This window comes from Bufo bufo, chromosome 2 (genome assembly GCF_905171765.1).
Source record: "Bufo bufo chromosome 2, aBufBuf1.1, whole genome shotgun sequence".
NCBI classification, from domain to species: Eukaryota; Metazoa; Chordata; class Amphibia; order Anura; family Bufonidae; genus Bufo; species Bufo bufo.
The window spans coordinates 537885639-538029817 of NC_053390.1; the positions used below are offsets into that span (position 1 = coordinate 537885639).

The following is a 144179-nucleotide window of genomic DNA, read 5'->3' on the forward strand; positions in this document are numbered from 1 at the left end:
AGGCTACCGCTGGCGAGCACATGGACGGCTGTGCGGCCCTCCAAAGAAATGCCACCCCACACCATTACTGACCTAATGCCAAACCGGTCACGCTGGAGGATGTTGCAGACAGCAGAACGTTCTCCACGGTGTCTCCAGACTATGTCACGTCTGTCACATGTGCTCAGTGTGAACCTGCTTTCATCTGTGAAGAGCACAGGGCGCCAGTGGCGAATTTGCCAATCTTGGTGTTTTCTGGCAAATGCCAAACGTCCTGCACGGTGTTGGGCTGTAAGCACAACCCCCACCTGTGGACGTCGGGCCCTCATAGAGTCTGTTTCTGACCGTTTGAGCAGACACATGCACATTTGTGGCCTGCTGGAGGTCATTTTGCAGGGCTCTGGCAGTGCTCCTCCTGTTCCTCCTTGCACAAAGGCGGAGGTAGCGGTCCTGCTGCTGGGTTGTTGCCCTCCTACGGCCTCCTCCACGTCTCCTGATGTACTGGCCTGTCTCCTGATAGCGCCTCCATGCTCTGGACACTACGCTGACAGACACAGCAAACCTTCTTGCCACAGCTCGCATTGATGTGCCATCCTGGATAAGCTGCACTACCTGAGCCACTTGTGTGGGTTGTAGACTCCGTCTCATGCTACCACTAGAGTGAAAGCACCGGCAGCATTCAAAAGTGGCCAAAACATCAGCCAGGAAGCATAGGAACTAAGAAGTGGTCTGTAGTCACCACCTGCAAAACCACTCCTTTATTGGGGGTGTCTTGCTAATTGCCTATAATTTCCACCTGTTGTCTATCCCATTTGCACAACAGCATGTGAAATTGATTGTCACTCAGTGTTGCTTCCTAAGTGGACAGTTTGATTTCACAGAAGTGTGATTGACTTGGAGTTACATTGTGTTGTTTAGGTGTTCCCTTTATTTTTTTTTGAGCAGTGTATATTTGTAAATGAGGCAAGTAAGGAGCCAAGGGGCTGTTACTAACATTCCTGGTGCCCAGCCACGTCCACTGTGAAGGAGCCCAGCACCGCCCGCATCCTCCGAATCTCCTCCTTGCGCTAGAGCGCCGTAATCTCGCAGCTAGCGCATGTGCAGTTCGTTCCCTGAGGCTGATGCCAGCACAGAGAAGGAACACTATGCCGGCACTAACATGCGGAGTACTCGCGCGAGATTATGGAGCTCTAAGGCTGCATAAAGATGAGTGTCCGCATGCGTTCAGTGAAAACTGCGCGATTTCGCAAACAAAGCCATTAAGTTTTGTTTCCGATCGCGTTCAGTTTTTATTGCACTGGTGCAATGCGATTTACTGCATTTTGCAAGCGCGTGATAAAAAAACTGAACTTTTTTCAAACATCATCTCTTAGCAACCATCCGTGAAAATTGCATCGCATCCGCACTTGCTCGCAGATGCGATTTTCACGCAGCCCCATTCACTTCTATGGGGCCAGCGTTGCGTGAAAATTGCAGAATATAGAACATGCTGCGACTTTCACGCAACGCAAAAGTGATGCGTGAAAACCACCGCTCATGTACACAGATCCATTTAAATGAATGGGTCCGGATTCCGTGCAGGCGCAATGCGTTTGCATCACGCATTGCACCTGCATGAAATTCTCGCTTGTGTGAAAGGGGCCTAACTGTGACGTTGGGGAGCAAGGAGGAGATTAGGAGGATGCGGGCGGTGCTGGGCTCCTTCACAGAGGGCGTGGCTAGGCACCAGGAACGTTAGTAACAGCCCCTTGGGCACCATTTACATATATATAAAAGCGCTTTTTTGACACAATAAAAGCACACAGAACTATGGGGAATGGATATTGTGGACGTGCGAGCGGCAATCTAGCAGCGCATGTCCGCAGCTCTATAGGAAAAATCCAGGTGACAGAATCCCTTTAACGCAATCGGTGATGCAAGTTTTATTTTCTTTGTAACCAAAAGAAGGACATCATCTCTCTATACTTAGATTTAATAAAATAAATGTCTATATGAAGTCTCTCTTTAAAGAGTATCAGAACCTAAAGTCTTGCTCTTATTAGGCTACTTTCACACTAGCGTTTTAGTTTTCCGATATTAAGTGCCGTTATAAGGTCTCAATACCGGAAAAAAAAAAAACTTCCGTTTTGTCCCCATTCATTGTCAATGGGGACAAAACGTAACTGAACAGAACGGAATACTCCAAAATGCATTCCGTTCCGTTCTCATACCGGAGAGCAGCATGCTGCAGTTTGCTTTCCATCCTGGGATGCGGAGCAAGACTGATCAGTCATGACCCACAATGCAAGTCAATGGGGACGGATCTGTTTTCTCTGACACAATAGAAAACAGACTTTCAATGGAGTTCATGACGGATCCGTCTTGGGTATGTTAAAGATAATACTACCGGATCCGTTCATAACGGATGCAGACGGTTGTATTATCAGTAACGGAAGCGTTTTTGATGAACCCAGCCGGATCCAGTAAAAACGCTAGTGTGAAAGTAGCCTTCGCAAAACACTACGTGAATGTATCCATATAACACAGGCTCATTTTGATCAGAGGTAGAAATCTTTGCAATGCATCTACTCAGTTTGTTTTTCACTTTTGGTTTTGGCTTACAAATACTGATGCAAAATACACAAGTGTTAACGAGGCACTTTAGTTTCTACAGTGTTCCTTTCATAGTGATTATACAATCTTAAAAGGGGTTGTTCACCCCTGCAGACTTCACTGCTTTAAACAGGGACACCGAAGAGCATCAGTGGCATGGGTGAAGCAAAAGAGCTGAAACCCAGCCTTGGGGATCAGGTAAGTATGATTCGATTCTTCTGCAGATCCAGCCACGCTGGGGAAGGGGGGTCTGCCTGCAAGGCTCCTAGGCGTGAATAACCCCTTTAAAGCATGTTACAACAATTAACATAACCTATCGACAATAACGAAGAGGAGACAAACTGTTAGGGCAATATCCTTTATTGCAACCAGGAAAAACTTATACGGGAGTTAGATTCCGTCGGCCATGCCTGCTCCAGATTAAGCAGTGCTCTCTAAAGTAGGTTGTTGTGAAAGGCAGTTTTACAGAAAGAATAAATATGCATGCTGGGACATAGAAGTATTGCTAACGATTTCACCTTTTCTTAAGTTATTAAACTCTATAGAACACTGTCCCAGGGGAAAACAATAAAAATCCTGAGTTCAAAATGTGCTAACAACATTCCTCCAAACCAGGCATGATCATGATGCATTCTGAACACAACTAGAAATGAAAGCCCAATTTTTTGCTTTTTCCTAACAAATGATCTGGTGGGTTCAGATCTGCCAGGAAAAGTACGTTACATTGACTGCAAGAATACATATCGTGCTCTCACTACAAGCAGAGGACTGCTGGGCCCAATGCTTGGCATGAAGGCAAGGATGCCATTTCTACAGCTAATTAAACATCGATTATTTTGTGTAGCAGATACTATACACTGTATAAAACCCACATGATGCGGAAAAACAAGAGTACTTAGGACCGACAATGGAGTAAGTCAATTCTTATCTATTATTTTGTCTGTCAATTCAATTTGATAACTGAAAATCTTTTTAGTGTAAGGTCAGTTTTCACAAGAAAGCAATAGCACAAGACTTAAATGAAGAAGGGAGGTAGAGCACAGGCCTAGATAAAGCCTCTACTGAAGGACAAGTCTAGAACACAAGATGGGACAGGCTTGCAGGGAAATGTCAAGGTGCACAAAATACAGTAAATATACCAGCAGAACACAAGGGAACTGACAACACTAGGTTAAACAATTCTGCTAATAAATTTTTTTTGTCATTGTTTTTGGTTATTTTCGTAATTTTTTTTGTACTTTTGTTTTCTGTTCATTTATATTTTTTTTAAGCTTTTAGTTAAATGACAGATGGAACAAGAATCAGTAGCACAAGTAATCAGGCGAGGCTTACAGACCTCTGTCTAGGGCTGGTAGGGCATGGCCTCTGAGTACACACAGTTATTAGTGAGATGTGAACACCGCTCATGCTTAGGGGGCCTGCAATGCACTGCATTGACAGTGCTTACCCCACCACATCTGAAGGTGTCAAAAGGGAATCTAATCTAGCATGTGGCTTTGCAATATTTGTGCTGATATTACATGACAGACACTGCTTGAAGGTGGGGGCAAGGGGATATGCTGCCCTCTTGAATGGACAGACCACCGTTACATGCAGCAATCTCCATGACCCCAACCTCAACAGTGCTATCTTCATTATAAAGCCTCTTGATCCCGTCATAGAAGTCATCAACTTCCATCTGCTCCACTTTTCTCTTAGTAGAGGCCTGCTTGCAGGCTACCGGAGCTGCCAGACGCTGGTAGAAGTACGGTGCTCCCTTCATAAGAGATCCTGGTGTGCTTTTGCCCTTGTAGTGGACTCTGGGGCCTGAGACGGAGGAGGGACGGAATTGGTACTCTCCTCTGTTGCAGGTCACCAGTGTCCTCTTGAGGGGACTGTAGACATATACAGTGTTGGGAGGCAAGGAAGCCTGCAGAGAAGAAAGGTGTCGCGATGCTTCTTCCCGACAGAGAAACAGCTTACTGCTATCCATCTATGAGAAAGAAGATTACACATATCATCAGTGATACAACAGCTCACCACAATTCAGCTTAAATAGGTTATCAAATTCTAAAAATGGCCCCCACAATGCCCAAGCTCTTCCTATGGGGGGAGGAAGATACAGCGGTGGCCGTGCCGGGATCTGGAGTGATGCAGGTGACGTGGGGTGGGGTAAGTATGATCTATAGGACGGGCCCGGGCATTGTGGGGGGCATTTTTAGAATTAGATAACTCCTTTAAAGAGGACATGTCACCACAAAATGCAGAACAATCTGAAGACCGCAAGTTATAGAGCAGAAAGAGCTGAGCAGATTGACATTGTTTTGCGGGAAAAGATTCTGTGAAATTTGTATTTTATACATTTATATCTCTGCTTTTTCTGACTTCATTATAGACAAAGGGTGTTACCAGTGACTGACCGCATTCTCTGTGTAAGTGTGTATACATAGCTGTCAGTCACCAATAGCTGTACACAGGGGAGATGTTATCAGTGATTGATAGCATTCTCTGTGTAAGTGTGTATACATAGATAGCTGTCAGTCACTGATAGTTGTACACAACTGAGGTGTAATCGGTGATAGCATTCTCTGTGTAAGTGTGTATACAGAGATAGCTGTCAATCATGAATAGTTGTACACAGGAGTAGTATTATCAGTGATTGATAGCATCTGTATGTGAATACATAGACAGCTGTCAGTCACTGATAGCTGTACATGTACTGGCATTGCAGTTAGTTATTGACCACAGCATCTGAGGGCACCTGGCAGCTAGGGCGCTCGCTCCAGATTAGGCACCATCTTTAAAAGGAATCTGTCACCCGTTTTATGCTGAAGGGATCTGACAGCTCCAGAGCATGCCAGTAAATCCTGATTAGGGATCGACCGATTATCGGTTTTACCGATATTATCGGCCGATAGTCAGGATTTTGCACGTTATTGGTATCTGCATCTATTTTGCCGATATACCGATAACGTATGGGGAACAAGAATCGCGCTGCTGACAACGCTCTCTGTGTTCCCTCAGCAGCACAGGGGAGAAGGAAGCAGTGTCTCCCTCCCCCTGTGCTGCTGCTGCTGTCGCTGCCACCAATGATAGGAGGGAGGACAAGGGGAGAGGAGGGGCTGTGGCCACTGCGCCACCAATGAAGATAATTCTCTCATTAATTCATATACAGGAGGCGGGAGCTGGCTGCAGAATCACATAGCCGGCTCCCGACCTCTATGAGCGGTAGCTGCGATCTGCGGTAGTTATATTAAGTATAAATGAAAAAAAGATTTACAAAAAAAAAAAGATTTTTGCAATTTTAAAAAAAGTGACCCAGCATTTTGCCAAGATCTGTCACTAGTTTATGTTGCCCTTAGTTAGGACACCATAAAAATAGCAACATATTCTTTTTATAGAGATGACATCCACGTTGTGAAGGGGTTAATGTCATATAGTCATCTTGCATCTTCCTTTGAATAATTTATTTCAAGACATAGGATAGTTGGTTAAATGTTTTCAGTCTTTATGACGTACTTCACACCTGGTTACATTATCACATCATGATATAAAGTAGACCAAAATAACAGTATAAATCTACATCAGGGGCAAAACAGCATTATAAAACAGGATCATATATATATATAGAAAAAAATTACCAGCAGCACCACCAAGCCAGAAAACAAGTAGAAAGGGTGCACTGTCCGAGTATGGTAACTGGTGCTTACCCACTGATACGGAACAAAGAAATCGGACTGCACTCCAGTTGTATCTTCAGTGAAAAAAGGTTTATTCACCCATAGGTGGCACAAGCGACGTTTCGGCTCGCAATGAGCCTTTCTCAAGCGAGAAAGAAAGGCTTGAGAAAGGCTCATTGCGAGCCGAAACGTCGCTTGTGCCACCTATGGGTGAATAAACCTTTTTTCACTGAAGATACAACTGGAGTGCAGTCCGATTTCTTTGTTCTATATAATATATATAATATATATATATATATCACACACATACATACACACGGAAAATCTGGCAGCACTCCCTTCAGCAGTATCACAGGGTGCAAGCGGTGGTCCCTCGATTCAGGATGGAAGATAAGAAGATCCGAAGCACTCCTTGAAAGATAAAATGTGCTCTTTATTCACACATATCAAATATTGACAACGTTTCGGTTCTCTCACAGAACCTTTTTCAAGTCAGGTGAGAGAGGTTCTGTGAGAGAACCGAAACGTTGTCAATATTTGATATGTGTGAATAAAGAGCACATTTTATCTTTCAAGGAGTGCTGCGGATCTTCTATAGTATTTTGGATCTACTTTCTTATATCATGATGTAATATCTAACCATTAGTTCTTACATTTTGGGGACACTATTGTGGCGTAAATAAGTTACAGATTATGGTGCACGTCATATGTGCACAACAGTTTGCGACTTTTATACTTCTTGGCTTCACATGGCCCGCTGGATTTACTTTAACTTTCGCCAGAAACTGGTGGAAGTTATAGCTTTAGGCTTCATTCACACGTCCGTGGTGTGTTGCGGACCCGCACCCCTATAGAAATGCCTATTCTTGTCCGCAACTGCGGACAAGAATAGGACATGTTCTACCTTTCGCAGAGCTGCGGACCCGAAGATCGGGGCCGCGCTCCGCAATTGCGGACAGCACACTGTGTGCTGTTCGCATCCATTCCGTCCCCAAAGAAAATGAATGGGTCCGCAACCGTTCCGCAAAATTGCGGAACGGATGCAGACCTATTTGCGGACGTGTGAATGGACCCTTAGTCTGCTCCAGCTCCTGGGTGGTGTAGACTTGTTTCTGGCCTACGGAAATCAAAATGGGCATAGATGCCCGTGATGAGAACATAGTCCTACCACTTTACAAATCACTGGTCAGACCACACATGGAGTACTGTGTACAGTTCTGGGCTCCTGTGAACAAGGCAGACATAGCAGAGTTGGAGAGGGTCCAGAGGAGGGCAACTAAAGTAATAACTGGAATGGGGCAAACTACAGTACCCTGAAAGATTATCAACATTAGGGTTATTCACTTTAGAAAAAAGACGACTGAGGGGAGATCTAATTACTATGTATAAATATATCAGGGGTCAGTACAGAGATCTATCCCATCATCTATTTATCCCCAGGACTGTGACGAGGGGACATCCTCTGCGTCTGGAGGAAAGAAGGTTTGTACACAAACATAGGAGATGATTCTTTACGGTAAGAGCAGTGAGACTATGGAACTCTCTGCCTGAGGAGGTGGTGATGGTGAGTACAATAAAGGAATTCAAGAGGGGCCTGGATGTATTTTTGGAGCGTAATAATATTACAAAAGCTACTAGAGGGGTCGTTGATCCAGGGAGTTATTCTGATTGCCTTATTGGAGTTGGGAAGGAATTTTTTTCCCCTAAAGTGGGGAAAATTGGCTTCTACCTCACAGTTGTTTTTTTGCCTTCCTCTGGATCAGCTTGCAGGATAACAGGCCGAACTGGATGGACAAATGACTTTTTTCAGCCTTATATACTATGTCAGGGCAGAAATGCACCTAATCTGCCTCTTAACCCCTTAGTAACCACCAATATGCCTTTTTAAAGCAGTCACTAGGGGGCCTTAGACTGGACCGCCGCCTTTTCACGACGGCCTGGTCTAAGTGACTCTGAAATGAGACACACGCTCCTGCCCTAACTGCCTGGAACAGAAGGAGTGCCGATCCGGGCTGTTTAACCCCTTACATGCCACTGGCAATGGTTCCCGCCGCATGTAATCGGTAACAGAGGGAGCGGACTCCCTCTGTCTCCCATCAGGACCCACAGGGTTCCAATGTGTGTGTATAGGCAGGCTGGGACCTGGTGTAGAGGCCCCAAGCCTGCCTTCAGTGCTCTACAGCAGGCTGTGCCTCTCTGGCATAGCCTGCTGGTCTATATCAGTATAGCACTGACATTGAAATGCAATGCACTGTAGGGATAGTACATTGTATTTTAGAAGAAATCAAAAGATTGAGTTAGTCCCCTTGTGGTACTATTAAGTCGTTAAAAAAAAACTTTAAAAAAAAATGTTTTGTTTTTTTTCATTGAAAATATGTTTCAATTTAAAAAAGTTGCAAAAATAAAATCTCCCCCACATTTGGTCAAAAAGACTGAAAACATATACCAAATTATCCTATGTCTTGAAATAAATTATATTCAAAAGAAAATTGAGTGTGCTGGATACCAGGAGGGTTGGTACCCTATTTCAAGGCACCACATGAAAACTTGAAGCCCAGTAGACGGCGCTCACCTGTGCAGATTGAAGTAGTTTGATAGTAAGAGCAAGCCAGTCAGGAAGCAGCTTTTCCATGTCTAAGCTTAGAACGGCCAGTGCCAGCATGGACCCCTTGAACTGCAGAAGCTGGTGGGAGGCTATGCACTGTAGGAGCTGGCGAGTCAGCAGCGCTACGTGCTGTGACGGGTTCACCTCAGGCTCACTGTCTAACAGATGTTGGCTGGTCGTCAGCAGCATGGCATGGAACTGGTAACAGAAAAGATGGTAACTGAGAACATTCTGAAATCTCAAGGCGTTCCCTACTTACATAACTTGTGTCAATGTTTACAAGAAACCTCATTCACAGTCTCATCCAATAATTCCAATAATAGATAATGATGTTGTTGATGAAAATCAATCATTCATGCATTTCTTTTAACCGCTTAGTGACCAGCAAAATGTATTACCGTAATTTTTCAATATTATTATTTTTTTCCTGCACAAAAAGTGATTTTTGGCGTGTTTATTTTGTACATCGTTCCATGTTTCCCGTGAAATAACCTGATAATTAAATTCTTCAGGTTATTGTGGTCATGTGGATACCTAATGTGTTTTGCTGTGCACACATTAAATAAAAAATATTTCACAGTAAGGCTCCATTCACACGTCCGTAATAATAATGGGTCAGCAATTTGCGGAACGGGTGAGGACCCATTCATTCTCTGTGGGGCAGGAATGGATGCGGACAGTACAGGGCTCTGGAAAAAAAATAGAGCATGTCCTATTCTTGTCCGCAATTGTGGACAAGAATAGACATTTCTATGGGGGTGCCGGCCGGGTGTATTGCAGATCCGCAATGCACTACGGACGTGTGAATGGACCCTTAATGATGCCAATATTTTTATAAAAATTTTTTTTTTGGGGGGTACAATTTTGAAAAAAAATGATATTACATTATTTATAAAAAAAAATTAAATCCCATTATGAGATTACCATTTTATGACTTTTTACACACTTATAATGTACTAGCATACTCCTGTATACTAATACATTATGCTCAGCTGCTGTTAGGGAAACATTAGTGTGCCTTAACAGCAGACAGTCCTGGGGTCCTTCATAGGACCACAGGGCTGACTACAGACCAATCACCCATTCTCTGATTAGATCACAGGGGGAGTCTTGTTTGATCATGCCACGGTAGGAACCGCGGCATGATTAAAGGGTTGACTGCCAAAATCAGAGCTTCTTCTGACCCCAGCTGTGAAGTGGACCCTGTGCTCTAAGAGACGATTTTTAGCGCTGGAGCCCTCTGGCAGCCTTTAACCCTCCTCAACTGCAGCAAAGTCTTTTAGGTACGGACCTGCACTGCCCACCATCAAAAGACAGTGGGTGGTCATTAAGGGGTTATTTACCTGTACTATAGGAACTGATTAAACTTGAGTGATCACCCTTACCAAAGCTCTACTTCAGTGGGGCTTCACAAGTACATGCAAATCGGCGTGACACGGTGAGACTGAACTCCAAGTCAGAAACAGGAAAGATGATCCAGCACTGCCATAAGTAAAAACGGATTTATTTCTTTGCAAGATACAAGCAGATAAACTGTTGACGCGTTTCAGGCTACACTAGCCCTTTATCAAAAACCTACAAGCATACACATAGTTCAACCATTAAAATACACATGTTAAACTGAACCAATAGCATACCTCCCAACTTTCTAACTAAACAAAGAGGGACACATTGTGCAGCGCGCAAAGCGTGCCGCGGAAAAAAAATTCTGCACTAGGCCATGCCTCTAACTCCTCCCAAAACATAACTATGCACCTAATCCCAACCATTATTATTCCTCCTTCATGCAACCGAACAGCATTTATGCCCACACTGTGCCCCCTCACAGAATTATGGCCAGCTGTGCCCACAGTAATATGCCCAATTATGTGCCCCCCAGTAATATGCCCTGTTATGTGTCCCCAGGATGTCCAGTTATGTGTCCCTCACAGAAAGTTAAAAAAATAAACACCACATACTTACCTTGTTCCCAGCAGCAGCAGAACATTGGCTGCTCTGGTCTGTGGAGGAGGCGGAGCCGAGGCTGACTGATGGCCAGCCCCGCCCCCCCGCACAGAGGTGTGGAGAGGCGGCAGGGATGATGAAGCAGGGAGCCGATGCCAGCTCTCTGCTTCATCATAATACAGGCAACTGTCTCTGGTTCGTATGGAAGCAGTGACAGCTGCCAGAAAGTGGGACATAGCTCCTCCGTACCGGTTATCAAACTGGTGTAAAGTAGAACTGGATTAGTTGCCCATAGCAACCAATTGGATTCCAACTTTCATTTTCTAAAGTAGATGAGTAATGAAAGGTAGAATCTGATTGGTTGCTATGGGCAGTTCTACTTTAGACCGGTTTGATAAATCTCCCCTTATGTTTAACTTCCTACAGCAATGGCAAGACATTTAACATCACGACCTACACTAGACCATATTGGTTGTCCAGAGAAACCTTTTGGATTTTCATGTTGGAAACAAGATATCCAAAGGGGTTAAATGAAAGACCGGATGTCATACTTTACTATTGAATAATCCCATCAATATATAATTGTGTTGAGAATTTCAGATGGGTTTATTTTGTAGTGTGAACAGTGCTTGTGTTTCTTATCATAAGCATGGGAATAGTTAATCATTCACTGACATTCAGTGATCCTATTGTTTCAGGGTTTTCACGTGTATTTTAATGGTTGAACTATGTGTATGTTTTGATAAAGGGGTAGTGTAGCCTGAAACGCGTCAACGTTTTATCTGCTTGTATCTCACAAAGAAATAAAGAATCCGGTTTTACTTATGGCAGTGCTGGACCATCTTTCATGTACAAGAACTGACTGGCAGAACTAAATGCCAGAGTAATCTGTGAACAGGGCTGAGCTGCAGTACTCCAGACACATGGATGAGGGCAGTACTTTGCAGGTTGGTACAGTGAAGGTACACTACAGCCCCACAATTCTGAGTTCCAGGAATCAGAGTCTTCAGATCAGACACTGATTGCCTATCCTACAGATAGTACACCGTTACTGTGCTGATCTTTTAAAGGGGTTGTCCAGGAAATAATCATTTTCCAGGATGCCCGCAGCTTGCCTCTGCTAGGGCGAGACACACCAACACTGAAGCCAGTGGTTCGCTGCAGCGGAGCACATGACCCGCCCTAGGAACACATCTGCGGCAGCCTTGGATGCTTCAGGGGGACCGAGGTTGCCACGAGAATGAACAGCTCCCCCCAATCACCGCTAGGGGGAGCCATGCTGGCTTGTGAAAATCAGTTGTAGTGTTCCCGAGAGACTTTTATTCCTTATGTTTCAGTACAATGTGGTCAGCAATGGAACGCTGAGGTGCACAGAGGGGCTAGGCCACACCACTGGGTGCACTCATTTCCGTAAAGAATATACAGTTGCAAGAAAAAGTATGTGAACCCTTTGGAATGATATGGATTTCTGCAAAAATTGGTCATAAAATGTGATCTGATCTTCATCTAAGTCACAACAATAGACAATCACAGTCTGCTTAAACTAATAGCACACAAAGAATTAAATGTTACCATGTTTTTATTGAACACACCATGTAAACATTCACAGTGCAGGTGGAAAAAGTATGTGAACCCTTGGATTTAATAACTGGTTGAACCTCCTTTGGCAGCAATAACTTCAACCAAACGTTTCCTGTAGTTGCAGATCAGACGTGCACAACGGTCAGGAGTAATTCTTGACCATTCCTCTTTACAGAACAGTTTCAGTTCAGCAATATTCCTGGGATGTCTGGTGTGAATCGCTTTCTTGAGGTCATGTCACAGCATCTCAATCGGGTTGAGGTCAGGACTCTGACTGGGCCACTCCAGAAGGCGTATTTTCTTCTGTTCAAGCCATTCTGTTGTTGATTTACTTCTATGCTTTGGGTCGTTGTCCTGTTGCAACACCCATCTTCTGTTGAGCTTCAGCTGGTGGACAGATGGCCTTAAGTTCTCCTGCAAAATGTCTTGATAAACTTGGGAATTCATTTTTCCTTCGATAATAGCAATCCGTCCAGGCCCTGACGCAGCAAAGCAGCCCCAAACCATGATGCCCCCACCACCATACTTTACAGTTGGGATGAGGTTTTGATGTTGGTGTGCTGTGCCTCTTTTTCTCCACACATAGTGTTGTGTGTTTCTTCCAAACAACTGAACTTTGGTTTCATCTGTCCACAGAATATTTTGCCAGTACTGCTGAGGAACATCCAGGTGCTTTTGTGCAAACTGTAACTGTGCAGCAATGTTTTTTTTGGACAGCAATGGCTTCCTCTGTGGTATCCTCCCATGAAATCCATTCTTGTTTAGTGTTTTACGTATCGTAGATTCGCTAACAGGGATGTTAGCATATGCCAGAGACTTTTGTAAGTCTTTAGCTGACACTCTAGGATTCTTCTTCACCTCATTGAGCAGTCTGCGCTGTGCTCTTGCAGTCATCTTTACAGGACGGCCACTCCTAGGGAGAGTAGCAGCAGTGCTGAACTTTCTCCATTTATAGACAATTTGTCTTACCGTGGACTGATGAACGGCAAGGTTTTTGGAGATACTTTTATAACCCTTTCTAGATTTATGCATGTCAACAATTCTTAATCGTAGGTCTTCTGAGAGCTCTTTTGTGCGAGGCATCATTCACATCAGGCAATGCTTCTTGTGAAAAGCAAACTCAGAACTGGTGTGTGTTTTTTTTATAGGGCCGGGCAGCTGTAACCAACACCTCTAATTTCATCTCATTGATTTGACTCCAGTTGGCTGACACCTCACTCAAATTAGCTCTTGGAGATGTCATTAGTCTAGGGGTTCACATACTTTTTCCACCTGCACTGTGAATGTTTACATGGTGTGTTCAATAAAAACATGGTAACATTTAATTCTGTGTGTGTTATTAGTTTAAGCAGACTGTGATTGTCTATTGTTGTGACTTAGATGAAGATCAGATCACATTTTATGACCAATTTGTGCAGAAATCCATATCATTCGAAGGGGTTCACATACTTTTTCTTGCAACTGTACGTTTTTTTTCTTCTCTGTAACGCTGCAACAGATTTTCACAAGACAGGTATCATATTAAAGGGAGTCTGTTCATGTTTTAAACTGCTTATATTGTGTTCATGCACACACAATAATAACGGTACCTTTCTTGTTTTGGTCCAATTCTTTAAAGCTGCAAAAACGAGGATATAATGTTATGCAAATGAGGGCTCGCAAGTTTTGCATGCCCAACTCCTCCCCAGTCCTTTCATGTTACACCATCTCCCGAGTGTACACAGTTTGCCGCGGGGCCCGGGCATGCCCACTCAGATAACCACATTGCCGCTGCTGACTGCTGTTTTTCCCCACTCCGTCTCCTCCATCTTTACCAGAAGCCAGTGCATGCACACTGCTGCAAACGAAGCCAAGGCACTCAGTGGTTATCGGAGTGCGCATGCCCGGCAGTGAACTGTGCACGCACGGGATCTCAGGAATTGGAGATGATGGTGTAACATGAAAGGGCTGGCCAGACTATATACTAGGGAGGGGTTAGGCATGAAAAACGCCTAGAGGTCTGGGCACTTAAAGCAAGAACGCCACCCCTGGGCACTTGCGAGCCCTCATTTGCATAACATTCTAACCTCGTTTTTGCAGCTTTACAGAATTGGACCAAAACGAGAAAGTTACCGTTATATTGCGTTCTTGCACATGCACACACAATAATGAGCAGTTTAAAACATGAAAAGTTGGTGATAGACTCCCTTTAATCAGCTGGATCAACCCTGCCAGTTCTTATACCTGGTTTTATTGGATTGATCCTGCCAACCATATTCTCTTTAAGGCTCCATTCACACGTCCGTGGTGTGTTGCGGACCAGCAAATTGCGGCTCCGCAACACACCCACCCGGCACTCCTATAGAAATTCCTATTCTTGTCCGCAGCTGCGGACAAGAATAGGACATGTTCTATCTTTTGCGGAGCTGTGGACCCGAAGATCGGGGCCACGCTCCGCGGATGCGGACAGCACAATGTGTGCTGTCCGCATCCATTCAGTCCCCATAGAGAATGAATGGGTCCTGCGGAACGGATGCGGACCCATTTGCGGACGTGTGAATGGAGCCTAAAGCATACTTGCCAATGCTCCAGAAACATCCAGGAGGCTGCTGGAAAATGGGAAGACCTTGGAAGAGCTGGTTTCTCCCTGGCATAGCAGAAACCTTCCAGTACCTTCTGGACAGCACCCCTGAGGAGCCAGGATGCTGTGTCATCAGATGCAGCTCAGGCATCTAAAACTCACTGAGGAGGCAGCTCCATGTCTCAAAGGTGTCATGGCCAACTTCCATGCTCTCAGGCCTCTTGGAGGACTTTTCCTAATGGTCCATTTCCACGTCCACAAGTGTTTTGCAGTCCGTGGCTGCGGACAGGAATAGGACATGCTCTATCTTTTTTGCGGGGCCGAGGAACGGAAGTGTGGATGCGGACAGCACATTGTGTGCTGTCCGCATCTTTTGTGGCCCCATTGAAATGAATGGGTCCGCACCCATTCCGCAAAATTGTGAAACGAATGCGGACCCATTCATGCGGACGTGTGAATGGACCCTAATAGTTGGCAAGTATGGACTTTCCTTAAACTTAAAAAAAAACTAAAAACTTTTGTTAAATCATATTTACAATGTGAAGGAAATCCAAAGGTGTAGCCGTATGAAGATCCCAGTTCAGTTTGTCCAGAATAATCCTCTCCATCCTGAGAACTTCAGCTGGAGAACAACCGCAGGAACTTCCTTGAGTCAAGACCTTGAGGAGAGGAATCCGCTACAGGAGAAAGAAATCACAAATTAGAGACTTAATTCCAGTTGAAATATCAAAAATAAAAATAAATTCTGTCTTCATCATGTATAGCTGATCAAACACAATGGCAAACTGTTGGTAGAACAAGCTCTCTCTCCTTTTCATTTCAGTGGGAAGAGGTCAAATCCAACATTTCTCATCCATCAGAATGCACCCATACACATTAGATTTGGGCAGTTCTGCCAAAATTGGGGAATTCCGCTAACTATGAACTAAGTTTTATAGCCAACTGCATGCTCATGTTAGAGGGGCTGCTTGGGTGGAAAAGGGGATATGTCCGGGTTCAGCTCCTTATAAGGGTCCATTCACACGTCCGTTGTTTCTTTCCTGATCTGTTCCGTTTTTTGCGGAACAGATCTGGACCAATTCATTTTCAATGGGTCCTGAAAAAAAAAATCTGACATTGAGCTGACATTGAAAACGAATGGGTCCAGATCTGTTCCGCAAAAAACGGAACAGATCAGGAAAGAAACAACGGACGTGTGAATGGACCCTTAAATGGGTTGTCCAGGATTTTATTACTGAAGGCCTATGAAGATAGGTCATCAATATCAGATTGGTGGGGGGTCCAAAACCCTGACACCCCCCCAATTGTTACCCTGTAGCTCTGGAAATCATTGATGCATATCTTTTAACCCCTTATTGACCCCTTATTCAGCAGCCATAACCTGTCTATTTTTTTCACTTACGTGGCTGTCTGAGGCCTTGTTTTATGCAAGAGAAAAGTTATTTTTGGGCATTGGTCAGGGGTAGGGACGAGCGAATCGCCTTCTAATGAAACATCTGAAGTAGATTTGCATAAAACTGCATTCTAAGGGTCCATTCACACGTCCGTTGTTTCTTTCCTGATCTGTTCCGTTTTTTGCGGAACAGATCTGGACCAGATCTGGACCCATTCATTTTCAATGGGTTCTGAAAAAAACCGGACAGCTCAATGTCTGATTTTTTTTCAGGACCCATTGAAAATGAATGGGTCCAGATCTGTTCCGCAAAAAACGGAACAGATCAGGAAAGAAACAACGGACGTGTGAATGGACCCTAATACTGTACGCAGCAGGAGCTCCGTACAGTATTAGAATGTATTGGTTCCGATGAGCCGAAGTTATTGCTTCGCGAGACTTCGCGCAATAACTTCATAAATGAAAGTTTTACTGTAAAAAACCATTTCCCGAACTCTGGTTCCAAGTGGTACTCCATACAGTATTAGAACTAAGTTTTATGCGAAGTCGATTCGCTCATCCCTAGTCAGGGGTACATATAAATTAGGGTGTAATTTATATAATTTGTTCCTATGCAGATATATAAAAAAAAAAAAGAGTTTTGGTTTAGTTTATTTTTCAGGCCATTCATGCTTCTCCTGAAATAACCTGATAATTAAATTCTTCAAGTTAGGCCTCATGCACACGACCGCTGTGTGTTTTGCGGTCTGCAAAACACGGACGGCGTCCGTGTGCTCCCCGCAATTTGTGGAACGGCACGGACAGCCATTGATATAACTGCCTATCCTTGTCCGCAAAACGGGCAAGAATAGGACAGGTTATATTTTTTTTGCGGACCACGGAACGGAGCAACGGATGCAGACAGCACACGGAGTGCTGTCCGCATCTTTTGCGGCCCCATTAAGGTGAGTGGGTCCGCACCCGAGCCGCAAAAACTGCAGCTCAGATGCGGAGCAAAACAACGGTCGTGTGTGAGGCCTTAGGCTACATGCACACGAACGTTGTTTGTTTCCATGTCCGTTCCGTTTTTTTTGCAGATAGGATGCGGACCCATTCATTTTAATGGGGCCGCAAAAGATGCGGACAGCACTCCGTGTGCTGTTCGCATCTGTTGCTCCGTTCCGTGGTCCGCAAAAAATATATAATCTGCCCTATTCTTGTCCGTTTTGCATATCAATGGCTGTCCGTGACGTTACGCAAATTGCGGAAAGCACACGGACGCCATCCGCAATTTGTGGACCGCAAAACACACAGCGGTCGTGTGCATGAGGCCTAACTTGAAGAATTTAATTATCAGGTTATTTCAGGAGAAACATGAATGGCCTGAAAAATAAACTAAACCAAAACTCTTTATTTTTTTATTTTATTTTTTATATATCTGCATAGGAAAAAAATTATATAAATTACACCCTAATTTATATGTACCCCTGACTAGGGATGAGCGAATCGACTTTGTTCTAATACTGTACCGAGTACCACTTGGAACCGAACCAGAGTTCGGGAAATGGTTTTTTACAGTAAAAATTCATTTATGAAGTTATGACAGTGTGCGGTCCACATCATTATGTCCATTCTGTAGCCCCGCAAAAAAAAAAAAAAAAATAGAACATGTCCTATTCTTGTCCGTTTTAGGCATTGTTACAATGGATCCGCAAAAAAAAAAAAAAAAAAGAGAAGGATGGCATACGGATGTCTTTTTTTTTTTTGTGGATCCGCAATTTGTGGACCGCAACACACATACGGTCGTGTGCATGTACCCTTAGGCTACTTTCACACCTGTGCTTTCCCTTGACAAAAGAAAACAGATCCGTCCCCCACTGACTTACAATGGTTTTAGAGACGGATCCATCATGGTTATTTTAGAGATAATACAACCGGATCCGTTCATAACTGATGCAGACGGTTGTATTATCATGACTGAAGCGTTTTTGCCGATCCATGACGGATCCAGCAAAAACGCAGATGTGAAAGTAGCCTTATTCCGGTCATGTGGATTGTGCAGTGGACGCAGCTGGTAACTGCTGCTATGCTACCAGTGACATGAGCCGCTTCATCCACTACACAAAGAACAAAGCTGTGTAGTTCTGGCGCTGACTTCTGTGTCGGAGCTACAAGGAGGAGACACAGGGCGACATCAGGCCCCACTGATGTAATACCGATTGCCTATCTTCAGGATAGTCTATCATTTTCAAAATCCTGGACAACCCCTTTAAGGCTAGGGCTGCAACACCCAGTGCATGATCAATGATCACAGCGTAGTGCTGCTGCCACCACAACACTGCAGTCTCTAGGATTCCAACTCTGCTTGTTACTGTTGTGTCGCAATAGTGGCAACTGGTGGATCTCATTGACTTACATTAGTTGAGTAGACAGCCCAAGTCACTATGTAGCCCGAGCCCCTGACACCTTTGGGAGGTCTCTCTAGCCAACGCCCACTCCTGTCTATAATATATGCCCCTTGCTACAGAAATATTTAGTCAAATGTGTTAAGGCTCTTTTACATGGGCTGACGATGTTTGTTCCCCACCATCTCCCAGTTTAAAAATGCCCCACGTCCCGCCGACAAATGAAAAGGCTCCTCCATTGGTTGCATCCTTCTGAAGGCATACCGATCGTTGTAAATCCTTGTGTGCTGACCGTATGAAAATTGTACGATTAAAGATTGTACTAATTATTTAGGACAGTGGTAAAAATACATTAGCAGTACTGCAGATATGAAGTCCAGATCACTTTATTTTGCTACTGCCCCCTGTTGACAGCGCTCAGAGCTGCGTTGAAATACATTGTCAGGACTGCTGCGCATGAGTCCTCTCCATTATGTTAGAACAGCACAGCAGTCCTGACTAGTATTTCAACGCAGCTTTGTGTCGCTGACCGCAGGGAAACTGGGGGCGGTAGGACAATAAACTAAATTAGTGATCTGCACTCCTTTTCTGCGATACTACACAAACTACTGAAGAGAATAGGCCAAAATCAGGGTGACAGAGTCCCTTTTAAATAACTACATTTCATCCTAAATGGAGATGTCGTGAGAAATGAAGCTGAACTGAACTTACTTCATCCTCCTCAACGGTTTTGGTAGCAAGGTAGAAGCAGCTGATTGCAATGCACCGCAGGTACTTTGGATGGGCCTGCCAATAAAAGACAACATATTTAGCATCCATGTTCATTATTTCTACCTTTTTACTCCAGTATAGCGTATACCGGACTGAAACATTCCATGGAAGACTCAGTCATGTTGATCCCTAGATGATCCCGTCCATCTCTGGTATACACAAGGTCACGTTTCACAGATTGCACTTACCAATAAAGGCACCAGAAGGACAGACGGAACATTTTAGCTGGGCTTGGAGTATTGGGTTTTGTCCTATATAAGCTGAACTGTTTCAAAGCTTTTTGGTCTAATACCAGTTTTAACAGATGTCTGACCTCCTCTCTGTTTTACCAGTTTATGCTACGGTCATATCTGTTTTAACCCCTTCGTGACCAGCCTGTTTTGGGCCTTACTGACCAAGCATTTTTCTTCCTTTTTTCATCGTCGCCTTCCAAGAGCTATAACTTTTTTATTTTTTCAGTCTATGTAGCTGTAGGAGGGCTTGTTGTTTTATGGGACAAGTTGCAGTTTTGTAATGGTGTCATTTTAGGGTACACATAACTTTCAGATTAACTCTTTCTGGGAGGGAGATGGAGAAAAAACAGCAATAATGCCGCTGAGTTTTTACACTATAATTTTTACGGCGTTCATTTTTCGGTATAAATAACATGATAGCTTTATTCTCTGGGTCAGTATGATTACAGCGATACCAAATACAATTTTTTTTTTTTAAGTTATACAACAACTTTTGTGCAATAAAACCCTTTTTTTGTTTTTTAAAAAAGGAAAAAAAAATTTTTTTGCCTCGCTGCTTGTTAAGACCCATAACTTTTTTTTCCTTTTTCTTTCTATGGAGCTGTGTGAGGGTTTGATTTTTGTGGGGCGATTTGTAGTTTTCATTGGTATCATTTTGGGGTAGATTCCTCTTTTTGATCACTTGTTATTAAGTTTTTTCGGTGGCGACTAATAATGAATTAGCCATTCTGCCATTTTTTTGTTGTTACGGTGTTCACCATGGGGAATCATTTACATATTTGTGTAGTGCGATCATTATGGATGCAGTGATACCAAACATGTGGGGGAGATTTTATTTTTGCAATTTTATTTCCAATGAAAAGCGTATTATGGGGGGGGGGGGGAAGGATTTTTTATTGGAATTTTTTTATTTAATAAATGTTTATTTTCTACTTTTTTTTTTTTTTAATTAACACTTAATAGTCCCACATGGAGACAATCACAGGCAATCTGCTTTTAAAATACAATGCACTATCCCCTATAAGGCATTGCATTTTAAGGTCAGTGCTATACTGACATTGACCAGCAGGCTGCACCAGAGAGTCACAGCCTGCTAGAAAACACTAGTCCCCAGCTAGCCTTTATACATCATCAGAAACCCGTCAACGCATTTGCAGGGTGACAATGGGAGACAGAGGGAGTCTGCTCCCTCTGTCACCGCTTACAAGCGGCGGGAGCCATTAAGGGGTTAAACAGCCGGGATCAGCAGTCTTGCCAGTCTGGGCTGTTAGAGCAGAAGTGCGGCTCTCGTGTGGGAGCCAAGTCCCAGCTCTCCGCTGCACGTGAAAAGGCGGCAGCCCAGCCTAAAGCCCCTTAGTGACCACTGTAAGGGTCCATTCCACAGATCCGCAAAACACGGACATCGGCGATGTGCGTTCTGCATTTTGCGGACCGCACATCATCGGCACTTAATAGAAAATGCCTATATGTATTGGTGGTCACTAAGGGAGTTCGAGGCATAGCAGAGTACCACCGGGCACTGCTTGATCCTCACTGACTAATGGGATCTGACAGCCTTTCAGCATAAATATCAGCTTCCAGCCAGACAAATACTGCTGCATGCAGTGGTTTTTGTCTGACCAAAAGCTGCCAGATCCCTATCAGATGCCATTATAGTCAATGGGAATTGGCCTGTGTGTGTCAGTTTGCGGCTATGCCAGTTACGGTAACGCCTCTGCCGGAACAGACTACAGGATTACCTTTACCGCAGATGTGATACCTACCCTTACCTGTTGAACACTCATTTGTTCAGTCAATAGCACAAAATACAGAGAATTGGGCAGTAAAGACAAATTAAATGCAATTAAGATAAGAAACTAAAATATGGACAAAAAGTAGCAAATATGACATTAAATATCTGTTCAAAGACTGACAATGCACAGCACAAAGTTTATAGAACAGTTCCTTCCATGACTTCTAGCAGTAGGCCCCTGCACACGTTGCGGATTACACATGGTTTTTCCACGCAGATTCTTGTGCGGAAAAAGCACAGCATAATCCGGTACCAGCAACATGTATGAGATTAGACAAATCCCATGTACACTTGGCTTCTTTCTTCTGGGTGGAAATTGACCTGCTATGCAGATTATCACATTTGCAGCATGTCAATTCTTTGTGCAATTTTTTTGTACATTTGTGAATTTCAACTTTTGCAATGCAAGAGGCAAGATCTGCGGCAAAACTGCATCAAGTAACACATGCGGTATTTGATGCAGAAATGCACATGGGAATCTGTGCGGATTTGGTTTGGAAACCTGCACCCGTGTAATGCTCCTTGTACCCCTGCACTAGTGCATTAGGTGGTCACAGAACTTTCTGCCGGCCGAGTGATCACTCAGCTGACTGCTATCCCTGCCCAGTCCCCAGTACATGTATGTGTTTAAATGGGGAGAGATCAACGGATCAGATAAACAAAAACTATTTGCCTGCTACTGGCCATGAAGTTAGTTTATCGATTAATGGTTGCATCAGGATAGGTCATCAGTATCCGATTGGTAGGCATCCGACTCCCAGCACCCCTGGTGATCAGCTGTTTAAAGAGACTGAGGCTCTTTGGAGCGCCACAGCCACCACCTAGGCCACGGAAGTCACATCCATCGGTCACATGGGCTAGGCACAGCTCAGTCTTAGGCCGTGTTCCGCGGCTGAGAGCGGTTCGTGGTATGCCGGGCTGGGTTCCTGTTCAGAGCAGGAGCGCACGGCGTCATTGGTTGCTATGACGCCGTGCGCTTCATGCCACCGCTGCACTACAGTAATACACTATACGAGTGTATTACTGTAGTGCAGCGGCTACATGAAGCGCACGGCATCATAGCAACCAATGACGCCGTGCGCTCCTGCTCTGAACAGGAATCCAGCCCGGCATACCACGAACCGCTCTCAGCCGCGGAACACGGCCGTGTGCATTCGGCCTTAGTTAAGTAAATGGGGCTGAGCTGCAATACCAAGTACAGCCACTGAACAATGTACAGCACTGTGCTGGGTAAGCTGCGAGATGGCTCTTCAAATAGGTGATCGGTAGGAGCCCCACCAATAAGGATAGATCATCAGTATTAAACACTCGGACAGCTACTTTAAGGCATATACAACTAGTCTACTACCACCACCTGTGTGTCAGACTTTACTGTAATTCAGCATAACTAGACATAAGTATATGTGTCTGGCACATAAGAAGGATATTGGGGAGAACAGCAGGCATACTCATTTTTGGGTATCGAGGTATAGAGATTACCTCCCCTTGGAAACCCTTACTACACTACAGTAATCCGTGAATAGTGGGATGCCGATATCCAGTCACTCACGTTCCTCTGCGGTGCACCTGCAGGCCAACTGTGATCCATAGAGGGGACTCCTGCGTGTGCACAAGTATACTTCTAGTACTAGCTTAGTTAGGGTTTCCGAGGTGACAATGTCCCTTTAAGGCTAGGTTCACATCTGTGGTGAATGTTAACGACAAAGAAAAAAGGACAAAATACCACTGCATGCAGCTGTATTTTGTCCGGCAAAATGCTCCAGAAACCAAATGGACGCTATTATAATGAATGGGATCCATCAAGTTCCTATGCCGGAATAGAATACTGGAATCTAAATGCAGATGTTCACATAGCCTAAACGTAATGGGAATGTGTCATCAGAAAATGACCTTCTGTTTAAACCAAGTTTTTATGTTAAACATATTTTTAGAATTTTTCGTAACATTTTTTTAAAAGAATTATAAAAAAAATTTCATGTTACTATCTATATTTAAATAAAAATCCTAAAATCCTGCAGTAATTACACTGGCCACTAGGCCTAAAATATATCAAGACTTCCTGTTCTTTGACAGCAGCCACCATGGGCCACAGACACAATGGTCAGGAGGGAACCTCACTGACTTCTAAGGCCTCTTTCACACTGGCGTGTGCGCCCCGTGGTCGTGCTGCCGCCCGCAAAATGCGGGCCGCAATGCACGAGCACAGTCCGTGGGGCAGCCGCAGAGGATCGTGGACCCATTCATTTGAATGGGTCCGCGATCCGGCCGTTCCACAAAAAGATAGGACATGTTCTATCTTTTTGCAGAACGGAAGTACGGGACGAAACCCTATGGAAGCACTCCGTAGTGCTTCCGTAGGGTTCCGTTCCGTGGTTCCGTTCCGCACCATTCCGCATCTCCGGATTTGCAGATCCATTCAAGTGAATGGGTCCGCATCCGTGATGTGGAATGCCCACAGAACAGCACCCGTGTAACGCGGTCCGCAATACGGCACACGCCAGTGTGAAAGAGGCCTAAGGGATATTTTTCTAGGCATGCTCTGTGACCTGTGCAGAAGTCACTATACAAGGAGGGAATAGATCAGGCTACTTTCACACCCGCGTTTTGGGCGGATCCGTCATGGATCTGCAAAAACGGATCCGTTACAATAATACAACCACATGCATCCGTCATGAACGGTTCCGTTTGTATTATCTGTAACATAACCAAGACAGATCCGTCATGAACTCCACTGAAAGTCAATGGGAGACGGATCAGTTTTCTATTGTGCCAGATTGTGTGCGTTTTGCTGTCGGCCTCCAGAGCGGAATGGTGACTGATCGGAGGCAAACTGATGCATTCTGAGCGGATCCTTTTCCATTCAGAATGCATTAGGGCAAAACGGATCCGATTTGGACCGCTTGTGAGAGCCCTGAACGGATCTCACAAACGGAAAGCCAAAACGCCAGTGTGAAAGTAGCCTAAATGGTGGATCCTGGTTATCTATAGAGGGGATATCTGTCATTGTAATCCTGCCGATAATAGCTACTGAAAAGGAACAGGAAATTATGACCTATTATTAGGTCTACTGCTCAGTGTAAAAATTGCATAATGATCTACATTTTTTAAATAGTAGATAGAAAAAAAATCTAAAAAAATGTTGTGTGTAAAAACGCAATTTGAACAATGGGTCATTTTCTGATGACACAGTCCCTTTAAATACAGTATCTACACAACAAACTTCGTGCCCAATGAGTGTCTGATCAGGGAATGGCAAGATAATTTCAAGGGAGATTTTCCTAAATACTATAATGTGACGTTCCATGACATCCATTTATTCATGTTTTTTGAAGAAAAAAAAGACGCCAATCTTTTTGAGGTTTTAAGTGCAGTATTTCACACTGTGCGCCAATTGGTAACCATAGACAATAGGAGTGATCACCTTTACAGAGGCCAGAAAACGGTCCAAAATACTTATGGCCAGAGCGAGGGTTTCTGGGTAAACATGGAACTGGTGCTTCAGTTTGGCCAACCAGTGGATCACCTCTTCCCGCTGTTGTGGAGAAATAGCTGCATCCTATTAAACAATATAAAGAGGGGGAGGGGGTAGAATGAATTAATCCAGAACCAGCACTTTCAAACTTCAGCATATCCACATTCAAAGGTCACCGAGTTTTCAGCAAACTTTAGAGATGTCATAGTGACATATCAAAACTTTTGATCAGTGGTGGGCTGAGTGCCAAGACCCCCCACCAATAACTACAACAAGGGGAGAGAAGTGAGACTGGCTCAATAGAAAGTCTATGGTCCAGTCTTGATTCTGTCTCCTTCTCTCTCCTCATTCTAGTGATCGGTGGGATCTCTGCACTCAGACCCCACCAATCAGAATGTTTGATATGTCTCTATGACATGTTAAAAGATTGCTGAAAACTCAGTGACCCTTTAAGGTCTATAAGCATGGCCACCACTGTTGGATTGCAGGGTGGCCGTAACCATGGAAACAAGCAATGTATAATCAGACGGAAAAACGAAGCCGTAGCAGAGCTCAAGACGCAGTTTTGCTAGTGCACCTTGATGACGGAACCTCCAATTATGTGTTTTGTACAAAGTCATTTAAAGAGAACCTGTCACACAGAACACAGTGGTATTCATATTCATTTTCAGTGCAGAGGTTTTAAAGGGGGGAAATTCAGTGTTAAGCCAGGCACAATGCCTTGTAGTGCTAAGTCAGCTGAATGGAATGATACCTTTCACTAAGTGAAGTGCAGCGAGGGCGGGCCCAAGCTAGTCTGTGCACCTTTGCTTCCTGTGCCAACCCCTCCCTCTCCTTGATTGACAGGGTTCCTGCATAGCCATCTTGGCTGGCCCTGTCCATCAAGGAGGAGGGAGGGTCTGGCAGAGGAAGAAGGAGGAGCAAGGCTGCACAGAGTAACTTGTGTCCGCCCCTGGTGCACTTGACTAAGTGAAACATGTCATTACGTTATTTGGCCTGGTGAATTTCCTGGTAACAGATTGCCTTTAAGAGGACAATTACCTCCAGGAAGCACATGGGACCTGCATTTGGCTCCCAATCTGTTGGCAGATACAGGTATATATACTGGTGGCACCAGGGACATCAAAGCATTACTGAACTTGACACAAGGTTCAAACCCATATAACCACCTGTCATATTGGGAAATGGCTCATAGACTACAGAAAGCTGGATACATCTGCTGTACCTCCTGTTCTCTTAAGATAATGTATTGGCTTATCTGCCTCATTGTGATGGTTGTGCCTAGGACAAACACAGCTGCAAACTCAGGTCTGTCACAACCAATTCAAAGTGTATATGAAAGAACCACAAAAACTACTCTTTGGTTACGGCCTACAGAGCTGCATTGTAGGTCCTACATGATATGAGCATTTTTCTCTGAAGTTAAAGGGGATTGACCAATTGACTAATGTAAGATGCCTATATGGCACTTACTAATATAGCCTTTGTTGATCTTCTGTGCTGTTTGCTATATTTCATAAACCATGTCCCCTTGATACATTTTCTGTGCGGTCCATAAGATGGCCACTAGTAGAGGGCCATGTGACCAGACACATGACTCAGCCTTCTCACATAAATTCACTGCACCTGAACTAAACTCCCAGCAGTGCAAGTGCAGATGGTAGGTGCACTGTATTTGAACGGAGGAGACACCACATGGAGGTGATTTGCCTGGTCACATGACTCTCCATCGGCAGCCATTTTATGGACAGGACTTCTGTGTGAACAGTAGAAAAGACATGGCCAACAATAGGGCATAACTTATGAAATAGCAAATGGCACAGAATTTCAACGAAGGCTACATTAGTAGGTGCCATATAGTCATCTTACCTACATATTGGTCAACGGTAAACAAAAAGTGGCCAACCCCTTTAATTGTTATACTTCTACTAATCTTTCATGTATCAGATTTGTCATATCTTGCCAGAACAGAAGGTAAAGCTGGATATACACAGTTGTGTGGACAATAGCTTTCTCTCCCAGCTCCCCCGTGCAGTTGTATGTACAGCTAGGCCAAGAATCACAGAGGGGAGAAAGTCCATGAAAGTCTTTTTTCCCCCAAGAACAAAGGAATCAGGTAGTTGAAGTCCATCTGCTGACAGAGGAGAGTCAGGAGGAACCAACACACATTAGATGGTCAAAATTGTTGTGTTTGGCCAACAAATAACTAATGTGCAGGGCCAGCTTAAAATGGAACTAGGGCCACTGGGCCTGAATCCAAGCATACAATTTTGCTCTTGTTTCCTCAGATATCACAATTTCAGACCATGAAAAATACAAAAGAAAAGCAGTACAACTTTCTCTTAGGCTGCAGCCATGTCTGCTACCCCCTCCTTCTCCCCCTCTCAGGCTAGTGCACATGAGCCAAGAAGTGTTGGAGGAGAGGGCTGGGTTTAGTCTGGATAATTTCTATCTACACTTACATAGTGCTATCTCAGGACTATAGAACACCATCTGGAAAGGTATTGGAGGGGTGAATCTCACCCAGAATGCTCAGATGGCCTAGGTAAAAGAATCCAGGAAAGTCGGGTTGCTTCAGCAAAGTGTAGTTTGCTGAGGCTGCTTTTTCAAAGTTGTCTGACGGGCTAGATTTTTACGGAAGGGCAGATAGGTGTTGGTAGTGGGACTTTTCAGTTCCTCCCCACTCCAGTACACCACTTTCCCCTAGCCAGAGTCAACCCAGGTGAAGCTATTGGCGTCATTGCTGGGGGAAATAGATAAAGGGCTGGAAATCTCATTCAGTGTCAGAAAGCTGCAAGACCTGCTTGTTGTGCCAAGCCTGATCTACTGTTTAAGCTGAGTGCATAGGTTAGAAAGCCCCTGTGTTTACTTAGTGCTCAGACAGGCAAGGACTTTATGTTGCCGTTTATGGTTTATTTTGCGTGGAGTCATAAAAGTCAATGTATAACTTGGATGCCATTATCTTGGGTTGGATGAAAAAAACTTTTTTTAAACTCTTGGAAGCCTGTGTCATGTCATTGCCTTCCTCATCCACAAGTACCGATCCCAACTATATATACACAAATTTGTGTGAAAATATACATCTCCCTGTTATTAGCAGGTACCTGCAGATTTAAAGGGGTTTTAAAGTGTTTATTTTTACTGATGACCTATCCTCAGGTTCGAGTTCGGGGTTTAAGTGAATTACGTAATGGATTCTGTTCTCATAGAATCACATATTTCAATGCCCACATGCCGCATTATACAAGTGTATGGCCATCTCCAAGGGTTCCGTTCTGATGGCCATACACTTGTATTATGACGGCACGCAAAACCGAATGCCTCTGAAGGCATTCCCTTTGGCATTCATTTAAACCCCGAACCCAAACCTGCCAAAAGGTTTCACTCAACTCTAGTCATCAGTATCTGATCAGTGGGGGGTTCGTCACCTGGAAACCCCAGCTGATCAGCTGTTTGAGAAGGCTTGCAGTAGAGCCGCGGCCTTCTCCGGATTACCAACTACAGCGCTGTACATTGCATATTGCCTGTGAATGGTATTGCAGCTCAGCCCCATTCTCTTCTATGGGGCTGAGCTGCCCCTAGGCCATATGACAGACGAACATAACGTCACGCAGCCTAGAAAAAGCTACAGTGAGCGCCGCTGCTTTCTTAAACAGCTGATCGGTGGAGATCCCAGGTGTCTGACGCCCACCAGATACTCATGACCTATCCTGGGGATAGCTCATCAGTAAAATAAATAAATAAAAAAACATTTGGAAAACCCCTTGAGGTGGAGGAGCTGGCAAACAATCTTACATGTATGGAAACCACCTGACTCTCCCTGAGGGCAGACATTAGGGGGAATGGTTTGAAGTTTGAAGGAGGCATCAACCAGATCTGTTCCGTAAAAAACACATGGTTTTGCATGCAAGTTCAATCAGTTTATTCTGCGATTGCGTTCAGTGTTTCTGTTTTTCCTGTCCGGATTGTAGGCGTTTTCACAAGCGTGGAGAAAAACTGAAGAACAACAATCTACATCTCCTAGCACCCATCAGGGATAAATGCATTGCATCCGGATGCCTTACGTTTTTCAAACAAACCCCTTTCACTTCTATGGAGGCAGAGTTGCATGAAAAACGCACAATATAGAATATAGGGTGAATTTTTATTGAACTCCGATAATGTGTGTACACAGACTAGGGATCGACCGATTATCGGTTTTACCGATATTATCGGCCGATATTCAGGATTTTGACAGTTATCGGTATCTATTTTTCCGATATGCCGATAACTTAATGGGAACACAGAATGCGCTGCTCTCAGCGCTCTCCGTGTTCCCTCAGCAGCACAGGGGAGAAGGAAGCAGTGTCTCCTCCCCCTGTGCTGCTGCTGCCGCCAATGAGAGGAGGGAGGACAAGAGGAGGGGAAGGGCTGTGGCCACCGCTCCACCAATGATGTTGACTTACTCATTCATTCAAATTGAACAGGAGGCGGGAGCTGGCTGCAGAATCACATAGCCGGCTCCCGACCTCTATGAGCGGTAGCTGCGATCTGCGGTAGTTAACCCCTTAGGTGCCGCGGATCGCAGCTACAGCTCATAGAGGTCAGGAGCCGGCTATGTGATTCTGCAGCCAGCTCCCGCCTCCTGTATATGATAAATTAGAGATTTATGTTCATCGGTGGCGCAGTATGGCCCCCCAAGCCCGCCAGTATTAATCATTGGTGGCGCAGTGCGCCCCCCACCCCAGTATTAAAAACATTGGTGGCGCAGTGCGCCCCCCCACTTTTAATCATTGGTGGCAGTGGCCACAGGGTCCCCTCTCCCCTTCTCCTCCGATCGGAGCCCCAGCAGTGTAGCCTGGGGCTCCGATCAGTTACCATGGCAGCCAGGACGCTATTGAAGCCCTGGCTGCCATGATAAGCTCCATGCTGCTGTGTGCACAAAGCACAGAGCAGCAGGGACAGTGTGAGATCCTATTCACCCTGATAGAGATCTATCAGGGTGAATAGGACAAGGGCTATTCCCTAGGGGGTTAAAAGTCAGTAAAAAATAAACACCAAAATATAAATAAAAAAGAAAGATTTACAAAAAAAAAAAAAAAACTACACATTAACAATAAAAATATTCATTTTCATCAGATGTGTGTAGGAATTATTTTTTTTCAAAAATGAAATTTCACAGAATATCGGTATAAATTATCGGCTATCAGCCTGAAAGTTCACAAGTTATCGGCCCTAAAAAAATCAATATCGGTCGATCCCTAACACAGACCCATTGAAATGAATGGGTCAGGATTCAGTCCGGATGCTGTGCGTTCATTACACACATTACATCCTGACAGAAAACTCGCTCGTGTGAAAGAGTCCTTGTATCGGCGTTTTATAACTCCGGTAGTCTGTTCCAGCAGTGGAACAAACTACAGAAGTTACCGTCTCCGACAGCTGCTGGATCCGATTTCACTCTAATTGGATCCGACGGGATTCCTGCATAAATTCCGTAAAATAAAGTTGCTTGCTAACAGAGTGTTCACAATACATGGGGGATGAAGGTCTATGATGAGGTTCCTGTAACTCTATATTATATACATGTTTAATCTTGCGAGTCATCGGTGACACTACAGGAGCCATAAGGATTTTTTATTTTTTTTGCGAAAAGATTAAAAACTGTTCTGGACAACAACAACAATCTACTTTCTAGACACACTGGATATATCAAGACTGGCGGATCCATCCACCAGTCCTGATCTTCCTGCACTGGCGTGAGATGCGCCTGATTTGTTAAGAGGCAGAAGCCTCTTAATAAGGCTCTATTCACACATCCACAATTCCGTTCCGCATTTTGCAGACCCATTCATTTCTATTTCTACCCGCACTTCCAAGTCCGCATTTCCGTTCCTGAAAAAAATAGAACATGCCCTATTCTTGTCCGCAATTGCGGACAAGAATAGGCATATTCTATTAGTGCAGGCGATGCGCGGTCTGCAAAATGCGGAACGCACATTGCCGGTGTTTCCGTGTTTTGCGGATCCACAAGACACACAGATGTGTGAATGGACCCTAAATCAGGTGCATCTCTGCATGGCCATGCGCCAAAAACTGAAGCTACAAGCTGCAGAGAAGCTCAAAAAGTGGCAAATTATGGCGCACACATACCGTGCGCCGTAATGTGCAACTTTTATTTACATTGTGGCATATAGGCCTTGATAAATGTCCCTCCCTGGATAACAAAACTGTCCTGCCAGACTAGCTCTTCCATAAGAAGAAAGATGTTTTAGAAGGTGCCTGATTTGGGACAAACTTCATCGCAAACTTTAGCTGAATAAGACAATCTAGTGCCAGAGGGTTCACTGCTATAGCTAAGAAGACCAGTGCCCACAGAGGACAGCTGATATGCCACACAATGCCAGGTTTGTTTGCTGTGCCTCAAATGTTCCGTTGCCTTCGATGGACATGAGACTTTACTATCTAACTGTACATAGTAACAACTCTGCTTGCTGCCACAATGAATACTTGTCTGTAGCACCACAGCCCATTCACATGAAATGACTGCATAGAAGCATAAAATAATATTTACCTCCCATCTCTTAACCCCTTCAGGACCCTGACATTTTTTACCTTAAAGGGACACTGACAGGCCCAATATGCATATTTAGGTATATATATATGACAGTACAGGTCTTATAAAGTGTATTAAAATCATCTAAGTATCCCCCCTGTCCACCTTATAAATACAGTAAAATGAAGTTTTATAACCTGCTTGAATAGCGTTCAATCTGCCCAAGGGGCGGAGTTTCATCTCCACTTGCGCCCAGCCAGCCGCCCCAACTGCCGTTTGAAGCGCCGCCCAGCTCATCAATATTCACTTTGCTGGGCGGCTACTACTGTCCCCGACGCATGCCCAATACAATCCTATGGGCATCGGCCTCCGGATCATCTTCAGCGCATGCGCCAGGCACCCTCACTGGCCGGGATCACATCGCTCCTGCGCACAGTCTGCATCTCAGAGGCCGATGCAGCCTCTGCTTTATGCGCATGCGCCGGGCACAGTTCAGAGCAGCGCTTCAGAGTAGCCGCCCAGCGAAGTGAATATTGATGAGCTGGGCGGCGCTTCAAATGGCAGTTGTGGCGAGGCTGGCTGTGCGCAAGTTGAGATGAAACGCCGCCCCTTGGGCAGATTGAACACGATTCCAGCAGGTTATAAAACTTCATTTTACTGTATTTATAAGGTGGACAGGGGGGATACTTAGATGATTCTAATACACTTTATAAGACCTGTACTGTCATATATATACCTAAATATGCTTTTTGGGCCTGTCAGTGTCCCTTTAAGGACCAGGCTGTTTTTTGGAAATTTGACATGTGTCACTTTATGTAATAACTTTGGAACGCTTTTACATATCCAAGCCATTCTGAGATTGTTTTCTCGTGACACATTGTACTTCATGATAGTGGTAAATTTCTGTCAATATTTTTCATTTTTATTTAAAAAAATAAAAACAAAATTTACAAAAATAAATAAATTGGAAAAATTCGCAACTTTCCAAATTTCAATTTCTCTGCTTTTAAAACAGATAGTGATACCTTATATAATAGTTATTACTTTACATTTCCCATATGTCTACTTTATGTTTGGATCATTGTGAGAATGACATTTTATTTTTTGGGGACGTTAGAAGGCTTAGAAGTTTAGAAGCAAATCTTTACATTTTTTTGAAAAATTTCCAAAACCCACTTTTTAAGGACCAGTTCAGGTCTGAAGTCACTTTGTGGGGCTTACATTATAGAAACCACCCATAAGTGACCCCATTTTAGGAACTACACCCCTCAAGGTATTCAAAACTGATTTTACAAACTTTGCTAAACCTTTAGGTGTTACACAAGAATTAAAGGAAAATGGAGATGACATTTCTGAATTTCACTTTTTTGGCAGATTTTCCATTTTAATCCATTTTTTGCAGTAACAAAGCAAGGGTTAACAGCCAAACAAAACTCAATATTTATTACCCTGATTCTGTCAGAATGTTTACAGAAACACGCCATATGTGGTCGGAAACTGCTGTACGGGCACACGGCAGGGCACAGAAGGAAAGGAATGCCATATGGTTTTTGGAGGGCAGATTTCACTGGGATCATTTTAAGTTGCCATGTCAGACTCCCTGATGCACCCCTAGAGTAGAAACTCCAAAAAAGTTACCCCATTTTGAAAAGTACGGGATAACGTGGCAGTTTTGTTGGTACTATTTTAGGGTACATATGATTTTTGGTTGTTCTATATTACACTTTTTGTGAGGCAAGGTAACAAAAAATAGCTGTTTTGGCACCTATTTTTTGTTATTTACAATGTTCATCTGACAGATTAGATCATGTGCTATTTTTAGAGAGCAGGTTGTTACGGATGTGACAATACCAAATATGACTACTTTTGATGGTTATTTGTTTCAGTTTTACATAATAAAACTTTTGTGTCTCCATATTTTTTTTTGGCAACTGTCTTAGGTAGTGCCTCATTTTTTGCAGGATGAGATGACAGTTTGAATGGTACTATTTTGGGGTGCGTCTGACTTTTTGATCACTTGGTACTACACGTTTTGTGATGTAAGGTGACAAAAAATGGCTTGACACTTTTTTTTACGGTGTTCATCTGAGGGGTTAGAACATGTGATATTTTTATACAGCAGGTCGTTATGAATGTGGCGATTTTTTTGGGGGGGACGGGGGGCATTCGCCTTTTTGATCTCTTGGTATTGCACTTTTTGTAATGTAAGGTGACAAAAAAAATGATTGTTTTATTCAGGTGAGGGGGTGGATCATGTGATATTTTTATAGAGCCGGTCGTTTTCTGTTTGTTTTTACTTGAAACTTAATAATTTTTTTATTATGAAAAACACTTTTTTTACTTTTTATTTTTGTCCCACTCTGGGACTTCCACTTCTGGGGTCTAATCCCCTCTGCAATGCATTACAATACAACCCGTATTGTAATGCATTGGCTGTCAGCTTTTATGCAGACAGCCTGCCTGTGAGACCCAGCCTAAGTGGCTGGATCTTACAGGCTTCCATAGAAGGCAAGCCCCGATGCCTATGGAAGGCATCGGGCTTGCCTTTTCTGCCATCGGGTCCCTGCCACTGCAGCGCGGGAACCCGATGGAGATGCGGAGGGCACCTATACCCTCAGCAAACCCTCACAGCATACAAGGAGATAATACTCCGGCATCTGTGTTTTCACCTATGCCGGCGTATGCAGCAGGAGCCCGGCAGTGACTGCAGCTCCTGCACCTGCCCGATCAGCCTGCCATACATGTACGGCGCTGGTCCTTAAGTCACGTCCACTAGCGCCGTACATATACAGCAAGGGTCCTCTACGGATTAATCAGAGAACTAACATGGCTAAGTACTGAAACCCCCCCACCACTTAATTTCCTATAATAGCATGTTTGGTAGTTAAGCAGCCAAATTACCTGTGTACATACAGTGCGGGCATTAGTTCACAGTAAGATCCTGGATTGGAGGGAACATGCTAGAGCAAATTAATTCGAACAACTCCCCCTCCTAGGCAGCTCTGCAAGTGGAGGCAACCAGTCCTGCTCACGTTCTAAGACAGGTTGCTGGCAGCCCATTTTAAAAAATACCTGGGGAGCCTCTTTAAAGGGGATGTGCCTCAAAAATATTCTGCATCTGGATCTGATTACTTTTGTAATTGCATGTACCGCTTTATAAGATTAACTTCCCCCCCCCCCCCCCAAAAGTGGGGGGGAAATGGTCGTGCGTCTTATAAAGCGGATACTTCGCTGGCCGCTATGCTGCACAGCGCGGCCAGCGAAGTATCAGTGTGGAGGGAGGAGGCGGGACACTCATGGCGGGGCCCGGTGCAGTGACTCTACTCTAATACACCGGGCCCCGCAACTGTTAAATACATTCAATCTGATCTATATCTAAATGTATACGCACTGTTCGGTACTTACTGTAGTACCGTAAGTATAGCATTAGGACGGCGCAGACCGGCATCTCCCTTTGTCATGCGCCGCCTTCCCCAGCTCCCTCTGTCATGCGCCGCCTGCCCCAGCTCCCTCTGTCATGCGCCGCTTGCCTGTTCATGGAGCTGGGGCAGGCGGCGTATGAGGAGGGAGCTGCGGCAGGCGGCACATGACCGAGGGAGCTGCCGGTCTGCGCCATCTTAATGCTATACTTACGGTACTACAGTAAGTACCGAAAAGTGCGTATACATTTACATATAGATCAGATTGAATGTATTTAACAGTTGCGGGGCCCGGTGTATTAGAGTAGAGTCACTGCACCGGGCCCCGCCATGAGTGTCTCCGCCTCCTTCCTCCACACTGATGCATCTGATGGGGGATCTGTAGATGATACTTATGTCATCCACAGATCCCCCATCAGTGTAATCCACAGATCCCCCATCAGTGTAATCCACAGATCCCCCCATAACAGTGCATCATCCACAGATCCCCCATAACAGTGCGTCATCCACAGATCCCCCATAATAGTGCGTCATCCACAGATCCCCATAATAGTGCGTCATCCACAGACCACCATTAGTTCAAAACCTACCAAAAGCACACCTTTTGGTTCAAAATATTTTTTTCTTATTTTCCTCCTCAAAAACCTAGGTGCGTCTTATCAGGTGCGTCTTATAAAGCGAAAAATACGGTAATTAAAAAGTTTTGTATATCCACTGAGTTATTCAATAAAATCTATCTGTATGGTGCCACCTACTGTTTGTTCTTTTCCTTTTTTTTCTGTCTGGTCGCACAACCTCAGTTTAAATCTTCAACTGCCACCAGCCATGTCTTCTGTTAGAAGCTGTGTCGGCGGCAGGGAGAGAGCTACAGCAGTAGGGACACACTCCCTAAGAAAGGACACACCCTGAACTGCCAGCCAGAAATAAATCTAGCAGAACAATTGGAGCAATGAATGCGGAGATCTCTGGATCTCAGGGCTGGTTCTAACTTTGTTGGAAAAAGAGTGTTATGTACTACATGAGGTCTGATTTTTATTTTTTAAAATCATGACAAGCATCAGATACTGGCCAAAAACAATTCCCCAGATATTTCAGCAATGTATGCAGGAACAAGCACCGCTCACACGAGACTACCTGACAGACAAATGAGGACACAAGGGACTGTAGTGCAGGTAAGCTATACATGGTGACTGCAAATAGAAAGAAACCCCATAAGGTTCCTTTGGGGCCATCAAGAATTTTTGATTTGGCCGTACAAACTTTCAAAAGGGAAGCAAGCAAGTAACTAACTTTTTAATGAGATAATTTTTATTGAGATTTAAAAGATATAACAAAAAGGTACAAACGATAAAAAACCCATACCCAAACACCCTTCCCCATCCAGTTGTCAAAATCATGTGCAATTAAAGTACAGCCATCAGACAGTGATATGGCATACACATAGATAAGGCTACTTTCACGGATCCGTCTGGTATCTGCACAGACGGATCCGCACCTATAAATGCAAACGCTGGTATCCGTTCAGTAGGGATCCGTCTGCATAACTAAGTAAAAAAAAAGTCTAAGTCAAACGGATCCGTCCTGACTTACATTGAAAGTCAATGGGGGACGGATCCGTTTACAATTGCACCAATATTGTGTCAATGTAAACGGATCCGTCCCCATTGACTTACATTGTAAGTCAGGACGGATCCGTTTGGCTCCGCACCGCCAGGCAGACACCAAAATGCTGCAAGCAGCGTTTTGGTGTCCGCCTTCAGAGCGTAATGGAGGCTGAACAGAGCCAAACTGATGCATTCTGAACGGATCCTTATCTATTCAGAGTGCATTGGGGCTAAACTGATCCATTTGGGGCCACTTGTGAGTGCCCTGAAACGGATCTCACAGGCGGACCCAGAAATGGCAGTGTGAAAGTAGCCTTAGGCCCATCTCACAGCAAACCAGAAAACCCATTGGCCTGCTAGAAGATCCAAAGCCAAGTGCCTACTGGCCACTGCACTCATTACTTTGGGTGTTAAAGAGGACCTTTCACAGTTTTGGTTTTATTCTAGATAAATACCTTTACTTGCGGGGTACCCCTGAATGTTTTTTTAAAATATCCCTCCTACGCCCTGCTGTGCCTCCTGCAGTTTTCCCGCTCAGTATGCTAATACTGAGCACAGGTACAGGGAGGAGGAGACGCCAGGGTTTCTCAATGGGCGTCTCCTTCTCCCTGGCTGTGCCTCGATCCAATCATAGTCGAGAACGTCACAGCCAGGGAGAAGGAGATGCCCATTGAGAAACCCTGGCGTCTCCTCCTCCCTGTACCTGTGAAAACTGCAGGAGGCACAGCGGGGCGTAAGAGGGATAATTTTAAAAAACATTCAGGGGTACCCCGCAAGTAAAAGGTATTTATCTAGAATAAAAAAAAAATTAAAAAAACGTGAAAGGTCCTCTTTAAGGCCTTTTAGAATGGGCTGATTATCGGGAACAAACAATTAACCCGTGCAAGTGTGCCACTGATCACATAATGTTCGTTCATCGTTGCAATAGCAGTAGCGTGCACTCCTCCCCATACGTCAGAGGGGACTGCTGCATGTAAATGCAGCTCTCGCCTCCGTTCACAATCAGTCGATTATCAGGGCTGAATGTTTCAATCCCAATAATTGCATGTGCATCAGCCATCTTGCTGGGGAAAAAAAATATATAATGATACTCACCTGACCCTATCCCCAAATTACCGTAGCGAGACATCCCCTTACAACTACGTCCTTGCACTTTGCTAGCATACTGAAATATTGTGCGTGGTCCAGACATTGGTTGTAGGCACCCACCCAGCCATGACCCCCTGCTCTATCTCGGGTCCTTTGGTTGCCGATACATTTGTAAGTTGCACTAGCTTGAGTCGTCCCCTGGTGGGCACCTCCATGCAAGTGGGCCCCTGCTGCACCTCCACTAGTTAAGTCTCTGCTGAAAACAAACTACTGATCGACAATGGACATATTTCATGACACGGTTGGCTTGTTAGGTAAACTGTCATGTGTGTGAATGGAGGTAAAATGTCAGACACTAGTCTTATCGTGAATGGTTGTAAACGTGTTTAAAGGGTTTCTATCACTTCGTATGACATATTTAGGTGTCAGACACTAGCGATCCGCTAGTGTCTGCTCTGCCCAACCATCCTAATATGATAGGTTTTGGGGCAGCCGTTTTGCTAAAATAACAACTTATATCTATATGCTAATGAGCCTCTAGGTGCTATGGGGGCGTCATTAGCACCTAGAGCAGGGGTAGGCAACCTCCGGCACTCCAGGTGTTGTGAAACTACAACTCCCAGCATGCATACTTGCTCTGCTCTTCTCAGAACTCTCATAGAAATGAGTGGAGCATGCTGGGAATTGTAGTTTCACAACAGCTGGAGTGCCGGAGGTTGCTGATCCCTGACCTAGAGGCTCCGTCTACCTTCATAAACTGTCGCCGCCCAGCGCGTCCCTCCAGCCCGCCCATCTCCTGCTGAATGCGATCCTCTCCATGCGCGTCTCTGTTCTGCGCATGCGCAATGAATGTCTGACCGCTTCCCTGCTCAGACATCTCCACTGCGCCTGTTCCTCGGAGCACTATGATGTCATCGGCGCAGGCGCAGTGGAGATGTCTGAGCAGGGAAGCGGTCAGACATTCATTGCGCATGCGCAGAACAGAGACGCGCATGGAGAGGATCGCATTCAGCAGGAGATGGGCGGGCTGGAGGGACGCGCTGGGCGGCGACAGTTTATGAAGGTAGACGGAGCCTCTAGGTGCTAATGACGCCCCCATAGCACCTAGAGGCTCATTAGCATATAGATATAAGTTGTTATTTTAGCAAAACGGCTGCCCCAAAACCTATCATATTAGGATGGTTGGGCAGAGCAGACACTAGCGGATCGCTAGTGTCTGACAGCTAAATATGTCATACGAAGTGATAGAAACCCTTTAACTACTAGGACTACAGCAGAGTTTGTGTTACCAACATAGCAGAACATTCAGATGATGTCTCCACGTCACCAAGTGTTGCAAGGTGCAGTAAGTCTCCTATCTGGGTGCAAAGATCACCAAGACCTTTATAGGTCCTCTGCACTGTACTGACTGGACAGGGTTTACAAGATAATCTGTCGTTTTCAGGGTATCTGCATGGTGACATGCTCGGTGGTCATTTTCTTGTCTCCTGCACTGGTGGCACATGGCAATACCACCTCTGGTGAACAACGGCCTACAGCACTGGCCTCCACAGGAGTATAGAAAGCCAGCGTCAGCTTCTCTACACATAAAACTGATGCAATACATGCTGTATCAGATAATGGGATTCTAGAGGAGCATTGTATACTTAGGGCACTGACCCTTCAACCTTTTGAGTCGACTTCAAACGTGCACTGAAAACAGTGGCCTGGGATTCAACCTTCAAACCTCACATGATCCAGTGATCAACGTGGGAAAAAGTAATGCTTCTGGCTTCCAAAGCAAACCTACCGAGCTTGGTGTACAGTATGCGGCAGCTAGTTAGAAATTACCTGCAAATGAATTAGTGAAAGGCACAGCAGGGAAACACACAATGGGGCTCATTCACTATAGTGTCTGCGCCTGTTTCCGACAGGCTTATTTCTTAAGTCTCATTTACCAACAGATTTTACGCCCGTTTTGGAGACATTTGCGTCTGTTGCACCTATTTAGAGTTTTAAGACTAATTCAGAGGTTTTCAAACTTTTGTAACTTTTTTCCAACCCATTTAGGTTGGTGAGCTTTTTTATTTTTTTGCCCCTGAATTAGGCGCATAAACAGTCTTATGTGTACTCTCCTTATCAGGCTTACTGTATTTTTCCAGTCTCTTTTGAGCGGGAGCCTGTGCAATATTTTACATTAAAAGAGACAGAGATGCAACATTTTTTCTGGTCAATGCGCAAACCAATCAGAGAAGTCTTAGTAAATTTGAACCTGTCATACAAGAAAACAACCACTAGATGATGCCTGCACGGCCACCGCTGCATCAAAACATCCGGCAGAGGAGGGGAGGGGTTACAGCCAATAGCAGGTTGTGACGGGGACAAGCCTCTCTAGCATCACGGGTGACACTAGGGGAGATGCAGCAGCGGCTGTACGGGCAACAGAAGCAAAGCGTGTGCCAGGGAGTGAGGTAAGTACAATCTGTGCGAGGGGCCCGGGCATTTGCCGGGGCATTATAGGGGTCGGATAACCCATTTATGGAATAATAAACGAGACGCAAATTAAAAACAGGTGTTGCCAATACACCTATTTTTTATTTTTTTTTTACTTAAAAAATAATAATAATAAGCGAGCTGGTTGAATGTGCCTCAATATGTGCACGACAGAGCAATAAATCTATGGTGAACTAATATAAAATAAAACCCATCTATTGCAATAGTGAGCGCAAAATTGAACATATGATAGAAACTAGTTACTAAAGGAACTCTAAATATTGGCATTACTCATTAAAATATCCTCCTCTTCTTTGGTCCTATACTAACCCATGTGCCAAAAAAAAACAAAAAAAAAAACGGAGAGGCAGCTTGCTCTGTACAATGGCAGCAGACTAGGCAAGCTAAGTTATATTACCTCTATCTAAACAACACTCCTCAGCAATTCCAAAGCCAAAAAGGCAACAAAGAGGTGAAGGGTATAAAAGTTTATGCCGTAAAAGCAGCTGAAAGTCTTAGGGCTGTTTCACACGAGCGGATGCCGTGCGTCACATCCGCTCCGTGAATGACAGCCAAGACCCGATGCAGACTGCAGAAGCACGGAGCAGTAACATGACTGATAATGCTCCGTGCCTCTCTGTGATCTCTTTACTACGAAATCACAGTGACAACTTTATCTCACTGTGATTTCGTAGTAAAGAGATCACAGAGAGGCATGGAGCATTATCAATCATGTTAATGCTCCATGCTTCTGCAGTCTGCATCGGGTCTTGGCTGTCATTCACGGAGCGGATGTCACGCACAGCATCCGCTCGTGTGAAAGTAGCCTTATGGTGTCCATAAACCTAAGAGTAGGACAAGAGTAGCTCCTAGGCAAGAAAACACCCTTTAAAGCACAGCAGGATCCATTAGGCTTCAGGTGCTTTTTTTTGTAACTAAGCAGAATAAGGCAGCAAAATTCTGCCCGTCACCAGTAACAGAAACCTGAAGGGGTCAGTGTGAACAGAGGCCAAAAATATTGTTGAATTTTTTTTGAAAATACAGAAGTCCAGGCATTCCTGGTATATTCTGTGCTATCTGTATATACAACAGGAAAACCTCTCTGTAGACACGCCATTTATTTACTGGCTGGGATTCAAGCTATCTACGCCATAAGGCCTCTTGCCGTGTTTTGCGGTCCGCAAATTGCAGATCCGCAAAACACGGATGCCGCCCGTGTGCCTTCTGCAATTTGCGGAACGGACGGCCCATTATAGAAATGCCTATTCTTGTCCGCAAAACAGACAAGAATGGGACATGATCTATAATTTTGGCAGGGCAATGGAACGGAGCAACGGATGCGGACAACACATGGAGTGCTGTTCGCATGTTTTGCGGTCCCACTGAAGTGAATGGGTCCCGCACCCGAGCCGCAAAAAACGCGGCTCGGATGCGGAACCAAACCACGGTCGTGTGCAAGAGGCCCAATTGTGCAGTACTAAGATGCAGACACAATTAAAACCTTCCCATAAGCAGATAATACAGATTATTACTATGAAGAAGGCCTTAGCACATCAAAACACACATGGAACACGACGTTCTACAGAATGCACACTATGGAAGAAACTGTTCTTTCTATGGAATGCAGAGACATTCTATCAGTAACAGATGCTGGACAGAAAATGTTGTTTTGATTTTTATTTTATTTTTTTACTCTGATGCTTAGAATAAAAAAATAGTTTTTAAAAAACTACCATCACAATACAGAAGCTTATCTTCTTGGTCGTGAGACCCCAGCAGAAAATGAGGAGCCCTGTTTAATTCCAGTACATGGTCACTGGCTGCCACGTGGGATGACCTCAAACCAATGTATAGCATAAAGAGGACCTGCAAAGTAAAAACTACAAAAAGGCACGCAGCACATAGCAAAATGGTTTCTTTTTACATTTAACCATGTAATCCATACACACCCGATCCAACCCAGTAGTTCCCTTGTATCCCCACACACAGTAAAGGAGCTCCCAGACAAAAATGGTGCTCCCTTATTTCTTTCTCTTGCTTATATAGCACTGACATATTCTGCAGCGCTTTAGAGACCTTAATACCCATCAGACAGTAATGAAGACCTCTTATTCCCCCATCCCATAGACTGTATGATGCCCATTTAGTGCCCTCACACAGTACGATGCCCCTTTAATGCCCCAGGCATAGTATGATGCCCTCTTAGTGCCTTCATATTCAGTATGATACCCACTTAGTGCCCCCACTCAGTATAATGCACCCACAGCAGAATGCCCCATCTGTACTCCGATGCAATATGATGCCCCCTTTGCGTCCCCACACAGCATGATGCCCCCATGCAGTATGATGCCTCTTTAGTGCCTCCACACATGGTATTACACCCCCTTAGTACCCTCATGCTGCATGGTCCTCCTTTAGAGCCTGCCCACGCTGTATCATACCCCACCCCCCTAGTGCCCCCATGCAGTATGAGGACACCTTAATGCCCCCTCATGCTGTATTATGCCCTCTTAGTACCCTCATACTGGATGGTTCTCCCTTAGAGTCTGCCGACGCTGTATTATACCCCTTAGTGGCCCTATGCAGTAGGATGACACCTTTTTGCATTCCCACATAGTATGATGCCCCTTTACTAAACCTGCATGCAGTGTTATACCCCCAGACTTTACCCATGCAGCATGATGCACCTTTAGTGCCCCCCCAAGCAGTGTGATGTCCCCTTAGTGCCTCCTCATTGTATTATTCCCTTTTGGTGCCTCCCATGCAGTATGATGCTCCCTTAGAGCCTGCCCACACTGCAATATTCCGCCTAAGTGTCTCCACATGTAAAACTCATCGAGCCCCAGCATTTCCACAATGAATGGAGAGCACCACTCGGTACAGGCCTCTGCTGTCTGCAGATTGCAGAAGGCGCAATGACGTCATTCCGCTGCACCAGCACCAGGCAGTGGTTGCAGCAGATATGGTGGAGTAGGGAGCGGTCAGCGCCCCGCTTTACTATTTTATGCAACTGTGTCTGTGTCCTGACTCCTGAGAATGCAAATAAAGTTAAAAGCAGGACATGCTACAGCCCTCCAGGAACTGCAGGACAGTGCCTAAAATTCAGAACTGTCCTGCTGGATTTGGGATGGTTGGGAGGCACGTGATATTTAAAACTTTTGTTTTTCTGCAACAACTGAAAGGACAATTAAGCAGTTTCCCAAAATTTGGGAAACAAAAAAAAAGAAAAAGAAAAAAGAAGATCTAAATTTCAGATAAGCTGGCTATATACATTGATATTTACTGCCTGAACCGACAAAATTGGGTAGAACCAGTTGACCATCTAATGGGTTTGGCGGCTTCCCGACTCCCCCCTAAGGGTCCCTTCACACGTCCGTAAGCGTTTTGCTGTCCGCAAATTGCGGATCTGTAAAGCACTGACACTGGTCATGTGCGTTCCGCATGTTGCGGACCGCACATGGCCGGCACTATGATAGAAATGCCTACTCTTGTCCGTGGCTGCGGACTAGAATAGGAAATGCTCTCTCTTTTTTGCTGGGCCGCGGAACGCAAGTGGAGATGCGGACAGCACACTGTGAGCTGTCCGCATTTTTTGCTGCCCCACTGCAATGAATCAATTTTGCGGAACGGATGCAGACATCGCAGATGTCAGAGGAGACAAGGATTGGGCAGTCGCATTTCAACTTCCAAATCATTTTGTTTTCAGAGAGATAAGAGGTGTCTAGCAGTGTCTCACTTCCTTTTGTCCATTCAGAACACATGAATGTTCAGCCAAGCCAAGTGTGCATGTGTATAAGGGGGTTGGGAGAGAAATCCATCTAATGTGTATGCCACCCTTACAGGCAAAATCTAAGCTGGTAGAAAAATACTATGGTAATTTCAAGAGTGGTGTGACAAGTCTTACGGCTCTTATAAAATATAATTATGTGGCGGTATAAAAGGTAAACAGAGCCTATTGCCAACATGAAACTTGTGAAGAACTGTGTACATAGATCACATTCGGAGACATGCCCTGTATATAGAATAAAGATCAGGAACTAAAAAAAGAACATTAGAAGAACATGCACAATGTAGGAACAAGAAAAAGAAAATTTTTCCCAACCCCTTTATACTGAAATTAGTTCCTTTCCCCCCATTTTGTTAAATCTACTCCTCTAGTCATATAATCAGTATGGCAGACACCAGCGGGAAGGAAAGGGATAGCAGGAAACAATGTGAATCTTGTAGTTACAGAGGACCTAGCACAGATTTTCTCACGTGAGCACTACTTCCACTTCAAAATTACCTGCACGTCGTCTCCTGCAGAGGAAGCGCAGTGTAATTCCAACTGCTCCTTCTCATTCAAGTGAACGGGACGAGGAGTTGTAACTACACTGCGCAGCTGTGTGCCGGGAGTCGGACCCCCACTAACCTGATATTGATACTAAGGAAAATCTATCCTATCCTATACTGAGGATATAGCAGGGTGGATAAAAATCGATGATTTTTAAAAAATAAAATAAAATTTAATTTTTTATTTAAATCGGATTTTTTTTTAAATATAAAATGCTTTTTGAGGAAAATATATTACCATCCAAGGGTTATTCCATCATGAAATAAAGATGAGTTTTTTAATTATGTAGAATAAGGCTGTACGTGGACTCCCATATTGTTGAATGGATTAGGCAGTGGCTGAGGGACAGACAGAGGGGTTGTAGTCAATGGAGTATATTCAGACCAAGGTCTTGTTACCAGTGGGGTACCTCAGGGATCTGTTCTGGGACCCATATTGTTTAATATCTTTATCAGCGAAATTGCAGAAGGCCTCGATGGTAAGGTGTGTCTTTTTGCTGATGACACAAAGATTTGTAACAGGGTTGATGTTCCTGGAAGGATACACCAAATGGAAAAGGATTTAGGAAAACTAGAGGAATGGTCAAAAATCTGGCAACTAAAATCTAATGTTGATAAGTACAAGATAATGCACCTGGGGCGTAAAAACCCAAGAGCAGAATATAAAATCAGTGATACAGTCCTAACCTCAGTATCTGAGGAAAGGGATTTAGGGATCATTATTTCAGAAGACTTAAAGGTAGGCAGACAATGTCATAGAGCAGCAGGAAATGCTAGCAGAATGCTTGGGTGTATAGGGAGAGGCATTACCAGTAGAAAGAGGGAGGTGCTCATGCCGCTCTACAGAGCACTAGTGAGACCTCATTTGGAGTATTGTGCGCAGTACTGGAGACCATATCTCCAGAAGGATATTGATACTTTGGAGAGAGTTCAGAGAAGAGCTACTAAACTAGTACATGGATTGCAGGATAAAACTTACCAGGAAAGATTAAAGGACCTTAACATGTATAGCTTGGAAGAAAGACGAGACAGAGGGGATATGATAGGAACTTTTAAATACATAAAGGGAATCAACAAGGTAAAAGAGGTGAGAATATTTAAAAGAAGAAAAACTGCTACAAGAGGACATAGTTTTAAAGTAATATCAGGAAGTATTACTTTACTGAGAGAGTAGTGGATGCATGGAATAGCCTACCTGCAGAAGTGGTAGCTGCAAATACAGTGAAGGAGTTTAAGCATGCATGGGATAGGCATAAGGCCATCCTTCATATAAGATAGGGCCAGGGGCTATTCATAGTATTCAGTATATTGGGCAGACTAGATGGGCCAAATGGTTCTTATCTGCCGACACATTCTATGTTTCTATATGTGTACATTTTTTTGGTAAATAAATTCCATGAATCCATTCACAATGTCATGCTCTTCCAGAGGTTTTTGTAAGATTATTGGGCACTTTCTCTGCCTACAAGATATTATCACAGATGCTTGGTTTACTTTTGCAGTTCTCAAAACTGAATTTGACTCAGCAGAGATCACATGCCTCTTCTTCACAGCAAAAATGTTATAACATGAACAGAGTTGAGAAAAATACCTTAATCCTAACTTCTACAAACCTATGAATGCAGAATCAACCTAATCAAACTAATATGAAAAGTTGTTATTCTAAAAATCTTCATCTACTTGCATATTATAAGTTATACCAGCAAGAATTAGTCTTTATGTAGAAAACTATGATTTAAATCAAGCCTTACTGACTAGGGATTTAAATCGTGATTTAAATCAAATCCACCCTGGGATATAGCATCAAAATTGTAGCACTACACACACCCTTTTAGTCCCCTTCTGTCCCTTGCAATGCATGGTATGCATTTTCAATTATGAACTCACTGACATCCCTGGAAAACTTGAAAACCCCAGTATGCAATGAGCAAATCTGTATTTTAGCCCCAAAACTCCCAAATGATAATACATGTTATGGCGTAAAAATCAGCACTTTACATGATTTCAAATATAGGCATTTCTAAACTGGTAAATTAAATGTGAATTACATTGTACACTGAAATAAATATTACAAAATAAGTAACTAGTAATTAACTAAATTAACATTATCATTTTGAAGAGAAACTGCATTACAACAGTTATATGATCCAACAGATGGATATGTCAAGTTACCATCTGGGGCCTTAAAGAGAACTTGTCATGTCAATATGCGGTGACTGACAGCACACACTTACACAGAGAATCCTATCAATCACTGATAACACCTCCCCGTGTATAGCTATCAGTGACTGTCTGCTATCTATGTATACACACTAACACAGAGAATGCGATCACTGATAACTCCCTGTGTACAACTATCAGTGACTGACAGCCATCAATGTATACACACTTACACAGAGAATGCTATCAATCACTGATAACACCTCTTTGTGTACAACTATCAGTGACTGACAGCCATCAATGTATACACACTTAAACAGAGAATACTATCAATCACTGATAACAGCTTCCCCGTGTACAATTATCAGTGACTGACAGTTATCTCTGTATACACACTTATACAAAGAATGCTATCAATCACTGATAACACCTCCCCCATGTACAGTTATCAGTGACTGACAGCTATCTATGTATACACACTTACACAAAGAATGCTATCAATCACTGGAAGCATCTCCCCATATACAACTATCAATGACTGACCGCTATCAATATATACACACTAACACAGGGAATGGTATTAATCACTGATAATACCTCCCCCGTGTACAACTGGGAAAAAACAGATAACTGGAGTAATGCAGCACAGCCAACACTAATTTGTTGTTTGCTGTCACTTATATCCAAAATATTCCCCCCAGGCCCCGTGTATGGATTATACTTACCCGGTCCCCGACACCCGCGTCGCTCCGGAACCCTGCACGGCCGCAGCTGCATCCCCCTATCGCTCGCTCGGATCAAAAAACAGGCGATGGGGGGAGAAGCCAATAGCAGGAGGCGACGGTGACCAGCCTTAAAGGGGCAGCGGCGGCCATGCAGGGATCCAGAGCGACGGGCGTGCCAAGGAGCAGGCAAGTATAATCCATACAATGGGTCTGGGCATTAGGCGGGATATTTTAGATATCAGATAACCCCTTTAAGGGAAGAGATATCGTTATTATGGACAATGAATAAGACTGGCCATACACAATAGTTAGGTCAGCCAAACGTGCCAATTTGTGGGGTTTGGGCTGACCATCTGGTGTGTTTGGGTGCCTCTCTAGTCTTGCCCCACAGCAGATGTTGGGGAGAAAAGGGTTGAGCATGTTGGATCTCAACAGAGACAGACAATAATTTATAAGTAATACATATCATAGGGAAATCCTAGATGAGCTCATCTGGAACGGCAAGAGGCTTAGATTAGTCACATAGTGTGATGCAATTTATTTTATTATAAATAATTTATACACCAGAAAGAATGAGTAGGTTTCGGGGATGAGGTAGATTGGTATATAACAGATGTCATTGTCAAAAAGCTCATGCTATTCATGTGTGGTGGGTATGTAACAATTTGCAACATTTTTGCAGTGATATGAGACTTTTTGTGTTAACCTTAAAAAATAACTTTCACTGTGTGATCTTGGGGGATGTATACGAGGCGAGTGGATCAAGGGCGAGAAGGGTGGTAATATATAGAAAATATTGTTTGCAGCCAGGTTGGTAATTGCTAGGCTTTGGATGACACATGCCCTCTATTCTTTAATACGTGGAGAGCTAACAGTGAATACGTTATTACAGCATGAAAGGGGGAGGGGAAGAAAACGGATTAAAGAAGGAGGAAAGATCGGGGGTATATGGCAAATGTGGGTAGAATACTGGAAACAACCTCATTAATTAAGGAATTTTTTGGTTCCCTTCTTAGGCCCTCTTTATCTTCTCACATCGGATGTGAACATGCTACTTTCGGCTGCACCATTCCTGGCATTTAAGAAAATTATATACGGTGCATAGGTTTGCTTTTTTTTTTTTTTTCGCTTCCTCACTCCTCTAAATTCGGGTATAGGTTTTGATAAGATATAGGTTTTGAAATAATAAATTTTATTTATATTTGTGTGTTATGTACACACATATACATACACACACACACACAAGTCTACACACCCCTGTTAAAATGTCAGGTTTCTGTGCTGTAAAAAAGGAGACAAAGATAAATCATTTCAGAACTTTTTCCACCTTTAGGCCTCATGCGCACGACCGTTCTGTTTTTTGCGGTCCGCAAATTGCGGATCCGCAAAACACGGAAGCAGTCCCTGTGTCATCTGCAATTTGCGGAACGGAACAGGCGGCCCATTGTAGAAATGCCTATTTTTGTCCGCAAAACGGACAAGAATAGGACATGTTATATTTTTTTGTGGGGCAACGGATGCGGACCAAAACAACGGCCGGGTTCATGAGGCCATAATGTGACCTATAAACTGTACAACTTTGAAAAATCCTCCAAATCTGTCAGATTGCGAGGGCATCTCCTGTGCACAGCCCTCTTCAGATCATCCCACAGATTTTCAATCGGATTCAGTTCTGGGCTCTGGCTGGGCCATTCCAAAACTTTAATCTTCCTCTGGTGAAGCCATTCCTTTGGCGATTTGGATGTATGCTTTGGGTCGTTGTCATGCTGAAAGATGAAGTTCCTCTTCATGTTCAGCTTTCTAGCAGAAGCCTGAAGGTTTTGTGCCAATATTGACTGGTATTTGGAACTATTCATAATTCCCTCTAGATTAACTAAGGCCCCAGTTCCAGCTGAAGAAAAACAGCCCCAAAGCATGATGCTGCCACCACCATGCTTCACTGTGGGTATGGTGTTCTTTTGGTGATGTGCAGTGTTGTTTTTGCGCCAAACATATCTTTTGGAATTATGGCCAAAAAGTTCAACCTTGGTTTCATGAGACCTTTTCCCACATGCTTTTTGGAGACTTCAGATGTGTTTTTGCAAAATGTAGCCTGACTTGGATGTTTTGCTTCATAAAAAAAGGCTTCCGTCTTGCCACTACCCCATAGCCCAGTCATATGAAGAATACGGGAGATTGTTGTCACATGTACCACACAGCCAGTACTTGCCAGATATTCCTGCAGCTCCTTTAATGTTGCTGTAGGCCTCTTGGTAGCCTCCCAGACCAGTTTTCTTCTCATATGGTCATCAATTTTGGAGGGACGTCCAGTTCTTGGTAATGTCACTGTTGTGCCATATCTTCTCCACTTGAGGACTGTCTTCACTGTGTTCCATGGTATATCTAATGCCTTGGAAATTATTTTGTACCCTTCTCCTGACTGGTACCTTTTAACAATGAGATCCCTCTGATGCTTTGGAAGCTCTCTGTGGACCATGGCTTTTGCTGTGTGATGCGACTAAGAAAATTTCAGGAAAGACCAACTAGAACAGCTGAACTTTATTTGGGGTTAATCAGAGGCACTTTAAATGATGGCAGGTGTATGCTGACTCCTATTTAAAGGGTTTCTACCACTTCGTTTGGACATATTTAGCTGTCAGACACTAGCGATCCGCTAGTGTCTGCTCTACCAAACAATGCTATTATAATAGCTTCTTGTGCAGCCGTTTCCCTAAAAAACAAACTTTTACTGATATGCTAATGAGCCTCTAGGTGCTATGCGGGCGTCTTTTCAGCACCTAGAGGCTCGGTCTACCTTCACAAAATGCCGCCCAGCGCGTCCCTCCAGCCCGCCCATCTCCTCTGGAATGCTATCCTCCCTCCGAGTCAGCGGACGAATTCTCACGCATGCGCCGTGCGCGTCTGTCTTCGGCGCAGTTAATGTCTGACCGCTTTCTGCACAGACATCTCCACTGCGCCTGCGCCGATGACGTCATAGTGCTCCAAGGAACAGGCGCAGTGGAGATGTCTGTGCAGAAAGCGGTCAGACATTAACTGCGCCTGCGCCGAAGACAGACGCGCACGGCGCATGCGCGAGAATTCGTCCGCTGACTCAGAGGGAGGATCGCATTCCAGAGGAGATGGGCGGGCTGGAGGGACGCGCTGGGCGGCATTTTGTGAAGGTAGACCGAGCCTCTAGGTGCTGAAAAGACGCCCGCATAGCACCTAGAGCAGGGGTGGGGAACCTCCGGCCCGAGGGCCGTATGCGGCCCACGGTATCATTTCATGTGGCCCCCGGCCCCCTGCCAGAACATAATGTGAAAATGCTTATGACCCCTTCCATTATGGAAGCGGTCATTAGCATACGGGAGGCACAGGAAGGTGAGAACAGCACTGCACTGGCTGTCCTCACCTTCCGTGGTCTTCTTTCAGCCCCACACTGTGTCCTGACACATCCAGCGTCAGGACGCAGTGCACGTAGACGTGCACTATGACCTGACGCTGTGCGGTGTGAGGTGACAATATAGTGCGGCAGGAAGAAGAACAGGGAGGGTAAGTGAATCTGCCAAGAGGCAGCGCCGTACGGAGCTGGAGAGGTAAGTTTATTTGTTTATCTTAAATACAGTATCTGATCTGATGTCTGATTGGGGCTGATCTGAGGCTAAAGGAGGGTGGGGAGGGTCTGATGGGGGTCTGATCTGAGGCTTGGGAGGGTCTGATCTGAGGCTGGGGGTGTCTGATCTGAGGCTGGGGTTTGATAGGGGTCTGATCTGAGACTAGGGGGGCTGATGGGGGCTGATCTGAGGCTGGGGAGGGTCTGATGGGGGCTGATCTGAGGCTAGGGAGGGTATTATGAAGGTCTGATCTGAGGCTGGGGGGTCTTATAGGGGCTGATCTGACCCTGGGGGGTCTGATGGGGGCTGATCTGAGGCTGGGCGTCTGATCCGGGTCTGGTCTGAGGCTGGGGGTCTGATGGGAGTCTGATCTGAAGCTAGGAAGGGTCTGATTGGGGTCTAATCTGAGGCTTAGAGGTCTGATGGGAGTCTGATCTGAGGCTGATGTAGGCCTGGGGGGTCTGATAGGAGGCTGATTTCAGGCTGATGGAGGTGGGGGCAGATATTTTGCTGAGAAAGGGACAAAGGCAGGGACAGTTGCGAAGAAAGAGGCAGGGAGAGTGAAAGCTGGGTGAACCCCTCTCTGGACCCCCTGGGTTTAGCTTCCTGCCATTAATGTCAAATAAGTAACATTCTGAACTTAAAAATTAGACTGCTATGTGTGGTCAATATGGCGCCTGTATTGTATGTAATATACTGTATATATATAGTGCAGGCGCTATTTTGTGCTGCAAAAATACAGCCCTCTAGATTATTTTAATTGAAGTGCAATTTCTGTAACTTATCCCTAAGTCAATTATATGTTTGACCAAATACAGCAGTAAAAAATTTTTATTGAGAATTTTGTATGGCCCCCGAATGATGTTACAAATATCCAAATGGCCCTTGGCAGCAAAATGGTTCCCCACCGCTGACCTAGAGGCTCATTAGCATATCGATAAAAGTTCGTTTTTTATGGAAACGGCTGCACAAAAAGCTATTATAATAGCATTGTTTGGTAGAGCAGACACTAGTGGATCGCTAGTGTCTGACAGCTAATTATGTCCAAACGAAGTGGTAGAAACCCTTTAACAGGTTTTGAATGCGATTGCTTAATTCTGAACACAGCTACATCCCCAGTTATAAGAGGGTGTGCACACTTATGCAACCACATTATTTTTGTTTTTATGTTTTCTTCCCTCCACCTAAAAGATTTCAGTTTGTTATTCAATTGGAGTGGTACAGTTTATAGGTCACATTAAAAGGTGGAAAAAGTTCTGAGATGATTTTCTCATTGTCTCATTTTTTTACAGCACAGAAACCTGACATTTTAACAGGGGTGTGTAGATACACATACATATATATATATACACACACACACACACGGAATCGGGCCTTGATTAACTGCGATTTTCCCAGTAAAGTTTCCTTTTAAAGAAAACTAAAATATGTACCTGATTAACTGTTGTCTTATGCACGTACACCTTCCACATCTGGGCTTCTCTAGAGACTGCCCTTTCTAAAAGAACGGACAGTCTCTGGCTCTCCAGGGGCCCAGAGTACTTCATGGTACCCCTTGGATGCGCCTGCCACCCAACCGGATACAGCTACCTGCAAAAGAGAAGACATAACATTTGTTAAAAGAAGGTGATTTCACCTGACTTATAGCATGCCATACCTTTCTATCAGATCATGTACACTGTCACTGCATACATATTAGCTACGATTTTTACTGTGACGTAACTCATTTCAATTGCATTAAAGGGATATTCTCATCTCAGACATTGATTAAATATCGCTAGGACATGTCATCAATGACAGATAGGTACAGGTCACAGCTCTGGGATCCACACCTATCTCCTTGCGATATGCCATCAAAGTCTGAGATGGGTGTAACCCTTTAAAAGGTTTTTCTTAAATTTTAATACTGATGACTTATCCTCAGGAATGGTGGGGGTCCAACACCCAGGACCCCCGCCGATCAGCTGTTTGAGAAAGCAGCAGCGCTCGCAGTAGTGCCACGGCCCTCTCTCAGCTTTTCCTAGGCCAGTGACGACACGTACATGTTTCACGTGGCCTAGGAGCAGCTCAGGCCCATTCAAGTGCCACTATGTACAGATCTGTGCTTGGTAAACTGCAAGAAAGCTGCAGAGCTCACCCCATTCATTGCTCTGCTAGATTTATTTCAAGTTGCAGCTCAGGGGATGTGTCCTTTCTGCTGCAGCTCTTTTCCTGTAAAGCCTCTTTCACATGACAGATATGGAATGTGTCAGCATCTGCGCAGTGGAAAACTGATGGCTTTGCATGCAAGTTAAATAAGTTTTGTCAGCGATTGTGCTCAGTGCTTCACTTTTTTCTTTCACGATTTCATTGGTTTTTCACACATGTGAAGGAAAGCAAAAGGATAACACTGAACTTTTTACAGCAACCATCAGTGAGAAACGCATTGCATCCAGATGCTTTCCGCTTTTCCATGCAGCGCCAATTACTTCTATGGGCAAGAGTTGCATTAAAAACAGACAATATAGAACATGCTGCGACTTTTTCCTGAACACAAAGACGAACAGTGAAAAACAATGTTCATATACACAGACACTTTGAAATTAATGGGTCAGGATTCAGTCTGGATGCTGACCGTTCGCAAACGGAAAGCATCCATATGGAAAACTCATGTAAAATTGGCATGTCCCAGCTTCTAACAGTAGATACACCTGGTGGCAGTCAAAGGACAGAACATGTGCATCCACCTGTCACGGTGGGGAGTGGGGGGGAAACTCCACACCGTACAATGTAGGTTGGCGGGATATGCCACTAGGCCTGGAAACAGGAATAAAAGGAGCAGGTCACCTTCTAACACATCCCTAAATCCTAGCCCTGACCTCCTAACTGTATGAGCGAACCCTAATGGTGGGAGGGCTCATACCCGGAACCTCAGGCCCTACTAACCCTAGAGATCCCTTGTAATAATGACAGGTCTAGGAGACGACCTGTTCATCCACGACACGGATAAACAGGAGTCTCCAGCAGGCTTAGCAACAAGGAAAAAAGGACAGACAGTAGCATAAACCAGATTGGCAGGTAAGCACCCAGCGCAAACAACACACACTGGAACAACAGCACTTACCTGCCACAACAACTGTATAAAACAACAACCTTTACTGTCTAGTGGTTCCCCCTCCGGGAAACCCTGGAGTCCACTTCCACAGGCAAGTGGTCAACGCGGTTCCCCCTCCGAGGAACCCAGGAGCCCCCTCACCGGAGGCACAACACACAGGGAAACGCCTTACATACATGCTGGACGAACACCACCAAAAGACCAGACATGAAACTACAACAAGACGTACACCACACCTGAACATAAACCCACACCAAACATCAACACAGGTAAGGTAGGGAACATGGAGAATACATAAGGGATGACAATCTATGTCCAACAAGGTGGCCCTCAAACTGGACAGATGGTAAGGTCCAGGATGGCAGCATAACTCCAGCTCCACAAGAAGCTGAAGTCCCACTAACCTCAGGCATCCAGCCCAAGTACTGTTAGTGCCCACAACCAGCTCCACCTTGCTCAAACTTTAACCCCATACCCACCAGAATGGGAAGGGACAAAAACTTTAAAGGGTTTCTATCACTTCGTATGACATATTTAGGTGTCAGACACTAGCGATCCGCTAGTGTCTGCTCTGCCCAACCATCCTAATATGATAGGTTTTGGGGCAGCCGTTTTGCTAAAATAACAACTTATATCTATATGCTAATGAGCCTCTAGGTGCTATGGGGGCGTCATTAGCACCTAGAGGCTCCGTCTACCTTCATAAACTGTCGCCGCCCAGCGCGTCCCTCCAGCCCGCCCATCTCCTGCTGAATGCGATCCTCTCCATGCGCGTCTCTGTTCTGCGCATGCGCAATGAATGTCTGACCGCTTCCCTGCTCAGACATCTCCACTGCGCCTGTTCCTCGGAGCACTATGATGTCATCGGCGCAGGCGCAGTGGAGATGTCTGAGCAGGGAAGCGGTCAGACATTCATTGCGCATGCGCAGAACAGAGACGCGCATGGAGAGGATCGCATTCAGCAGGAGATGGGCGGGCTGGAGGGACGCGCTGGGCGGCGACAGTTTATGAAGGTAGACGGAGCCTCTAGGTGCTAATGACGCCCCCATAGCACCTAGAGGCTCATTAGCATATAGATATAAGTTGTTATTTTAGCAAAACGGCTGCCCCAAAGCCTATCATATTAGGATGGTTGGGCAGAGCAGACACTAGCGGATCGCTAGTGTCTGACACCTAAATATGTCATACGAAGTGATAGAAACCCTTTAAAGGGGAAGTGTGTAAACATGCTAAAAACTACACGGTGCCACCGGCAACAAGCATTCATGACTAAAGTGTCACGGTCCACTACCACCAGACCATGACACAGCTGTGACACCACCTCAGCGATATTAGAGAGGTGGACAGAAAAATAAGGAAAAGAACAAAACAGCAGGTGGCGCTATACAGATACATTTTATTGAATAAGTGGCTATAGTATAAATTCAATTACATGCAACAAAAAAATTATTCAGATCCAGGTGCTGGTTTAAAAAATGTTGAAAATTTTTCGTGCAACAACCACTTCAATGACCTGTAGAAGTTGGTTTCATCTTATGCCTTTTTAGGTTGTCAGCAACGGTGCCCCACTGTCAACTCATCATCACAAATTGTGGTGTCTAAACATAGTCAGTCTGTAATGTATAATCTATATTGCATCCATAACATCATAGAACATATCATATAATCTATAGAAGGGGTCTCCATAACATCATAGAACATATCACAATCTATAAAAGGGGTCTCCATAACATCATAGAACGTATCATATAATCTATAGAAGTGGTCTCCATAACATCATGGAACATATCATATAATCTATAGAAGGGGTCTCCATAACATCAACCTCTATGCTAAAACGGCCTGTAGGACATACTGCTGGAAAATTCTACACCTGCCTAGTACCATAGGGTGGATTTTACTGGATATGCTAGATCACTGAAATGACATGAGAATAAGATAAGAAAATACAAACTCAGCCAGAAAAGATTTGCTATGTGTAGAGAAGCTTCAGAAATTCCTGGGCATCTAAATTTCAGACTGAGGTTACATATTTGAGTAATAAAGGATAAGAGTTAATGGGGATTAGGCCATCGAATCTCATGACTTCTGAAATATGTAGGGATTCGCTCTGGTAGGCACAGTAAGCAGACGCAGTACAGAGGCAAAAAACAGTTTGTAAAGCAAAACTTCAGTGTTTATTCACACTTAAAGGTATAGCACAAAACCCAAGTCACTTTGCAGTTTTGGTGTTTGTTCACACACACGAAAAGTTCATAAAGCATGTTCACACCCTGCTGGCAGTTCTGCCTCGTCAAGTCCATAAGCAGGCTTTAGGAGGCCTGTTTCCCCTACACACGGGTCTCAGCCCTCCTACTCGGCACAAGCCTCTGATCCCAACACAGAGATCCCCTCTGCTGATCCCAGCTATCTTTTAAAGGCAGCTAGGTGCTGCCAAAATCCCGGACCGGCACCTGAGATCCAGTCCGGTGTTTGACCCCACCTGGCCGCCCATCAGCACACACTGGGAGGAAAATACCTGTTTTCCCAGACAATACCCTTAACTGTGTAACACCCCCCCCACCCCTTGTTCAACCCTGAGATGGTGAACACATGCCAAACAGTGCACCCGGGACAGGGCATCCGCATTTCCCTGTAACTGACCTGCCCTATGTTCTACTGTGGCTTGTCGCCGAGCCTCGGGTACCCGGTATGGTTTTAGCTAGACTTTCGCCTGAGGCTCAGTGACAATGTCATGCCAAATTGTGGAAGTGCGTCCAAGGAGGTCCGAGAACACATCAGTGTTCCGACTAATGAACTTCCTGGCCTCCTGAGCCTGTTTAGAGGAGAGGCTGTCAGCAATTTTTACTGTGGCAACCGCTTACCTTGCATCAGAGGGGCCGGAGCCTCCTCCCCTAGAAAACCCGGCCGCGGTCTGTCTTCAGTATAGGTTACCCTATCTTTCCAAGGTTTGAGTAAATTAACATGGTAAACCTGCTCCAGCTTTCGCCGCCCTGGCTGGTGTACTTTGTAGTTTACATCTCCAATTTTCTCGAGTACCTCGTAGGGCCGCTTCCACCTAGCGCAGAACTTACTGTCCACGGGCGACCCACAAACCAAAACCGGATCTCCCCAGCTAATGTTATGGACCACAGATGCTCGATTATAGGTGCGACTCTGGGCTTGCTGAGCTATCTTCCTGTGCTCCCTACCTATCCTACTCCGTGGGGTTGTCTCCCCCTCATCCACCAGACCTACCGTGGGCCCCTCCGCCTCAACTGGGCCAGGCCTTGTAACTAGAGCTTTCCCTATCTCTCAAGGATCAGGATGTACAACGGCCAGCCACAGAGCTGGGCAAAACGGAAAGTCTCTTCCTAAGGGTCCATTCACACGTCTGCAATTGCGGACCCATTCACACGTCTGCAATTGTGGACCCAATCCTTTTTTATGGGGCAGCACTATGTGCTGCCCAGATCCGGAATTGCGGGCCCGCACTTCCGGGTCCGCAATTCTGTTCTCGAAAAAAATAGAACATGTCCTATTCTTGTCCGCAATTGCGGTCAAGATTATGCATTTTCTATTAAGTGCCGGTGATGTGCGGTCTGCAAAATGCGGAACGCACATCACCGATGTCCGTGTTTTACGGATCCGCAAAACACACACGGATGTGTGAATGAAGCCTAATATCAAGTCATAGTGCATGCTCGTGGTTACGGCCTCCTCATGGAACCACCTGCCAGCACACGGGCTTAGGGACGCCAGAGCAGTGGGGTACTCTTAAATCTCCATGTACGCTGAGCACCCTGACTTTCTGGCCCGTAAACTCGTTGGGGTGCACCAGGGAAGCCCTCACAAGGGTCACCCAACTTCCTGAGTCCAGCAGAGCCACCACGGGAGTGACTCCCACCTCCGCCTGACACAAAGTTTCGTTATTGAGAGTTTCTGGAGTGTCTGCACCGACCCTTCTGGCATACCATAACTGTCGATACCCAAAGTTTACGTCCATGGGCTCGACCAGGTGGAGACAGTCGGCCCGTACATGGCCGGGCTCATGATACCGCCAGCAGATTATCGGGTTCCGATCCCCAAAGGGCACATCCCGTGCGGTCTTTCTCATCTCAGCCCACCGGGTCTGGGGCGGGAATTTTCTGGATTTTGTTACACCCTTCCCCAGAGGTCCCCCCTGGAGTTCCTCAGTAGCCCCATACCGTTCGACCAGGTCCACCATCTCCAGGGCACTAGTAGGAGACGTCTGGCCAACCCAGCGTTGGAGGGGTGGTGGCAATGCCCTCCAGAATTTGTCAGCTACAATACGGTCCAGCATAGCAGTGGGACTCAGTAAGTCAGGCGGTAGCCATTTTTGAAAGAGATGCAGCAAGTTATAATACTGGGGTCTCGCTGGCTCAGCCGGGTTAAACTCCCACTGATGCACCCGCTGGGCCCAGACCAACACATTCACCCCCAGTCTCGCCAGGATCTCACCCTTGACCTTATAATAGTCTGCCGCTTGCTCGTCCGGTAAATCAAAGTAAACCTGTTGGGGTCCTGATGCCAGGAACGGAGCGATGACCTCAGCCCACTGGTCTCGGGGTAGATTCTCCCTCACAGCCACCTTCTCGAACACCGCCAGGTAGGTTTCAACGTCATCCGTCGGTGCCATCTTGGGGATCGCTGTGCGGACCGCTTTCCGGGCATTGGACTCCCTGGAGATACTCCTGTCTTCTCTAAGGCCATCACGTGTTGCAGCATCCGCTGGTTCGTTTCTTACTGTCGCTGATTAGCCTCTAGCAGTTGTCTGTTAGTCTCCTGCTGCTGCTCTATGGCCTGTTGTTGCCTTAGGTTGGCCTGCACCAGCGGCTTCATCATCTCCTCCATCTTGTCCCGTGATGCTGGTTGCAACTTAGCAGGCTTAATCCAGGACATACAATAGAGCCCGAAAAAGATGCAACAACAATATTTCGGCTTTACGCCAGCCTCAATGCGATTGCACGCATCCTCCACCAATTGTAGGTATTCGCTCTGGTAGGCAGGGTAAGCGGACGCAGTACAGAGGCAAATACCAGTTTGTAAAGCAAAACTTCAGTGTTTATTCATACATAAGGTATAGCACAAAACGCAAGTCACTTTCCAGTCTTGGTGTTTGTTCACACACACGAAAAGTTCATAAAGCAAGAAAGTCACCTTATCTCCTGGGTGTTAGTTCACACCCTGCTGGCAGTTCTGCCTTGTCAAGTCCATAAGCAGGCTTTAGGAGGCCTGTTTCCCCTACACCTGGGTCTCACCCCCCCAACTCTGCACAAGTCTCTGATCTCAACACAGAGATCCCCTCTGCTGATCCCAGCTGTCTTTTAAAGGCAGATAGGTGCTGCCAAAACCCCGGACTGGCACCTGAGATCCAATCCGGTGTTTGACCCCACCTGGCCGCCAATTAGTCCAGCAGCACACACTGGGAGGAAAATACCTGTTTTCCCAGACAATACCCTTCACTGTGTCACTGCAGCTCGTGGTGGCCGCCGCTCCTCTATCCCGGGCAGGCACGGGCGCCGCTCCACTCACCCCTTGATGTTCCAGATGACCAGCCTGCTTGCGGCAGGTCCAACTCAAATCTTCTGGGTCTATCCCGCTGTGCTGCCACCTAGGCCTCTCTAGTGTGCCCCATAGGGTGCATTAAACTGTACTTGGGAGGCCTGTTATTGGCTGCACCCCCCACCCCTGTTGCCAGATGTTTTGATCCGCGCAATGGGGAAATGCAGCGGCTGGCTGTGCAGGGATCCAGAGGGACGCAGGTAAGTATAATGTATATGAGGGACCCTGGCATTGGGGGGGGGGGGGGGGGGGGGGGGGGTCATTATAAGGATTGGATAACCCCTTTAAAACCCAGTTCAGCGCTCACTACAACACACAACCGATGTTCTAAAGAGCTGACAGTCAACCCCTACAGAGAGAACACACACAGGCATCATAATGTAGAACATCAAGTATTACTGTCACTCATGTTCACAAAAAGTCATCATGTAATACCACAATGCTTAGGCAGAAAATATACAGATGCCAGCAGTTCACTGGACAATAACAGTAGGACCCCGAAATCAGCCTCTGGTTACATCTGGAAACAGGAGTCTTTAAAGAGGACCTGTACCCTCTCCTGACATGTCTGTTTTAGTATCTGCTTACATTCCCCATGTAATTACAATTCTGGAGCATCTACTCTTATGACTATGTTGTGGAATTCCTTTATTATTCCTGTTAGACTCTATGAATGAATTACTAGAAGTTTGCAATGAAGGTCCAGATGGGTGTTACTAGTTGGGATGTACACCAACACAAGCCTACATTTTGGGGAAGTGATGGATATGTGGTGTGAAAGCCATCTCTCCCATTGATGTTACTGTGGATAGGAGAACGCAGCAGGTTTTCTGATACCTGAGAGGTTAAAGAGTTTGTGCCAAGATAGAAAGGTATCCACTAGACAGGGTACAGTGCTCCCTCAGGACACAATATTCTCAACATACAATGGTCTTTTCTGGGCCATCGTAAGTTGAAACCAGACTTAACATACAATACTCAGACTCAAATCCAACCAATCAAGGTTTATCTGTCTTAGTTATCTGCTTATTTTTCTTAAATCCTCATTTTCTTTCATCTTGGATGACATTTTTGGACTTTGGAACCAGTTACTCAACTTACAATGGTTTCAACATACAATGGTCGTCCTGGAACCAACCATTATTGTAATTTGAGGGACCGCTGTTCAAGTACCTGATCATGAGTATCTGGAACTAGGGATCGACCGATTATCGGTTTTACCGATATTATCGGCCGATATTGAGGATATTGAACGTTATCGGTATCGGCATCTATTTTGCCGATATACCGATAACGTATGTGGAACACAGAACACGCTGCTCTCAGCGCTCTCTGTGTTCCCTCCGCAGCACAGGGGAGAAGGAAGCAGTGTCTCCTCCCCCTGTGATGCTGCTGCCGCTGCCGCCAATGGCAGGAGAGGAGACAAGAGGAGGGGAGGGGCTGTGGCCACTGCGCCACCAATGAAGATGAGTCTTTCATTAATTCATATACAGGAGGCGGGGGCTGGCTGCAGAATCACATAGCCGGCTCCCGACCTCTATGAACGGCAGCTGCGGTCCGCGGTAGTTAACCCCTTAGGTGCCGCGGATCGCAGCTACTGCTCATAGAGGTCGGGAGCCGGCTATGTGACTCTGCAGCCAGCTCCCGCCTCCTGTATGTGAAAGAGAGGTATCTTCATTGGTGGAGCAGTGCGCCCCCCCCCCCCTTCAAGCCCCCTAGTATTAATCATTGGTGGCGCAGTGCGCCCCCCAACCCCATCCCAATAGTAAAACCATTGGTGGCGCAGTGCGCCCCGCCCCCACCCAGTATTACTCATTGGTGGCAGTGGCCACAGGATCCCCTCTCCCCTGCTCCTCCGATCGGAGCCCCAGCTGTGTAAGCCAGGGGCTCCGATCGGTTACCATGGCAGCCAGGACGCTATTGAAGCCCTGGCTGCCATGTTCAGCTCCATGCTGCTGTGTGCACAAAGCACAGAGCAGCAGGGACAGTGTGAGCTCCTATTCACCCTGATAGAGATCTATCAGGGTGAATAGGACAAGGGTTCTAGTCTCTAAGGGGGCTAAAAGTTAGTAAAAAAAAAAAAAAAAAATATTAAGTATAAATGAAAAAGATTTACAAAAAAAATAAAAATAATAATACACGTTAACAATAAACATTAATTTTCAGCAGATTTGTGTAGGAATTTTTTTTTCCTCAAAAATAAAAATACCCAGAATATCGGTATAAATTATCGGCTATCGGCCTGAAAGTTGACAAATTATCGGTATCGGCCCTAAAAAATCAATATCGGTCGATCCCTATCTGGAACTCATGAGAACGGAGCTGGTATGCCCCTGTATCAATGGAGCGGCAGATAACAAATGTCTGATGACGCTCTGTTTATCCCCTTTGGACTATGGGACTTTAGGAGATAGCGCTTTGGAATACTGTAGCAATGGACATGCGGTATGTGCCGCTCCGTTCATTGGTGGGCATGGGAACACTGTTCTTGTGATCGGTGTAGGTCCCAGTAGTCAGACCCCCATGATCAGATAGGGGATATGTTTCCATCCTGGCACAACCCCTCTAATGGATGTTGGGGAATAAGTACCAACGTTCCAGCATTGAGTATTTCCAGTCTGAGTCCCATTGGTGAGGAAAGCACATTACAAATGCTTGCGGTTCTATTTTCTTATGCTATGAACATGGCAGAAGACTTGTCTTGTCTTGAGAAACTGTTGTCAAACTGCTCGCAAATGATCTGGGACTTCTCAGCTCGGCACAGGTAAGGGCCGCATGGATCCCATTGCAGCGGAGTACAGGGGGTCAAATTACCTAATTAGGACTGCATTGTTTAGTTGGTCTTCATTGTTAATGGCCATGTGGCACCCGCAAAACCATGCAGTCATTAACAGTGAAGACCAACCAGACCAATGATGGTTAACCTCCGGCACTCCAGCTGTGGTGAAACTACGACTCCCAGCATGCTCCATTCATTTCTACGGAGTACTGAGAACAGCCAAGCAAGTGTGCATCTTGGGAGTTGTAGTTTTACCACAGCTGGAGTGCCGGAGGTTAACCATCACAGCACTAGACAGTGAGGTCCTGATTAGTTCATTTGAGAGTGCTGCGGCTTGTATGGCCACAAAGTAGTCCGTTGCAACGCGTCCATGTCAAAACCGATTGCAATTAAAATATCCTATAGAAACTTAAAGGGAATTCAAAATTGTGGATAAAGCAGGGAGTGTGCTAAAAATGCACTCTCCTGGAAAATCCGCCATTGCTTCAGCGACGTTGCTCTTGTGCCACAAGGACGTTGCACCTACCCCAGAACGACCTCTGCAGAGGTGACGTGCAGGTAGCTGCAATGTCACTGCTGCAGGACAGCAACAGAGACTGGTGGGAGCAATGGAGCGGCAGCAGACTTTCCAGGTATGTTGGCATTCTTTTGTTACCGTACAACATTCTACTCATTTGCGGCTAAAAAAATAAATAAATAAAAAATTTTGGCTGTTTGTAAAAAAAATTCAACACTTTCTTTCACATTCACTGCATCTGCGGACTGCTGTTTCTGAGGGCTCGATCTGTAACCCTTATGTGTACTTTCCTGACAGCTCATAGTTTGATAAGAGCTAGAGGTGGATTTACACGGTGCAATAATCGAGCAGATAATCGGGAACGAACGTTCCTGCGAACGCTCGTTTCTGACAATCTGCCTGTGTAAGGGCTTGTTCACACAAACGTATGGGTTCCGTTCCGTGCACTGGGGCTGCAATTTGCGGTCCGCAATGCGCGGAGAACGTTCGTGAGGCCTCCGGGACGGATCCAGACCCATTCAACTTGAATGGGTCCGCATTCCTCTGTTCTGCAAAAAGATAGCACATGTTCTATCTTTGTGTGGAACGGAAGTACGGAATGGAACCCCACAGAAGCACTCCGTAGTGCTTCCGTGGGTTTCCGTTCCGTGCTTCCGTTTCGCACCGCATCTCCGGATTTACGGACCCATTCAAGTGAATGGGTCCGCATCCGTGATGCGGAATGCACACAGAACGGGGTCCGTTTATTGCGGATCCGTGTACGCGGTCCGCAATACGACAACGGAACCCATAGGTTCGTGTGAACAAGCCCTAAAGGTGCCGCTCATTCATCGGGTGAAGCTGTCGTTCATGCAGGCACCTACATTTTAGTTTCTGGGCAGCAGATCGTGCTGTTTAAACAGCGAGCTGCCCAGAAACAATGCATATGTATGAGGACGAGCGTTGGCAATAGCGATACCCCATCCTCATACTGTGGAGGAGATAATGTAGTGCTTCACCTCCACTGAGCGAGCAGCCTGCTGTCAGGGAGGAGCGCTTCCTTCTCGACAACCTGCTGCTGCTCGTAGCATGTAAATTCATCTTTAGCTTAAATGATTGTTTATGAGCTGTCAGGAGTCCAGAGATAAAGGCTAGAGATCTAGCCATCAGAGCAGCTCTCTGACAGAGAAGGGGGAAGCAGTGTCTGCAGATGCACTGAAAGTGAAAACTGCAGAGGAAAAACTGTTGAAAATTGTTTTAAATACCAATTGGAAACATGTTTTAGCCCAAACAGTGTAGATCTAAATCTTGATAAACTATCCACCACAGATATAGGATCCTCTACTAACGCATTTCAGGCCTGATTATCAGGCTGATTACTGGGGATGAGCATTTGTATAAAAACGCTTGTGTAAAATGTACCGGCGATCACCCAGTGAACAAGCAAACCCTCATTCATCGGGTGACTGTGTTGTTCTATCAGCACCAAAAATCATCATTCATCAGATCGTGCCGTCTAGACAGTAATCTGCTGCGCAGGATCAAGGATTATGTAGGGGGATAAGCGATCGCTTGTCCTCATACAGCAGTGGGGATTGCTTCATGTCAATGCAGCCCTCATCTCTGCGGACGATCAATTATCAGGAACGTTTGGTTCATTCCCAATAATTGCCTGAAACATTGGTCTGTGTAAAAGGACCTCATAGAAACATCAGGTATTGGAAAGTTTGGGGTTTTTTTTTGCTTCCTTCGGAGATCTAGGTAAGGCTACTTTCACACTTGCGTTCAGAGCGGGTCCGTCTGGTATCTGCACAGACGGATCCGCTCCTATAATGCAAACGCTTAGATCCGTTCAGAACGGATCCGTTTGCATTACCATGAAAAAAAAAAAAAAATGAAAATTTTTTTTACATTGAAAGTCAATGGGGGATGGATCCGTTTGAAGATTGAGCCATACTGTGTCAACTTCAAACGGATCCGTCCCCATTGACTTACATTGTAAGTCTGGACGGATCCGTTTGACTCCGCACGGCCAGACGGACACCCGAACGCTACAAGCAGCGTTCGGGTGTCCGTCTGCTGAGCGGAGCGGAGGACAAACGCTGCCAGACTGATGCATTCTGAGCGGATCCGCCTCCACTCAGAATGCATTAGGACTGGACGGATCCGTTTGGGGCCGCTTGTGAGAGCCTTCAAACAGAGCTCACAAGCGGACACCCAAACGCTAGTGTGAAAGTAGCCTAAGCCTCCGCTATATGAGTCAGCCATGAATTACAAACAAAAAATGTGGGGGATTCAGTCAGCACAACCCTGTATGCAGGTGCACATCGCTATGGCGAAATACACATACAAACGCACAAATGCAATAGCACTCTGCAACCAGCATTCTGCCCTGCCTCTATGCTGGATGAGGCATTGGTGTACATTTTGGCCAAAGCGTAATAAGCCACTCACCACGTCAAGGTCGCCTCTATGAGTGGTCCCTAACACTAGTTCCTACCCGTTTATGGGCCATGACAGCCACACAAAGTCCAGGGAATGCAGGTGCAGCATGCACGCCAAGCACACTCTGCTTTTAACCCCGTCCTGTGCCATTACAGCTTTCATCGGATCCAGGGATGCCAGTACAAACATGCGTGCTGGTTGCAGAGTGCTATTGCATTTGTGTTTTTATGAATTACAAACAGTTAAAATATAAAGTAAACGGTATAGCTGTGAGGAAAGAAGGGAGACAGGCGACATGATCAAAACCTTTAAATATGTCAAGGGTTAGATAGGTTCCCGTGTTTTGAAAAAGAAAAATGAATGGGAGAACAAGGGGGCAAAATCTGAAGTCAGTTTAGGGGACGAGTAGAAGCAATGTCAGAAAATATTATTTTACTGAAAGGGTAGCTGAGGATTCCTGCAGATGTGGTAGGAAAATCTACAGTAAGTGACTTTACACGACTGGGACAAAGACATATCCGCCCTAAGAGAAAATATAGAGGAAATGTTATAAGGGCAGATTAGATGGACCATGAGGTCTTTTTCGGCCATCACTCTTCTGTTTTTTATATCGCACATGTACCTTTTTTTTTTTTTTTTACTGTTTCGTTTTTTAATCGAGTACTCCAATAACAAAAAACAAATTAAAAGAACGTTTTTCTTTATAAAAACTCATCAGCCCCCCCCATGCCATCAGGTCCCGCCCAGTGCCATCAGCTTCCCCCTCAGTGCCATCAGCCGCCGCCCCCAGTACCACCATCTCCCCCTCCTAGCCATGTCCCCAGCGCCAGTGAAATAAAATACTTAGCTTTTCCTGCAGGGGCGCTGCTCCACAGCTCGTCCATCTTCTTCTCACAATGCGCGCTTACGTGCACCATGTTCTGACGATGTGTCAGGGTGCAGCGCGGTGCGGGCCGGCGGGTGACCATAGAGCGGTGAGTAATAGCAAGAGCTTCACTCCCGCTCCGTGGTCACATGACACAAACGAATCCTCGAAGATAAAAATTTGCATCGAGGATTTTTTTGTGTCAAGTTGCTTGATTCAATCGCGCAATCATTTCAGCCCTAACTCCACAGTATGAGAACAATGGATCGGGTGATCGGCGGCACCTTTACACAGGCAGATTGTCGGCAATCAGCATTTGCAGGAATATTCGTTCCCGATTCTGTCCGATTATTGCCCCATGTAAACCCACCTTTAAGGCTCATGCACACAAACGTATTTTCTTTCCGTGTCCGTTCCGGGTTTTTTTGCGGACCGTATGCGGAACCATTCACTTCAATGGGTCCGCAAAAAAAAAGTGAAGTTACTCCATGTGCATTCCGTTTCCATATATCCGTTCCGCAAAAAAATATAGAACATGTCCTATTATTGTCCGCATTACGGAAAACGATAGGGCTGATCTATGAAGGGCCAGCTGTTCCGTTCCGCAAAATAGGAAATGCACACAGATGTCATCCGTATTTTTGCGGATCCGTTTTTTGTGGCCCTACTGTGACCAGGCTTGGATTAACCACAGGGGAGCAGTCCGAGGCACAAAACAGGCAGCAGACTACTAATGAAAATCAATGTGCGGTTTAGGGGGTCAGATAATCGATTTGCATCTTTCCCCTGGTCCTATACTGACTGTGACATCACTGTAAGCATTCTCTCTACAATGTGACATCACTGTGAGCATTATTAGGCTGCTTTCACACTTGGGTTGTTAATTCCAGCATTGAGATCCGGCAGAGGATCTCAATACCGAAATTAAATGGATCTGTTTTGCTTTTGCACATCAGGATGCATCCGTTCCGTTAGGATGCGGTTGTGTGAAATCAAAACAGAAAAAAAACGGATCAGTCACTAAAAACATTGAAAGTAAAAGGGTGACAGATCCAGTTTTTGAGGCTCCTAAAAAAAAAGGGATCTGTCACCATTGAGTTACATTGTTTTCAGTGCCGAATCCATTTTTTTTGTTTTTGTTTTTATGACCGGACACAAAACCGCAGCTTACAGCGTTTTGTGGGGATGCTGCTGGAATGGAAGACATCCTGACCGGATCCCTTTCCATGCAGAATGCATGAGGACTAAACGGAAACGTTCTTTTCAGGTATTGAGATCATCTGCCGGATCTCAATACCGGAAAACAACAACGCAAGTGTGAAAGTAGCCTACTCCGACATGGCTGTGAGCACTAGTACCCGACTCCGACATGGCTGTGAGCACTAGTACCCGACTCCGACATGGCTGTGAGCACTAGTACCCGACTCCGACATGGCTGTGAGCACTAGTACCCGACTCCGACATGGCTGTGAGCACTAGTACCCGACTCCGACATGGCTGTGAGCACTAGTACCCGACTCCGACATGGCTGTGAGCACTAGTACCCGACTCCGACATGGCTGTGAGCACTAGTACCCGACTCCGACATGGCTGTGAGCACTAGTACCCGACTCCGACATGGCTGTGAGCACTAGTACCCGACTCCGACATGGCTGTGAGCACTAGTACCCGACTCCGACATGGCTGTGAGCACTAGTACCCGACTCCGACATGGCTGTGAGCACTAGTACCCGACTCAGACATGGCTGTGAGCATTAGTACCTGACATCACAGTGAATATTATCATTATAGAGACTTAAATAATTCTGAAGTTGCTGCTAATGGTGGTCCTGGTGGGGTGGGACCCCCATGGTTGCTCATCTGGCCCCTGCTATGGTCTATAGGGGAGATTGACTGCCTGCCATTAGGTCACCGATTCTTCACTGCTGCTGATGCTAATAAGCCCAAGAGCTTGCAATCGACATCTGCATTAGAGCAGTCACATGACAGCGGGGTCGGCGCACACAATGTCACCGCAGAAGACAGCACAACAATAGACATCTGACGCCCCCCGCATTTCTGGCTCACCTCCCCCGCAAAGCTGTAGCTTTCACTGTCGTAGTTGGAGATCATCCGGTCCATTAAAAAAACAGGTAAAAAAACATTTTTATAAAAGAATGCCCTCCATGGATTTAGATGAGGGGTCGTCCTCCTGGCTTCTGGAAGCTGGAGGGGCTCATGATTACTACCTCTCCCAATGAGGTTATCTCGTCCTTCTTCTTAAGGGGGAGAGGAGGTGGAAGGTGGAAGGTGGATGGGGTGTAAAATCAGAAGGATGAGGGGGGAAAAGAGAGAAGGAGGAAGGGAGGACTACTTTACTTCCTATGGGGGCGGGGAGGGAAAGAAGGACCGGTCGGAGGAGGAGGAGGAAGGATATATCTGCCATGGAAAAGCTGAGAAGGGGGTGGAGCCTGTTCGCGTAAACATGAATGTGGGCGGGAGGGGCTGAGTACAAGAAGGCGGAGGTACACTAACGGCGGGGGGGACTTATATAAGGCAGAGTTCTGTATGGGCAAAGACCCGGACTATACAGCTGGGTGTGTACACACGTAAAGGGGCACCCCACCCAGCATATAGAAGCATCAGTTCTGGAAGAATGCACTGAATTGTGCTAAAGCTGGAGGTTACTGACCTTTAGGGCTCATTCACACGACCGTATCCGTTTTGCAAAACAGGGATCCCAGCCAGTGCAGGCTGCGCTCTAGAAATGTCCTATCCTTGTCCACAAAATAGACAATAATAGGACACGTTCTGTCTTTTTTGCGGTGCTGCGGAACAGACGTGCGGATGAGGACAGCGTATGGTGTGCTGTATGCAGCTTTTGTCTCCCTTTTAAAATAAATGGGTCTGCTGATTCGCAGGAGCGCCGGTGTGTTCACAACCCACTGATCTGTGGGGGTCCTGGGTGTCGGACCCCCACCGCTCAGATACTATCCAGAGGATAGGTCATCAGTAGCGTTGAGCGAACTTGTGTTTCAAGTACGGCGTACAAGGTTCAGGTTATCTAAGAATTCCGTTCTGGCTTCCGCTACCACGGACCATAAGTGATGGTAACGGAATTCTTAGATAACCCAAACCTGGTACGCCGAACTTGAGACACAAGTTCGCTCAACACTATTCATCAGTATTAAAAATCTCAGAAATGGAGATGAGCGAATCGACTTGGGATGAAACATCTGAAGTCGATTCGCATAAAACTTCGTTCTAATACTGTAAGCCCCGTACAGTATTAGAATGTATTGGCTACGTTGAGCTGAAATTATCACTTCGAGAAGTCTCGCGAGACTTCGCGCAATAATTTCATAAATTAATTTATACTGTAAAAAAAACATTTCTCAAACTTGGGTTCGGTTCCAAGGTACCGCTTCCTCTCCTGCTCCGTACAGCATTAGAACAAAGTTTTATGCGAATCGACTTCGGATGTTTCATCCGAAGTCGATTCGCTCATCTCTGCTCAGAAAACCCCTTTATGTCAGCATGTCATTTAATTTTCCTCTTCTTTATCGGGTGATCTTTTCGTTAATGCAGGCACCACCGATCATGGCTTCTGGGCAGCAGATTGGGCAGTCTAAACAGCGACCTGCTGCTCAGAAGCCATGATTCTGTATGAGGATGAGGGATTGCAATAGTGATACCCCATCCTCATACAGTTAAGGAGATCACTGCATGTAAATACAGCAGTCTCCTTTACTGAACGAGCAGCTGACTGTCCGGAAGGAACGCTCAGTCGGCCCATGTAAATCCAGCTTAAATATATTTTGCAGTTGTTTCAGAGATACACAGATGTGTCTGTCCCAAGAGTATTATTGTATGTTTAAAGAGGTTCTGCAGTTTGTTTAAACTGATGATCTATCCTCTGGATAGATCATCAGCATCTGACCGGCGGGGGTCCGACACCAGGGACCCCCGCCAATCAGCTGTTTGAGAAGGCAGCAGCGCTCCAGCAGCGCCGCGGCCTTCTCACTGTTTACCGCCGGCCCAGTGATGTCACGACTAGTATCAACTAGCGTGGGCGGAGCTAAGCTCTGTTCACTTGAATGGAGCTTAGCCCAACCAGGCTAGTTGATGCTAGTCGTGACGTCAGTGGGCCGGCGGTAAACAGTGAGAAGGCCGCGGCGCTCCTGGAGCGCCGCTTCCTTCTCAAACAGCTGATCGGCGGGGGTCCTGGGTGTCGGACCCCCGCCGATCAGAAGCTGATTATCTATCCAGAAGATAGATCATCAGTTTAAGCAAACTGCAGAACCCCTTTAATGTTCTAATTAGGTCTCATGCACATGACAGTTGTTTTTTTCGGCCTCCGTTCCGTTTTTTTTTTGCGAATAGGATGGGGACCTATTCATTTCAATGGGTCAGCAAAAAAATGCTGATAGTTCATCCGTTTGTGTTCCGCGTCCGTTGTTCGTGTTTCCCTTCAGCAAAAAAAATAGTGCATGTCCTACTATTTTCACTTTTGCGGACAAGGATAGGCATTTATTACAAGGGATCTGTGGGGAAAAACGGATCCTCCCAAAAAAAACGGATGCCGCATCCGTTTTTTTTAGCGGACGCACAATTTGCGGACGCAAAAAACAACTGTCGTGTGCATGAGGCCTTATGTGTAAAGGTATTAAGGTCCCTTTACACGGGACAATTTAGCAGTTAATTGTTAGGAAGGTACCGGTATTGTCTGTGAAGGAGACTGCTGCATTTGCATGCAGCGATTTCCTCCACAGTATGGGAAGCAGCGATCACCAATGTCATTTCTTGTCCCTATACATACTTGTTTGCCAGCAGCAGAGTGCTGTTCAGACAGTATGATCTACTGCCGTCAAATGACGATTTAGGTGTCTACATAAACAAGCATAGTACCTGACAAAAGAGAGTTTCACTCGTTCATCGAGTAATCGACTGCACCTTTATTCCACCAGATAATCGCTAACGAGCGTTCCTGTGTTAAAGGGCCTATAGACCGCCGTACAACCTCTTGCGTTGTACATGGACATGTTATGTTATCTTAAACTCCATATAACTCTAAATTTCTACAGGGGTTTGTACATGTACCCTCAGATGTCATACTCTAAAGGTATACTCCCCTAAAAACATTGCTCCTCAGGGAGAATATCTGTAATATGGTGCACACTACAGCATATATAGAATAGCTCCACAGGGATCTGTGCCTCCCTATAGACTCCATGCAAATTACAGGAATTTCTCTCAATCTGTTCAGTAAATAACTAGACAAAATGTTTAATTTCATTCACCGGTCATTTCTTTTTATATACTGGTATACTGTATAGCAAAACAGAAAGTTCATTACACAGAAGTTAAAATAAGCATTAAATGTTACAGTACATCCTAGTGCTATGTACAGTACACAGTCTTTTGTCATGGTGCTGTCACATTACTGTAAAGGAATATAGACCCCCCCTTCCTTGGTGTAAGTCTACAGCGGAGGGATCAGACTGCGTGTGAGCTGTCCCTGTCTTCTCCTCCTGTGTGTTACATGAAGCTTCCAGGCACACCCCTCACTTGTCCCACAGCCATAGAAACATAGAGGTCAGAAGAGCCTATTGTACTGTCAGCTGGTTTGGAGGTGTGTCTGTACAACCAATAGCAGGTTACCATGTGCCGTGTGACACCCACCACCACCTACAGGATCACAACACTGTATGTATACGGCCAGCATCATAGCAGGTTACCATGTGCAGTGTAACACCCACCACCTACAGGATCACAACACTGTATGTATACGGCCAGCATCATAGCAGGTTACCATGTGCAGTGTGACACCCCTACCACCTACAGGATGAAAACACTGTATGTATACGGCCAGCATCATAGCAGGTTACCATGTGCAGTGTGACACCCACAACTACCTACAGGATGACAACACTGTATGTATACGGCCAGCATCATAGCAGGTTACCATGTGCCGTGTGACACCCCTACCACGTTCAGGATGACAACACTGTATGTATACGGCCAGCATCATGGCAGGTTACTACTACAGGATGACAACACTGTATGTATACGACCAGCATCATAGCAGGTTACCATGTGCAGTGTGACACCCACCACTACCTACAGGATGACAACACTGTATGTATACGGCCAGCATCATAGCAGGTTACCATGTGCAGTGTGACACCCACCACTACCTACAGGATCACAACACTGTATGTATACAGCCAGCATCACAGCAGGTTACTACTACAGGATCACAACACTGTATGTATACGTTCACTTTCATAGAAGGTTACCATGTGCCGTGTGACATCCCACTACCTACAGGATCACAACACTGTATGTATACTTTCACTATCATAGCAGGTTACCATGTGCAGTGGGACACCCCACTACCTACAGGATCATAACACTGTATGTATACGACCAGCATCATAGCAGGTTACCATGTGCAGTGGGACACCCCACTACCTACAGGATCACAACACTGTATGTATACAGCCAGCATCATAGCAGGTTACCATGTGCACTGTGACACGCACCACTACCTACAGGATCACAACACTGTATGTATATGGCCAGCATCATAGCAGGTTACCATGTGCCGTGTGAAACCCACCACTGCCTACAGGATCACAACACTGTATGTATACTTTTACTATCATAGCAGGTTACCATGTGCAGTGTGACAACCCCACTAACTACAGGATCACAACACTGTATGTATACTGTCACTATCATAGCAGGTTACCATGTGCAGTGTGACACCCCTACTACTTACAGGATCACAACACTGTATGTATACAGCCAGAATCATAGCAGGTTACCATGTGCAGTGTGACACCCACCACTACCTACAGGATCACAACACTGTATGTATACAGCCAGCATCACAGCAGGTTACTACTACAGGATCACAACACTGTATGTATACGTTCACTTTCATAGAAGGTTACCATGTGCCGTGTGACACCCCACTACCTACAGGATCACAACACTGTATGTATACTTTCACTATCATAGCAGGTTACCATGTGGAGTGGGACACCCCACTACCTACAGGATCACAACACTGTATGTATACGACCAGCATCATAGCAGGTTACCATGTGCAGTGTGACACCCACCACTACCTACAGGATCACAACACTGTATGTATACGACCAGCATCATAGCAGGTTACCATGTGCCGTGTGAAACCCACCACTACCTACAGGATGACAACACTGTATGTATACGGCCAGCATCATAGCAGGTTACCATGTGCCGTGTGACACCCCTACCACCTACAGGATGACAACACTGTATGTATACGGCCAGCATCATGGCAGGTTACTACTACAGGATGACAACACTGTATGTATACGACCAGCATCATAGCAGGTTACCATGTGCAGTGTGACACCCACCACTACCTACAGGATGACAACACTGTATGTATACGGCCAGCATCATAGCAGGTTACCATGTGCAGTGTGACACCCACCACTACCTACAGGATCACAACACTGTATGTATACAGCCAGCATCACAGCAGGTTACTACTACAGGATCACAACACTGTATGTATACGTTCACTTTCATAGAAGGTTACCATGTGCCGTGTGACACCCCACTACCTACAGGATCACAACACTGTATGTATACTTTCACTATCATAGCAGGTTACCATGTGCAGTGGGACACCCCACTACCTACAGGATCACAACACTGTATGTATACGGCCAGCATCATAGCAGGTTACCATGTGCCGTGTGAAACCCACCACTACCTACAGCATCACAACACTGTATGTATACTTTTACTATCATAGCAGGTTACCATGTGCAGTGTGACACCCACCACTATCAACAGGATCACAACACTGTATGTATACAGCCAGCATCATAGCAGGTTACCATGTGCAGTGTGACACCCCACTACCTACAGGATCACAACACTGTATGTATATGGCCAGCATCATAGCAGGTTACCATGTGCCGTGTGAAACCCACCACTGCCTACAGGATCACAACACTGTATGTATACTTTTACTATCATAGCAGGTTACCATGTGCAGTGTGACAACCCCACTAACTACAGGATCACAACACTGTATGTATACTGTCACTATCATAGCAGGTTACCATGTGCAGTGTGACACCCTACTACCTACAGGATCACAACACTGTATGTATACAGCCAGAATCATAGCAGGTTACCATGTGCAGTGTGACACCCACCACTATCTACAGGATCACAACACTGTATGTATACAGCCAGCATCACAGCAGGTTACTACTACAGGATCACAACACTGTATGTATACTTTCACTTTCATAGCAGGTTACCATGTGCCGTGTGACACCCCCACTACCTACAGGATCACAACACTGTATGTATACTTTCACTATCATAGCAGGTTACTACTACAGGATCACAACACTGTATGTATACGTTCACTTTCATAGAAGGTTACCATGTGCCGTGTGACACCCCCACTACCTACAGGATCACAACACTGTATGTATACTTTCACTATCATAGCAGGTTACCATGTGCAGTGGGACACCCCACTACCTACAGGATCACAACACTGTATGTATACGACCAGCATCATAGCAGGTTACCATGTGCAGTGTGACACCCACCACTACCTACAGGATCACAACACTGTATGTATACAGCCAGCATCACAGCAGGTTACTACTACAGGATCACAACACTGTATGTATACGTTCACTTTCATAGAAGGTTACCATGTGCCGTGTGACACCCCACTACCTACAGGATCACAACACTGTATGTATACTTTCACTATCATAGCAGGTTACCATGTGCAGTGGGACACCCCACTACCTACAGGATCACAACACTGTATGTATACGGCCAGCATCATAGCAGGTTACCATGTGCCGTGTGAAACCCACCACTACCTACAGCATCACAACACTGTATGTATACTTTTACTATCATAGCAGGTTACCATGTGCAGTGTGACACCCACCACTATCAACAGGATCACAACACTGTATGTATACAGCCAGCATCATAGCAGGTTACCATGTGCAGTGTGACACCCCACTACCTACAGGATCACAACACTGTATGTATATGGCCAGCATCATAGCAGGTTACCATGTGCCGTGTGAAACCCACCACTGCCTACAGGATCACAACACTGTATGTATACTTTTACTATCATAGCAGGTTACCATGTGCAGTGTGACAACCCCACTAACTACAGGATCACAACACTGTATGTATACTGTCACTATCATAGCAGGTTACCATGTGCAGTGTGACACCCTACTACCTACAGGATCACAACACTGTATGTATACAGCCAGAATCATAGCAGGTTACCATGTGCAGTGTGACACCCACCACTATCTACAGGATCACAACACTGTATGTATACAGCCAGCATCACAGCAGGTTACTACTACAGGATCACAACACTGTATGTATACTTTCACTTTCATAGCAGGTTACCATGTGCCGTGTGACACCCCCACTACCTACAGGATCACAACACTGTATGTATACTTTCACTATCATAGCAGGTTACTACTACAGGATCACAACACTGTATGTATACGTTCACTTTCATAGAAGGTTACCATGTGCCGTGTGACACCCCCACTACCTACAGGATCACAACACTGTATGTATACTTTCACTATCATAGCAGGTTACCATGTGCAGTGGGACACCCCACTACCTACAGGATCACAACACTGTATGTATACGACCAGCATCATAGCAGGTTACCATGTGCAGTGTGACACCCACCACTACCTACAGGATCACAACACTGTATGTATACGACCAGCATCATAGCAGGTTACCATGTGCCGTGTGAAACCCACCACTACCTACAGGATGACAACACTGTATGTATACGGCCAGCATCATAGCAGGTTACCATGTGCCGTGTGACACCCCTACCACCTACAGGATGACAACACTGTATGTATACGGCCAGCATCATGGCAGGTTACTACTACAGGATGACAACACTGTATGTATACGACCAGCATCATAGCAGGTTACCATGTGCAGTGTGACACCCACCACTACCTACAGGATGACAACACTGTATGTATACGGCCAGCATCATAGCAGGTTACCATGTGCAGTGTGACACCCACCACTACCTACAGGATCACAACACTGTATGTATACAGCCAGCATCACAGCAGGTTACTACTACAGGATCACAACACTGTATGTATACGTTCACTTTCATAGAAGGTTACCATGTGCCGTGTGACACTCCACTACCTACAGGATCACAACACTGTATGTATACTTTCACTATCATAGCAGGTTACCATGTGCAGTGGGACACCCCACTACCTACAGGATCACAACACTGTATGTATACGGCCAGCATCATAGCAGGTTACCATGTGCCGTGTGAAACCCACCACTACCTACAGCATCACAACACTGTATGTATACTTTTACTATCATAGCAGGTTACCATGTGCAGTGTGACACCCACCACTATCAACAGGATCACAACACTGTATGTATACAGCCAGCATCATAGCAGGTTACCATGTGCAGTGTGACACCCCACTACCTACAGGATCACAACACTGTATGTATATGGCCAGCATCATAGCAGGTTACCATGTGCCGTGTGAAACCCACCACTGCCTACAGGATCACAACACTGTATGTATACTTTTACTATCATAGCAGGTTACCATGTGCAGTGTGACAACCCCACTAACTACAGGATCACAACACTGTATGTATACTGTCACTATCATAGCAGGTTACCATGTGCAGTGTGACACCCTACTACCTACAGGATCACAACACTGTATGTATACAGCCAGAATCATAGCAGGTTACCATGTGCAGTGTGACACCCACCACTATCTACAGGATCACAACACTGTATGTATACAGCCAGCATCACAGCAGGTTACTACTACAGGATCACAACACTGTATGTATACTTTCACTTTCATAGCAGGTTACCATGTGCCGTGTGACACCCCCACTACCTACAGGATCACAACACTGTATGTATACTTTCACTATCATAGCAGGTTACTACTACAGGATCACAACACTGTATGTATACGTTCACTTTCATAGAAGGTTACCATGTGCCGTGTGACACCCCCACTACCTACAGGATCACAACACTGTATGTATACTTTCACTATCATAGCAGGTTACCATGTGCAGTGGGACACCCCACTACCTACAGGATCACAACACTGTATGTATACGACCAGCATCATAGCAGGTTACCATGTGCAGTGTGACACCCACCACTACCTACAGGATCACAACACTGTATGTATACGACCAGCATCATAGCAGGTTACCATGTGCCGTGTGAAACCCACCACTACCTACAGCATCACAACACTTTATGTATACTTTTACTATCATAGCAGGTTACCATGTGCAGTGTGACACCCCCACTACCTACAGGATCACAACACTGTATGTATACAGCCAGCATCATGGCAGGTTACCATGTGCAGTGTGACACTATACCTCCCAACTTTGTAAACAAAGAGGGACACACAAACTTTTTCTGCACTAGGCCATGCCTCTAACTCCACCCAAAACATAACTATGCACCTAATCCCACCCAGTCCCCTTAATGCCCCACATAGTAATTATTCCCCCTTCATGCTACCGCACATTATTTACGCCCACATTGTGCCTCCTTCACAGAATAATGCCCAGTCGTTCCCCCAGTAATATGCCCAGTTATGTGCCCCCAGTAATATGCCCAGTTATGTGCCCACAGTAATATGCCCAGTTGTGCCCCCAGTAATATGCCCAGCTGTGCCCCCAGTAATATGCCCAGCTGTGCCCCCAGTAATATTCCCACATTGTTCCCCCAGTAATATGCCCAGCTGTTCCCCCCAGTAATATGCCCACATTGTGCCCCCCGTAATATGCTCACATTTTGCCCCCCGTAATATGCTCACATTGTGCCCCCCATAATATGCCCATATTGTACCTCTCAGTAATATGCCCACATTGTGCCCCCCAGTAATATGCCCACATTGTGCCCCAGTAATATTCCCACATTGTGCCCCCAGTAATATGCCCAGCAGTGCCCCCAGTAATATGCCCAGCTGTGCCCCCCAGTAATATGCCCAGCTGTGCCTCCCAGTAATATGCCCTCATTGTGCCCCCTGTAATATGCCCACATTGTGCCCCCTGTAATATGACCACATTGTGCCCCCTAGTTGTATGCTCACATTGTGCCCCCCAGTAATATGCCCACCGAGATTCCTGGCCTCGGTGAGGTAAGAGACAGTAGTTTTAAGTGTCAGCGGCAGCTAGTGCTGACTGACACTGTTTGTTGTTTAGTATGGCTGTAAAGCCGATCTGGGCCGGCTCTTACTGGGAGTAGCCAAAGTACTGGGTGGGTGGCCTCTCCCCACGCTCCAGGCCGGGTCTTTTTTGGCCGATATAAAACCCAGCCAGCAGTCTCAGCTGGGTGTGGTTGATCCTCCATCTGAAAGAGAAGCTGGAGTGTCTCTGTTTTGGGACCTGTGAATTTGTGCCGTGCTAAAGGTCTGAGAGCTGCATGCCAGGAAACAGGCTCCTAAAGCCTGCTGTGGACTGCGGGTGGAAAACTGCTAACCAGGTGAAGATTTTGTTCTATGGACATTGCATGGTGTGAACAAACACCAAGACTGTGAACGGTCATTTTGTTTTTCCTTATGTGTGAATAAACACTGAACTGTTTAAGTTAAAAACTTTGTGATTGTCTCTATACTGCGTCCGCTAGCCTGTCTAACAGAGCAAAACCCCACAATATATATACAATGAACAAAAATATAAATGCAACACTTTCGGTTTTGAACCCATTTTGCATGAGCTGAACTCAAAGATCTGAAACATTTTCTACATACACAAAAGACCCATTACTCTCAAATAGTGTTCACAAATCTGTCTAAATCTGTGTTAGTGAGCACTTCTCCTTTGCCGAGATAATCCATCCCACCTCACAGGTGTGGCATATCAAGGTGCTGATTAGACAGCATGAATATTGCACAGGTGTGCCTTAGACTGTCCACAATAAAATGCCACTCTGAAATGTGCACAGTTTAGCCTTACTGGGGCAGGGTCAGAAAACCAGTCAATACCTGGTGTGGCCACCATTTGCCTCACGCAGTGCAACACATCTCCTTCGCATAGAGTTTATCAGTTTGTTGATTATGGACTGTGGAATGTTGGTCCACTCCTCTTCAATAGCTGTGCGAAGTTGCTGAATATTGGCAGGAACTGGAACACGCTGTCGTATACGCTGATCCAGAGCCTCCCATACATGCTCAACGGGTGACATGTCCGGTGAGTATGCTGGCCATGCAGGAACTGGGATGTTTTCAGCTTCCAGGAATTGTGTACAGATCCTTGCAATGGGGCAGTGCATTATCATGCTGCAACATGAGGTGATGGTCGTGGATGAATGGCACAACAATAGGTCTGAGAATCTCGTCACGGTATCTCTGTGCTGTAAGAAGGTACCTGGAATCATCGTGGATGGAAGGTATGTGTCACCGAGGTTCCTGGCCTCAGTGAAGTAAGAGCCGGTATTTTATGTGTCAGCAGCAGCTATTGCTTATTGACACTGTGAGATTTAGCATGGCTGTCATAGCTGATCCGGGACGGCTCTTGGGAGTAGTCAAAGTGCTGAGTGGGTGACTACCTCCCATGTTCCAGGCTGGGTTTTCCCAGGCATAAAAACCAGCCAGCATTGCCAGGTGTAGATTTACCTCCCTCTGACAGTGGAGCTCAGGAGTCTGTGTGCTGTGAACTGAGGGCTGTGCTGGGATTTGAGGTTTGAGCCGGGCTGGAGGACTCAGGCCCCTCTAAACGCGAACAGCTGCTTATGGACTTGATGAGGCTGAACTGCTAACAGGGTGTGAATTAATACCCAGGAGAAAAGGTGACTGTGACGGATACCACCCCTCGAGCCCGCTTGACATCAACTACGTCGAGCTCACGAGACGCGGTATGGTCACTGGTTACCAAGACGTGACGTTACACCCTCCCGGAGGAGCATGTAAGGTCAGCTTGGTAGAGTTTACACCGACTCCTCCTGTCCACAGGGGCACAGAGAGGCAACAAGCTGAGGGAGCCTGGTCACTGTCCCAGTGAAACAGTGCTTCCTCAGCTCGGGAAATCTTCCACCAGCTTCTCATTTGATATAAGCCCGGTCCGCTAACGGGATTATATAGGGTAAGAGACCAACCCGTGGTAGCTTATAACTAGGCTGAAACATGGACGTAAGGATTCGTGATCGAGATACAAGACAGCACAAGATTAAATTATATATTTAATCGCCTTAACGGCACACTAGATAGCACACTATACACAAAGAATATATACAGTGGTCTGAGGTTACAAATACAGGTAGTATGGTACAAACAGGATTACACAGAATACAAGTCAGTTACCGGGTAGATTAATGTTCCTTTGGGTTATGATGGTGCAATAGTCCTTGGCTGCGGTCACGTGGGGGCAGTGATGTCAGCAGTTTCCAGGTCTCTCCAAACACATGGCACGATGTGACCCTCTTTCAGGGAAAGACACGCCCCCTTGCTGGCACAAGCCTTTTAAACTGTAGCCGCCCCTCCTCTTCCCAAAATGCCTTGTTGATGCTAGAGGTCACAAGAGAATGGGCCGACTTATTCAAGCTGATAGAAGAGCAACGTTGACTGAAATAACCACTCGTTACAACCGAGGTATGCAGCAAAGCATTTGTGAAGCCACAACACGCACAACCTTGATGCGGATGGGCTACAAATAGGAAAAAGAGGCTACAATTTGCACGAGCTCACCAAAATTGGACTGTTGAAGACTGGAAAAATGGTTTCTTGAACATGACAATGAGTTCACTGTACTAAAATGGCCCCCACAGTCACCAGATCTCAACCCAATAGAGCATCTTTGGGATGTGGTGGAACTGGAGCTTCGTGCCTTCGATGTGCATCCCTCAAATCTCCATCAACTGCAAGATGCTATCCTATCAATATGGGCCAACATTTCTAAAGAATGCTATCAGCACTTTGTTGAATCAATGCCACGTAGAATTAAGGCAGTTCTAAAGGCAAAAGGGGGTCCAACACCGTATTAGTATGGTGTTCCTAATAATTCTTTAGGTGAGTGTATATTCCCCCATCAATCTGCACTAAATACCCCATACTGAGAAAATGAAAACAGAATTTTAGAAATTTTTGTTAATTTATTAAAATTATGCATGGGCATAATTATTGAGACCCATTGCTATGATACTTGATATTTAGCTCTGGGGCCTCCAATTTCTTATGATCATATTTTATATGTTTTTACATCATAACTGGAGTCCACCTGTGGTAAATTCACTCAATTGATCATATTTTGCAAAGACACACTGTCTATATACCGTATTTTTCACCCCATAAGACGACTTTTTTTCTCTCTCAAAAGTGGGGGGAAAATGCCCCTGCGTCTTATGGGGCAAATACTAATGAAGCGCTTCCATTTTGGAAGCGCTCATTAGTACCGGAGGAGAGGGAAGCGGTGAAGGCTCTGTACTCACCGCTTCCTGGTCCTCCGCTGTCGGCTGCGCACAGTGTGAGGGCGCTCTGTGACCTCACGCTGTGCGTGCCGGGTCACAGCACAGCAGACAAAGGAGGAGGAAGACCGAGCGCGCTGGAGGTGAGTAGCGGCATCATCCAGGAGCAGGAGAGGTAAGTGTTTTTTTTATTTTATTTGCTCTGTGGCACTGGGGGTATATTAAATGGCACTGGGGGCATATTAAATGGCACTGGGGGCATAATAAATGGCATAATATTTTTTTCTTATTGTACTCCTGTAAAACCTAGGTGCGTCTTATAGGGCGAAAAAATACTGTAAGCTTCATAGCCAACAATGGATATCGGAGCAAAAGCCAAACTATGAGGAGGAAAGAACTGCCTGTAGAGTTCAAAGACAGGATTGTGTGGTCGCACAGATCTGGAGAGCGGTACAAAAAACATTTCTGCTGCACTGAAAGTCCCCAAGAGCACAGTAGAAGAAGTTGAAGTTTGGAACAACCAGCAATCATTCTAGAGCTGGCTGCCCCACCAAACAAAATAATCAGGGGAGAAGGGCCTTGATGAGAGGTGACCAAGAACCCAATGGTCACTTTGGCTGAGCTCCAAGGATCCTATGTGTAGATAAGAGAAACTTTTCATTACTGTAGCACTCCATCAATCAAGGTCTTATAGCAAAGTGGCCAGGAAGAAGGCTCTCCTCAGTAAAAGACACATAAAAGCCCGTCTGGCGTTCGAAAAGACAGCACCTAAAGGACTTTGAGCAACAAGATTCTCTGGTGTAGTCTGATGAAACCAAGATTGAACTTTTTGGTTTCAAATCTAAGTGTCATGTCTGGAGGAAACCAGGCACTGCTCATCACATGCCCAATACCATCCCTACAGTGAAGCATAGTGGTGGCAGTGTCATGCGTTGGTGGTGTTTTTCATCAATTAGGACAGGAAGACTGGTCAGAGTGGAGGGAAAGCTGAAGGGAGCAAAGTAAAGAGATACTATTAATGAAAATCGGATCCAGATTGCTCTTACCTTAGACTGGGCTGAAGTTTCACCTTGCACCAAGACAATGACCCTAAAGATAGTTTCACACTAATGCTAAGTTCCAGCAGGCTGTTCCAGTAGAAGAACTTCATCTGCTGGAGTTCATCGTATCTGGCATAGCCAGATACTGCCTTTCTCCACCAGAGCCCATTGACTATAATGGGACCAGGTGGGGGTCCAGCTTTAGTGTGTCGGCACTAATGCCAGAAACATGCCCAATCGCCGCTGGGTCCCATTATAGTCAATAGGGCCTTGCAGTTTCTGGCTATGCTGAATGTGATGAACTGCAGCAGGATGTTCCTCTACCGGAACAGTTTAGTGCTAGTGTGAAACTAGCCTAAACACGTAGCCAAGACAACACATGAGTGGCTTAGGGACAACTCTGTGAATATCCTAGAGTGGCCCAGCCTGAACCCTGAATTGAACCCAATCACGATCTGTGATGAGGCTTGAAATGGCTGTCCACCGACAGTCCCCATCCAACCTCACAGAGCTTAAGAGGATCTGCAGAGAAGAATGGCAGAAAATCCCAAAATCAAGGTATGCAAACCTTGTGGCATCATACCCAAGAAGACTGGAGGCTGTTATCACTGCTACAGGTGCTTTAGCTAAGTCCTGAATAAAGGGTCTAAATACTTAAAGGGGTTGTCTCACTTCAGCAATTGACATTTATCATGTAGACAAAGTTTATACAAGGCACTTCCTTATGTATTCTTATTGTCCATATTGCCTCCTTTGCTGGCTAGATTAATTTTTCCATCACATTATATACTGCTCGTTTCATTGGTTACACCCACCCTGCAATCCATCAGTGGTGGCCATGCTTGCACACTATAGGAAAAAGCACTAGACTTTGTGAGTTCCCACGTTCCCGGCCAACGGAGAGACCACTGCTTTTTTCTATAGTGTGCAAGCACGACCACCACTGATGGACGGTGGTTGTACCCATGGATACAGATTGTGTCAGGATCTGTTCAGGAAAAAACTGATGGTTTTGTACTCAAGTTCAGTCAGTTCTGTCTGCGATTGCGTGCAGTGTTTCATTTTTTCCCCCTGCAGATGCAATCAGTTTTTGATGGGTTTTTTAAACGAGTGAAAGAAAACTGAAGAATAACATTCTACATCTCTTAGAAATCATCAGTGAAAAACGCATTGTATCCGGATGCCTTCTGTTTTTCACTGAAGCCCCATTCATTTCTATGAAACCAGAAAAATGCAGAATATAGAACATGCTGTGATTTTTCCTAAACACAGAAATGATGCATGAAAAATGCGGGTGCTATGCATTCACTTCATGCATCGCACCCGGACGGAAATCTCGCTCGTGTGAAAGAGTCCGTAGATTGTTATTCTTTTTTTTTTTTAACCCACGTGAAAAACGCATCCAAAACTGATTGCATCCGCAAGGAAGAAAATTGCAACACTGAACGCAAACGCAGACAAAACTGTGTTTAAAAAGACACTGCGCCGGCACATGTCTCATACTTTTTCATATTCCAAAGCTTCCACAAATTGTCTCTGATCAGGGTCAGATGATGTTTAACCCCTTCTAACACGGGCCAGTTTTTACCTCCCTGCCCAGGCCATTTTTTGCAAATCTGACATGTTTTACTTTTATGTGGTAATAACTTTGGAACGCTTTTACTTATCCAAGCCATTCTGAGATTGTTTTCTCATGACACATTGTAGTTCATGACAAGGGTAAATTTTTAGTTGATATATTTCACCTTCATTTATTAAAAAAAAATTAAAAATTTACCAAAAGTTTGGAAAAATGCACAATTTTCTAAATTTGAATATCTCTACTTTTAAGACAGATAGTAATGCCTCATAAAATAGTTATCAATCAACATTCCCCATATGTCTACTTTATGTTGGCATCATTTTGTAAATGTCATTTTATTTTTTTAGGACATAAGAAGGCTTAGAATTTTAGACGCAATTTTTCATATTTTCAAGAAAATCTCCAAAACCATTTTTTTTTAGCACCAATTCAGTTATAAAGTGATTTTGAGGGCTTTACATAATGGAAACCAACCGTAAATGACCCTATTTTAGAAACTCAAATTATTCAAAACTGATGTTACAAACTTTGTTACCCCTTGAGGTGTTCCACAAGAATTAAAGGAAAATTGAGGTGAAATTTCATTTTTTTTGCTGATTTTTTTATATTGATAATTTTTTTCTTGCTACACAGCAAGGGATAACAGCAAAATAAACCTCCTTATGCATTACTCTGATTCTGCAGTTTATAGAAATACCCCATATGTGGTAGTAAACTGCTGTAGGGGCACATGGCAGTGGTCAGAAGGAAAGGAGCTCTATATGGTTTTTGGAGGCAGATTTTGCTAGAATGATATTTGGGCAACATTTTGTATTTGAAGAGACCCTGACGTACCTCTACCCTCAAAAAGTGACAGCATTTTGGAAACTACACCCCTCAAAGAATTTATTAAGGGGTGTACTGAGCACTTTGACCCTATAAGGCCCCTTTCACATGGGCGAGAATTCCGCGCGAGTGCACTGCATGAGGTGAACGCATTGCACCCACACTGAATCCGGACCCATTTACTTCAATGGGGCTGTGCAGATCAGCAGTGATTTTCATGCATCACTTGTGCATTGCGTGAAAATTGCAGCATGTTCTATATTCAGCGTTTTTCACGCAATGCAGGCCCCATAGAATGAATGGGGCTGCGTGAAAATCGCAAGCAAGTGCAGATGCGGTGCAATTTTCACGCATGGTTGCTAGGAGATGATAGGTATGAGCAACCCCAGACCCCATTAAAGTAAATTCATGGTTATAAGGGAAAATAATAGCATTCTTAATACAGAATGCTTATTAAAAGGTCTATTGAGGGGTCAAAAAGTAAAAAAAAATAACTCACCTTATCCACTTGATCGCGCAGCCTTCATCGTCTTCTTTCTTCTTCTTTGAGGACCTTCAAAAGGACCTTTGATGACGTAATCGCGCTCATCAAAGCGCTCATCTTCTATCTTCATTCAGCAGGACCTTTTGCAGGTCCTGAAAGAAGAAGAAAAAAGATGATGCCGGCTGCGCGATCAAGTGGATAAGGTAAGTTATTTTTTTATTTTTTTTAACCCCTCAATCGACATTTTAGTAATCATTCTGTATTAAGAATGCTATTATTTTCCCTTATAACCATTTTATAAGGGAAAATAATAAAATCTACAGAACACCTAACCCAAACCCGAACTTCAGTGAAGAAGTCCGGGTTCGGGTCTGGGTACCACATTCAGTTTTTTATCACGCAACTTCAAAACGCATTGCACCCGCGCGATAAAAACTGAACAACGCAATCGCAGTAAAAACTGACTGAAATTGCGTGCGCACTCACGCGACGCATCCGGAGCAAATCCGGGACACCCGTGTGAAAGAGGCCTAAGCGTTTTACAGAATTTAGAAACACTTGGCTGTGAAAATGAAAAGTTTCATTTCTTCCAATAAATTGTTGCTTTAGCCCCGTAATTTTCATTTTCACAAGGGGCAACAGGAAAAAAAGCACCCCATAATTTATTACCCATTTTCTTCTGAATATGGCAACACCCTATATGTGGTGGTCGATTGCTTTAGGGGCACATGGCAGAACTCTGTAATGACCGGCGTCATGCAAAGGGAGGGAAATGGGAAGGCCCTGTCCAAGGGAGAGGGAAAGGTGGTGACCCCTGACTCACCTTGCGGCTGGCACCTGACTGCCCTGACGTCCCTAGACGGGTTCCTCACCCGTACGCCGATCACGTGCCTAAACCCTGGCTTTCCCTAAGATGAGCCCTATGTAGTGAACGGGGCGATGGGATCACTAGTCCGCACCACTGACACTAAGAGGAAAACACCAAGGAGAGGACAGACAATACAGACAAACATATAATCCCAGGTGGGCGACAACAGCAGACCACCAAGGCCCAACAGGGATCCGGAGGGTAACGTTCTGGAACAACAACCAGGGAACACAGCTACACAGCTCCAGTGGGTCAGTATAGAAGTCCAGGCAGGAAGCTCTATATCTGGCAACCAGAGAAGTGAGAGATGGGAATATAAGGAGGTTGGGATTGCTGGACAAGAAACAGCTGAGGAGGAGAAGCTACGGATCCCTGAGTGAGCCAAAAAGGATTGCAAGGCAAACCCAGAAAGCTACCATTAATAAACAGCACTGTTTTTAGACATAGAGCGCGCAGCCACCCGCTGCGACTTCCTTACCCCTGGTATAACGGAGTCAGGCGTGGCTCTTGACACACTCGTGACCAACTCAGAAGGGAAGGCGCGCCATATGGCTTTTGCAGCGCAGATTTTAATGGATTGGTTTACAGATACCATTGGTTTTGAGCGATTGTCTTTCGTGATAGTTCATTTTTTTGCGGGATGAGGTGACGTTTTTGTTGATACTATTTTGGGGTACATATTACTTTTTGATCACTCAATATGCATTTTGTAAGGCGAAGTGACAAAAAATGACTGTTCTGGCACAATTTTTTTTTTTTTTTTTTTACAGCGTTCACCTGGCAGGTTAGATCATGCGACATTTTTATAGAGCCACTTGTCCCGGATGCGACAAAACCTAATATGTCTTTATTTTTTATTTTTGTTTAGTTCTACACAGTAAAAGCATTTTTGAAAAGAATAAAATCTTGTTTTTATGTTGCCATTTTCTGAGAGACATATTTTTTGGGCGGTTGTCTTAGGTAGGGGCTAATTTTTTGCGGGATGAGATGACAGTTTGATTGGTACCATGTTGCAGTACACAAGACTTTTTGATCACTTGGTATTACACTTTTTGTGATCCAAGGTGACAAAAAATGGCTGTTTTGGCACAGTTTTGATGACGGTTTTGATCACTTGGTATTACGCTTTTTTGAGGCAAGGTGACCAATTTTTATAGAGCCACTTGTTACGGATGCGACAAAACCTAATGTCTTTTTTTTATTTTTGTTTAGTTCTACACAGTAAAAGCATTTTTGAAAATAAAAATATCTTGTTTTTGTGTTGCCATTTTCTGAGAGCCATATTTTTATTTTATTTTTTGAGCGATTGTCTTTTGTAGGGTCTCATTTGTTTCAGGATAAGATGACGGATTAATTGGTACCATTTTGGGGTATATATGACTTTTTGATCGCTTGGTATTACACTTTTTGTGAGGCTAGGTGACCAAAAATGACTGTTTTGGTACTGTTTTTGTTTTATTTTTTATGGCATTCATCTTTTTTATATATTTTTTACGGCGTTCACCTGATGGGGCAGATCATGTGATATTTTTATAGAGCTTATCGATGCGGATGCAGCGATACCTAATATGTCTATTTTTCTGTCACGAGGGTGTCACGACCTATCGCTGACCCTGTTGTGCCTGGGGTCAGAAGGTCGCAGTGGGTGGCTACGCGCTCGGTTTCTCAAGGGATCACTCCATGATGCTATATATGTGTCATCCACAGATCCCCCCCATAACAGTGTCCCTGTGTAAATTAGTGAATGACCCCTGAAACAGGGGGCGGGGGCCGGCAACTGATATTGGAATGGCAGCGGGGCCCGGTGCAGTCACTGTATTCTATTACACCAGGCCCCGCTCACTGTAGTATTCATATGTAACCTGTAGGCATGGGAGCTTTGTTAAACTATAGAAATTCTCTGAAGCAGAATCGCAGTACAATTCGCAGTACAATTCGAGTACTCACTCGAAACTCCAGTAGCAGGCAGGCCAGGCGGCAGCATAACCTCACTCACTGCGTCACGCGCCTGCTCCTCCCACTTTATGAAGGAAGCAGGCGGAGCAGGCGCATGAGATAGTGAATGACATTACGTTGCCGCCCTGCCTGCCTGCTACTGGAGTTTCGCTTGAGTACTACGTGGAGTGCGATACTGCTTCAGAGGATTTCTATAATTTAACAAAGCTCCCATGCCTACAGGTTACATATGAATACTACAGTGAGTGAGGCCCAGTGTAATAGAATACAGTGACTGCACCGCCGGGCCCCGCTGCCATTCGGATATTAGTTGCCGGCCCCCAGCCCCTCCTCCCTCCCCGCTGATACATCCCCGACCGCACTGTGCAGCATCGCGGCCGGTGATGTATAAGTGTTAAATGGCAGCATTCGCCCCATAAGACGCACTGCCATTCGCCCCATAAGGCCGAAAAATACTCCCTTTCTGCTTCCCTTGTTGCCAGATATAGACCTTCTTTCCAGATCTTCTATTCTGACCTCAGGTGGACAACTGTTGCTGTGGAGCCGTTGGAGCTGGAGCTGTTGGATCTCCAGTCCATTCCTGATGTTGTCTCCCTTTGGGGATTGTTTGTGTTGTTTGTCCTTTCCCTGTTGTTACCCTAGGTGTCAGTGGTGAGGACTAGTGCTCCCACTGCCCTACTCACTACCTAGGGCTTATTTCAGGGTAAGCCAGGGACAAGGCACGTGATTGGCCTACATACGGGTTAGCAGCCCATCTAGGGACGTCAGGGTGCCAGGTGCCAGTGCCAGGTTAGCTAGGGGTCACCACTCCTCCCTCTCCCTAGTGGAAGGGTACTCCTCTTCAAATTTTATACAATTATGAGAAAAGAGAGCTTTTTTTTTTACTTGGAACTTTTTTTTTTTTTATGTAACTTATTTTTTTTTACTTTTTTGTCCCACTGCGGGACTTCAACTTTTGGGGGTCTAAACCCCGCTGCAACGCATTACAATACATGTGTCAGTGAATTACCATTATAATACACTTACAGCCTGCTTGCCTGTGAGACCCAAGGTGCTGGGTCTTACAGGCTTCCGTACAAAGCAGCCACACCTATGGAAGGCATTGGGCTGCCTTCCCAGCCATCGGGTCCCCCTCACCGCAGTGCGGGGACCTGATGGGGATGGAGAGGGAGCTCCCTCCACAAAGGGTTCCAGTGCCGGCAACGGTGTTTTCACAGATGGTGGCTGTCAGGAATAAGGACCGCCTTATCCCTAGTTATTATAATGTTTGCTGTGATATTATATGTTTTATGGTTATATGTCATAACATATTCCGGTGTGATTTACATGTATACAGTGGGTATTTATGTATTTGTATTACAAGGCCAGCAGCCATTTATGAATAGGTTTAAGGCTGCATAAAGAGAGAGCCGAGCTGTCTGCCTCGGGCCTGGGAAACAGCCAAATTGTCCCCGGGAGGTAGTTAGCACAGAGATGCTAACGAGGAGGGACCCGTTTGCTGGTCACACCTGGGACAGGAGACTGCAGACTGGAACCTTTTGTCAACAGCTTTTGTCTAACCAGAGAATGAACAATAATTTGTAATCCTTTATAACTTGTTCAGGAGGGTGCGGATGTCCCCAAAATCCAGCTCATCACCTCTGGTATGATGGGGGCATCGCATGGACACCAGACATGGCGTATCAACTCGCTTTCATCTTCTTAAAAGAAGGATCTCACCTTCCGATCGTCATGGACGTGTTGCGTTTGATATGCTAGGACTCGGAACGGTGAGATATGAATTATGAAGAATAGCTGGGGCCTGTATCTTCACCAGGGCAACTGGGAAAATATCTTTTGTATATTTTCATACCTGTTCCCTAGATGGCCAGTGGGGCAGGCTGCAGGTGTGAGGGAGAATCCCCCTCAGGCCTGTCCCTGGAGGAAAGACATAAAAATGTAATCTCTGGGATATTTGGTGTCACAAAGTGGGAGATCCAATCGAATTGGTTTGTGCACCATTACTCTGCCCAAATCTCCTGAGAGGAAAGGACTTTTACCATCAGAACTTTCTATGTTTTCTCCTTTTTATTTTACTATTGTTTTCCATTTATGTATGTCTCTTGTTAATCATTTTTTGTAAGTGCTATCCATTTTTCATACATTAAACCTAAAAGTTTGATGGTTTGTCTTGTAACCTTAAGAACCTGTTAGCTCCATGAAGAGTGTGTGTGCAGTCTAAGGCTGTATGTTGTTTTTCCATGAGGTGTGTGTGCCTGCTTGCGAGTGGAACACTCAGGGGTGTCCTGTCGACCTTATAACGGGCAGGTTGTGGCAGCAAAAGTTTAGTGTTATTGCGTGGGTGTGCTTGCAGGCTTCAGGTGGCGATTTATGCTCGAGTTACGGCCTCGTGCAGGGCGTAACAGCATGTGAGGGCGTGAGGTGAATCGGCTTGAAGGGCTTGGGCAACCCTTGTTATGTGACGCAGTGGGCTGGTCTGGTCCCCAGTACGTGACAGCGGCGTATACAACAGGGGCTCGTCTGTCAGTGACTGCCGGGCCCCTGCTGCTGATCGGGCGGGCGCAGCTCCTGCACCTGCCCGATCAGCCCACCGTACCTGTACTGCACTGGGCTTGATTCACGTCCAGCGGCGGTCGAAAGGGTTAAACACACAGTGTTATGGGGGAAAAAAAATCGTTTTTGGGGAACGTGATGATTGGCAAGTGACATTAGTGGCATGATGCAGAACGTAGCAGCAGCCATACAGACCGTGGTAGTTGGAAAGTGGCATAAGTAGCATGATGCAGACCGCATCAATTTCTGTATCAAAACAGTCATGTGCATATGCCGCCTCATGAAATTTAACTCCCAAAAAAATATATATATTTTCGTGGTAACCCCCTTTACCACCCGTGTGGAAAGTGGGTACACAGAGACTGCTTAATTATATTGAACCCCACAAAAAAGGATTTCTGTGAAAATGGGAAAACAAAATAATAAGCTTGCAGGTAGCTGCCTTGCTTCTTTCTACAGTATTGTACATAACACACACAATTCTTCTTTGGAATCCTAGCCTTTCCCTTCCCTTTCCCTGGCAATAAGCTTGATTTGATTTCTGACTCTCCCTGACTCCCTAAGATCGTTTTCCTGGCAGACACTGTAACACCCAAGCACACTCTCTCACAACCCAGCACAGAATGGTATTCTGCTCGTTCTGTTAGGGCACCTCCCTGCCGGTTTCAGCACTGATTGGCTCATCCAGGCTGTCTGGCAGCAATCCACGCAAGCCCTCCTCCCCCCACTTCCTCCCTAGTGCTTTTTTTCCCACCAACATGTGCACTAAAATGAACCCGGAAAGATTTGGATTCAGACCAAACTGATTTGCTTATCCTTAATCCATATCATGCTGTCCTGGAGAATAAAGTTAAAATAAATTTTTCCATAAAATAAAAAACATGTAGCCAGCATCTTTACCTTGCGCCTTTATTCCATACCTGTCAGTACATCAAAAGGCAACATTTCAGCTTATAACAAGCCATACAAAACGCATACAACCCCAGGTATAAATACCTAATACAAAAAGGGTGTAACTACAATTCCACCAATCATCATACATGGATACATAATACAATCCGCCACATACAGTAGGTGTAGGCACCAATCGTGGTTATTATTCATATTGTGGATTCACCTTCCACTGTGGTGCTACATCGCCGACATTTTTGTTGTGTGGACGGGTATTGAAGATGAATTGATGGACTTCTATGGATGTCTAAATAGATGTGTAGAGGGCTTGACCTTTACTATAACCAAGTCTCAACAAGCAATTAAATTTTTGGATACTTGGGTTTACATTGAGGAAGGAGTGATCAAAACAAATATTTTTGTTAAGCCAACCAACAGGAATAATATGCTATATTATAATAGTGATCACCTTAGACATATGATTGACTCCTTATCCTGGAGTCAGTTACTTAGAGTAAGGCCCCCTGCACACAACCGTTTTTTCCCCCCGTTTACTGGCCGTTTTTTGCGTTCCGTATACGGAACCATTCATTTCGTATGCATTCCGTTTCCGTATTTCCGTTCCGTTTAAAGATAGAACATGTCCTATTATTGCCCGCAAATCACGTTCCGTGGCTCTATTCAAGTCAATGGGTCCGCAAAAAAAGGAACACATACGGAAATGCATCCGTATGTCTTCCGTTTCCGTTCCGTTTTTTGCTGAACCATCTATTGAAAATGTTATGCCCAGCCCAATTTTATCTATGTACAGTCATGTGAAAAAATTAGGACACCCTTTGAAAGCATGTGGTTTTTTGTAACATTTTTAATAAATGGTTATTTCATCTCCGTTTCAACAATACAGAGAGATTAAAGTAATCCAACTAAACAAAGAAAACTGAAGAAAAGTCTTTTCAAGATCTTCTGTAAATGTCATTCTACAAAAATGCCTATTCTAACTGAGGAAAAAGATAGGACACCCTTGCCCCTAATAGCGAGTGTTACCTCCTTTGGCTGAAATAACTGCAGTGAGACGGTTCTTGTAGCCATCTACCAGTCTTCGACATCGGTCTGAGGAAATTTTACCCCACTCCTCAATGCAGAACTTTTTCAGCTGTGAGATGTTTGAGGGGTTTCTTGCACGTACAGCCCTTTTCAAGTCACCCCACAGCATCTCAATGGGATTCAAATCTGGACTTTGACTTGGCCATTCCAGGACTCTCCATTTCTTCTTTTTCAGCCAATCTTTGGTTGATTTACTAGTATGTTTTGGGTCATTGTCATGTTGCATGGTCCAGTTCCGCTTCAGCTTTAATTTTCTAACTGATGGTCTCACATGTTCTTCAAGCACCTTCTGATACACAGTAGAATTCATCGTGGATTCTATGATGGTGAGCTGACCAGGTCCTGCTGCAGCAAAGCAGCCCCAAACCATGACACTTCCACCTCCATGCTTCACAGTTGGTATGAGGTTCTTTTCTTGGAATGCTGTGTTTGGTTTACGCCAAACATGTCCTCTGCTGTTGTGTCCAAATAATTCAATTTTGGACTCATCTGTCCAAAGAACATTATTCCAGAAGTCCTGGTCTTTGTCAACTTTATCTCTGGCAAATGTCAGTCTGGCCTCGATGTTTCTCTTGGAAAGCAAAGGTTTCCTCCTTGCACACCTCCCATGCAAGTTAAACTTGTACAGTCTCTTTCTGATTGTTGAGGCATGTACTTCTACATCAACAGTAGCCAGAGCCTGCTGTAGTTCTCGAGATGACACTTTAGGGTTTTTGGAGACCTCTTTTAGCATCTTGCGGTCTGCTCTTGGGGTGAACTTGCTGGGGCGACCAGTCCTGGGCATGTTGGCAGTTGTTTTGAAAGCCCTCCACTTGTAGACTATCTTCCGGACAGTGGAATGGCTGATTTCAAAATCTTTTGAGATCTTTTTAAATCCCTTCCCAGACTCATAGGCTGCTACAATCTTTTTTCTGAAGTCCTCTGACAGCTCTTTTGCTCTCACCATGGTGCTCACTCTCACTTCAACAGTCAGGAGCACACCAAACTAAATGTCTGAGGTTTAAATAGGGCAAGCCTCATTCAACATGCAGAGTAACGATCTACTAATTATGTGCACCTGGTGTGAGATCTGAGCCAATTTAAGAGGGAATACATGTGAGGGTGTCCTATCTTTTTCCTCAGTTAGAATAGGCATTTTTGTAGAATGACATTTACAGAAGATCTTGAAAAGACTTTTCTTCAGTTTTCTTTGTTTAGTTGGATTACTTTAATCTCTCTGTATTGTTGAAACGGAGATGAAATAACCATTTATTAAAAATGTTACAAAAAACCACATGCTTTCAAAGGGTGTCCTAATTTTTTCACATGACTGTAATTACTGTATACTGTATATGCCATACGGAAAAACGGAACGGAAAAACGGAACAGAAACGGAACAACGGATCCGTGAAAAACGGACCGCAAAACACTGAAAAAGCCATACGGTCGTGTGCAATAGGCCTTACCCTTTTGCTCGTCAGTGTAGGTCATCAATAAAATTATCTTGGAAAACCCCTTTAATTGGCGATGAGCCTGTCCACTGTGCATTGTGTAAGTAAATATTGGGCGCTGGTGCGGTCTCCACACATTGTTGATTCTTCACTGCACTTCCAGTCCATACATGTAACTTCCTGTATATATGGGATCATGTGCGCCACTGCAGCCAATGATTGGCCTCAAAAGTGATGTGTCCCAAACGGCAAGTTCCCTTCACAGATCCCCCAGAGTGGTAGTGTAATAAAAATAAAGTAAATTGTGGACAACCCCTTTAAGTATCAAACTAAGCTGCGTCCTTATGGGGTTAAACATCAAACATGTCTATGCATTCATCTTACTGCCCCAAGTGACTGCATCCACAAATCTGCAGCGGAACTCAAATATGCAAGTAACCTGAGGCTTTACACTAGTACTATGCTGTGGTTTACTTTACAATCTGTCAGACGTCAGAGGGAAATGCACAATGAATGGGGCATGCTAGAGATTTAAATTAAATTTTCTTGTGCAGCATGTGAATCAGGTTTCTAAAACTTGCATTGTACAGTATTTCCACCATACAGAGGAATGCAAGGAAGAAAAATTACATCCTCCCAACATCCATCCCACCTGCCCCATGTGACAGGTGGAAGGCCATAAATATCCTTATAGCAATGCAAAAGTTCGCTTTTAGGTTTTACTAATAAACATTTGCTCTGTGTTTTTGCCTTATGATTAAGTTTAATAGTTATTTGATAGGGAACTGTTTGTTTCCGCTCCTTCTGAGTAGGATCTGGCTGATACAGTGTCTGCCCTTATTTCTTAAAGGGGTTCTCCGGGAATTAGGAAAATGAAAATACATAAATATTACTTTATTATAAATATATTCCCAAATACCTTTTATTAGATATAATGGATTGTTTTGTCTGGGGAGCAATCATTAGGAGAAACAAAATGGCATCTGTCCTATTAGTACACACAAAACCTGTCCTAATCACACAACAAGACAAGTTACTTAACACACTGAGGTAAAGAGCTGCCTCATCCTCCTCAAACGGTATTTCGGAATATATTTATGATGAAGTAATATTTAAGTATTTTCATTTTCTTAATTCCCGCGGAACCCCTTTAAATGTAAGCGCACTATATACTGCGGTGAAGACAGTAAAGTCAAGTACATATGCATGATTTAAGGAATGGCTTCAGATCATTTTTTTTTATTATAAAACAGTGATTTTATGTTTACTACGTTTTGTTTTATTTTTTTTTGCAGCAAAAAATTCCACGGGCAGATGTTAATTTTTGTTGGCCGATAGGAAATTATAAACACCCTATAAACACTGCATTTTCTGTAGTGGTATTTTAAGAGTTTCCTGTTTTTTGTTCTTTTTTTGTTTTTTTAATTGCAGTATACTCTGAATGTGGTGTTTTTTAAGTCTGCAAGCAATATGTTATGTGACAAAAAAAAAAGGGGGAGGGGTGGATTTATCATCTTCCTGCACCTCGTAAACCTCAAATGTGCCGCAAGTGGCGTTTCTGCCCCGAATTTTCCACTTTCTGAAAAGAGGGCATAGCATGGGCAGGGCCAGTGCCTCTGGCACATTTATCTTCATTTGTGTCTGTTTTCAGGTGCAAATGAAGACAGAAATCTACGGCTGCTCCAAGCTGCCATAGATTACATTCTGGCGCACAGACTGCCAGGGGATGCGCCTAGTTTATGATTAGGCCTGTGCCTTGTCATAAATTAGCTGCAGGATATTTAATAGACTGGCAACTTTAATAAATCTCCCCCATAGCGTAGTAGCACCCTAATTCTACAAACCACAACCTGTCCACCTAGAACAGGGAACAAGACCCCTCATTCTGCGGCTTGTGCAGGTCCATGCGGGTAGCCCACACCTCACCCACTTTTGTGATGTGTTTGATTGTCACGTCATAAGTGTTACTTGCTAGAAAGCTCTTTGTAGTTTATGAATATCCTCATTGTTTCCACAAATCTGTTTGCTTAAGGACATGGCTGCTGTTTTAATCGTATATCATAAGCCAGCACATTAGCCGTATATACTTAGCGAGGTCAGGCACAATTGGCCCTTGGCTATATTCACACGACGTCCCCTTGAATTGTATGGGAGCTATGAGACCGTGAAAATGGGCAAGATAGGACATCATATATCTTATGGCTGTTATCAATGTTCCAGACGTGTGAATACACCCATAGACTGTGTGACGGCCCTTAAAAAAGACCTTCAATTTACAGAATTGAGGTCAATTGTTTAGTCTTGACAAAAACAAGTTTATGTAGCTACTTAGAAATAATGATAGTTATGAAATTTGAATAATTTGTTATCTTATGAATTATTAATGACTCCAGTGCACTTACAGTGCCTTGCAAAAGTATTCACCCCCCCAGACTTTTTTCGTGGTTTGTTACATTACAGCCTTAAGTTCAATGTTTTGTTAATCAGAATTTTATGTGATGGATCAGAACACAATAGTCTAAGTTGGTGAAGTGAAATGAGAAAATATATAAATAAAACTATTGTTTAGAAATAGAAAACAGAAAATTGGCATGTGCGTATATATTCACCCCCTTTGTTAGGAAGCCAATAAAAAGCTCTGGTGTGGCCAATTACCTTCAGAAGTCACATAATTAGTGAAATGATGTCCACCTGTGTGCAATCTAAGTGTCACATGATCTGTCATTACATATACACATCTTTTTTGAAAGGCCCCAGAGGCTGCAACACCTAAGCAAGAGGCATCACTAACCAAACACTGCCATGAAGACCAAGAAACTCTCCAAACAAGTAAGGGACAATGTTGTTGAGAAGTACGGGGTTAGGTTATAAAAAAAAATATCCAAATCGTTGATGATCCCCAGGAGCACTATCAAATCTATCATAACCAAATGGAAAGAACATGGCACAACGGCAAACCTGCCAAGAGACGGTCGCCCACCAAAACTCACGGACCGGGCAAGGAGGGCATTAATCAGAGAGGCAGCACAGAGACCTAAGGTAACCCTGGAGGAGCTGCAGAGTTCCACAGCAGAGACTGGAGTATCTGTACATAGGACGACAATAAGCCGTACGCTCCATAGAGTTGGGCTTTATGGCAGAGTGGCCAGAAGAAAGCAATTACTGTCAGCTAAAAACAAAAAGGCACGTTCTGAGTTTGCGAAAAGGCATGTGGGAGACTCCCAAAATGTAAGGAGGAAGGTGCTCTGGTCTGATGAGACTAAAATTTACCTTTTCGGCCATCAAAGAAAACGCTATGTCTGTCGCAAACCCAACACATCACCCAAAGAACACCATCCCCACAGTGAAACATGGTGGTGGCAGCATCATGCTGTGGGGATGTTTTTCAGCAGCCGGGACTGGGAAACTGGTTAGAGTTGAGGGAAAGATGGATAGTGCTAAATACAGGGATATTCTTGAGCAAAACCTGTACCACTCTGTGCGTGATTTGAGGCTAGGATAGAGGTTCACCTTCCAGCAGGACAATGACCCCAAACACACTGCTAAAGCAACACTTGTGTGGTTTAAGGGGAAACATGTAAATGTGTTGGACTGGCCGAGTCAAAGCCCAGATCTCAATCCAATAGAAAATCTGTGGTCAGACTTAAAAATTGCTGTTCACAAGCGCAAACCATCCAACTTGTAGGAGCTGGAGCAGTTTTGCATGGAGGAATGGGCAAAAATCCCAGTGGTAAGATGTGGCAAACTCATAGAGACTTATCCAAAGCGACTTGGAGCTGTGATTTCCGCAAAAGGTGGCTCTACAAAGTATTGACTTTAGGGGGGTGAATAGTTATGCACATTGACTTTTTCTGTTATTTTGTCCTATTTGTTGTTTGTTTCACAATAAAAAAAAAACCTCTTCAAACATCTTCAAAGTTGTGGGCATGTTCTGTAAATTAAAGGATGCAAATCCTCAAACAATCCATGTTAGGGTCCATTCACACGTCCATAGTGCATTGCGGATCCGCAATACACCCGGCTGGCACCCCCATAGAACTGCCTATTCTTGTCCGCAATTGCAGACAAGAATAGGACATGTTCTATTTTTTTCCGGAGTTGCGGACCGGAAGATCGAGGCCGCGCTCCGGAAATGCGGTTGCGGAGAGCACATAGTGTGCTCTCCGCATTCATTCCTGCCCCATTGAGAATGAATAGGTCCGCACCCGTTCCGGATATTGCGGAACGGATGCAGACCCATTTCACGGACGTGTGAATGGATCCTTAATTCCAGGTTGTGAGGCACCAAAACACGAAAAAAGTCAATACTTTTGAAAGGAACTGTATAAAACACTTTGACAATCAATGTGTATTTATTTTTTAAAGGAGCCCCTTCTAATATTACCAAGTAAGGGGCAGGGATTTTAAAAAAAGACTCACCTGTCCTGGTCCCCGAGAACCCCTTTAATGTGGATAGTGTTAATTATTGCATATTAACCATTAATGGAAAGATATTATCTTAGTGATATAAACCATCGGCTTTATTAGCTTTTGTAGTAAAGGTCTTTATATTTACTGATATTTGCAGCCAGGTATAGGACATGTTCGAAAAGTATCTCACAAAAGTGAGTACACCCGTCACATTTTTGTTAATATTTTTATGAGATTTTTTTTATGGGACAACACTGAAGATCTGACACTTTGATACAATGTAAAGTAGTCAGTTTAAAGCTTGTATAACAGTGTAAATTGGTGTGCCCTCAAAATAACTCAACACACAGCCATTAATGTCTAAACCGCTGGCAGCAAAAGTGAGTACTCCCCTAAGTGAAAATGGCCAAATTGTGACCAAATTGTCAATATTTTGTGTGGCCATCATTATTTTCCAGTACTGCCTTAACTCTCTTGGGCATGGAGTTCACTAGAGCTTCACATGTTGCTACTGGAATCCACTCTTCCATGACGACATCACGGAGGTGGTGGATGTTAGAGACCTTGCCCTACTCCACCTTCCGTTTCTTTAGCAAGGCAGTTGTCATCTTGGAGGTGTGTTTGGGGGTGGTTATCATGTTGGAAGACTGCCCTGCGGCTTAGTTTCCAAAGAGGTCAGTATGTCACAACACATGTTGGCATTCATGGTTCCCTCAATGAACTGTAGCTCCCCACAGCCGGCAGCACTCATACAGGCCCAAACTATGAAACTCCCACCACCATGCTTGACTATTGGCAAGACTCATTTGTCTTTGTACTCCTCACCTGGTTGCCGCCACACACGCTTGACACCATCTGAACCAAAAAAGTTTATCTACAGGACATGTTTCCAATAATCCATGTCCTTAATCTGCTTGTGTGAACAGGCTGACCCCCCCCTTCCCCCACCACCCCTTTAACCTCTGCAGCAATGTTGGCAGCACTCATACATCTATTTTGAAAAGACAATCTCTGGATATGACGCGGAGAAAGGGGACTCAACATGGCCTGTTCTGAGTGGAACTTGTCTTGTTAAACCACTGGCCAGCGTGCTGCAGCTCAGATATCAGGGTGTTGGCAATCTTCTTATAGCCTAGGGCCTAGGCCATCTTTATGTAGAGCAACAACTCTTCTTTTCAGGGAATTCTTTGCCATGAGGTGCAATGTTGAACTTCCAATGATCAGTATGAGAGAGTGAGAACAATAACACCGAATTTAACACACTTGCTCTCCATTCACACTTGAGACCTTGTAACACTAACGAGTCACATGACAACGGGGAGGGAAAATGGCTAATTGGGCACATTGGGTGTACTCACTTTTGTTGCCAGCGGTTTAGACATTAATGGCTGTGTGTTAAGTTATTTTGAGGGCACAACAAATTTACACTGTTATTGAAGTTGTACACTGACTACTTTACATTGTATCAAAGTGTCAGATCTTCAGTGTTGTCCCATGAAAAGATATAATGAAATATTTACAAAAATGTGAGGGGTGTACTCACTTTTGTGAGATAGTGTATGTTTATGCGGAATGGACATACGGATGCGGAAAACACACGGATCTTCTGTGTGCTTTCCACATGCGTATGTCCCTTCCTCAAAAAGATAGAATATGTCTGCAAAATGCGGACCATGGACCCATTGAATTCAACGGTTCCGCAGAAAATACGGAGGCAATGTTGAACTCATCCGTATTTTGCGGACTGCAAAATACATATATGGTCATGTGCATGAGGTCTTAGAGAGGGTCCAAGAGCTTCAAGTTATGCTTCTGCTCTCCCATATACACACAGAGACAAAAAAAAGTGAATGCATTGCACCACTATCTGCAAGTACTTGAGCTATGAATTGACTTAAAAGTCAATTAAAGAAATATTCCAAGCGAAAATTCTGAAATTAAGTATAGGCCTGGGCTGTAATGTTTCCTCATGGTCCACTTGGAAGATATACGTCCCCCAGTTTTTGCTTGCAACCTGCTGTGAGTGCCATGGAAAGAAATTTTGACTTGTTTCTTTAGGGTGGAGGGAGGATTAGGTAGTTGGAAGAGTCAGGCCTTATGAATGAGAATATGTTCTTATATCTTTACAGGGCTTGAGGACAGTGAGGGGGGTAAAAGTAGAAGGCATAGCTTGAAGCATCTGGGTTACTTGGGAAGAAGTGGCAGCTTCCTTCCCCAGACATTCCAGAAGTGGTGGTTGCTGTAGTTATATAGCATACTAGCTGAAGGACCTGGCTTCGCATGGGTATATTTCATCTATTTCATTTAATGTTTGTGTGTATCGTTAAAAGATATCAACAGTATCCCCTATAACAGTGAAATCTAAGGTACACCGCCCCCTTAACAGTGACCTGCACAGCAGCCCACCCCCTTAACTTTGACCTTCTCAGCAGCCTGCCCCTTTAACAGGGAGTTCCACAGCACCCCACCCCCTTGACAGTGACCTCCACAGGGGCCTGCCCCTTAACAATGACCTCTACGGCACCTGCCCCTTAACACTGACCATAGGTTACAGTCCCCTTAACTGACCGCCACCATTCCTGACCCCCTTAATAGAGACCTCCACAGCGACTGCCACTTTATTATTACTATTCCCTATATAGTGTTCTTACCTTTGTCTGTGGCTTCTTTTCCTTAAAAATCGATCTTTTAAAATATGCAAATCACTTCACTACCAGCAAGTAGGGCGTCTACTTGCTGGTAGCCGCTGCAAAAAACCGCCCCCTCCTCCTGTTGATTGACAGGGCCAGCGAGCGCTCTCCTCCTCCGGCTGACCCTGTCAGCATTTCAAATCCCGCGCCTGTCTTCATTCGGCGCAGGCGTTCTGAGAGAAGGAGGCTCGCCTCCTCAGCACTCCCTCAGTGCGCCTGCGCCGATGACGTCTTCTCTTTCGGTGACCAAGACCAAATTAAGCTATCCCAAGCAAGGAGTGATTGAAAAAGTCAGACTAAATAGGGCGAGGTAAAGGTCACATGATCCACACCTGAACAGGAGGTGTGGACATACCAGCAACACACAGACAAAGTGAATTGCATTATCAATGCGTAGATAATCTTTCAGACCTTCTGGGACCTGTCACAGATGTGACACCATCCCCCTTAACAGTGACCTCCACAGAGCTCAGTTCCCTTAAAATGTGACCTCCACAACACCCCACCCCTTTAACAGTGACCTCTACAGCACCCTGCCCCTTAACATTGACCTCCATAGTTGACCGTCCCAATAACTGTGACCTCCACCTTTTCCTTCCCCTTTAACAGTCACCTCCACAGCATTGCACCCCCTTAACAGTGACCTCCACAGCGGCCCGCCCCTTTATTAGTGACCTCCAGAGTACCCCGTCTCCTTAGTGATTTCCACAACACCCCGCCCCCTTAACAATGGCCTCTACAGCAATCTGCCCCTTAACACTGACCTCCATAGTGGACCATCCCCTTAACTGTGACCTCCACAGCAGCCTGCCCCAGGGTGGCCAGAGGTCCGGTTTTAGGCCGAACAGTCCGGCTTTTAGACTCCCTGTCCTCCGGCCTTTGGATCAGCTCACTCTCAGACAGCAGCACTGTGCTGTCTGAGCATGAGCTGCAGGGAGAAAGTCACTCTCCCTCCCACCCCTTCAACTGACAGAAGTTGATTTTTACCTTCATTTTTTCAATCCACACCGGCTGCGGAGTGGGAGGGGCATGGCCTAACTCGGCCAGGCATGGCCTAACTGGGCCGGGGGCGTGGCTTAGTTTGACATGGGGGCGGGGTTTTCAAGTTCGCCTTTAAGTCCAGAGTGCTGTGACATCCACAGCACTCCGCTCCCTTAACAGTGTTATCCACAGCGCCCTGCCCCTTTAAAGCTGACCTACAGCAGTAAAGAAAAATGGCTGGGTTGTTATGGAAACCTGGTGTAAAACTGTGTGTATGTGGAGACTAAGGACTTGCGAGCTTCTATTGGCTGATAAGGACATGTGACCATATGTATGGCAGTTAGGATATGAAGAGAAAAACCTGCAGGCTTCGATTGGCTAATGTAGGTCATGTGATGTACCATATTTTACATTTTTGGGTTATATCTCAGGAACGGTACGTCCTAGAGAGCTGAGACCCGGTCTAAAACCTTCCCGGGCACCTGATGTACCTGGGTGCCAAATTTCGTGATTGTAAATGCGACGGTGCAGATTCCTTTAGCGGACATACATACATACATACACACACTCAGCTTATATTAGATTTCTTCACACACTGGTTTTGTATTCTATTGTGTAGCATTATAAAATGATATACTGTAATAACAGTGCCTTGTAGCTTTAACATGTAGCATGTAACTGCAAGTTTCAGTCAGTGCCTGTAAAATGCAGATGGCGTGTATGGTGTCCCTGGCTTTCAAAACAGTGACATGGGCGTACCTTTGGAGTAGGATCATATTTCCTGCCATCTTCCCTGTGTGGAATGTCCTCTGAAAGTCATGTAACTTGAGACTTCCATTCTGCAAATCTAAGGACCAGCCACTAGATGGTAAAACGGCGGCTACAGGAGTCTTGTCAAGTCTTTGTCTGGTTGGAGCCACTTTATTATTACATTCCTAATATAGACTGCTCAAAAAAATAAAGGGAACACTTAAACAACACAATGTAACTCCAAGTCAATCACACTTCTGTGAAATCAAACTGTCCACTTAGGAAGCAACACTGAGTGACAATCAGTTTCACATGCTGTTGTGCAAATGGGATAGACAACAGGTGGAAATTATAGGCAATTAGCAAGACACCCCCAATAAAGGAGTGGTTCTGCAGGTGGTGACCTGACCACTTCTCAGTTCCTATGCTTCCTGGCTGATGTTTTGGTCACTTTTGAATGCTGCCGGTGCTTTCACTCTGGTGGTAGCATGAGACGGAGTCTACAACCCACACAAGTGGCTCAGGTAGTGCAGCTTATGCAGGATGGCACATCAATGCGAGCTGTGGCAAGAAGGTTTGCTGTGTCTGTCAGTGTAGTGTCCAGAGCATGGAGGCGCTACCAGGAGACAGGCCAGTACATCAGGAGACGTGGAGGAGGCCGTAGGAGGGCAACAACCCAGCAGCAGGACCGCTACCTCCGCCTTTGTGCAAGGAGGAACAGGAGGAGCACTGCCAGAGCCCTGCAAAATGACCTCCAGCAGGCCACAAATGTGCATGTGTCTGCTCAAACGGTCAGAAACAGACTCCATGAGGGTGATATGATGGCCCGACGTCCACAGGTGGGGGTTGTGCTTACAGCCCAACACCGTGCAAGACGTTTGGCATTTGCCAGAAAACACCAAGATTGGCAAATTCGCCACTGGCGCCCTGTGCTCTTCACAAATGAACGCAGGTTCACACTGAGCACATGTGACAGACGTGACAGAGTCTGGAGACGCCGTGGAGAACGTTCTGCTGCCTGCAACACTCTCAGCATGACCGGTTTGGCATTAGGTCAGTAATGGTGTGGGGTGGCATTTCTTTGGAGGGCCGCACAGCCCTCCATGTGCTCGCCAGAGGTAGCCTGACTGCCATTAGGTACCGAGATGAGATCCTCAGACCCCTTGTGAGACCATATGCTGGTGCGGTTGGCCCTGGGTTCCTCCTAATGCAAGACAATGCTAGACCTCATGTGGCTGGAGTGTGTCAGCAGTTCCTGCAAGACGAAGGCATTGATGCTATGGACTGGCCCGCCCGTTCCCCAGACCTGAATCCAATTGAGCACATCTGGGACTTCACGTCTCGCTCTATCCACCAACGTCACGTTGCACCACAGACTGTCCAGGAGTTGGCAGATGCTTTAGTCCAGGTCTGGGAGGAGATCCCTCAGGAGACCGTCCGCCACCTCATCAGGAGCATGTACAGGCGTTGTAGGGAGGTCATACAGGCACGTGGAGGCCACACACACTACTGAGCCTCATTTTGACTTGTTTTAAGGACATTACATCAAAGTTGGATCAGCCTGTTGTGTGTTTTTCCACTTTAATTTTGAGTGTGACTCCAAATCCAGACCTCCATGGGTTAAAAAATTTGATTTCCATTTTTTTTTTTGGTGTGATTTTGTTGTCAGCACATTCAACTATGTAAAGAACAAAGTATTTCAGAAGAATATTTAATTAATTCAGATCTAGGATGTGTTATTTTTGTGTTCCCTTTATTTTTTTGAGCAGTGTATATGGATTGCTGTAGGATTCCAATCATAAGTGTTACGACCAGAGGATGTGGATAGAGGACTGATTTTAGCCCTATATTGCTGACTCTCAGAGTCAGGATACTGGTGTTTGCACCAGTCACCCAGAAGGCTGCTAACCGCAGCAGTGTGAACAGAGTCCAATACAGGCAGGTTAACGGAACAGAAGAGGTTTACTGATAAACGGAAACCAACAGTCATTTGCAATAAAGGTAAACACAGTTCAGGTAAATGCAGAGTGTGGAATCAGGTGGTCTCGTCAGGCAGTGCAGGGTCAGGAAACCAGGCAGACTTACAGGAGGCAATGGGCAGATGCGTAGTCAGGTGATGCAGAGGTTGATAATCCAGATGATCCAAGAGGCAGACGGCAGGCAGATTCGTAGTCAAAACAGAGCAGAGGTCAATAGTCCAGGTAATCCAACAAGCAGGCGATAAACAGATTCGAGGTCAAACAAAGCAGAAGTCAAAATCCAACAGACAGTCCAGAACACAGCAGGAAGCTTCAGCGGGAGTAAACAGGTAATACAAACGCGCTTGGGCGCTTTCTGCCAAGTGAAGCTGCCTTAAATATACAAGGCAGCGCCTCCGGGTGAGAACGGCAATCAGGACCCAGCTGCCTAGTCCCATAAGACAGGGAGAGGTGCGCGTGCGTGCGCTATAGCGCATCAGACGGCACCTGGCAGTGAGGACGGATGCGGCAGTATGCTTACAGGCGCCTGCATCTCCTGCCATGTAAGCCAGCACTGGGACCCATGGCGCTGTGATGTGTGGACGGGGGTCTGCCACCCTGTGGTGGGTACACGGACCCAATACTAAACAGTACCCCCCCCCTTTTACGCGCCCTCCTGCACACGGCTGTCCTGGAGCATGAAAAAAAATTGTCTGCGGATTCCTATCCTCTGATAATCCTCTTATCTAGAATGTCCTTGACCTCAAATTCGTCATCCATAGTGACAGGAGGAGGATTCTGTGAAGTGCCTTTGCAAAACCATTTAAAGACAGCTGGTTTAAGTAATGACATATTAAATAAGTTGGGAATTCGCAAGGTAGCTGGTAGTTTGAGTTTGTAGGCAACAGGATTCATTTTTTTTAATTACAGGAAAAGGTCCCAAGAATCGGGGAGCCAGTTTGTAAGAGGGCAGTCTGAGACGGATATTCTTGGAAGAGAGCCATACCTTGTCTCCAATGGAAAACTGAGGAGGAGGGCTGCACCTCTTATCCGCGGACCTTTTCATCTGGTCCACAGAAGGTCGCACAGGAGGAGGAACACTCGGATGTCGGCCGTAGATAACAAAAAACAGAAAGTTACCTGAGGCTTGGCTGACTTAATTGTTATGAGCAAACTCTGCCCGGGGAAGATGCTTCACCCAGTCGTCCTGATGGGCATTAGAGAAATGTCGCAGGAAGTTGACCAGTATTTGGTTCTACCTGACCATTAGACTGTGGATGGTAAGCAGTGGAAAAGTCCAAAGATACATTCAGGGACTTACATAAAGATCTCCAGAACCAGGAGGTAAATTGTACTCCTCTATCCGAGACAATGTGGATAAGAAATCCATGGAGGTGGAAAATATGTAAAATTAATAGCTCAGCCAGACGAGGAGCAGATGGTAGGCCTGTAAGCGGAATAAAGTGTGACATCTTGGAAAAACGATCAACGACAACCCAAATGACTGTGCAACCCTCGGAGACAGGTAAAAAGTACATTATATGGTTATAAAGTCCATTCCAATATGCTGCCAGGGGACCTCCGGCACCAGCAGTGGCAATAACAAACCTGCAGGTTTCATCCTCTGGGATTTATTCTGGGCGCACGAGGTACAGGGCACCACAAAGTCTTCAATATCTGCGGTCATGGAAGGCCACCAGTAATGTCTGGAGATGAGATTCAAGGTCCCCCGTTGACCTGGATGTCCAGCAATCTTGGACGCATGTCCCCACCGTAAGACTTTCCTACGTTCTGGTTCTGGAACAAAGATCTTACCCTGGGGGAACCTTGGACAGGTTGACTAGAGCCACTGGGACTACTTTGGCCGGTTCAATGATGAACTGGGGTTCGTCTTCTGCATCAGTGGTTTCGAAGGACCTGGAGAGAGCGTTCGCTTTGATATTTTTATCAGCGGACCTGAAATGAAGTTGAAAATTAAATCGGCAAAGAAGAGAGACCAACGAGCCTGATGAGGATTGAGCCGCTGAGCTGTCTGCAAGTAGGTCAGGTTTTTGTGATCAGTGTAAATTATGACTGGTAGACTAGCACCCGCCAGAAGGTATCTCCATTTCTCTAGAGCCATTTTGATAGCTAGGAGTTCCCTGTCTCCAATAGAATAGTTTTTTTTTGGCTGCGGAAAATAAACCACAAGGAGACATACGACCTGAAGCATTCTTCTGAGATAGGACCGCCCCGACTCCTACGGAGGATGCGTCCACCTCCAAGAAGAACTGTTTGTGAAGTTCCGGACATCTAAGGACAGGAGCAGAAGAAAAAGCTTGCTTGAGGGAAGAATATGCCGTCTCCGCTTCAGGGGACCATAGTTTGGATTGCACCCTTCTTGGTCAGACCATAAGAAAAATTGCGAATGAATTGACGATAATAATTAGCAAAGCCCAAGAACCTCTGTATTGCCTTCAGTCCGGACGGACGGGGCCAGTCGAGTACTGCAGCCACCTTTCCAGGATCCATCTTGAGACCCTGATCCGAGATGATATATCCCAAGAAGGAAAGGGACGACTTTTTGAAGACACACTTTTCCAGTTTAGCGTAAAGACGATTCTCTTGTAAACGTTGTAAGACCACCTGCACATGCCTGCGATGAGTTCTGATGTCTCTGGAAAAAATAAGAATATCATCCAAATAGACAACAATACAAGAATAAAGCAGATCTCGAAAACAATCATTAACAAACTCCTGAAAGACAGCAGGGGCATTACTGAGCCCAAATGGCATAACAAGGTATTCATAGTGGCCATCCCTGGTGTTAAAGGCCTTCTTCCATTCGTCACCCTCTCGAATACATATCAGATTGTACGCCCCCCGCAAGTCCAGCTTAGAGAAAATCTGAGCCCCACGGAGTCTATCAAATAACTCAGAGATTAATGGTAACGGGTATTTATTCTTAATGGTGATCCTATTTAGACCACGGTAATCTATACAGGGGCGAAGGGACCCATCTTTCTTTTTTACGAAAAAGAATCCTGCCCCAGCTGGTAACGAGGATTTCCTGATGAAACCCCTATCAAGATTCTTCTTAATGCAATCCGCTGTAGCCTGCAATTCAGCGGGAGACAGAGGATAAGCACAACCCCGAGGAGGAGATTTCCTAGGTAGAAGATCAATTGGGCAGTCATAGGGGCGATGGGGTGGTAGTATCTCAGCCTCTTTTTTATCAAATACGTCGGTAAAGGAATGATAGGCCACTGGCAAAGCCTCCAGACTTTTCTGAAGAGGTATAAAAACCTTTCATTGAATGGAATGTAGGCACTTGCTTCGGCACAGCTGTCCCCATTGAAGAACCTCTCCAGAACACCACTCGATTACTGGATTGTGCATCCTAAGCCAGGGCAACCCTAGCAACAGAGAATGGGACAGTTCGGGGAGCACATATAGAGAAATCCTTTCCACATGTAACACTCCTACCTGCAGTTCCAACGGCTCAGTGACAAACCGCACTGGATCCGTCAGCACTTGTCCACTGACGGCAGTCACCAGCAGAGGATTCTTTAGCAGGCGTACAGGAATGTGGTATTGATTTACCATAGTTTGGTGGATAAAGTTCCCCGCAGATCTGGAATCCAAGGACGCGGGTATGGAGACCTTGTTGCCCCCAACAAACAGAGTCACAGGAATCTGAAGAGTAGAACAGTTTTCGCCTAGGGCCGCCTCTCCAATACAGTGACCCGGACCACCGCAGTAGAGACAAGTCACCACTTGTTTCTGGGTGGTACTCTGTTGTTCAAGCTCCTGTAGCAGTTCAGACATTCCAGGTTTAGAGCCAGCGGGATCCATGGACCAAGCGTACTGTTACGACCAGAGGATGTGGATCCTCTGGGTCAGCAGATAGAAGACTGATTTTAGCACTATATTGCTGACTCTCAGAGTCAGGATATTGGTGTTTGCATCAGTCACCCAGAAGGCTGCTAACCGCAGCAGTGTGAACAGAGTCCAATACAGGTAGGTTAACGGAACAGAAGAGCTTTACTGATAAACGGAAACCAACAGTCATTTGCAATAAAGGTAAACACAGTTCAGATAAATGCAGAGTGTAGAATCAGGTGGTCTCATCAGGCAGTGCAGGGTCAGGAATCCAGGCAGACTTACAGGAGGCAATGGGCAGATGTGTAGTCAGGTGGTGCAGAGGTTGATAATCCAGATGATCCAAGAGGCAGACGGCAGGCAGATTCGTAGTCAAAACAGAGCAGAGGTCAATAGTCCCGGGAATCCAACAAGCAGGCGATAAACAGATTTGAGGTCAAACAAAGCAGAAGTCAAAATCCAACAGACAGTCTAGAACAGTGTTTCCCAACCAGTGTGCCTCCAGCTGTTGCAAAACTACAACTCCCAGAATGCCCGCACAGCTAAAGGCTGTCCGGGCATGCTGGGAGTTGTAGTTTTGCAACAGCTGGAGGCACACTGGTTGGGAAACACTGGTCTAGAACACAGCAGGAAGCTTCAGCGGGAGTAAACAGGTAATACAACCGCGCTTGGGCACTTCCTGCCAAGGGAAGCTGCCTTAAATGTACAAGGCACCGCCTCTGGGTGGGAATGGCAATCAGCACCCAGCTGCCTACTCCCATAAGACAGGGAGAGGTGTGTGCGCGCGCCCTATAGCGCATCAGATGGCACCTGGCAGTGAGGACGGATGCGGCGATATGCAGACAGGCACCTGCGTCTCCTGCCGGGTAAGCCAGCACTGGGACCCATGGCGCTGTGATGTGCGGACGGGGGTCTGCCACCCTGCGGTGGGTACATGGACCAAATACTGACAATAAGCCTCCATGGCTGTGTAGATTCCCCTCCACTTCCCTGCAGGCACCATCACTATCAGCAGAGTACAGGAATAGTTTATAGCAGTCTGCTTTATGTCAATTTGTGGTAATGGACTGACAGGCACTTTCAATATATATTATAAATGGAAATAAACACTTAGGGGCACATTTATTAAAACTGGCATTTCAGACGCCAGTCTTAATAAAGCCCCAGCGCTGGCAGTGGTTTAGCCGAAGTTATGAAGCAACACTGGCCTTTCCATAACTTCGGCGCATTCAGCGCCAGTCTATATGTTGTAAGGGATCGCCTCTTATTTGGGGGTCATTCTCACAGATACGACTTTAGGACACCAGGTTTCAGGTCCAAACCGTGCATTTATTGTGCACACTCCAACCAATACAGGTTATCATGAAGTCGCAGCGTCACCTAACACATGTGACATCCACATAAAATAATAAACACTTGCCCGGCTAGGCTCCAACTAACACAGAGTTTCCTGACTCACCTAAGTCCTTGTTCACACCCTGTGAACACAAGCGGCTTTCTCAGCCAATGTCCCACAGCCTCCTGGCTGTACAGAGCACAGTACGCCTACTGCCTCCAGTCCAGTGTCTCAGCACACATGGGGACTAGTGGTCTCTCAGCCCTCCAGACCTCTGTCCACAGGCAACACACTCCCCCCTTGCTGACACCCTGGGAGGTGCTTTGTGCCAGCCTGATTACTTCCAGCTGGTCTCGCCTGTGGTGGAATAGGGGTGTGGACCAAATTATCCACCCCTTCCTTGCCTCTAACCTGCGTGAGACCTGTCACTGTCTCACAATGTCTATAGCTTTCTAGCTGTCTTACATTTAGACCCCTGCCGACCCCTCCCCTTCCCCTCCACGCCCACAATAGCACCATCTTCGCCTGAAATACGCCTAATCGAAGCGTTTTTCAGATTATTAAATTACTCGCTTAGGCCTTATGCACACAATTATATTTTGTATCCGTGTCGGATCTGTTCATTAGTATTGGTCTTAAAAAAAAAAACAGACAGCACACAAATGTGATCCATGTTCTGTCTGCATCCATAACTGAGCCGAATGGAGCCTACGGGCCCCATAGACTATACAGTGATCCCTCAGGATACAATATTTTCTTTCTTTCAATTTTTTTTTATTGCAGTAGTATATAAGAAATAAACATAACATAAGGCAAACATGCCCAAAGATCATGAGAGCATTTAGCAATGACATATCAGAGAGCGTACATAATTACATACAGTCATATAGGACCAAATAAAAGCATGATCTTGCACATTGGATAGAAAATGGCTATTCAATAAACAAGTGCATAGTAGGATGGGCGTTACTTCAGGCATGAGGTCAGAGCATGCAAGAGACAGAGGTGACAGATCAGGATGTATTAACCGGGAGTGTTAGTATGCAATCCTGACATGGATGAAGACCCCTGCATCCACTGTAACCATGGAGACCATGTAATCAGAAATTTGTCGTGGGAAAGGGATTCCCAACTAGAGAGTTCTTCCAGTCTGCAGATTTCCTGAACTTTTTCTCTCCAACTTAATAAAGTTGGGGCTTGTTCAGAGAGCCAATTTAGAGGGATGAGCAATTTGGCTGCTGCTATTACGAGTAAGGAATGTTTGTTGAGGGGGCAATGAAGATCTGGTAAGTTCAGAAGTACTGATCTAGGCGATAGAATGTAATCACATTAGAGACCTCCTCCCAAAATGGACGTATTTTAGGACACGGCCACCATACATGAAGTGTCGTGCCTTGGGATGAGTGACATCTCCAGCATTTAGGTGACACAGAGGGGAACATCCTATGTAGAAGGTCAGGAGTTCGGTACCATTTAGTAACTAACTTAAAGAGGACCTTTCACTGATTATTACACTATGAACTAACTATACAGACATGTAGAGCGGCCCCTGGGATCTCACTGCACTTACTATTATCCCCGGGCGCCGCTCCGTTCTCCTGCTATGCCCTCTGGTATCTCCGCTCACTAAGTTATAGTAGGCGGAGATTCCAGTCACTAAGTTATGGTAGGCGGAGTCTGCCCTTGTTCTGCTCTAGCGCTGGCCAATCGCGGCGCAGAGCTCACAGCCTGGGAGGTTATTTTCTCCCAGGCTGTGAGCTCTGCAATGCGATTGGCCAGCGCTACAGAAGAACAAGGGCAGACTCCGCCTACCATAACTTAGTGAACGGAGATACCGGAGGACATAGCAGGAGAACGGAGCGGCGCCCGGGGATAATAGTATGTGCAGTGAGATCCCCGGGCGCCGCTCTACATATCTGTATACTTAGTTCATAGTGTAATAATCGGTGAAAGATCCTCTTTAAAGGCATTTTCTTGTATTATTATACAACGAGAGAAGCCATGTGAATGACTAAGTATACTGGAGGTGTCCGACTCTGTGAATACTGTCTCAAGCTCCAGTTCCCATTGATGAATAAAGGATGGTTTTGCTGACAACTTTATTATAGAAGATAGATAACAGTTTGCGCTTAAGGCTAGGAGATTGCACAATTGTGTCATACCATGAAGGAACGTAATCCTTCTGTGCTATGTCTGAATATTTTTTACATATAGAGCTGAAATGTAGATAATGTAAATGGGACCACTTAATACCATTATGGGATTCCTGTATAAACTGAAAACTCTGAATAATATTTCCACTCAAGACATCACCCACAGCTGAATTCCCGAAAACTGCCCAGACATTAAGATCGTCTTTGTAATCTTATTGGCATAAAAGGCGAAGGACTACTTGGCAGATTTAAAAGAGGAGACATAGTGTTCCAAGCGTTCAGGACTCCTAAGTATGTGAAATTTGTTCCACAACTAGGGGTGGCGGCAGGAGAGGAAACCTTCCATTGACTAGCCATTTTGGACGGGTCAAATAATATGTTGGCTATGTGACAGCCTAATTTAGTTGGGAGGGGGTTTAGGATCTCCAAATGTAGTCTAAGAAGATTGGCATGATAGTATAGTTGAACGTCCGGTAAACCAAGCCCCCCTCTAGAAGGAGGTTGGGATAGGTAACTATAAGATACACGTGGTTTAGTTTGTTTCCAAATAAACAAGGAGAAAAGTTTACGTATTTGTAATAAGTATGATTTCGGTAAGGAAATAGGTAGGGTTTGTAACAAGTATAGCAACTTAGGGAGGATATATGTTTTAACTAAGTTTTTCCTGCCTATCCATGATAGGTAAGGGATCCTTAGGCCAGCCAGCTGAGATCTAATCTCAGTAAGTAGGACAGGATAATTCAATTGGTATAATTGTTTGGGAACACTAGTGATGTTAATACCAAGAAATTTAATGTGAGAGGTAACCCAAGTAAAGAGGTAGGCCCCTGACAGTGAGGATATGGCCTTAGTTGACATGTTAACTCCCATGGCAGAGCATTTGAGGAGGTTAATTTTGAAATTAGACAGTTGTCCAAATTCATCCAATAAGTTGAGGATCTCTGGAAAGGCTGTTTCTGGGTCTGATAAGATCAACAACATGTCATCAGCAAACGCTGACACTGTATGGTGCATCGAACCTATTTTAACTCCTTTGATGCTGTCATTTTGTCTGATGGCTTGGATGAGGGTTTCAAGGCAAATTATAAAAATGGTGGGGGACAATGGACAACCTTGGCGGGTACCATTAGTGATGTTAAAACAAGGGGAAAGGATTCCATTAACTCGAACCCTAGCGTGCGGGGCAGAGTACAGGGACAGCACCGCTCTCACAAACTCAGATGGGAACCCAAATTTGTATAAGGTAGCCTCCATAAACCTCCAGTCAACTCTGTCAAATGCTTTTTCTGCATCTGTTCCTAATAAGGTGAGGCGGTTGTTGGTGCGTAATGCATATTGAATTAGCATCTGTATTCTAATGCTGCTGTCCCTACACTCCCGTCCACCCACAAATCCGGAGCTCAGGAGAGATAAGATCTTGTAGAAAAGGGGAAATCCTATAAGCCAGTAATTTTTATCAGAGTTTTGTATCAGTGTTCAAAAGGGAGATAGGTCTGTAATTAGATGGATATTTAGGGTCTTTATTTGGTTTTGGAAGGACCACAATGTGTGCCTCCAACACCTGCTTTGCAGGAAGGGTACCCCCAAGCAGAGAGTTGAAATAAGACACCAACTGGGGACCTAATATGGGGGCAAAAAATTATAATACGTGATCGGTAGGCCATCAGGACCAGGACTTTTGCCTGAAGATATTGAGCCAAGTATTTTTTGTACTTCTGATAGGGTAACAGGGGAGGTCAAGGACTCACCATCTTCTTGTGATAGCTTTGGTAGGTTAAGGGCGACTAAAAATCTTTTCATGTGGTCTAATCTAGCCTGTATGATTGCAGGGGACTCAGTGCGGATGTTATACAGAGAAGCATAAAATGAGTTAAATAACTTGTCTATACCACGTGTATCAGACAATATTTCGCCTTTGTTATTGCGCATCAAGTGCCGTTAATATTCTATTCCCTTTATTACCATGGGCATATTGTTTGTGCTTAACTTTTAAATAGGCTTTAGCTGCTTTTATATTTAGTAGTGCTTTCAGGTCCGCTCTAAGGGTAAGCAGAGCATCATGATCTTTTATTGCCAGGGATCTTTTATGAGCCTGCTCCAATTTAGCTATCTGGGACAATAAAGTGGATAGTCGTTCCGAACGCATTTTTACCCAGGGCAATAAATTCACCCCTTATGACGGATTTATGTGCTTCCCATATAGAGGCAGGGGATGCTTCTGAAACGGCATTAAGAGTGAAGTAATTTAGCATTTTATTAGATAAATCGTCAATATGTGACTGGGTATCTAAGAGAGTGGGGTTAAGTGTCCAAGACCATTCTTTTCCAGAAACAGCAGGAATGGCTAAGGAAAGGGACACAGGGGCATGGTCTGACACTGTTATACAGTACAATGGACCTCCGCTTTGTTCACCTGTGTTAAAAGTCTATCAGATATGAGGAAGTAGTCAAGTAGATAGAGAAGAATAGCAATCCCTCACATAACATAGGAGGGATCACGTTATAGAATGGTAGTACAGTGACTTCTTTGAGAGAAGTGTGGTTAAAGGGTATCGTCCCTGAAGGAAAAGGCCACACTCAATCATTTGAGTCCATCAGAGAGGGACTATTGCATCTTTTGTTCTTCTGTTTCCTCACTTTGGACCAAGCAGATGCCATTTGTAAGGGAGGGAGATCTTCGTCCAGGGGTACTGCCATCCAGGACGACAACTCCAGTGGTTCCAAGTTCAGAGGTTCCCAGATATGTTGTAAGTCCTCTGGGGAGCGGATGGTGAAACGTCTGTTCCCAGAATTGATAAGGAGGCCAAAGGGAAAGAGCCAGCGGTACATGATCTTAGAAGATCGCAGGAGATCTGTGAGTGGCTTCAAAATCCTCCTTTTCTGGAGGGTTGAGGAGGCGAGGTCTTGATAGATCTGAATTTTGGAATCCAGTAATTGAACTTCACCCATGGCTCTAGCTTTTTGCAATATAGCTTCGGTGTCGTGGAAGCTTAATAGGCCACATATTATGTCTCTTGGGTTGTCAGAAGGGAGCGGTTTAGGGCGTAAGGCCCTATGAACTCTTTCAATAACGACAGGTTTAGCTAGGCTTGGGCCCAGTAACATCGAAAACAGCTCACACATAAGCGCGGGTAAGTCTTCCTTTTCTGCCGCTTCAGGGAGATTTCTAATTCTTATATTTCTCCTACGGCTCCTGTTCTCCTGATCTTCCAGAAGCAATAAGGAGTTGTTGATCGCTCTACGATGTGTATCTAAAGTGGTTCTGACCGCTGAGTTAAAAGAAAGAAAAGCGTCCTGGTTGAGCTCCAGGGTTTCCACTCTCTCTCCAATATGGCGCACCTCTGTCTTAATAACTGCAAGGTCCACAGCAATCGGGGCTAAAGCTTTCTGGAGAGCCTCATCTAGGTAACCCTTGGTAAGTATAGCTTGTTCACTCACCTCATGGCGGATGGAGGAGGTCTCCTCAGCAAAGTCGGAGCTCTCCGCTAGAACAGGGAGCAAGTGCTCTGCATCTTTCGGCCGAGGCGCCATCTTAGAAGTGCGTGAGGCATGCTGCTGTGGCTGTTTATTGATGAATTTCTCCATGTCTTGATGGGGTAAGGGGTCTCCTGCAGCCAAGCTTATCGGGTTGTTTTTAGGCTGTATTTTTACCATCCCCTCAGGCTAGTGTGCTAAAGTCGGGCTGAATAGAAGCTTGGTGGCAGGAGCGCTACTCACAAGCTTCCACCATCCAGTGCGGTCAGGCTCCGCCCCAGGATACAATATTTTCAACATACAATGGTCTTTTCTAAGTTAAAACCAGACTCAACATATAATGTCTCAGACTCAGATCCAAGCAATCAAGGCCACTTCTCTGGTACAATAACTGTATTAGTTGCTAGTTCGCAGCTATTCCTGACTGTTATATGTAAGGACTTGTTTTATCAGTCTTAGTTATCTGCTTATTTTTCTTAAATCTTCATTTTCTCTTATTTTAGATGACATTTTGGAGCTTTGGAACCAATTACTTAACTTACAATGGTTTCAACATACAATGGTCGTCCTGAAACCAATTAATATTGTATCTTGAGGGAGCACTGTAATGAAGTCTGTTCAGTTTCCACTCAGAGGTAGATTTTTGAAGCGGAGACAAAAGTCCTGGATGTCCCATTATAGTCTATGGGGCCCAAAAGCCCTGTTCGGCTCTGTTATGTAACAAATCCATCCTTTCCGTTCTTCTGCTCCTATAATGGAGCAGGAGAATGAAAAGACTTAACGCTGATGTTTCCTTGTTTTTCACGCATTTTCCGCACAGAATCCACACCAAAAACGCGTCCGATAAGCTTACTATTCATTTGAACGTGAGTAAGAACAGCATGGAAAAAAGAAGCAGCATGCTCTTGTCACGAATAAAGGGGGGGACGGGACACAGAACTAGGCCTCAAGGCTAGGGAGAGGGGAAAGGTCACCTCTTAGGAAACACTAAACCTGGCCCTGACTCCTATCAGTATGTATAGACATTCGAAGGTAGGAAAATATACACTGCTCAAAAAAATTAAGGGAACACAAAAATAACACATCCTAGATCTGAATTAATTAAATATTCTTCTGAAATACTTTGTTCCTTACATAGTTGAATGTTCTGACAACAAAATCACACAAAAATTTAAAATGGAAATCAAATTTTTCAACCCATGGAGGTCTGGATTTGGAGTCACACTCAAAATTAAAGTGGAAAAACACACTACAGGCTGATCCAACTTTGATGTAATGTCCTTAAAACAAGTCAAAATGAGGCTCAGTAGTGTGTGTGGCCTCCACGTGCCTGTATGACCTCCCTACAACGCCTGTGCATGCTCCTGATGAGGTGGCAGACGGTCTCCTGAGGGATCTCCTCCCAGACCTGGACTAAAGCATCTGCCAACTCCTGGACAGTCTGTGGTGCAACGTGACGTTGGTGGATAGAGCGAGACATGATGTCCCAGATGTGCTCAATTGGATTCAGGTCTGGGGAACGGGCGGGCCAGTCCATAGCATCAATGCCTTCGTCTTGCAGGAACTGCTGACACACTCCAGCCACATGAGGTCTAGCATTGTCTTGCATTAGGAGGAACCCAGGGCCAACCGCACCAGCATATGGTCTCACAAGGGGTCTGAGGATCTCATCTCGGTACCTAATGGCAGTCAGGCGAGCACATGGAGGGCTGTGCGGCCCTCCAAAGAAATGCCACCCCACACCATTACTGACCCAATGCCAAACCGGTCATGCTGGAGGATGTTGCAGGCAGCAGAACGTTCTCCACGGCGTCTCCTGACTCTGTCACGTCTGTCACATGTGCTCAGTGTGAGCCTGCTTTCATCTGTGAAGAGCACAGGGCGCCAGTGGCGAATTTGCCAATCTTGGTGTTCTCTGGCAAATGCCAAACGTCCTGCACGGTGTTGGGCTGTAAGCACAACCCCCACCTGTGGACGTCGGGCCCTCATATCACCCTCATGGAGTCTGTTTCTGACCGTTTGAGCAGACACATGCACATTTGTGGCCTGCTGGAGGTCATTTTACAGGGCTCTGGCAGTGCTCCTCCTGTTCCTCCTTGCACAACGGCGGAGGTAGCGGTCCTGCTGCTGGGTTGTTGCCCTCCATGGCCTCCTCCACGTCTCCTGATGTACTGGCCTGTCTCCTGGTAGCGCCTCCATGCTCTGGACACTACGCTGACAGACACAGCAAACCTTCTTGCCACAGCTCGCATTGATGTGCCATCCTGGATAAGCTGCACTACCTGAGCCACTTGTGTGGGTTGTAGACTCCGTCTCATGCTACCACTAGAGTGAAAGCACCGCCAGCATTCAAAAGTGACCAAAACATCAGCCAGGAAGCATAGGAACTGAGAAGTGGTCTGTGATCATCACCTGCAGAACCACTTCTTTATTGGGGGTGTCTTGCTAATTGCCTATAATTTCCACCTGTTGTCTATCCCATTTTCACAACAGCATGTGAAATTGATTGTCACTCAGTGTTGCTTCCTAAGTGGACAGTTTGATTTCACAGAAGTGTGATTGACTTGGAGTTACATTGTGTTGTTTAAGTGTTCCCTTTATTTTTTTGAGCAGTGTATATGCCGGAACCTAGACCCTAGGAGCCCTGAAATGCCCTCGAGGTAGTGACAGGGAATGAGACTACTGGTTCCTTCCCAGGTGAATGAACCAGCATCTCCCTGAGGCCTAGTAACAACAAGCACATGGGAACAACCAAATACAAAGAGCAGTACAACTTAACTTAACTCCTTAATTTCACCTTAAGGACCAGGCCATTTTTTGCAAATCTGACCAGTGTCAATTTAAGTGGTGATAACTTTAAAACGCTTTGACTTATCCAGGCCAATCTGAGACTGTTTTTTCGTCACATATTGTACTTCATGACACTGATAAAATGAAGTAAAAAAAATGTATTTTTATTTATAAAAAAATACCAAATTTACCAAAAATTTGTAAAAAATTGCTAATTTCCAAGTTTCAATTTCTCTACTTCTATAATACATAGTAATACCTACAAAAATAGTTATTACTTTACATTCCCTATATGTCTACTTCATGTTTGGATTATTTTGGGAATGATATTTTATATTTTGGGGATCTTACAAGGCTTAGAAGTTTGGAAGCAAATCTTGAAATTTTTCTGAAATTTTCAAAAACCCAATTTTTAGGGACCAGTTCAGGTCTGAAGTCACTTTGTGAGGCTTATATAATAGAAACCACCCAAAAATGACCCCAATCTAGAAACTACACCCCTCAAGGGATTCAAAACTGATTTTACAAACTTTGTTAACCCTTCAGGTGTTGCACAAGAGTTATTGGCAAATGGGGATGAAATTAGAAAATTAAATTTTTTTGCCAAATGTTTCATTTTAACCCATTTTTTCCACTAACAAAGCAAGGGTTAACAGACAAACAAGACTGTATCTTTATTGCCCTGACTCTGCCGTTTACAGAAACACCCCATATGTGGTCGTAAACTACTGTACGGCCACACGGCGGGGCGTAGAGGGAATTGAGCACCGTTTGGTTTTTGGAGGGCTGATTTTTATAGACCGGTTTATTTACACCATGTCCTGTTTCAACCCCCCTGATGCACCCCTGGAGTAGAAACTCCCTAAAAGTGACCCCATTTTGGAAACTACGGGATAAGGTGGCGGTTTTGTTGGGACTATTTTTAGGGTACATATGATTTTTGGTTGCTCTATATTACATTTTTGTGAGGTAAGGTTACCAAAAATTGAAATTCAGAAATTTCATCTCCATTTGCCATTAACTGTTGAGGAACACCTAAAGGGTTAATAAAGTTTGTAAAATCAGTTTTGAATACCTTGAGGGGTGTACTTTCTTAGATGTGGTCACTTTTAGGGAGTTTCTAGTCTAGGGGTGCATCAGGGGGGCTTCAAAAGGGACATGGTGTCAATAAAAAATGCCATCAAAATCAGCCTTTCAGAAACCATGTCGGTCCTTTACTTTTGTGCCCTGCCTTTTACTGATACAGCAGTTTACGACCACAAATGTGGCGTTTCTGTAAACTGCAGTATCAGGGTAATAAATATTAAGTTTTGTTTGTTTGTTAACCCTTGCTTTGTTACCGGAAAAAAACTGATTGAAATGGAAAAGTGACAAAAATAGCATTTTATTTTATTTTTTTACCGTGTTGATCTGGGGGGTTAGGTCGTGGGGTATTTTTATAGAGGAGATTCTTACGGACGCGGCGATACCTAATAAGTCTACTTTTTTACAATTATTTAGGTTTTAGACTATATTATCCTTTTTGATACAAATTTTTTTTATTTGTATCTCTAAAGTCTAAGAGTCATTTTTTTGTTAGTTTTTTTGCCGATTATCTTATGTAGGGGCTCATTTTTTGCGGGATGAGAGGACGGTTTTATTGGCACTATTTTGGGGGCGATATGATTTTTTGATCGCTTGCTATTAAAATGTTTGTTATGTAAGGTGACAAAAAAAGTTCTTTTTTTGCACCGTTTTTTATATTTTTTTGGGACCATGTTAATCTGGGGGGTTAGGTCATGAGGTATTTTTATAGAGGAGATTATTACCGACGCGGCGATACCTAATTTGTATACTTTTCTTTAATTATTTTAGTTTTTACAATTTTTTTGGGTGTCTCAAGTCTGAGAACCAGTTTTTTTATCCAATAGTCAGTGGCTAAATTGGAATATAAATTTAGTACTCCATGGAAGTGTGGTACCCCCTGAAGCAACCGTCAATGCAGAGGCCCGGATGATCGGGGCACGTGTCGCACTGAGTAGTGGTGTCCTTCCGTATCCCCCTCCTGCGACACACTCTGCACTTTTTTTGGGTTCGTCCCTTCTTTCCAGTATGGGGGACCACACCTGGAAAGTGTTGGCCAGGGACGATCCGGGCGCCTCCAGTTCCTGAGGTACTCCGGCCTGCTCTTTCCCGGTCCGAAAAGATCAGGGCCTTGAGGACTGCCTCATAGAACTGAAGGAATGTCCCTGTGTTGCCAGCGCTCCGGGACAGCACAAAAGAGTTGTACAAGGCAACCTGCACCAAGTAGACCGCAACTTTTTTGTACCATGCCCGGGTTTTGCGCATGGCGTTATATAGCTTGTGGACTTGATCAGAGAGATCAACTCCTCCCATATACCGATTGTAGTCGACGATACAATCGGGCTTGAGGACCGTTGCCGCGGTACCTCGCACAGGGACAGGGGTGATGCCGTTACCATGAATTGTGGACAGTACAAGGACATCCCTCTTGTCCTCATATCTGACCAAAAAGACTAAAAAAGTCATATTCAGTGAAGCCCACTGTGGAAAACTGGATTCCTGATTGGCCTACAAACTCAGGAATCACGGGCTCAAACCGCTCTGGGGTACACCAGACAAGTTCACCGGCAGGGGGCTCCGGTGGATTTAACTGGTGGGCCGGAAAACTAGTACGAGCCCCAGAGCTGCTCGTACTAGGGTGGGCCACAGGGTCCCTAGCATGGCGGTCCCCTTGCTCCGCCGCCTTGGGGGCTCATCATCATCGCTAGATGATGAGGAGGACGCGGATGACAACAGGAAAGTAGGGTCATCCTCGTCCTCACTAGGACTCTTGGACTCAGAGGCAAGCTGGGCGTATGCCTCCTCGGCCGAGAACATCCGGCGGGCCATAGGGGAGTGTGTGTGTCTGTGCGTGTAAATCTTTATTCAGTGTGCGTGTGTGTGGGGGCACGGGTGTTCGCGTACTTATCCCTAAAACAAAAAAAAAAAAAAAAGACAAACTAAAAAAAAGGGGAAAAAATGAGAAAAAAAAATGTAAAAAAAAATTCAAAACAGCTGATCAACCGTCCGAAGTTGATCAGCGGTGGGGTGTGCGATGCGCTAACAGTGGCCGGACGCTAAGAGTGCCGGCCACAGTCAGCGTACGCACACAGAATTCTTTTTTTTTTAAATGCCTGCGGCCCAAAAAAGTTGGGGGGGGGGCAAGCGGCAGCACCCCTGGGGGGTCTAGGGTCGCACAGCTGTGCTGTGGACCCCAGACACCCTACTTTGGGTGATGCAAGAAAACTTTTTTTTACCACTAACTTTCCCTTTATTTTCCCTGCCTAGCCCAACCTTTCCCTAGACTTTCCTTAATTACCTGCAGATAAGATGGGGGTGCTGGGGCACAGATCGGGTCCTGGGGGCAAGGATGGGTGCTGGGGCACAGATGGGGTGATGCTCCACACGTGCAGGCAGCTCTCCTCGGGCTCCGGACACAAAAGGAGGAGGAGAGGAGCGCTGCTATGATTTGAATCTCCCGCCGGCTCGCCCTCCTACCAATCAGAGGCGATCCTGAGAGGTGATGTCACCATCACCACTCAGGATCTAAGGATGGTGATTGGTGGGGTAAAAACACACCACCGATCACCATCCTGTTCCGGGTTATCGGGTCCTCAGAGACCCGAATAACCCGGAAACACAGCAAACCGCAGCAAACCGTCTGAATTGACCTGCGGTTTGCTGCGATCGTCTACACGGGGGAAAGGGGGTCACAGGACACCCCGGTGCATTTGCCCCAGGTGCCTGCTAAATGATTTGAGCAGGCACCGGGTTCCGATCACCGCTCGCTGCGCGGCGGTGATCGAAAATACACAGTGCGTATAGGTACGCCCTGTGTCCTTAAGTACCAGGGCATAAGGGCGTACCTGTACGCCCTGTGTCCGGAAGAGATTAAAGAAAATGGATGAGCAGGAACAAAGGAAAGGTCCACATACCAACTCTTCCAAATCCAAGCAGAGAATATCAACCGCATGGTATGAAGTGTGAGACCAAACTAAATAGGGAATGCAGTAATGACCACAGCTGCACCTGGCAAAAGGTGTGGTCATTACCAAGCAACAACACTTAGATTTAAGAGACTGTATGTTAACCCCGCGTGCAGCCTGTCTCTCAGATTTTCGTGACAGTATCCCCCCTTCTACGTTCTACGGGTGACCTCCGGACACCCAGGACCGACCTTATCCGGATTAGCCCTGTGAAAGGCTTTCACAAGGCGACTGGCATTAACGTCGGCCGCTGGAACCCACATTCTCTCCTCTGGACCGTAACCCCTCCAGTGAACCAGATACTGGAGGAATCTACGGAGAATTCGGGAGTCCACTATCCTGGCGATCTGAAATTCAAGATTACAGTTCACCATAGGGTTGTTTCGATACCAAGATTTTGATTCGGTTTCGATACCATTAAAAAGTATTGCGATACTCAATACCATTCGATACCATGCGAAAAAAATAAAACACCCAAAAAAGCCGCGTGCATTACGCATTTTATGGAACGTCCGGCTCATAATCGAACATGACGGGTTATTGGTTATTCTCCGCTCACCCTCCTTGATCCATTGCTTACAAGCCTGTGACTCCCCCACCCCCAGCCCGATCCCCATAAGCCGGCCTTGTCCGAACCCCAATAAGACACGGACACCAAGTTGGAGTATATCGGCCACAGCAGCCGTTTTATTACAAACACATACATAAATAAATAACATTTTATTCCTCACAAAACATAACCTTAAGATATATATCCAACTTATTCCCAACATATCCCTGAGTAACACGGGGGAGGTCCTGGAAGCCCCAAACCTAGGAATTTTTCGCCAGTGTCTTTGAGCCGACTTGCCCCCAGCCGTTAAGCGTCAGCTCGGAGGCACCACTGACGGCTCGCCCAAATTCCGCCACAACCGACCACCAGCCATGGAAGTCCAGCCCCAACTGTGGAGCCCTCCCATCCTCGTCACCTGAATCTCTCCAACTTCAAGGACCTCCCACCACCACGAACGCACTTGCTTGACCCCTTAAGCCTGTGCGTCCCTCCACATCCGTAGAGCTGTCTCTATGCCCTCCTGTATCGCAGGCACCACATGTCTATCCCAACTGCATTCAAGTGAACGCCGTCAGACGGCCAAAAATCCCCGACCCCTTTTTCCAATTCGGTATGCCTTACTACCACTTCCCCCTTCCTTGCCATGAACCGCCCTATGGCCCGGTTAGCTTTTATCCTAGCCTTATTGATCCCTTCCACAGAACGTGCTCCCTTCCAGACTTTTCGGAGAACGATGTCCGACCAAACGGAAATTAAACCCGGGAACAACGCCCACAACCGGAGTAAATCAAACTTTACGTCCTTCCCTCAACGGCCGCACTCCCAAATCGTTGCCCCCTACGTGCAACACCAACACATTCGGTGCCTTGTCAAACCTAACAAACTTGTGGATCTCAGGCAACACCCCCCCCCCCACACCATTCCCCTACGACCCAACCATCTTACCAGTGCTACCTATCGATCAAACCCCAACTGTTGACCATCCGGCCGAACCGCTGCCCGGATGGATCCCCAGAAAACGTATAAATGACCCATTATCCTGATTAACGCTGGGTCCGAATCTGTAACGAAATAATAAGATCAAAGAAGCATGCCATGCAGGATGAAACAAAGTAAAAACGCAGTATCACAGTCGTTCTGGACGTATGTAAGATCTAAAACGAATCGATTCCCACCTCCCTATCCGCTTTATCACGTCCTGATCCAGCCCCCGTCTAGCCGCATCCATCGCTGCCCCGATTCTAAGGGAGTGGCTAGAGTAACCTGCCAGCTCTATGCCCAACTGCCCTAAACACCGTTTGAAGACCGCTGTGAATTGGAAACGGGAAAGGAAAGACCCGTCCGCATGCACCAAGAGAGGGGAAGTTGTCCCCCGCACCTCCACCCCATACTCCCGCAAGCAATATACCGGACACATTAAACAAACCGGGACCGCAAAAAGAACCACCTTGCGGCATCTTCCCTCCCCATCCTTTTTTGATCTTCTAATACGAAATTCCACCCTATCCGGAAAGAGGTCCACATCATCCCTGAACAGCCCGCCTTGTCTCTTAACCGACGGACAAACCAATTCACCCAAACGCAATGCCCCGAAAAATGCCAGGGAAAAAGCTAACCGAAACAAATGCAACTCCCACGGCGATGCACAGACACCGTCTAATTGCTCCCCCATTTTATATTTGGGCGCACCGCCTTCCGCTGCCTAAACTGCTCATCGTAACGCAGCCAGGCCATACCCCCATATACACGGTAAGCTTCCCCGATGGCATCCAAGTAACTAAAAAGCGCGGAGCAGCACTCCCGCGCTTTTTCCCCTATCACACTGGCCAATTTTGCGAATGCCTGCAACCAGTTAGGGAACGTCCGCGGTATCAGCCGGTACCTACGCTTTTCCTCGTCCTCCCTCTTGCCCTCATCCTTTCGCGCCCTATCCAAATTGAATTTGTCTAAAGGGAGAAAATATTTCCACGTACTCCCCTCTCCAGATCCGCTCCCTAATCTCCTGCTTTAAATGTGCCCCCAACGGGCCTTCAAAACAAACGTAGACTTCGCCCTATCGTCTAACCTCATTATATCCTCCTGTTCAGACCCGCCTGCCTGCGTTTGCACCGACACCGAAGTACCCCTTGGAACCACCATGGATGTCCCTGAAGCTGGCGGCCCCCCCGTGGCCACCCCTACTGTTTTCAGAAGGCACTTGAATGGGGCTGATCTGCTGCTAGACCACATGACACATGAACGTGTTGTCACTGGCCAAGGAAAAGCAGAAGAGCCGCTGTCTTCTCAACCAGCTGATCGGCGGAGGTCCTGGCTGTCGGACCCGATCAGATACTGATGACCTATCCTGAAGATCCTGAAGATAGGTCACCAGTATAAAAATCTTGGAAAACCCCTTTAAGTATCCTACACTGTATACCTACACAGTTTTACGTCACTGGCTAAAACTGACACTTTACACGCAATCCTGTACACAAGGTTATTAATAAAGAGATAGAATTTGGCCTGACACAGATCCTTGAGGATCCTAGGATAAAAAAAAAATCAGCTAAGGCGACTTTTACATCTGTGTTTTATCTTTCTGGCAGGCTGAGAAGTGAAAAGGAAGCTGAGCAGCAGGAACCCAGCACGGTACAGAGACGCTATCAGATTTCTGGATGCAGTTTTGGAAGCCAAAACCAGGAGTGGATCATAAAAGGAGAGAAAGTACACTGCTCAAAAAAATTAAGGGAACACAAAAATAACACATCCTAGATCTGAATTAATTAAATATTTTTCTGAAATACTTTGTTATTTACATAGTTGAATGTGCTGATAACAAAATCACACAAAAAAAAAATGGAAATCAAATTTTTTAACCCATGGAGGTCTGGATTTGGAGTCACACTCAAAATTAAAGTGGAAAAACACACTACAGGCTGATCCAACTTTGATGTAATGTCCTTAAAACATGTCAAAATGAGGCTCAGTAGTGTGTGTGGCCTCCACGTGCCTGTATGACCTCCCTACAACGCCTGTGCATGCTCCTGATGAGGTGGCGGACGGTCTCCTGAGGGATCTCCTCCCAGACCTGGACTAAAGCATCTGCCAACTGACGTTGGTGGATAGAGCGAGACATGATGTCTCAGATGTGCTCAATTGGATTCAGGTCTGGGGAACGGGCGGGCCAGTCCATAGCATCAATGCCTTCGTCTTGCAGGAACTGCTGACACACTCCAGCCACATGAGGTCTAGCATTGTCTTGCATTAGGAAGAACCCAGGGCCAACCGCACCAGCATATGGTCTCACAAGGGGTCTGAGGATCTCATCTCGGTACCTAATGGCAGTCAGGCTACCTCTGGCGAGCACATGGAGGGCTGTGCGGCCCTCCAAAGAAATGCCACCTCACACCATTACTGACCCAATGCCAAACTGGTCATGCTGGAGGATGTTGCAGGCAGCAAAACGTTCTCCACGGCGTCTCCAGACTCTGTCACATCTGTCACATGTGCTCAGTGTGAGCCTGCTTTCATCTGTGAAGAGCACAGGGCGCCAGTGGCGAATTTGCCAATCTTGGTGTTCTCTGGCAAATGCCAAACGTCCTGCACGGTGTTGGGCTGTAAGCTCAACCCCCACCTGTGGACGTCGCGCTCTCATATCACCCTCATGGTGTCTGTTTCTGACCGTTTGAGCAGACACATGCACATTTGTGCTCTGCTGGAGGTCATTTTGCAGGGCTCTGGCAGTGCTCCTCCTGTTCCTCCTTGCACAAAGGCGGAGGTAGCGGTCCTGCTGCTGGGTTGTTGCCCTCCTACGGCCTCCTCCATGTCTCCTGATGTACTGGCCTGTCTCCTGGTAGCGCCTCCATGCTCTGGACACTACGCTGACAGACACAGCAAACCTTCTTGCCACAGCTCGCATTGATGTGCCATCCTGGATAAGCTGCACTACCTGAGCCACTTGTGTGGGTTGTAGACTCCGTCTCATGCTACCACTAGAGTGAAAGCACTGCCAGCATTCAAAAGTGACCAAAACATCAGCCAGGAAGCATAGGAACTGAGAAGTGGTCTGTGGTTACCACCTGCAGAACCACTCCTTTATTGGGGGTGTCTTGCTAATTGCCTATAATTTCCACCTGTTGTCTATCCCATTTGCACTACAGCATGTGAAATTGATTGTCACTCAGTGTTGATTCCTAAGTGGACAGTTTGATTTCACAGAAGTGTGATTGACTTGGAGTTACATTGTGTTGTTTAAGTGTTCCCTTTATTTTTTTGAGCAGTGTATAAAGGACAGATACAACTTTTCCTCTTCTGTTAATTTACTCCTGGTTTTGGCTTCCAAAATTGCAAGCAGAAACCTGATCGTATGGCTGTACCCATAGACTGTTCACTTTGTCATTTCCGGCACTGGCAGCTGCTGAGAACAGCAGATCGATGGCAGTGCTGGAGGCCATCAATATATGGAACCCAGACAACCCCTTTAAACTAAGGGGGTCATTTATTAAGACCAGCGTTTTAGACGCAGGTCTTAATAACCCCTATAGCTGGCGGTGGATCTGCTAGAGTTATGTAGAGACGCTGGCCTCTACATAAGTTCGGCAGATCCACCTCCCTAAATGTAAGACAGCTTCTGAGCTGTCTTACATTTAGACCATTTTCTACGCCTAAGGGTCCATTCAAACGTCCATAAGTGTTCTGCGGATCTGCAAAACACGGACACTGGCAATGTGCATTCTGCAATTTGCGGACCGCACATCGCCGGCACTATAATAGAAAATGCCTAATCTTGTCCACAAGAATAGGACATGTTCTATTTTTTTGCGGAAACGGAAGCACGGATGCAGGAGTGCAGATACGCAAATGCGGATGCGGTCAGCACATTCCGGCCCCATTGAAAATGAATGGGTCTGCACCTGTTCCGCAAAATTGTGGACCCATTTTGCGGACGTGTGAATGGACCCTAAACCAGGTGTTAAAAAATGTAAATGAGACAGGCCTGCCAGCCCGTCCCCTTTCCACCCACATCATGCCCACTTTTTTAGATCTGGCATGAGTGGGAAAAAGTCTCAGATTGCAGCGCAAATAACCTTTGCGAAGCAATCTGCACCAGAAATACCCCTAATATAGGCGTATTTCTGGTTAGTAAATGACACTTTAAATGTATAAATTACCAAAGCAGTACAAAACAGCAAGTGCATATGGTAAGGCCATTTTCACACGAGCGAGTTTTCCGCGAGGGTGCAATGCGTGACGTGAACGCATTGCACCCGCACTGAATCCGGACCCATTCATTTCTATGGGGCTGTGCACACAAGCAGTGATTTTCACGCATCACTTGTGCGTTGCGTGAAAATCGCAGCATGTTCTATATTCTGCTTTTTTCACGCAACGCAGGCCCCATAGAAGTGAAAGGGGCTGCATGAAAATCGCAAGCATCCGCAAGCAAGTGCGGATGCGGTGCGATTTTCACGCACGGTTGCTAGGAGACGATCGGGATGGGGACCCGATCATTATTATTTTCCCTTATAACATGGTTATAAGGGAAAATAATAGCATTCTTAATACAGAATGCATAGTACAATAGGGTTGGAGGGGTTAAAAAAAAGAAAAAATAATATAACTCACCTTGATCGCGCAGCACGGCTTCTCTTCTGTCTTCATCTTTGCTGTGCACAGGAAAAGGACCTTTGATGACGTCACTGCGCTCATCACATGGTCCGTCACATGATCCATCGGGTCCCAATGGCATCACTTCCGTGCATTGGTTCCCATGGCAATGCAGCATGCTTACTGACGAAAATGCAGAGGAATAATGCTGGAGCGGGGAGAGGTATGTAACAGGGATTCTCTGCATCAAACATATAGGTATGAGAAAGGTGTTTATTTTTTATTTTTTTGTCTCTATGTAACACTAGGACGTCACGACTAGTATCAACTAGCGTGGGCGCGGCTAAGCTCCATTCAAGTGAACAGAGCTTAGCCCCACACAGGATAGTTGATACTAGTTGTGACGTCAGTGGGCCGGCGGTAAACAGTGAGAAGGCCGCGGCGCTACTGGAGCGCTGCTGCCTTCTTAAACAGCTGATCGGCGGGGGTCCCGATCAGAAGCTGATGATCTATCCAGAGGATAGATCAGTTAAAACAAAGTGCAGAACCCCTTTAATGTTAGTATTCTTCTCTTTTGATTCCCAATTCTCCTGGTTGCCCTCGGATTTCCAGCCAAATTCTGAACCTAACTCCTTCCCTCCAGCCTTACAGTTAAAGGCATACTTGAAAACATTACATATAGTGATACAAAACATACTGGTTAATCTAGCGATACAGTTGGACATGCAGAGATGAACGCTTCCACAATGAAAGCACTCATTGCCCAAGGCCTTTCTGCTGCCCCCCCCCCCATGTGTCCCTACCTGGTGCTGCCTGAGGCAATTGCCTTACCTGGCCTCATTGGCGGTGCACCCCTGAGTGTACCAGCTGTTTGCTGCAAAAATATTTACTTTTTGATAATGAATATTTTCATTTGCATTCCCACACCAGGTAGCATAATGCCAGGAGGCTTCTGATATTTCCAGCATTTCATAAACATGGACTTATTCATACACTGTACAGGGTTTGTCATCAGTATACTGATCCCTGTACCTGACGAGGATCAGGGCCGGCATTAGGGGGGGGGGGGGGGGGGGCAAACAGGGCAATTGCCCAAGGCCCCCATCCCTAAAAGGGGCCCCTTGCTGAGCTGCCCAGACACATGTAGAAAAGAGCTGGTGACCGCACCTGAGAGGAGCACAGACGGCACAGCAAGGAGCGCTGGTCCCTGGTCTCCCGCCCACTGTAGCCCGCAGGGTCCTTATGCTGTAGTGAGGAGCTGGGTGCTGCATCCATTGCACCCGCTCCACAGCAGTCAGGCAGACCTTGGCCCCGCGCCCTTCCTCTTTCTCTCACCAGAGGCCCTGCTCTGTGAATGTAATGGCCTCCTCTGCTCCTGAGGTGTACTGGTGAGTTCAGAATGTAACTCCTCTTATGACCTGACATATTTGCTGCCCCTCTCTCCTCTGTGCTACAATAACTGACAAGGGCTGCTTGTTGGCAGACATAACCTCATATCTATTATCTATCTATCTATCTATCTATCTATCTATCTATCTAAAATTATGTAAGAAAGGCATCATTCTGACTTCAGTTAAACAAGTGGATTCCTTTATTCACCCAACCCTCAATGCCATTGAGCGTGTGGGTGAATAAAGAAATTCACTTTTTTTTCATTTTTACTTGCAGTTTAATTTATTTTATTTTTTTCATATTTCTTCCTATTCGTTATTTACTTTTTACTTTGAATGATGAGAGCACATTATCTCAGTGTCCCTGCTGTCTCTATATGCAGAGCACTGGTAACAGTGACTATTTTCAGGTGTTTTCTGATATATTTTTTTCAAATTTTTACCAGTCTGCGCATGCGGATCCGGCATTCCTGTATTTTTAATGCCAGATCCGGCACTAATACATTTCAATGTAAATTAATGCCGGATCCGGAATATTGAGGGAGATAATACCGCAGCATGCTGCAGTATTTCCTCCGTCCAAAACGCCGTTCAGTGACTGAACTGAAGACATCCTGATCGGATTGCTCTCCATTCAGAATGCATGGGGATGAAACTGATCAGTTCTTTTCCGGTATTGAGCCCCTATGCTGGAATTCAGTGCCGGAAAAGAAAAACGCTAGTGTGAAAGTACCCTTAAACAAGTCTCCTGGGCAAACTTGCTAAGGGAAGCACACTTAGGGCTCATGCACACAAACGTGTGCCAGCCGTTCCGTGCATTGAGGACTGCAATTTGCACAGAGACCCCATGGAAGTACTTCACAGTGCTTCCGTGGGCTTCCGTGCCTCCGTTCCACACTGCTCCTTTTGAATTGCGGACCCATTCAAGTGAATGGATCCGTATCCGTGATGGGGGGGCATACATATTGCAGACAAGCAACGGCCGTCTGCATGAGCCCTTAGGCTGAGTTCACACTTCAGTTATTTCTATTATTAATGTGAGTAAAAACCAGATGCAGGTCAAAAACACAGAACAGGAGGAAATCCTTCCATTATACCTTATCTCTGAGTAGCCTTCACTACTGGTTTGGGCTCACAATAACTGATGGAAATAACTGACCAAACAACTGAAGTGTGAACTGGGCCTTACCTGCTTCCTGACACTGGCTCTCGGCTCTGGTGCTCTCCGACCTCTGCTCAGGTCCCTGGATGTCATCAGGGCCGGTGAAAGGATTTTTGCACACACAAGTGAAGCTACATTTTGGCTCCCCCCCCCCCCAACTCGGTGGGGGTGATGTAAAAAGGAGGGCGTGATGTGACATGGAGGGGGTTGAAATGTGACATGGAGGGGGGTTGAAATGTGACATGGAGGGGGGAGAAATGTGACATGGAGGGGGAGAAATGTGACATTTCTCCCCCTCCATGTCATATCACCCCCTGCTTTTTACATCACCACCTTTGTGTCACATTTCAACCCCCTCCATGTCACATCACCCCCCCCCCCCCTTCCCTCCATGGCACATTTCTCCCCTCTATTAATTTTGTGTAAAAAAAAAATTATGCTCCTCACCTGGGCCTGGTCCCGTCTGCAGAAGCTCCCCTTCTCCTCTGTGTCCTGGTATCTTCTCTCTGTGCTCCCGACAAGACTTTGAGGACCTTTCCCACTCAGCCAATCAGTGGCTGCAGCTGTGTCATGTGTCAGAACAGTGATTGGCTCAGCGGGAAATCACTGCCCTGACATGTGACACAGCTGCGGCCACTGATTGGCAGAGTAGGAAAGGTCCTCAAACAACTAGTCAGGACTCGGGAGCCCAGAGAGAAGATATGAGGACCACCACACAGAGGAGAACAGCCGCAGGAGGCCGGCGGCATGCAAGTGATTAATGAAAGAAAAAAAAGAAAGAGTTTCATTTTTCCGCCCCCCCCCTTCTCAGCGCCCTAAGGCGGCCGCTTGGTCTGCCTTATTATAGCACCGAGCCTGGATGTCATCATCCATTTTGACACTGCCTGCAACCAATCGTGGGCCATGGCGGTGACTTCTCCCCTTGCATCAAGTGAATAAATGTGACTGTTGATACAGTACTTCAGAATTTGGGGCCCCGCTTTTAATTTCGTCCAGGGCCACATTTTGTCTAAAACCGGCCCTGATGGGGATAACAATCCAAATAACTAGTATGTGTTTGGGATGAACCCAGAGCACCTGGAGGAAATCCTTGCAAACACAGGAAAAACACAAAGGGTGAGAGTTGTCAAAAGTGGTGTAAGGGAAAACTGACTTAGGCCTCATGCACACGACCGGTCCGCAAAAAAAGGAAGGCGCCCGTGTTGCATTCCGCAATTTGCGGAACGGAACGGGCTCTGGCAATATAAATGCCTATTCTTGTCCGCAAAGCGCGGACAAGAATAGGACATGTTATTTTTTTTAGCGGAGCCACGGATGCTGAAAGCACACGGAGTGCTGTCCGCATCTTTTGCGGCCCCATTAAAATAAATGGGTCCGCATCCGAGCCGCCAAAACGTGTGCATGAGGCCTTAGGCTACTTTGACACCAACGTTTTTGCTGGATCCGTCATGGATCAGCAAAAACGCTTCCGTCTTAATAATATAACCGTCTGCATCCGTTATAAACGGATCCGGTGGTATTATCTTTAACATAGCCAAGACGGATTCTTTTAAAGGCTTCTGTTTTGCATTCCATCATAATACAAGTCTATGGGTAGCATAACAGATCTGTCCTGATTCCGTTATGCAGGACTGGACTCCTGCTTAATGGAAACCAGGACAGATCCGTTATGCTGCCTATAGACTTGTATTATGAAGGATCAAAATAGAATGTCTCGTAAAGGCTTCCGTTTTGACTTCCGTCTTATGGATTCCGTTGTTTTCCATTACAACCATGTTGTAACGGAAAACAAAAACGGAATCCATAACGGTGATGTGAACTCACCCTAATGGCACATGCACACGACCGTGTGCTGGCCAGGCATGTGCTGCGCACCTCAAATTGCAGTCCGCAATGCACGAGCACCGACCACGGGGCCGCCGCATGCGGATCGCGGACCCATTCACTTGAATGGGGTCCGCGATCCGCATCCAACGGTCCGCACCGCAAAAATGTAGCGCGGTGCGGAGGCACGAACAGAAAATCCACGGAAGCACTCCGTAGTGCTTCCGTGGGCTTCCGATCCGTGCCTCCATTCCGCACCGCATCTCCCGGATTGCGGACCCATTCAAGTGAGCCCTAAAACTGTATCAATCTGGAGTCTATTTTTGCTGAAGGTGCCTTCATATCTGGCAGAGTTTTTGCCTCTGCAAGCCACATGGATTTCTGCAATTCAGATGAATTGAACTGCTTTTCTGCAACAAAATCCACTGTGTGTGAAGGCACCCTTAAATATGATTTCTGCCGTGTCCTAGCATGCATCACTTTTCTTCGTGTGAAATTTTCAGGGACTGCTAATGGGTGCTATAAGCAGAGCCTCTGACAGCAGTGTAAACCTCAGAACTAAAAGCCTTATCATGTTGTACAACTTTACTTACTCGTATGTTACGTACGTATTTAAAAATATTGGCCTTAGTATGTGCTCGGCAACACCCTTCTGTACACGTGCCGCACACCATGACATTACAGTGCTAGGGCCTTTGCAGTTACGTGACCACTACAAAACCATGGGTCTGCGATCTGCAAGATACGGAAATAGATAGGACATGTCCTATCTTTTGTGGAACGGAGACATGGATCATGTCCTATCTTTTGCCGTATCTTGGGGATCGCGGACCCATTTAAGTCAATGGGTCCACATCCGTACCACGGAGTACACACAGCTGGTGCCCATGCAATGTGGACCGCAATCTGCATTAGTGAATTAGGGCCATTTCTCGGTATGGTAGTTCGCTGGTGCCACTATTCCCTGCATAAACTTCGGTTTATTGTGGGAATGAACTGTACCACTGTGCTTTGTACCTTTTCCCTGTTCAGTATTGCAGGGGTTAATGTCTCTTGCTTAATGTGTGCCTTGCTGTCTGAATTTTGCAGGGGTTAATGCCTCTTTCTGTTCTTTCTAATTAGCCCAGCTATGTTCTGTCCATCCCGCCTCTTGGCTAAGCAACAGGATCAGTAATTGCATGTTCTGTTCTGTCTGCATGTCCAGTCCTTGCCAGTCTGTATGATGTCGTGTCTGACCTGATCCTGCCTCTGTTCCTGTTGTAGTCAGTCTGTGTCTGCTCATTTGGTCTCAGTTTAGTTCAGTTTAGTTCAGTTTGTGTTTTAGTCGTCTAGTCATGTGTTTTTAGCTCTGTTTTCAGCCTGTCTGTTTAAGGGCTCATGCACACAACTATATGTATTTTGCTGTCCGCAAAATACGGATCCGACAAAAATATGGATGATGCCCGTGTGTATTCCATATTTTGCGGAACGGGACAGCTGGCCCCTAATAGAACAGTCCTATCCTTGTTCATTATGCAGACAATAATAGGACGTGTTTTTTTGCAGAAAGGACATGCAGACATACAGAAACGGAATGCACACTGAGTAACTTCCGTTTTTTTTTTTTGTGGACCCATTGAAATGAATGGTTCTGCATACGGACTGCAAAAAAATGGAACGGACACGGGAAGTAAATACATTTGTGTGCATGAGCCCTTACCCTGCAGTATGTTCTGACTAATTCTGTTTCTTTTATAGCAGGCACAGCTTTAACTCTACACAGTGCAATTCTCTCCCAGATAGTGGTGTGTGGATTTAGGCAAGGTTGGAAGTGATGGCCCTCTTTCCTCTCTATCTTGTTAAAGTCTCTCTCAGTGGAATCTATGGCTGGCAACAGTACCTTGGCAATAATAGCTGTAATGTCCACTGCGGGATACAGGGTTTTAAAAGCACATCTGGCCAGAACAAGTCCAAGTGTGAAGGGGGTCTTAACGGTGTCCCTCACTGCAGCAAAGTATGAATGGCTGTAGTAGCAGGTGTGACAGTGAGAGGAATGGTCTGGGAAAACAGGTATTTTCCTCACAGCGTATGCTGCTGGGCTAATTTGCAGCCAGGTGGGGTCAAATACAGGACTGGATTTTAATTGCCGATCCGGGTTTTTGGCAGCACCTGGCTGTCCTTAAATAGGCAGCTGGGCTCAGCAGCAGGATCTCTGTGTTGGGATCTGAGGCTTGGTGCCAGTTTGGAGGGCTGAGACCCATGGGCCGAGGAAACAGGCCCCCTAAAGCCTGCCGTGGACTGCTGGAGGCAGAACTGACATCAAGGTGACTTGTCTTATATGAACTTTCTAATTTGTGTGAAGTAACACCTAGATGTACTTTCCATTGTGTGTGAAGTAAACACCAAGACTGCAAAGTAACGCATTGTTTTGTGCATTTGCCTCAAGTGTGAATAAACACTGAAGTTTTGCGTTACAGGGATTCTGTCATCAGATTTTACCCCTATAACCTAAACATATTCTCATGTCTGGACTAATAAGAAGAATCCTAAGCTGGCCTTATTAAACCTCACTGTGGCTCTATAACCTGCCAATCACTTACTTAAGGTGCCCAAGGGGAGGTCCGTTAATACAGGGTGCCCGGCCGCACCCCTCACCGTCCGGTGCCCAGCGCCGCCTTCCGTCTTCATCGCCGCCTTCCCTGTCTTCAGCGCCGCCTTCTACAGCTCAGCACCGCCTCCGCAATCCTCCCCGTCCCTCTGCCAGATCCCGCGCCTGCGCACTAAGCTCAGCCAATCTGCAGGTCATATTAGGGTTGAGCGAAGTGCGCATCAGGCCGGCGCATGCGCACTTCGCTCAATGAAGCCGCTGCCAGGAGTCCGCACGGGCGCATCAGGATTGCAGGGAGGATTGCAGAGGCGGCGCTGAGCTGTAGAAGGCGGCGCTGAAGACAGGGAAGGCAGCGATGAAGACGGAAGGCGGCCCTGGGCACCGGGAGGCGAGGGGTGCGGCCGGGCACCCTGTATTAACGGACCTCCCCTTGGGCACCTTAAGTAAGTGATTGGCAGTTTATAAAAACCTGTTTTTTGGACAAATAGAGCCACAGTGAGGTTTAATAAGGCCAGCTTAGGATTCTTCTTATTAGTCTGGACATGAGGATATCTTTAGGTTATAGGGGTAAAATCTGATGACAGAATCCCTTTAAGAACTTGTCTTTTGCCTCTGTAGTGTGTCCGCTTACCCTATCTATCAGAGCTAAACCCCACACAGGTTACCTGACTCCTATGCTTGGCCATACAGATTCCAAGTTCTCTAGCTCTTTCCTTGGTCTTTCTCCTTTTCTCCTTCTGTAGATCTAGAACATCACGAGTCTGTGTAGCTTTCTGGGCCTAAGAGGAGGGAGTATAAGTCAGCAGCTTCCTCTCTCTGAACTCTCCCTAGATCTTAACTCCCTTAAGCTAGGGGTTGAGCCAGCCACCACCTAGCAGCCTGCCTGTCACGGTCTCCCATCAGCCGCAGACCTGCTGCTTAGCATCGGGAGCGAGGATCTGTGTTTGGCCTTGTTCCCAGGGCGGCTTTGCTGGCTGGGAGGCTCCCTGCTCCTAGGTCTGCCTTGAGCGCCGAGCTGATCACTCGGTGCTCGACTTGTCTGTCTGTTGGTCATGTGATGCTGGCCACGTCACATGACCCTCAGACCCCACTATAAATACAGGCAGCCTGCTGGCCACAGGTTGCCTGTTAATTCTAGGTTCCTGGCTATTTCTTGGACTACTGATTACTCACCTGATCCTGTACCCTGACGATCCTTTGCCTGCTCTTCCTGTACTGCGCATCCCTTCTGGTATTGTGACCTCGGCTCCCACCTGACTACTCTTTGCGGACTCCTCTGGTACTTCTCTACTCTCCTGGTATTTGACCCCGGCTTCTCCTGACCATTCTTTGCTTAACCCTTTGTACTGCGTAGCTCTCTTGGTTCTGACCCGGTCCGTTTACATTCCGTTATTTGTCTTGTCTGTCTTCCCAGCATGTATCCTAAGTTAGGGACTGCCGTCTAGTTGTCCCCTGTCATTAGGACTTGCGAGGCAAATAGGCAGGGCCAGGGGTGAGGGTGGAGCGCAGTGGTCACTATCCTCCCCCCTGTGTGTAGTGTACGTGACCGTCACAGATTAACAGGCCCTAACCTAACCACTGTATCATGAATCCTCTGGTGACCATGACTGACCATGTCTCTAACCTGACGCAGATGGTGCAGGAACTAGGGGAGAAACTCTGTTCTTTTGAGCTAGGACAAGTTACTTCCATCCCTCAGGCCTCCAGTCCACATTTAGAGCCCCAGAATAAGCTTCCTGAGCCCTTTTCTGGAGATCGGAAGAAGTTTCTTTCCTTTAAAGAAAATTGTAAACTTATTTTCAGTTTGCGCCCCGAATCCTCTGGCCCCGAGAGTCAACGCGTGGGCATTGTCATTTCCCGGTTACACGGTGATCCCCAGGACTGGGCATTTTCTTTACCTGCTGACGCCAGATGTTTAACATCAGTGGAGGGGTTTTTTCAGGCCCTGGGTACCCTGTATGATGAACCAGACAGGACACTGGTAGCCGAGACTGCTCTAAAGGTTCTGGTTCAGGGCGATCTACCTGCTGAGGAGTATTGCACCCAATTCAGAAGGTGGTGTGTTCCCTCAGGATGGAATTAACCAGCACTTAAGAGTCAGTTCAGGTCAGGTCTGTCTGATAACTTAAAGGATCTTCTAGTGAGTTATCAGCTTCCAGAGACTCTAGAGGAGATGATGACCCTTGTAGTCCGACTTGACCGACGGGTTAGGGAGAGACGACAGGAACGACAGTTCTCTCCTCAGATGGTGGTCCAGCCTGAGGTCTATCCCAGAAACAACGCTGAGGTCTCTACCGAAGAACCCATGCAGGTCGGCATGACTCAAGGGAATCTGCGCCGCAGACGTGGAGTGTGTTTTTACTGCGGAGATCCTGACTATTGGATTAACCAGTGTCCTAAGAAGGCCCTCTCCGTTAAGTCTCCCAAGGCAAGGCAACCTAAAGACCAGGTACACCCTGATATTACGAAATGTAAGCTTTTGGTACCTATAACAATATCTCTGGGGGTTAATAAATGGCCGGGTAAGGCTTTTATTGACTCTGGTTCAGCGGCCTGCTTTATTGAATCTGAGTACGCCATTAGACTGGGTATTCCAATTTTTTCTCTTCCTACACCTATCCATGTCATGGCTATTGACGCCACTCCCCTGGAAGGTGGGGTATGGTGAGATCATGTACCTCAGAGATTTCTTTAACCGTGAGGGTGTGCCACACTGAGAAATGTTCCCTCTTAGTCCTGGAGAACTTAGCGGTCGAGGTGGTACTAGGGTTGCCTTGGCTCCGATTACACAACCCCACTATTGATTGGTCCAGGGGGGAGTTGGTGAAATGGGGACCTAAGTGTGACTCGTGCTTGTCTGTGGTACAAGCTGGGGTCTCAGTAGAATCTGATATATTACCCACGGTCATTAGTGAATATTCTGATGTGTCCTCATCACCTACCCCGGAGGTTCTACCACCCCATAGACCTTATGATTGCGCCGAAGAGTTAGTAGAAGGTGCCAGGGTTCTAAGGGGCGTATTTATAATCTCTCTAAGCCCTAGCACAAGGCCATGGAGGATTATATTAAGGAAAGCCTCGGTAAGGGGCACATTAGACCTTCTGTCTCTCCTATGGGAGCGGGGTTTTTCTTCATTAAGAAGAAGGATGGTGGTCTTAGGCCTTGTATCAATTACCGGAAATTGAATAAGATCACTATCCAGAATAGATACACTCTCCCATTGATTCCGGATTTATTTAACCAGGTTCTGGGGGCAACCTGGTTTTCTAAGATTGACCTGAAAGGGGCATATAATCTAATCCGAATCAAGGAGGGAGACGAATGGAAGACGGCGTTCAATATTCCGGCAGGACACTTTGAATATCAGGTTATGCCTTTTAGACTCAGCAATGCCCCAGATGTGTTCCAAAACTTTATGAATGATATTCTTAGAGAGTTTTTAGGTAAATTTGTAATTGTCTATCTTGAAGACATTTTGATATTTTCTCCTGATTTCAAATCTCATGTGTCTCATGTTAGACAAGTATTAGAGGTGTTGAGGGAGAATCAATTGTCCGCTAAACAAGAGAAATGTGTCTTTGGTGTACAGGAGATACTGTTTCTAGGGCATGTCCTGACCCCTCAAGCCTTCAAGATGGATCCTGGTAAGGTACTAGCTATTAAGGAATGGGTAAGGCCTTCATCCTTAAAGGCCTTACAACGGTTCTTAGGTTTTGCCAATTACTTCCGTAAATTTATTAAGAATTTTTCAGTAATTGCTAAACCATTGACCGACCTTACTAAGAAAGGGGCAGATTTGGAGAACTGGTCTATTGAGGCCATTACTTCGTTTGAAACACTAAAAAGGGCATTCAGTAGCACTCCCATTCTGATCCAGCCAGATCAGGAGAGACCTTTTATTGTGGAGGTGGATGCATCTGAGGACGGCGCAGGAGCACTCCTTTCACAAGGTCCTGCTAGTCTAACTAACCTGAGACCGTGTGCATTCTTTTCCAGAGAATTTTCTTCCACCGAGAGAAACTACGACATAGGGAATCGGGAGTTTCTGGCCATTAAGTGGGCATTTGAGGAGTGGAGGCATTTTCTGGAGGGGGCAAGGCATTGTGTAACTGTTGTCACTGACCATAAGAACCTTATGTTTCTCGAATCTGCTAAGAGGTTGAATCCCCGTCAGGCTAGATGGGCACAGTTTTTTACTCGTTTTGAATTCTCCATTACTTTCAGGCCTGGAAGTAAAAACATGAAGGCTGATGAATTATCTCGGAGCTTCCATGCTTTTCAGCCTACAGAGGCACCGCCTGAATCCATCCTACCAGCAAATATCTTCGTAGCAGCCTTAACCCAAGATATCTCGGCTCTCATTAAGGCTGAACAACATCTGGCACCGGCAACCACCCCAACAGATAAGTTGTTTGTCCCCATACAATTTCGCCTCCAGCTGTTGGGTGAGTGTCATGATTCTGCCTTTTGTGGACATCCTGGTTTTGAGGGCACTAGAGAGCTGGTTTCTAGATCTTATTGGTGGCCCACTCTATTTAGGGATGTCAAGTCCTATGTGTCAGCCTGTGAGGTTTGTGCTAGGTCTAAGACACCTAGGACTCGCCCTGCTGGTAACCTACGACCCCTACCCATTCCCAGTAGACCCTGGTCCCATATCTCGATGGACTTTATTACTGACCTGCCACCGGCGGAGGGTAAGACTGTGGTTTGGGTAGTGGTCGATAGGTTTAGCAAGATGGTTCATTTCATTCCTCTGTCTAAACTCCCGAATGCCAAGACCCTTGCGTCTATTTTGTAAAAGAAATTGTACGGTTACATGGTATCCCGGAAAATATTGTATCTGACAGGGGTGTGCAGTTTGTGTCCAAATTTTGGAGGGCTTTCTGTCAAAGATGTGAGATTTCGTTGTCTTTTTCCTCCGCCTACCACCCTGAGAGTAATGGGCAGACTGAACGCCCCTAATCAGTCTGTGGAACAATTCCTGAGGTCGTATGTTGCTGATGACCAGCAATTATGGGTTAAATACCTTCCGTTGGCTGAATTTGCTTTGAATAACCGTGTTAGTTCTTCTGCTGAGGTCTCCCCTTTCTTTTGTAACCATGGTTTTCATCCCCGTTTTCATTCTGGGTCGTCCGTCTCCTCCTCTAACCCTGAAGCGGATAAACTCTCCTCCGAACTGGGCCCGGGTTCAATCGAACCTAGAAAAGGCTCAAAGTTCCCAAAAACTCAAGGCCGATAGGAGACGTTCCAAGGGGGTGAACTTTCAGGTTGGGGATAAAGTATGGTTGTCCTCCAAGATTCTATCTCTCAAGGTAGCTTCTAGAAAATTATCTCCTCGTTTTATTGGACCGTATAAGATCACTGAGGTGATTAATCCGGTATCGTTTAAGTTGGAGCTGCCCGAGTCGTTCCACATTCATAATGTATTTCATAAATCTCTACTTAAAAAATATTTTGAACCTGTTGTACCGTCGAAAGCCTCGCCTCCGCCGGTTCTTGTTAATGATGCTGTTGAGTATGTGGTGTCTAAGAGTGCGTAATTCCTTACAGTACCTGATTCACTGGAAGAGGTATGGACCCGAAGAGAGATCTCCTAGTTCATGCTCCTAGACTGGTTCAAAAATTTCATTTAGAACACCCTGAAAGGCCATCGCCTGAAGTCTTCGGTCCGGTGGCCCCTCGTAAAAGGTGGGGTACTGTCATGGGGCGCCAAAGGCGCGCTTGGTCTCCCATCAGCCGCAGACCTGCTGCTTAGCTTCGGGAGTGAGGATCTGTGTTTGGCCTCATTCCCAGGGCGGCTTTGCTGGCTGGGAGGCTCCCTGCTCCTAGGTCTGCCTTGAGCGCTGAGCTGATCACTCGGTGCTCGACTTGTCTGTCTGTCGGTCATGTGACGCTGGCCACGTCACATGACCCTCAGACCCCACTATAAATACAGGCAGCCTGCTGGCCACAGGTTGCCTGTTCATTCTAGGTTCCTGGCTATTTCTTGGACTACTGATTACTCACCTGATCCTGTTCCCTGACGATCCTTTTCCTGCTTCTCCTGTACTGCGCATCCCTCCTGGTATTGTGACCTCGGCTCCCACCTGACTACTCTTTGCGGACTCCTCTGGTACTTTTCTACTCTCCTGGTATTTGACCCCGGCTTCTCCTGACCATTCTTTAATTAACCCTTTGTACTACGTAGCTCTCTTGGTTCTGACCCGGTCCGTTCACATTCCGTTATTTGTCTTGTCTGTCTTCCCAGCACGTATCCTAAGTTAGGGACTGCCGTCTAGTTGTCCCCTGTCATTAGGACTTGCGAGGCAAGTAGGCAGGGCCAGGGGTGAGGGTGGAGCGCAGTGGTCACTATCCTCCCCCCTGTGTTGTTAACCCTGGATGTGCCATTCATATACAGATATGCTGGGTACACATTACATAACAATACAACAAATTAATACATTACATTAATACAAACCATTTGCAGATATCCTATGCTCTGTGGTACTGCACATGTCCATGCAGCTCTTTATTCCCTGTTATGTTATGTTCCTACAGGGACAGAGATAGGGGAGTGTCTATGTAACTAGCTGGGCTTTGTTAGGGGCAGTGATAGAGGAGTGTCTATGTAACTATCTGGGTGGGAGGAGCTATAAACTAGCTGGGTGTTAGGGGCAGTGATAGGGGAGTGTCTATGTAACTATCTGGGTGGGAGGAGCTATAAATTAGCTGGTCGTTGTTAGGGGCAGTACTGGAGCTGAGGCAGAGAAATGAGAAGTGCATCTTGGGTTTGGTTGGATCCTGCAACTGGAAGTGCTACATATAGGATGTAAAGAAACCTGGGTGATTTGCTTACATGGTGAAAACGGGTCAGGAGAGTCAAAATAAAAAAAGCTTAGGGATCATGTACATGAGGTAAGCAACTACAAGAGCATATCTGTTAAAAACCATAGTAATCCCAGAAAACTCATTTATAGGTGTGCCAAATTTATTAAGAGACTGACGCCTCTTAACCCCTTAGTGACCACCAATACACCTTTTTATGGCGGTCACTAAGAGGCCTTAGGCTGCCGCCTTTTAGCGGCGGCCCGGTCTAAACGCTGCCCGGGAATTAGGGACTCTAACAGCACGGACCGGCAGGAGTGCTGATCCGGGCTGTTTAATTCCTTACATGCCGCTGGCAATAGCTCCAGCTGCATGTAAGTGGTGACAGAGGGAGCAAACTCCCTTTGTCTCCCATCGGCACCCCACAAATGCGATTATGGGGTTCCTATGAGTGTAAAGGCTGGCTGGCTGGGGCCTCAAGTGAGTGTTTTTCAGGCGGTTGCGCCTCTTTTTTTTTTATTGAAAATACTCTTTTAAAAAAAATAAAAGCAAAAATAAAATCTCCCCCATATTGCTGCGTCCGTAATCACCCGCACTACACAAATATCATGTAAATTATCCCCTATGGTGACTGCCGTAAACAAAAACAAAAATTTCAGAACTGGTAATTTATTCTTAGCTGCACTGAAAAAACTTAATAACAAGCGATCAAAAAGTGTAATTTACGCCAAAATGATACCAATGAAAACTAGAAGTCTTCCCGCACAAATCAAGCCCTCACACAACTCCATAGAAATAAAAATAAAAATGTTACAGGTCTTTTATTGAACAAAAGTAGTAAAACATAAAATTTTATATGTATTTGGTATTGCAGTAATTGTACTGACCCCGAGATAATAAAGATCTTATGCTGTTTATACAAAAAAAAAAATGAACGCTGTAAAATTTGAAATTTTAAAACTCAGTGGGAGTATTGCTGTTTTTCCCATCTCCCTACCAGAAAGAGTTAAAAAAAGTTAATCAAAATGACACCATTAAAAACGACAACTTAGAAATGTACAGTGGCTCTACCCAACTGGACAGAAATGGTTAAGGTGCTCACTCCACAGCACACCAACTGCCGATTAAATAATATGTACACACAACAATTGATTAAGGAGGGCACTCAACTAGCTGTTGTTACATGGAAATAAATCCAGCTAATGTGTGTATTTATATGCTATTTGTGACAAACAATGCCTAATAATCAAAAATAAAAATATATGGGTGTGTGGGCAGCAGCCAAGATGGCTGAACGTGTTTGAGGAGAGCTCAGAGGCCGGCGCAGCGCTACAGGGTAAATCCTGATCATCACCCGCCATTACCAGCACAGCAGACCCCCTGGAGGTGCCCTAATATGGTAAAGAAGCTACCGCACATCAAACTCACCTTGCAAAGGTCCGGAGGGAGCGG

The 144179-nt window shown here is 45.6% G+C and overlaps 1 protein-coding gene across 1 annotated transcript; it reads right to left on the reverse strand.

The window, feature by feature from the left end:
- Positions 1 to 2915: 2915 nt before the first annotated feature.
- Positions 2916 to 68529, reverse strand: CCNI (cyclin I). Its single transcript, XM_040418022.1, has 7 exons — positions 68206 to 68529; positions 52328 to 52484; positions 24915 to 25049; positions 19409 to 19483; positions 15457 to 15597; positions 8803 to 9033; positions 2916 to 4543 (listed from the first exon to the last, which is right to left on the reverse strand). The coding sequence occupies exons 2-7, from the start codon at positions 52439 to 52441 to the stop codon at positions 4088 to 4090; spliced, it is 1152 nt and encodes a 383-aa protein (XP_040273956.1). The 5' UTR covers positions 52442 to 52484; positions 68206 to 68529; the 3' UTR covers positions 2916 to 4087.
- Between the last annotated feature and the right edge of the window lie 75650 nt (positions 68530 to 144179).

What these genes read in the sequence shown, in the direction of transcription:
- CCNI (XM_040418022.1), bottom strand. Translation starts at nt 52,441, where the DNA reads ATGAAGTACTCTGGGCCCCTGGAGAGCCAGAGACTGTCCGTTCTTTTA. An exon ending in ATAAGACAACAGTTAATCAG is followed by an intron (nt 25,050 to 52,327) that starts GTACATATTTTA and finishes ATTGTTTAATAG; the next exon opens with GATGCAGCTATTTCTCCACA. An exon ending in AAACCGTTGAGGAGGATGAA is followed by an intron (nt 15,598 to 19,408) that starts GTAAGTTCAGTT and finishes TTTCTCCTGTAG; the next exon opens with CGGATTCCTCTCCTCAAGGT.